Genomic DNA, 143,076 nt, shown 5'->3' on the forward strand with positions numbered 1-143,076 from the left:
GTGTGTAGCAGGAACTACATCACAAATTAAGTCTTTTACAAAGAGTTAACGCAAGATTTGCAATTGTGGTTAGAGTTTGCATCAGTGCTGAGCTGTATCTAATATTTAGACCCTGTTAAATAACAAAAAAAGGCAGCCAGACTGCAGTATTAGAAGAAGCTATCTGTAAGATTCCAGACACTTAATAATGTTATAGAAAATAATTCTAGTTTTATATGCTGAAAATAATGCCCAAATAACTACAAATAACAAATGAATGGACAATTGAACATTTAACATTACTTTTATGTAGGGGGGAGAGGCACTGTGTCTGGAGGGCAATCCCTTTTTTTTGACTGTTATTGTACACATGGGATCGTAAAAGGTTTTTTAACAAGATGACACAAGGATAAATTAATATTTAACATCACTAAAACCTAGTTTTGCAAATGCATGCAAAAAAAAATCGATGCAGTGTATAGGAGAATTGTTCTATCCGTGGTTTGTGGTTTCTGTTTCGTTAACACTGTTCCTCAACATCAGCTCACTTGATTATGTTGTTATTCTTCAAGATGGTGTTTATTGTTGATGAGGGTTTCCAGTGCATCCTCCATCACTCGGCAACCTCCTTGAGTTTGAGTTCGGCACACTCACTGAAAAAATGCATTGACAGTAGTCAACACTCGGCTAAGGGTGAACGGAATATCGTGAGATTTAGTCTTGATCTAAGTTGACTGTGTAAACAAACCAAGCACAGATACAACAGTTTGTTACGTGCCCCAATTGCACGCGAACCAAGCGGGTGAACGTAAGTCAAGGCAAAATCATTGCAAACATTTTGTATGTTAACCGAAAACACGCTAACCAGGGCAGATGTTAACTGAGGTACTGCTGTATTGGTGTTTATTGGTCTTCCACATAGGATTTCTCATAGACAAACAAACATTCACACCTATGGATGATTCTTAGAGTTTCAATTAAACTAATTTGCATATTTTTGGAATGTGGGAGGAAGCCGACTTTGGACAGTTTAAATTAAAATATTGTAAATCCAGGTCCAAAACACATTTTGAAGATATTTATTTCTACTGTATTAAACTAATTTACATACCATAACTAATATCGAGGCTGCACGGTTAGAGTGGTTAGCGCGCAGACCTCACAGCTTGGAGACCAGGGTTCAATTCCACCCTCGGCCATCTCTGTGTGGAGTTTGCATGTTCTCCCCGTGCATGCGTGGGTTTTCTCCGGGTACTCCGGTTTCCTCCCACATTCCAAAAACATGCTAGGTTAATTGGCGACTCCAAATTGTCCATAGGTATGAATGTGAGTGTGAATGGTTGTTTGTCTATATGTGCCCTGTGATTGGCTGGCGACCAGTACAGGGTGTACCCCGCCTCTCGCCCGAAGACAGGTGGGATAGGCTCCAGCAACCCCCGCGACCCTTGTGAGGAAAAGCGGTAGAAAATAAATGAATGAATGGAATCAAATCAGATATGTTCATTAAAAGAAGCAAACTAACCAAAAAGCTTGGAATATGTTAAATTGCATTTTGGTAAGACAGATTTTCTTATACTGTCTGCAGATTATTTTGCTAATTTTAGGAAATATATCTCAGTTATTACTTAGGATGAGCATAAAACTAAATATGTTTGACCTTTGATTTGATTCCGGTAGGTGGCGGGACTGCGTTTATCACGTCTAACAGAGGTCCATCTTGTAGTGAACAACACTACAAAGAAAAAGCCGTCAAAATGTCACATGCTGCGAAACCAAGCGATTTTTTTTTGCACATAACATTGAGTGTGTCCACAGTGGAGCGTGAGGCCTTCCAGTGATTATATAAAGGATGACTCACTAATGACTAGGGAATCACAAGTGATTATCATGATGAGCTTAGCCTTTTGCACCGTAAACAACACAAACATCATGTGTGGCTGGCCGACACTTCAAACTACGTACAATTATAGTAGATGCATCCCACTGGCACGCATCGCTTTATCCTTTTTGCCACCTGACATACAGTACATATTATGCATGAAATATATACATATTTCTTTACCTTTTCTGTGCATACACAAGAAAACAAGTTAATATGAGCTAGCTAACAATGCGCGTCATTGGGACACACCTATTTCAACTATGAAGACCTCTAGAAAAACACAGTTGTTGTATTGATTTGACCTACTAACCACATGTTTGATGTTTCACCTGAGACTTGGGTGGCCATCTGCCTCGACTGGTATCTGTGAGGAATGCTAATAAACATAAAAAAACCACGCAAGCGTTCAACTGTAAGAGACTAAATGCTAGTACCCTAAATGCTACAATGAACGCAATTAACCACCCAAGCTCTACAAAAGCAAAATAACCACCGGGGACTTTGATTGAATTAATTAACAGCTGCGGCTGTAGGCAACCTCTTGATGTATTTTTTTTTATTAACGTTACAATATGGCAGTAACATCTGAAACACATTAATTGTTAATAAATGACGATGTGGTCAAACAGAGCTCCAGTTTCAGAGCTACACTTTCTCATGCACTCTAAATTATTAAGTAAAAAAAAAATTACTTGTGATATATATCTCTCTAATTCTATGAACACATGGCCACTATGGTCTTTGTTTTATTGTATAAATAGTGTGCGTGTGAATGAATATACATTGTGTGTGTGTCACTGTACATCAGTGTGGATTTCAGGGTGGATTTCTGCTTGGTTGGCTCCTCGCTGTGCAAACGTATTTTATGTTAATGACGTGACTAAAATGAGTTTGAGATTGTTTACTGTTTGAATTTATAATAATGTAGATAATACATCGACCTGACACCCACAGTGTATGCACAAAACCTTTGGGTCACCTACAGGAAGTGAAAGAACGGCATCTTCCTAGTTATACTTCAGCTTTCTGTCCAGTGGGGGTCTTTCTTCCATTTTGCTCAGCCTTCCTGGAGAGTCGTGGGCTTCCGCCAGCTTTCCTTCCACCCTGAGGGCTGCAGGAACCAGAAGCTTGAATTTTACGCTGCAGTAAGGGACTCCTGGAGGTTTTGGTCTTTGGCGTCGGCACCATTAGCGAGTCCAGAAGCTTCAGCGACCTCAGACCCAGTAACCCACAGAAGTAGTTACATTGATGCTGCGACACAAAGTGCTCAAACACTTTAGGCTTGCCCTCAATAGTGAGGCCTTGATGTCTGCAATAAACACAAAGTATGAAAGACAAATTAGCAGTGAAAATAATTTCCCAGTCTCATTTAGTAATAACATACTAACCCTGTGGATTTGACTGCCATCTCAATATTGGTGAGCTTTGTGTCAACGCCTGCAAAAAAAAAGCACAATGTAAATATCATATTTTAAACAGAAGTTATTTTTATTGTGAAAAATTTATGTGTGGCCCCTTTAAAGAGCCTGTTTCATGTTCATGTTCCTGACATCCACCTGAATTTACCAGCAAAACATCACTAGATGGCAGTGTTGGTGGACGAGAGGACGCAGGAGGACAGTTGCGTTGCCACACAGCAGACAGTCTAAACGTGCACACGTTTATATATAACCGTATATATTGATTTATTAGTCTCTAATTTATAATTAACAGTGTAGTTACTGTTGATTGTTCACCAGTGCCTGTGCATATTATACATACTGGTTTTCCATGGTGCTCGAGTGGTTAGCGCACAGACCTCACAGCTAGGAGACCAGGGTTCAATTCCACCCTCGGGCATCTCTGTGTGGATGCGTGCATGCGTGGGTTTTCTCCGGGTACTCCAGTTTCCTCCCACATTCCAAAAACATGCTAGGTTAATTGTCTCCAAATTGTCCATAGGTATGAATGTGAGTGTGAATGGTTGTTTGTCTATATGTGCCCTGTGATTGGCTGGCCACCAGTCCAGGGTGTACCCCGCCTCTCGCCCCAAGACAGCTGGGATAGGCTCCAGCACCCCTCGCGCAGGAAAAAGCGGTAGAAAATGAATGAATGGTTTTCCTTTGCTTGTACGGTTCGAATTTTGCGCTTCACTCTATAACGGTTTTCCAAAATTTATATTAATTATTAAGCCATGCTGTTTCGTAGCTGAATAGAGCCAAATATTGGTCAAAAATATGCACATAGAAGCTAAGTTTTTTTTTGCCTAAACTAGGCATTTTAAAACATACAAAAGAAGTTAGAAAGAAGTGGCATTAATACACATACTTATGCTAGCTCCGTCAACAACAACTCTCCTTGGGATGGCTGTGTCTTCCAGCACAAGACTCCAGTCCTCAGGTAAAAAAATGCTGACGACAAACCAGCATCTTGTTGAGTCAAAATTCAGAGCTACATATCCACTCTTCCGTCTGTGAATGATGCTCGGACTAGCGATTAGCGACGCATCATGCTAGTCCGCGAGATAAAAACAGATTTTCATGCTAACGGCTACAATAATTATATCGTCCGGTATGTAAATGGAACACTGTTGCTGGTTTTTTAAGGGTTTTTTTTGGGAGCGCTTTAGTGTCAAAATAGGTATTTCCCATGACGTCCGTTGCTAGCTAGCTTAGTGGCTCCGGAGTCAAGGGTTGCTCACACTTTTGACTGACTTTTGAGAAAATCTTTGACAAAGTCCGCCATTTTATAGATTCAACTATATTTGTGACTATTAAAATTTACCTTCCAGCCGAGTGATAAGTAGAGACAGTTACGCGCCCCAATTGCAACGCAAGTCAAGACAAAAATCATTGCAAACATGTATGTTAACCGAAAAACATGCTAACCAGGGCAGATGTTAACTGAGGTACTGCTGTATTGGTGTCTATTGGTCTTCCACATAGGATTTCTCATAGACAAACAAACATTCAAACCTATGGACAATTCTCAAGAGTTTCAATTAAACTAACCCGCATATTTTTGGAATGTGGGAGGAAGCCGATAGACATGAACTTCGGACAGTATTACTTAGGATATATATACTTATATATACTTAGGATGAGCATAAAACTAAATATCTTTGACCTTTGATTTGATTCCAGTAGATGGCGGGACTGCGTTTATCACGTCTTACAGAGGTCCATCTTGTAGTGAACAACACTTCGTTCCAATCCAAAGAAAAAGCCATCAAAATGTCACATGCTGCAAAAACCAAGTGATTTTTTTTCCGACACGTAACATTAAAATGTACCTTCTAGCCGGGTGATAAGTAGATTCCCGTTGGTCCATTGAAAGATCCAGTGCTGCAGAGCACAACACTTCAACTCCACTTCAGAGGCAGTTCTCCTCTCCATCGCTCCTGTATCATCCAGGAAGGAATATTTCTGATACGCTCCCGTCAAGTCAGCTTCCACCGTGGCGTAGGGGATTGTGTTGGCTGGCCGGTACATCAAGTAGACTGGGATGACCCTAGTTTGTCATAGATGATCATAGATCATGAGTCAATTACATGCCAAATTGTAAGACAGTACGGTACGACTTGTATGTATTTTGTACTGTTTTAGTTGTAGAGGCTCTTAAAATATCAGACTGTGGATTAGGTATTTGTCGCAGTATTGTTGTTGATGCTGCTACCATCATTCCGCCTTCATATTGAAGGTATTTGCTCAATTGCGCTAGCTAAAAATATAAGCTAAAACAAACACATAGTCTCACAAATACGGACAAAAGATACTTATACACGAACCCACATAAAAAAGGACTAACGTGACAAGTGACAGTTAAGGTGGAAACATCGGGTAAGCATATGACAGCTTGCTTTGCAACAAAAGAAAAGCAGAATGTTCCAGACGCCTTGATGCCCCTTGCGAACAAACGAAAGCAGAAACACCATGAAAGAAGCGGTTCAAGCAAAGGCAGTGACGAAAGCTGATTGGACCATGACTCCAGCCTCATCTTTGAGTGTATAAAAGGCCGGGCAGGGAAAGGAAGGGTGCTTTTTTTGCAGCTGCGCTATAATATGACACGCTTACTTGTAGGCATACAGGGACTGCAGATAAGCCCTGGTCCATGACTCCAGCCTCATCTTTGAGTGTATAAAAGGCCGGGCAGGGAAAGGAAGGGTGCTTTTTTTGCAGCTGCGCTATAATATGACACGCTTACTTGTAGGCATACAGGGACTGCAGATAAGCCCTGGTCCATGACTCCAGCCTCATCTTTGAGTGTATAAAAGGCCGGGCAGGGAAAGGAAGGGTGCTTTTTTGCAGCTGCGCTATAATAAGACATGCTTACTTGTAGGTATACAGGGACTGCAGATAAGCCCGGACGTCTGTATTAGGTATTGTTGTCAGGAATAAACAATCTGGTTCTCATTTTATAATTTGGTTCTTTAAGATTCCCTTATCCTCTATTTGAAACCCACTTAGAGTCCTCAGGGGGAGGATTTCTACAATATTCAATGTTAGCCTGATCAGGGACGACCAAACCCAATCATACCGTGTAAAACCGATATGAATTTCTCAATGGAAACGTGGTCTTGATAGCTAAAGTGATATATGTAGAGTCAACGGTCAAACTCACTCAAGAGGGGGCCCAAAGTTTTCAACCACTCTCGCCTCCGCAGAGAAGATTTTGCAGTATTCACGAGCCAGATTCTGAATTTTACACTCCTGCGCACAGAAGAACATATGACAGAACAGAAATAAGAAAAGATCAAATTTTTGACAATTTCGGTTGCGTACTTGCTTGACGAGGTCCATGTTCCTGTCGATAAGGCAGCGCTCCTCCTTTCCACCATAAGCGACATGTCGGCGTGCTTTGATGATGCACGTGTTTCCGGACTCAAACACAGGCTCCAAGCCATAAATGACCTTAGCCCTCCAGACTTTCTGTGTGCAGTTATCGGATACACAGGATTTCTGCACCATTACGCGACCGAAAAACTTGCCACCCCAGACGCCACCATCCGCTACACCCTTATTGAACACCAGGGGCGCCATTTCGATCTCTTCTCCAACTTCATAGGAGGAATCAGGAATTAATCACTTGGGTTTTTTTGCTATAGTAAACAATAACAACTCATCTTACCTCCATTGTCCTCACGGAGAGAAAATCCTGCCGAGACTAAAACACAAGTAGAGGTCACCGTTAGAATAGTTTCAGCTAAATAAACAAAATGGCATATTGTTGCAAAGTGAATGCATACTATCTGGACCAAGGAGGAAGTCAGTTGAGTCGCTTCCATATTCATTTGTGATTGTGCATTTGTAAACACCCGAGTCTTTACTTGATGCTTGAACGACTGCCAGATTGACTTGACTTTCATCCTCTGCACTGAGCAAACAAAAATAGAAAAAGAAGATCCTGAGAACAGATTTATTGCAAGACTGAGTCCTGAATTCTCACACTCCGAACTTACGTCCTCACGATCCGAGCAATCTCAGCTTGATTTCTGTACCAAGTGATTGTGGAGTCGCTGAGAATGTTGAAGAACTGGCACCACAGTTTTAGGTGTCCCGATGCATCCACAAACGCTTCACTTCTGATTTTACGGATAACTTGGGGGGCTGGAAAGGAGATACATGATCATAAGCAAGTGGTCTACAGGAGGTACAGTATTTGGTGGACAATTATGGGCAATGATGTGGCACAGTTGGCCCATCCTGCAGTGGGCACCCACTGTGTGGTGCTCAGCGAGTCTAGATCTTTGTCATTGAAGTTGACTAGAAATTAAGTTTTAGCTGTTTGAAGATTAATTATATCGGTAAGTATAAGTATTTGTGATTTTAGAAATAAGAAGTTAGTATGTTCTTTATAGGCGGCATTATGAATTATCCTTACTGACCTTTTTTGCAGTACATTTAGTGAGTGAAGATTGCTTTTATAGTTATTAGCCCATATTTCCACACAATAAGTAAGATATGGTAGAACCAGAGAGCAAAGAGTGCGGAGTGATTTCTGATTGAGAACAAATTTTACTTTGTTCAATATTGAAATATTTCTGCCCACCTTATGTTGTATATTTGTAATATGAGGTTTGTGATGGGAGAATAAGTTTTACCTTTGCATGGGTCACATCTGGTCTTCTCACTTTTCTCACTTTGGAGTTCCTCATTGGGTGGTCGACTGGAGGTTGGTGTCACCTTCTTCCTACCCAGCAGTGGCGACCTCTTCTCGACGGGAGACGTTGTCTCATCATTGGGTTGTAGAAGAGTTGGCCGCCGGGAACTGCTTGGAGACGACAGGATTGTCACATGGTTTGTTGAAACGTTGGTATCAGGTGGGGAATTGTCCTGTTTCTGTGGTTGATCTGGTAGGACGTCGGTGTCTGCATTGTCTGCAGGTTTGACTTTGGAGTTAAGGATCTTGCGGCGGGCTCCTGATGCTAGCTCTTGTGGCGTGGCAGACGGTACAGGAGAGTCACAGGATCCTTTCATCAAGATCCGACTGGTTTCGGGATTTGAATTGGTTAAGAAATCACTCTCAGGTATGACTTCAACCGGGGACTGGCTTTTTTGGACAGGCAGGTTTTCTTGTGTGACTGTACCAAGGGCACTTTTATCGGAAAACATATTGACCTCTTGTAAACAATTGGTTGGTTCTTCTGTTTTGCTTTTATCTACAAGTGTTTGAGAAGAATCATGAGTTTCGTTGTTGAGTTTAGTTTCATGGATTAACTTTTTCATGAGACCCGAGTCTTGGCCTTGAACTCTATCACTTGAGGTTCCTGTTTTCTCCTTTTTGGGACTCGTGGTAACAGAAGGTAAAAACCCAGAAGAACTCGGATCCTTTTGAAAACTTGATAAAATTGCATCTTGAGTCTTATTCTTGCAACTAGGACTTTGCTTAAGAAGATGTTCTTTTGGAGATGCTCTACTATCAAGACTCTCTTGTAGGCTTCCTGGCGCTGACTTCTGAACTTCAGATTCATATTTGTTGTCAGAATTTCTTACAATCTGCGACTGGTCTTCAACTGTGGAGTGTCCTACCAAGTCTGCAGAGACAACATTTGTGGGACTTGTTAGCTCAGACTCCAGAGTCCTTATTTGGGACCTTAAAAGCTCTGCAACAGATATGACTCTGGGGACAGGTTTGGGGATTTCTTGGGGTTGCTGCTCATGTAAGTTTGGATATTTTGGGGAATGTGGGGCAACAGTATTAGTTTCAGTTGGTTTATTAGTCTTCTTTGTCTTAGACACATCCATGGGATTAGAGACTGCTTCATCTCCAGCGTCTAGTTGACTCTTGCATGAAGAAAAGGTTTCACCCAGCACCGCTGACTTGCTAACCTCATTACCTTCAATCTTTCCGTTACCTTTTATCCCTTCTACGCATCCCTCCACTAAACCGGTTTGGCTTTGCGGGTTTGCAGATGGAACTACGGCTGACTTTTGTTTTGATCCTGTGGAATGATGCCTTGTGTTCCGCGCCACTTCAACAATGGGTGCAGTATAATGAGGTAGGAGGTCATCTACTGTAGCTGGAGCCTTCCGCTGTGGTCGAACGCCCACAGAACGCCGGTCAGGTGGAGGCTCCGGGTTGACAGGTGCATCATTCCGACTCATCCATGTATGGGTTGGTGTAACCTTGAGAGACAATACAGTGCAAGCAGATGTTTTCCAGGCTGTAAATACTAATGATACTTTATCCCAGGCTATGCTGGACGTAGATACAAATAAGTAATTCCAACAACAGCAACAGTGTCACCAGCAACAGATGAAAATACCTGGACAGTCCTTGGGCAACTATAGATAAGATAAAAGACCCATATTTTCTTTAATAGTTTGATACTGTTATGTTAAACCGTGTGGTTCGGTTCACTATGTCAATTCAATGAGCCGAGACCAGACAGTGTCAAATCCACATCAACGTCTGTGCATGAGCTTTTATAATTAGCCGCAGAGGTTCCCTCCATATGTCACATGACATTCCATAATAGATGAGATAAACTGGCTGGGGCCTCGCTGGCTATTGTTACTCAGACTGCAAAACATTGAAATCATTTCAAAACAATGAATATTATTATGAAATGCATTTAAAATATATATATACCGTATGGCTCAAATTGTCGCCGTACATTTGTTTCCACTATATCTAATCCGACAGGCTATAAGACCTATTCACATGTTACAGAGCTATTTTGCGTTTAGATGTAGTTGCAATGGAATGCTAGACATTTTAAAAGGCACTTCAGCAGTGTTTTGTATCACTGATGTCAGTAGCCATGTACATCATTGCATAAGGCCTGGCTAATGGGGACTCGGACTCATAATCCCACAGCAGCAGAAACAATTGGCTGATAATTGCAACAGTAAATATATTCATATTATATATAAAGAAATTGGTCATCAAATAAATAATGATTATAACTTATTTTGTTTAATTATTTTTGTCACAGGCTGCACGGTGGACGAGTGGTTAGCAAGCATGCCTCACAGCTAGGGTACCTGAGTTCAATTCCACCCTCGGCCATCTCTGTGTGGAGTTTGCATGTTCTCCCCATTCCCTATTAATACATTGAATATTTTCATATCATACTTGTTCACTGCCTTCTAAATACGTTTTTTGACATGATTAGAGCCCTCTAGACATGCACTAACACCCCTATAGTCACCTTTACACTTGTATTAACCCCATATAGTCGACATAATAAGAAAGAATTATTCATTTAAGACATAATATAGCATAATATAATATTACATGGGCTGCACAGTGGTTAGTGGTTAGCACACAGGCCTCACAGCGAGGAGACCTGGGTTCAATTCCACCCTCAGCCATCTCTGTGTGGGGTTTGCATGTTCTCCCCATTCCCTATTCATACATAGAATATTTTCATATCATACTTGTTCACGGCCTTCTAAATAAATTTTTTTGACATGATTAGAGCCCTCTAGACATGCACTAACACCCCTATAGTCACCTTTACACTTGTATTAACCCCATATAGTCGACGTAATAAGAGAAAATTATTCATTTAAAACATGATATATAGCATAATATAATATTACATGGGCTGCACAGTGGTTAGTGGTTAGCACGCAGGCCTCACAGCTCGGAGACCTGAGTTCAATTCCACAATTGGCCATCTCTGTGTGGAGTTTGCATGTTCTCCCCGTGCATGCGTGGGTTTTCTCCAGGTACTCCGGTTTTCCTCCCACATTCCAAAAACATGCTAGGTTAATTGGCGACTCCAAATTGTCCATAGGTATGAATGTGAGTGTGAATGGTTGTTTGTCTATATGTGCCCTGTGATTGGCTGGCCACCAGTCCAGGGTGGTCTCAGCCAGGTTGCTATCTTTACAGAAGCCCTGAGAGTCATACCTACCAAAAAGGTTAAAAGCAAGCTTTGATAGCATAGACTTTGAACTCATTGCCAACATGTTGCATGTGTAAACGCAAGCCCATCATGAAGCTCCGGTGACACATTGTTGCTGCTATAAATAGTAACAGGTTGTGGTACAAAGACACCCCCCCCCTCCTCCAATGAGCTCATGGGAAAACAGCTCACCTCATTCGGCACAGACAAATTCCCTGGACACGGCTTTGCTTCCTTTTCTGGTGGCTGATCTGCGGTCTGCAGGCAGGGGGGCCCAGGTAGAACAGTCTGGTTTGGAGGGGCCAGAAGCACTGATCCAAGATCTGTGGAGGAGTTAGCCATGATTGGAACATTCTTTGTTCGAGTCATGTCCTCCATGATTGGCCTTGGAGGTGCACTCTGCAGTCTGGAGGTCATGGTCTTCTTCTCTGGGACTTTTTCTTCATGTTTGTTGTTGTTTGCCTTCTCTTTATTTACGATTTCTTTGGAAAGTTCTAGAGAAGGCCTAATGAGTTCCTCTGAACTTGTATTCCTTGAACATTTTCCATTTTGTGCCATGTCAGACAGGTATGGAGGGATGCAACTCTGGACTTCCATCACTTCCTCAGGCACCTTCTCAGCTCGCTCCTTTTTTGCACTGCTGGAAATTTTTATCTTCTTCTTAACAAATGGAGTTTTACCATCCACGCTTCCATTTTCATGAATGAGCTGACTTGTTTTGGAACAAGTCACAGAGCTTGTCTTCTCCTCCACTAGCTCTTCAGCGTGCTCCTCTAACCTCACCTCTGGCTCCGCCGCCACCGATCGCGTGGCCTCCTCGTTACCCACGTCCTCCGTGGAGCTGGGCACGCTCAGGAAGGCCTCCATGGTGGAGCGCCGCTTCCTCTGCCAGCGCTCCGGACTGACGGTCCGCAGCGGTTCCTGGTTCTCCTTGCCTTCGGCCTCCTTCATTCTGTTCTCTGCTTTCTGCTTGAGCTTGGCAAAGTAACGCTGGTGGATTTTGAACTCGCTCATTCCACCCACCTCCAGAACCCCAGAGCAGGACACGATGCCTTTACTGTTACTGGCCGAAGCCTGGTAGATGGCAGCATCGTCCACAGTGCAGCTGCAAGGAAGTGGAGACCGGATTAAACGTTGCCTCAGTAGGAGTAACAACTCCTGAGTATACATACTTGTAAATATGCAGGGAATGGTTTTGTCCGTTGCGAAATATTTCATATTTAGGGAGTCCACAGAATCTGTCCAACTGCTTATCATCCTTATACCAGGTGACTTGAGGGATAGGATATCCTGATAAACAAAAAAAAGTTGGATAATGAAGTCATATTTGTGCATTAAAACATATTTTTTTCACATTTTCAACAATAAATATACTGTATCTATCCATCCATCCATCCATTTTCTATTCCGCTTATCCTTACTAGGGTTGCGGGAGTATGCTGGAGCCTATCCCAGTTGAGTGAGAGGCAGGGTACACCCTGGACTGGTCACCAGCCAATTGCAGGGCGCATAACAATAAATATACTGCAGTGCTTATTTGTTATAATAATGATAATAATGACAATAATGATAATAATAGTAATTATTATGAATAATAATAATAATTATTATTTTTATTATATATAATACGTATGTATATATAATTATATATTATAGTTATTATAATTAAGAATTATTATTATATATAATAATAATTGTATATTTATATATATATAATTATATATTATATAATAATAATTATATATAATTATATAATATATATAATTATTATTATATATAAGACAGCTGGGATAGGCTCCAGCACCCCCGCGACCCTTGTGAGGAAAAGCAGTAGAAAATGAATGAATGAATGAATGAATAATTATTATTATACACTATATATATTATACAGTGAAGAAAATAAGTATTTGAACACCCTGCTATTTTGCTATTTCTCCCACTTAGAAATCATGGAGGGGTCTGAAATTTTCATCGTAGGTGCATGTCCACTGTGAGAGAGATAAACTAAAAAGAAAAATCCAGAAATCACAATGCATGATTTTTTAACAATTTATTTGTGTGATACAGCTGCAAATAAGTATTTGAACACCTGAGAAAATGAATGTTAATATTTGGTACAGTAGCCTTTGTTTGCTATTACAGAGGTCAAACGTTTCCTGTAGTTTTTCACCAGGTTTGCACACACTGCAGGAGGGATCTTGGCCCACTCCTCCACACAGATCTTCTCTAGATCAGTCAGGTTTCTGGGCTGTCGCTGAGAAACACGGAGTTTGAGCTCCCTCCAAAGATTTTCGATTGGGTTCAGGTCTGGAGACTGGCTGGGCCATGCTAGAACCTTGATATGCTTCTTACGGAGCCACTCCTTGGTTTTCCTGGCTGTGTGCTTCGGGTCGTTGTCGTGTTGGAAGACCCAGCCACGACCCATCTTCAATGCTCTGACAGAGGGAAGGAGGTTGTTCCCCAAAATCTCACAATACACGGCCCCAGTCATCCTCTCTTTAATGCAGTGCACTCGTCCTGTCCCATGTGCAGAAAAACACCCCCAAAGCATGATGCTACCACCCCCATGCTTCACAGTAGGGATGGTGTTCTTCGGATTGTACTCTTCATTCTTCTTCCTCCAAACACGCTTATTGGAATTATGACCAAAAAGTTCTATTTTGGTCTCATCTGACCATAAAACTTTCTCCCATGACTCCTCTGTATCATCCAAATGGTCATATGCAAACTTAAGACGGGCCTTGACATGTGCTGGTTTAAGCAGGGGAACCTTTCGTGCCATGCATGATTTCACATCATGACGTCTTAGTGTATTACCTACAGTAACCTTGGAAACGGTGGTCCCAGCTCTTTTCAGGTCATTGACCAAGTCCTGTCGTGTAGTTCTGGGCTGATTCCTCACCTTTCTTAGAATCATTGAGACCCCACGAGGTGATATCTTGCATGGGGCTCCACTCCGATTGAGATTGACCGTCATGTTTAGCTTCTTCCATTTTCTAATGATAGCTCCAACAGTGGACCTTTTTTCACCAAGCTGCTTGGTAATTGCTCCGTAGCCCTTTCCAGCCTTGTGGAGGTGTACAATTTTGTCTCTGGTGTCTTTGGACAGCTCTTTGGTCTTCGCCATGTTACAAGTTAAAGTCTTACTGATTGTATGGGGTGGACAGGTGTCTTTATGCAGCTAACGACCTCAAACAGGTGCATCTGATTCAGGATGATACATGGAGTGCAGGTGGACTTCTAATGGGCAGACTAACAGGTCTTTCAGGGTCAGAATTCTAGATGATACACAGGTGTTCAAATACTTATTTGCAGCTGTATCACACAAATAAATTGTTAAAAAATCATGCATTGGGATTTCTGGATTTTTCTTTTTAGTTTATCTCTCTCACAGTGGACATGCACCTACGATGAAAATTTCAGACCCCTCCATGATTTCTAAGTGGGAGAAATAGCAAAATAGCAGGGTGTTCAAATACTTATTTTCTTCACTGTATATTATATATTATATAATAATAATTATTATTATTTTATTGTTATATTATAAAATGTATATGTTAAAACATTCTAGTATAATTCTAAACAAAATATTAAGTACATTTTGAATTTTAATAAATACCATAATATACTTAAAATAATATTATCCTTACATACATATACAATAATTATATATTATAAATATAATATAATTATATATTATTTTACAAAATTTCCAATATAAGTCTAAAAAAATTCTATACATATATTTTTGCTATTTTCTGCTACCTTTATGCTGGGTATAATTGTGCCATTTTTGTCAGTGAGCCTCACTATTACAGTATATCAGCGTACTATTAATTAGTACTATTAATTAATGTAACGATATTATAGCCCTTAAAGTGCACCCCATGGTACAAAGGATAGCGATGCTCACCTGTAACCACGCAGTAGAACTTGACGTTACAGTTCTCTGACACAGCCTTGGACCTGAGAGTAGTCTGAAAGCTTGGTTGTTCTTCCTCCGTTAGTTGCGCCATCACGCTGCACAGTGTGCTCCTGTGCACACAGGGGAAAAAGGTCCAAGTCGTGACCCCACTTGACCCCACACCAAGTGAACTATAACTGTGACTAAGTCTGACCGATGATAAATGTTATCCCATCAGTTCACAGTGTTTAGTGTCAATGAGTTGAGTTGTTTTTGCAGCTGACAAACACTCATAAATAAAAAGAAAGACTGAGGTAATAACTTCAGCATCATGAACGCCCAATGCCGCCTCGCCTGCAGCTCATTATGACGGCGCATCCATTATCGTGTATACACGTCGAGCTGCTGATCCACGTCTGGTGTTGCTATCCTCTTCAATGTGAGGGTCAGTGCTCACTTTCACAGTTCGATGCACGCTACTCATGACTGAGCAAACAAAACACGACGCCAATATATTTGAACACAGCCTTTGGCCTGTAGGCACCACTTCCTGCTGCTGTTTGATTAACTCGGGATCGGACAGGAACTACTGCTACCGCACAGTGACGTTCATCAAATAGATTTTGTCGTCGTGATTTTATTCACTTACTGTTTATGCACACTGGTCCATGAATTTAAAATATATTACAACTTTTAGCTGCAGAAGTATGATATGGTGCAGTATTACACATTGCTAATAACAAAAATATATATTATACCTCTCAACACTCAAACGTCACTCTTCAAAATTACATGAATAAATCATAAATAAATTATTTGTAAAAAAAAATGCTTGTTTCGACAAGAGCCACCACAGGAAGTACCATCCAGAACAAGAAACAAAAAAATAACAACAAGGAACTCGCCCAGTGCTAACATGCAATATTATTCATTAATTTATTCATTTTCTACCGCTTATCCTCCTAGCTGTCTTCGGGCAAGAGGCGGGGTACACTCTGGACTGGTCGCCAGCCAATCACAGGGCACATATAGACAAACAACCATTCACACTCACATTCATACCTATGGACAATTTGGAGTCGCCAATTAACCTAGCATGTTTTTGGAATGTGGGAGGAAAACCGGAGTACCCGGAGAAAACCCACACATGCACGGGGAGAACATGCAAACCCCACACACAGATGGCCGAGGGTGGAATTGAACTCAGTTCTTCCAGCTCTTGAGGCCTGCGTGCTAACCACTAACCACTGTGCAGCCCATGTAATATTATATTATGCTATATTATGTCTTAAATGAATAATTTTCACTTATTATGTCGACTATATGGGGTTAATACAAGTGTAAAGGTGACTATAGGGGTGTTAGTGCATGTCTAGAGGGCTCTAATCATGTCAAAAAACATATTTAGATGGCCGTGAACAAGTATGATATGAAAATATTCTATGTATGAATAGGGAATGGGGAGAACATGCAAACTCCACACAGAGATGGCCAATTGTTGAATTGAACTCAGGTCTCCGAGCTGTGAGGCCTGCTTGCTAACCACTAACCACTGTGCAGGCCATGTAATATTATATTATGCTATATTATGTCTTATGTCTCTTATTATGTCGACTATATGGGGTTAATACAAGTGTAAAGGTGACTATAGGGGTGTTAGTGCATGTCTAGAGGGCTCTAATCATGTACAACAAGTATTCTTTGTTCTAGATATTTGTTCTGGAACCAATTAACTATAACAAACAAGGGATTACTGTAATGTTCAACCTCATTAGAAAAACTCTGGTTTAACATTTGACAATAATTTTTTTTAATTGCAAATATTTTTTCCTCTTATTAAAAATAAAAATACACAATTTGGAGATAGACGGTTGTCATTCAACTTGGGTTTTCCATTAGATATCAGTAGCTCATGCATGTGTACCGACAGTATTGTGGTGTCCAGTTTATATGACATAAAAGTACTATTAATAATATAAAAATTCATGGAACTTTATTAAAAATGTCTTTTTCAGGATGCCAGGTATTTGCTGTATTGACCTAAATATATGTAACACACACTACCTGTTCTCAGGCCTCACGTTGGAGATGTAGCTGCAGCCTCCAGGCCGGCTGCTCCCAGTGCTCCCATTTCCATTGCCGACTCTTCCATTGGCCGAAGAGGAGCGTGCCACCGTGCGCCGTGAACCCATGTTAGCAAAACTTTCCGTGGTTGATGGCAGCTAAAAAGGAGTCCGGACACCAATTGTAGACAACATGAAATTATATGAGATGTGGCAGTGATATGTGCTAGTTAGCCTTGATGCACTCACCAGAGACAAGGTTGTGTCCCTGCCTTCACAGATGGCCCGCAGCTCTGACTTGAGGCGCTGTGATTTCCGATCAAACATGAGCATGCGTAGGCTGCCGCTGCACTATTTATAGTTGGAGCTCAAATAGGCACCAGGGTGCATCACACTTTTTCCAAACTGTCTTCACTCCGTTGTGGACAATAGGATGCACATGGGAGCCATACCTTGCATCAACTTAAAGAGAAAGATGGGTCATTGAAGAGCAAAACAATGACTTAAGTCCTTATTTATATGTATAATATGTTATTATATGTATTATAATATATACATATTCAAAGAGCATGTTGTGCATGATGTCCATTGGTTTTGGAGGCCCACTCTATATAAAGGCCCCAAAAAAGGCCAGCATTGTTAGTCCAGTGAACGGCATCACACCATGTCTATCATGTGACCAATGTCTCAGCGCACTGGGTACTACAGTGATATATCCAGGCGTATGGGCTATTCCCAAACCACATTTAGAAACCTGCATGAACAGCACAACATAACAAAAAGTTCAATTTCAACCCTTTGTATTGAGTTGTGGTCTCCCATAGAGCAGCTACACACAATAACCCGCACAGTAAACTTTTTACATTTTGTAGAATCTGCACCTATTCCAGTTGTATTTCCTTTATATTCCATCCATGACCCGTTTCTGGATATGCCCTCTCTCTTGTGATTGGTCACACGCCCAAAGTGCTTCCTAACTATGAACCACATAAGGAAGTCCGTCTCTCTGTGATGTCACAAAGGAACAGTTTTACAATATATGTGGCGTTCATTCATTTTCTACCACTTATCCTCACCAGGGTTGCGGGGGTGCTGGAGCCTATCCCAGCTGTCTTCGGGCGAGATGCAGGTTGTTTGTCTAAAATTTTACTTTATTTTAGTTTTATTGTACAATGATTGAATTCACTTTTGCTCGTGTATAATTGAAAAGGGCTGCACAGCGGAAGGGTGGTTAGCGCGCAGGCCTCACAGTGAGGAGACCAGAGTTCAATTCCACCCTCGGCCATCTCTGTGTGGAGTTTGCATGTTCCAAATTGTCCATAGGTATGAATGTGAGTGTGAATGGTTGTTTGTCTATATGTGCCCTGTGATTGGCTGGCCACCAGTCCAGGGTGTAATGACAGCTGGGATAGGCTCCAGCACCCCCGCGACTCTTGTGAGGATAAGCGGTAGAAAATGAATGAATGAATAAATATATTCTTTTTTAAATCTCCACATAGAATGCAGTGCAGAATCCCAATTAAGTGGCCATTACGATGGTCATGTTCAACCATGTAGACGTGCAGGCCCACCAAGAAGCCTTCATTGTCTACTGACAGTCACTTGGGATCCCCAAGGAAATGCAGCAGAAATAGGACAACCTTATAAGGGCCCAACTCACTAATGACTGTCCTGTGTATATGCTTCTCATTTGACACACACACACACTATGATAGCTGTGTGTGTTTACTAAAGGTAAACGCTGTGCGATATCATCACAATTTGATGATATTCATTTTCTGAACTTGAATGATAAGCATAACTGAAACGTAACGATTCAGACACCAGTGATATCCTAATGGGAAGTTCAGTCACCACAGCAGCGTAGTGTCAACAAGTCCACATCCTGACAACATTATGATACACACAACTGGCTTGTTACTTTTTGGAGGAGTGCAGTTACCTCATCGTTGTTGGGATATTTTTGAGTGTGTGTGCAGATGGATGAAAGCGACACTGGTGGAAATATTACTGAGGTAGTCTGATAGTGTCAAGTCAACTATAATGAATCCGGATAAATTACAGTTTTATTGCTTCTTACAGAAAAAGCAGGTTAATAGTAAGTAATAATAACATTCATTCATTCAATTTCCATCGTTTATCCTCACGAGGGTCGGGGGGGTGCTGTCTTCGGGTGAGAGGCGGGGTACACCCTGCACTGGTGGCCAGCCAATCACAGGGCACATACATATAGACAAACAACCATTCACACTCACATTCATACCTATGGACAATTTGGAGTCGCTAATTAACCTAGCATGTTTTTGGAATGTGGGAGGAAACCGGAGTACCCGGAGAAAACCCACGCATGCACAGGGAGAACATGCAAACACCACACAGAAATGGCCAAGGGTGGAATTGAATTCTGGTCTCCTAGCTGTGAGGCCTGCGCGCTAACCACCTGGTCGCCGTGCAGCCCTTTTCAATCATACACGAGCAAAAGAGAATTCAACCACTGTACAATAAAACAAAAATAAAGTAAAATTTTAGCCTATCCCAGCTGTCTTCGGACGAGAGGCGGGGTACACCCTGGACTGGTCGCCAGCCAATCACAGGGCACATATAGACAAACAACCATTCACACTCACATTCATACCTATGGACAATTTGGAGTCGCCAATTAACCTAGCATGTTTTTGGAATGTGGGAGAAAACCACAGGAAGAACATGCAAACTCCTTACAGAGAATCACACCCAAGTCTCCGAGCTGTGTGGCGTGTGTGCTAACCACTCATGTGTGCCCACCATGCAGCCCTGATGCTTGTAATGTTTATAATGTATTGAGAAGATCCTAAAACGGCCATAACTATGAAAATATTCCATTTATAAAGAAGGAATCCCACTTCACTGAAATTCACTTATCACAGTTGAATCCAGAGCCAGTTAACCACAGTAAATGAGGGATTACTACAAATCCTATTGTGGCTTCGTGGGGCAGATTAATAGAAGGCTGATAGACAAGACCATGTTTAAGAAGACTGTTGATTTGATAATGTATAAAAGGTCAAATCACAGACTTTTCAGTACATACGATGACGCTTAATATTTGCAATATAATAAAGGTCAAAGTTCACAGCAAAATGGCACATCAAATATACATAAACTCTTAATTTTATCCCAGTTTGGTTGGCATACAGGAGAGATAGTTGCTCAGTTGGTTCGCTTTTTGGGACGATTGACTTCAAGGGTCAAAGCTGAGGGTTCAACAAGGTCAAAAATCACCTTACAACAAAGCATATCGAGTCGTACCTCATATTAAAGCCCTTGATGAGCGCTTTCCAGATATGGTATCAGTTTTTCAGCAAACCCTTATATAATGGTTCAATGATCAGAAAACAGTTTTTTCTTTTTTTCTTTTTCTTTTTTTTCTTAAATATGAACCCAGTCACAAAATTATCATGTAAATATGTCTAAACCAGAGATAATTTTTTAAAATATACACAGTAGCGGAAGTCTAATGATGATCAGCTTCTCTAATGTCGGCTACATGAACCACCAGCTGCTGAGGACATGCTGTCCTGATCCTACTGGGATGTTTCGGCACCATGCTCCCGAATGTTTTTAATTGTCAGGTGTCCACACAGATAAAGAGGCTGACCATAGACGGCGATTACACACAAATAAAAAAGTCAAGTGTTTTATAGCACAAGTGAGGCCATTCAATATTTCATTAAATTCCAATTTTCCTTTCCCAGGATTTGGAGTTTAAGGAAAAACCCTTCTTAAAATATACATTTGCACAGTTACACAGCACACTGTTTGGGTGTTTGACACATCTCTGTGGAAACCAAGCTAAGCTTTGTGCGCCCATTTGGCCCACGGTCAAGGCTGTGACATCATCTTCTGGATATTCACACCGATGTCATCTCCGAGGAAGCAGCGACAGGAGAACACTTGACTTACCAGGACAGCTGACACTTACACAAACTGCTTTTTATCTTGTGAGATATATATATTAGATTACACATATGATTCTCTAACTGCGTAAAGCACAGAGGTGTCGACAGAGGGCCGACCAGTCTCTCCAGCAGGTGATTTAATCGACAAGCTCCTTCCCTTAAACCAAAGGAGGGTTAATCATTAAAATCACCTGCTTTAGTGAAAACCTGTAGTGTCTGGGCCCTCCATGGCATGAGTTTGAAAGTCATTAAATAAAAGATTTGAGTCAGGTGAGTGGAGTTATAGTGCCCCTTAGTGGTATTAATGAAATCTGTGTAGGTTTTAATTTTAGTGACCGTCATCGAAGAGATCACTTCCTTAGTCATACCTCTCTAAGTGCTTTAATAGTGTTGATATAACATTACAGTATAGAGAGAATACCAGCATGCAACACATCCCTGGAGTACAGCAATAAAAATGACGTAGAAAGAGTTGAGAAATATATACATTTTCAAGCAAAAAACAGTTACAATAACACCCAATGAAAAATAAAGGGTGCCCAAGCAGAACCAGACTGGGTGTATTCATAATAAACAGTCATAGCGTCAAATTTAATTAATACAGTATGAACATATGTCATTTTTTACCTTTCTTCTTTAGCATATCGACAACAGAGGGCGCCTTCCGCTTCACACCTGCAAGACAGACATCGGGGAAATAATTATAGAAATAATTGTGATATACATATTAATTAGGGACCATAGGGGTTATAAGGGACAATTTTCGGGAAAATGTTTTTTTCAAGAATATATGCTTCTTTGAAAAAAACGACACAAAGCAGCTCCCTGCTTAGCATGAAAAGGCAGAATTACATTGAAAACATTTTCCCCCAAATTGTCCCTTATTACCCTGAAAATTGTCCCTTATAACCCCGTTTTACGGTACACCTGTACAATCTAGGACAAAACTTTCCATTAAGTGTATAGGCAATGTTGGAGAGAAACATCCAGACCAGGGGGGTGGGCAAACTGTGGCCCGCCAAGTATTGTAATCTGGTCCTATTCCTTAATATTTTGCTGTATTTGCTAGATAGAAATATGTTGATTAGGTCGCCAGAGACGTAAACATGCTCTTGATAGCCAATGTTTTATTGACTACCCAGCATGCCTTGCGGGCATTCGGAAATAAGAGTTTGAAGTTACGTATTATTTTTGACGTTTTTTTGTTGATTTAGTATGTGATGTGTGAACTTGCTGTGGGTGTGTTGTGGTTTTTTTTTTTTTTACTTTCGGTTGCACCGCGAGCAAGTACGTATGTCAATCTGCTTGATGCCACCTATACGTAGACGGCCCCTAACCCAAGCCCCTAACCCCCCCTAACTAAGTCAACAAGTTTGCCCTCCCCTAATGGAGATACTACTACTACTCAGTGTCAATTAAAACCGAGCATTATCCTAATATCTTCCATTGGGTCTCTCTTGGATTTAAACATGTAGGTGTGTAGTGTCCAATGAGTTATATGTAGTGTCCAATACCTTGCTTCTTACTGGGTGATTCTTCAGAGTTGCCGGACCTCTTGGCGTAAGCTAACTTCATCCTCTGGATGTTCTTCTTGCTGATCACTTCATGCTCCACAATAGGAAGTGGATAGTCTTTACCCACGATGCACCCCGCCGCTTGCTGCACGCTGCGTGGTGCCTTCCAAGGCTCGTAGATGTACTGAGCGGGAAACTTCTTCAAAATGGGAAGGTACTTCCTGGAAAGATTGTTCCGAATGTTAAAAAAAATGCCAATGCCAACACCGAGTAAGATCTCTTTGCAGTCATACTTGATGTAGTCGCCGTTTTTGTCAGTCTTCTTGCCAAAGGCCACAGGAGAGTAGACTCTGAAGAACTGGTGGAAGAAGGTGCTCGCCGACAGCCACTGCCAGTTCCCGGCATTGAGAGCCCAGTCGCCGTCTAACAGGAGCTCCTCAAACACCTTCAAGGGTTGGAAACAGAATCTCTCTTTTAAATGGTGACCATCAGGCTGCACGGTGGTCGAGTGGTTAGCACACAGGCCTCACAGCTTGGAAACCCGAGTTCAATTCCACGCTTGGCCATCTCTGTGTGGAGTTTGCATGTTCTCCCTGTGCATGTGTGGGTTTTCTCCGGGTACTCCGATTTCCTCCCAGATTCCAAAAACATGCTAGGTTAATTGGCGACTCCAAATTGTCCATAGGTATGAATGTGAGTGTGAATGGTTGTTTGTCTATATGTGCCCTGTGATTGGCTGGCCACCAGTCCAGGGTGTACCCCGCCTCTCGCCCGAAAATTTTACTTTATTTTAGTTTTATTGTACAGTGGTTGAATTCTCTTTTGCTTGTGTATGATTGAAAAGGGCTGCACGGCGGACAGGTGGTTAGTGCGCAGGCCTCACAGCTAGGAGACCAGAGTTCAATTCCACCCTTGGCCATTTCTGTGTGGAGTTTGCATGTTCTCTCCTTGCATGCGTGGGTTTTCTCCGGGTACCGGGTACCCCGCCTCTTGCTCGAAGACAGCTGGGATAGGCTCCAGCACCCCTGCAACCCTCGTGAGGATAAGCAGTAGAAAATGAATGAATGGTGACCACCATCCACAATCCTTATGTGAGACGTGAACACATGTCTTTCTCTTTTCTGTGCTTTTCTAAAGATATACAAACGGCTAAAAAGAGACAACACACAATGCATGTAATGGGATCAAACTATTCCTCCTATAAAGCCGTTCTTCCATGTACAGGTACATCTACATCTACTTCATAAAGGTTTGTAAGTTTATTTACCTTCTGTCCTTCCTCCCAGCTGATCCACAGGTCTCCTCTGGTGAGGAAGCAGGCCACAGCGTGTCTCGCCAGGTGATGGATCCATCCTTCTCGTCTCAGCTGAGTCATAATGGCATCAATGAAGGGGAAACCGGTTCGAGCCTTACCGAAACACAGTATCGGTTCACTCTTATGTTTTAGAAACAAGGCGATGATGATTACGGTACCTCTCTCCAAGCCGCTAGGTAGTCACGGTTTGTATCCCAGTCCACCTGAGTGCACACGGGGTTGCCCTCCATCTTGTTAAAATTGGGGACGCCCACGCTGGCGGTGTAGAAGAACTCTCTCCACAGTAATTGACCATGCAGGGACACTGGTGGGTCTGAATGCTTTTTCTAACAACGAAGAAGACCAATGACTACTTGTCAGGGAGCTCCGCGACCCTTAGAAAGTCCAGCATTCACGACTACCATCACAATACTCACCCCTTGGTAGACCTCGGTCAGCTTCCACCAGAAGGTGCGTGCAGACAGGCACCCGAAAGTGACATAGGGGCTGAGGACTGTGGTGCTCGGACTCAGAGAGTTGGGAGAGGTCTGAGGTTTTTCAAAGGTGCATACCCACCCCTTTAAGAGATAAAGATACATATTTATTATATGCCAACAGTAATGGGTGGAAGGGTGTAACAAAGTAGCTCTCAAGCGACAATAAAGTCATTTACAGTTTTCTTCATGTGTTCCTCCAGTCTCCTCAAAGCTTCTTGCTCTCCTCCAGGGAACGGCTCCTCTCCAAGCTCTAACGTATCATGGCCGAGCTCGTCCAGTGCAGGTATACTGTAATAATTCACGTCGTCGTTCGAATGAGGGGTCTTCAGGCCTTTAATGGAAGACAATCATACACTTTAACTACATGTACCTTAATTAACAATAGCCACAGCAGTTGCTAAGAAAGTTTAAGGCACGTGCCTTTCACATCCTCCACAGTGGGAGCAGCCATTGGTTTCTTTGGGGGGCCGAGGGTCTTCACAATAGCTTGCATGCGGTTGTATGTCAGGGGAGCCTTCCCGTTATTCTCCTCAATTATCCTGGGAAAACACAAAAGTAGAAAACAATTTGTAAATATATATCTGTAGGAAGAAATTGCAATTATATTTTCATATCTAGAACAAAGAATACTTGTTCACGGCCTTCTAAATATGTTTTTGACATGATTAGAGCCCTCTAGACATGCACTAACACCCCTATAGTCATGTTTACACTTGTATTAACCCCATATTGTCGACATAGTAAGAGAAAATGATTCATTTAAGACATAATATAGCAAAATATAATATTACATGGGTTGCACGGTGGTTAGCGAGTGGTGAGCTAGGAGACCCGAGTTCGATTCCACCTTCGAGCATCTCTGTGTGGAGTTTGCATGTTCTCTGTGGTTGTTTGTCTATATGTGCCCTGTGATTGGCTGGCCACCAGTCCAGGGTGTACCCTGCCTCTCGCCCCAACACAGCTGGGATAGGCTCCAGCACCCCCCGTGACCCTCGTGAGCATAAGTGGTAGAAAATGAATGAATGAATCGCTGTTATTACCAACTCCTATAAAGTTGGGTTAGGCAGCTACTGTATCGGTACAACACCGGAAGTTCTTGGGAGTGTGACCAACCACAGTAAAGTGGGCGTGCCTGGAGGGTGTAATAAGTTAAAACAGGCTGTTTACACAGGAATAGGTGGAATAGGTGCAGATTCTGGAACATCTAGAAAGCTTTCTGTGCTGGTTATTGTATGTAGCTGCTCTATAGCTACACAATAATAACACAATTCAAAGGGCCACAAAATGAGCATAATAGGTCCCCTTTGTGCTTGTGTGTGCTGCTATAAATGCGTTTCCCTCGGGGAGATGAGTGGCGGGCGGACGGCAAGTGACGTCGGGTGTTCAGAGTCGAGGTTTAGCTCGGCGTGGGTTACTGCAGAAACAGTAGCATGTGTTTTTATTTGGGATTATTGTGTCTGTTGTGAGATATTTCAACACGGCAATGTTTTCAATGTGTCTTCTGAATGCTTTATATTTATATTTTATTTCATGTATCCATATTTATACTTGAAAATTCAACCTGCAAAGTCACAAGGGACAACTGTAAGTGACGTTAAAAGTGTAGTGGGAAGGGAAGTCACCATCGATACTTTATCCTATTGTGGAGTTTGTAGTTAAATGATGGTCAAATACTCTTAAAACAATACCTGTCAATGTCATAAAGGGTGTGGGACACCTTATAGACGACTTCCACTTTATGCTCTTTAGCCAAAGCGGACACTTTCTTGTCACGGGATGCGCTGTAAGGCTCCGTGTCAAATTCATACGTCAGCTTAGTTATCTTCCACTTGGTGAACAGTTGAGGGAAAACATCTTCTGGTTTGCCTCTCACGACAAATAGCCTACAAAGGAGCAGAAAAACACACAAGTGAGGCTACTGTAGCAGCATAGTACTATCGTCACTATACTGTACTGCTGTTGTATGAGCGCAATACCTGGAGTTGAGTTTTTGGAGGCTGCAGTCCAGGTCTCTGAGCGCTCCCACTAGGAACCTCCAGCGGTTGAGACCCACTCGAGTCTTGTCAAAGAGATGGGGATCCAGGATGAAGACTGGGTAGAGTTCCTTGCAGTCCTTCAGTGCAGCCATCAATGCTGGGTTGTCATGAAGCCGAAGTCCCTTGCGGAACCAGTGGATGCATCTATGAGCCATGGCTGTGTGCACAAAAAATGCAAGATATGAAAAAAAAAAAAAAAAAATCACACAATGTGGCAAAATGTACAACTGTATTACCTAATTCTAAATTCAACAATATGTTAATTATTGCGTATGTAGTTTTTTTTGTTTTGTTTTGTTTTGTTTTTATTATATTTATTTGAGCAAATACAGGAAACACCACAGTGCATCTCCAACACCAATCAAAATACAATTCTCCATTATTTACATCTGTATTCAGCTATCTGATCACAAGCCCAAAAGGAGTAGGCAGAAGCAAAAGCTTATAAATGCCTACCCCTTTTTGCAAGATATAATCATGTTCATGCCACTGTCTTGTTTTCCCCTGTTATTATTATCATTGTAATATTATTATTGTTATTATCATTATTGTTGTAATCCTTATCATTATTACCATCATTATAATCATCATTAATCTTACCATTTTCATCATTATAGGTTAACAATTTTTGGAGTTTTTTTTTTATTATTTAATTTTACAGACTTCATTGCTTCTTGTACAGTGCTGTATCATTCCATCTGTTATTTTCTGAAATTTGTGGTCTGTATACTTTTTATAGTGATGTAGCTGTCTTATCCTTTGGTTTCCTTATTGAAGGCGTAAATTAAAGATGGATTTGTTTAATTATTCAATTTCATGAACTAAATTGTTGCCTAAATGTACTGTATCATTCACCATTTATCGAGAAAAATAAAACTTCTGTTTAGTGTGTAGTAGACACCTCCGAATGTAACGCACACCACAATTTTGTCAGCTTATACAAAAATTACCCACTCAAAAGGTAATAATAAACACGGTACAAATAAATAACAAAAACAAACCTTATTTGTGTCTTCAGTTCTTTCGCCGCCTTTAGTCAATTCTGTGTTGGGTAACATCTACAGTACGTTGAATAGCTTACAAAACAGGAAGCGTTGCAGCGAATCCAGCCAATCAGAGGTTGAGAGGACAGGGGCGGGGCATCTGCAGGGGGAGAACGACACAAACAGTGAACCCGTTTAACCACTGGATGTCGCTACAGTGCAGACAAATAGAGAAATGGATTGTAATATATTAAAATAATGGTATACATAAAAATTATACAGTCTAAATGAATAACAACTAAATAAAATAGCAGTAATAGTAATAAATAATAGTAATAAAAAGTGTGTTGTTTTCAAAGTATTTACATTTTTTCAAATTTCAAAGTTTTCATCACACAAATATATAGTAAATTACTTACCCATACCTTACTTACCCAAGTTACCTGTAAAGAAAATGCCCTAGCCACTACTGCCATGTTGCACCAAATATCATTGCAAACGTGTTCACATATCTCAAAGTTTAAAAAAAAATGGTCATAATTTAGTTGATTTTGAAGATGCATGCTAATAAATATATTGCACAAGCACGTAAGTACAGGACATGTGATTTATATTGCCTTTGAACAATATAATAATATGATAATAAAGACTGAAAAGTAACACAATTAACAAGAATCAGGATCAGGACTTTTGAGGGTCACTGAACACACCATCAGTGACGTGATCACGTGCATGGGTGTTTTTTTTTTAAGCCCAAACAAGTGGCTTTGCTGTGTGTGTGTGTATCGTCGCGACTGGTACCATCCTATCCTATCCATCAGAACCGCGGTCAATTTAAGATTCAGAAGGCATCATCCCAGCCAGCCCTGATTGGCTGAAGAAAAAGAGCCATTCAATCGCGGTGTTAGCGAAGGTGCGGTGACACTTGAACGTGGACCACAGAGGACGGAGCCAGTACCTCATCATGACAAGTCTTGCTACGGGGGCTGCGGTGGAGACCCGGGCTGTGAGCAGGTGTCGGAGCAGGGTGCAGGGACGTCGTTAACTTGCATGCATGCACCCCACGCCGTCGTCCCCGGTCCGGTTCGCAGACTACTGCCGCCGGCGGGAAGATGCTGAGCCGACTGATGAGCAGCAGCATCCGGAGTCTGGACCGAGAATGCAACTGCACCGTGAGGCTGCTGGACGACTCCGAGTACACCTGCACCATCCAGGTCAGTTGAGTTTTTTGTGTTTTGTTTTTTTTTTTGTTTTTTTAAAGGTATGGGAGGTGATCAGCTAGCAAGACGTCCCCCAACATATATCCCCTTTTGATTTTGGGGGGCTGCAGACAGAGCTTGATGCTCAATGACATCACCAATCTGGGTATCCTGTCAGGAGAATCTGCAGCAATGTTAGAGAAACACATGAGCATCGCTGATTATTCACTCATTTAAATGCATGAGGAAAACAATCTGCTTCATCTTAATTGGAACATCTCCAAGGAGGTGGATTGTTCATTTATTTGAGGTTTTTTTGTAATATAAACACCTGATTCGAATCTCGTTACCACTGCTCTTATAGTGGAAGCGACCATATTTAGCCATTTAGGCCAAATGTAAGGCAGCAGAAACATGTGACTTCTCCTAGCCAATCCGTGAATGTATTAATAATAATAATAATGCAAAAAAAGTTGCAAATAAACACTCAAGGTTGAACACAATTAGTATTTCAGAACATGTTTCCCTATTAGAATGAATGGGAATAGAAATAATCCATTCCGAGGTCAATGGATCAATGGAGAAGAAAAGACTTGAGGAGAAACATCTTCTAAGACAACCTGAACAATCCAGTTGCGATGCATTGAATGCTTTTGAGCATTATACATGGACGTTAATGTCATAAGTTTAATTCCTTAACCACTTTGGCAGTATGACAACACTACATTAGTGGAATTGTCAACATTTACGGTGCAAGACCATAATGTACATAACACAGCACAACATTTCCATACAATATTCATTCATTCATTTTCTATACCGCTTTTTCCTCACGAGGGTCGCGGGGGTGCTGGAGCCTATCCCAGCTGTCTTCGGGCAACCATTCACATTCATACCTATGAACAATTTGGAGTCGCCAATTAACCTAGCATGTTTTTGGAATGTGGGAGGAAACCGGAGTACCCGGAGAAAACCCACGCATGCACGGGGAGAACATGCAAACTCCACACAGAGATGGCAGAGGGTGGAATTGAACTCGGGTCTCCTAGATGTGAGCCCTGCACGATAACCACTGTGCAACGTGCAGCCTAGTAATGAGTTCATTCATTCATTCATTCATTTTCTACTGCTTAAGATATCCTCATGAGGGTCGCGGGGGGTGCTGGAGCCTATCCCAGCTGTCTTCGGGCGAGAGGCGGGGTACACCCTGGACTGGTGGTCAGCCAATCACAGGGCACATATAGACAAACAACCATTCACACTCACATTCATACCTATGGACAATTTGATGGCCAAGATGGCAGAGGGTGGAATTGAACCCTGGTCATGCTACAATAAGGAAGGGTATAAAAAGTGAGAAAATCATGCTGCAGACCGATATAAGAGTGGCTTCATGTTGGCAGGGTTTTCTTTTCTAATTGGTCCTTTGCTTACTGGTACTATATACGTATATGCCTCATTGGTTATTGTTGTGTTGTGAGCTAATTTGCTGATGAAATATAAGTATAAATATCACCCCGAGACTTCTGCATTCTGGTAACAGCAGTTAATGGTGCAGATTGAATCATTCAGGTCTTTGCAAAACGTGTTTAAAGCATCCCCCCCCTCCTAAGTCCTTGCACTTGACGTATCAGCAGAATCAATGCCATATTGACCTGAGCGAAGACGAGACGTGCGTTTGTAAGTGAGGTTAAGTCATTAGTGTTATCTAGCTGCAGTGTGTCTTTTTAGCTTGGCCTCCCCGTGTAGGCGTTTGGAGGTCTCTCATTCTCGCTTTTTTTGGGGGGGGGGGGGGGGGGGGGCTTTTTACACCCCTGAGGGATTTCTTCCGCTCTTAAGCTGAATTAGAGATGATGACAGCACACAGAGACCATCACTGCTTGCTCATTTCTAACAGTCTGACTGCAAAAGCAAAGCAAAGCATTTCAGTGGCTGACAACTTCAAGTGCTTTTACTCTGGGGACTCTTGAAAGGGTGATTTCATGTCACCGTGTGTTCTTTTCACACTCATTTTCAGACTGAATAATAGAAATATCATCAACAAGTGCACTGGATGGGGTTGCATGGTGAGCCAGTGGTTAGCACGCAGGATACACAGCTAGGAGACCCGAGTTTGATTCCACTGTTGACCATGAAAATAGAAGACATGAAATAGAAGATAAAATAAAATAAGAGCGTCCCTCGTTTATCGCGGTTAATTGGTTCTCGTAATAACTCTCTTTTGGGTTATAATAACTGAACTATTAGTACACAAGCTGAAGTCTGTCCATCAAGATATGCTTATTTAACACTTTTACCATGCAGCACAACACAGCAGGGAACAAATTCATTTCTATGAAGTGATTCCATTGCGGTGGATCATCTCTCTGTGGGAATATTCCATTATCCCCTCTGTGGGAAATAATGGGAAAAAAAAAGCCATAATGTTACACAATGGGCTTTCCAATTGGTCTAAATGGAAAAATAAATAGTAACAGCGGCAGGGTTGTTTATAACCATGGCGGTATTTCTTCACCTTGAACAAACAATGTGAACATGTTTTTACCTTAATCATAAATGTGACTTCTCCTGCATAACTTAGAGAATGTAGCGCGGATTTAAATGCCCTAATTGTCACCTATTTAGCTCAATTTAATCCACACATTGTCATCACGGGGGAATAACAAGAGGTATGACCTTCATGGATGGAGCCACATTAAGTGGTGAACCGTACACACCAATGATAATGTGTTCAGTACCAATTGCAGCACATGTCAGCTCCAATCTGCAATGTTATGAATAGCGTAGACAAGAAAAACATGATTCCAGGGTCTATACTACCTATTGCCCAAATTCAGCAGATGTAGGCTCCAGCATAACCCTGTAGGACCCATAGGACGGGATAAGTATGTGTCACGAGTTGAGAAATTGAGTAACATTGACAAATTCCATGTTACTGCTCTTCTAATACAGTGGAACCTTGGTTTAGAGTCTGCCCCGGTTAGTGACTTTTTTGGTTCATGCAGAAAATGTCGCAATTTTCCCTTAGTTTGCATGAATTCTCCGGTGAGCAAACAATATGTTGTGTTCTTAATATACTGTTTGAGTCCATCTGTATTCTTGATTTTTTTTTTTTGACCGGAAAACATCCTTCCTTGTAACCATTCCATCTGCAAGCGAACAAAATGCTAACCGAAACCGGACGCTACATATCCGTTCTATGATTTCACCAGCAGATGACTCTCAAAATAGTCTTTTAAAGTTTTAAAATGATAGTTTTGCTTGTATAAAAAAATGTAAATGCATATACAGTAAAGTCTCGTTATATCGATATCGGTTATATCGAAGTACTGCTTATTACGATCCTATTTTCATTTCCCGGCAAATTTCTAGTCTTTTATGATACAATTAGTTCCGTTAGTACGATACCCGGTTATTATGATAATCCGGTTACTACGATGCCCTTTTCATCTCCCGCCAGCCAATTTGGTCTGCTTATATTGATACAAAAGCAGCTTAAATCAATCTTTGCTTAAGGATTTCAATACCAAAAAAGAACACGGCAAACGGCTGCTTCCAGTCAACTTTATTTTTCACACTTCCACCACCAGAGCACAGCCCACACCGATTCACGCACTTCCTGGTTCACAGGTCATGCTCAACCCGCCCCACATAGCTGGCCAAACACATGCCTGCAACAGAAGAACCACCGCCGTGTTCTTTTTTGGTATTGAAATCCTGAAGCAAAGATTGATTTAAGTGCATTATTGCCCACTTTTAATGCAGTTCGGCGCAGGATCGGCTATATCGACAGTCCGGTTATATGGATATTTTTTCCGACTCCTGACAATATCGATATAACGAGACTTTACTGTAAATAAAGAATGAAAGAGCAAAATGAACATTGAAGGTTACTTTTACCTTGGTTGAAGACTACTGTTCAAAAAAGACGTGCTGTGTCATGTTGTGTAATGAGTTATTTCTGAAATCCAATGGTGTTTCTCAGCATTCTTTGGCTGCATTCTGAGTTATTGAGGTGAGAAACACTATTGAATTCAAGAAGCAACTCATGGCAAAACAAGAAGGTGGTGGTGGTTGTGGGGACAAAAGAATCAAGTCTTCAATAAAGGTAAAAGTAACCTTAAATGTGTTTTTCCCCTTTCATTGATCATTTATATGTATTTATATACATTTTGAATTGTGTAAAACCTTAAATACATTTTTGGCTTTTGATTCGGTTTTTGTCTGATATTAAGGATGCTAAATTAAGGATGCTAATCAAGGTTACGTTGTACCATTGAAGCAGTAACATCGCCAGGTCATTTCATCATTTGGATGATGTAAAATGAGTTGATTTATACATATTCATTTAGCAATTAAATCCCTCATCTAGTATATTAAATATGATATATATATACATATATCGGTAGGAAGACAGCAGCAGCTGGTGGGGCACTGCCAGAGCTGCCCCGAATATACTGTCGTATATACTGCTGTCAGCTCGCTTCCACTAGGGAACAGTGGGAGTGTCTATACTGTCCAGTCACACACTCTAAATTGATATTCATGCCATGCGCCACTAGAGATTCATCAGAGGAGGAGAGGAAGATTCATGATGAAATAACACTAATGCAGAGAGAATTACGAGTGGCTCACTCAGCTGGCAAAGGATCAGATCTGCATCAAATCATCCTGCAGGAGGCAGGAAGGAGATTTTTTTTTTTTATGTGAATGCTTTTGCACAACACAAACTGGGAGCAAGTTATAGGAAAAAAAGGCAAAACGTACTGTACATGTTTCCAGACTTGTATTATAGTTTATCTTCAAATTGGATCTGGTGTCTCTCCAGGCTTCCCTGTTGTGAACCTGGCTAAGATTAACCTAGATTTTTTTTTTTTGTTTTGCTTGTGCAGCCTTCACCTCAGCACTAAATTAATGATAATGCCTAAATTTAGCATAAAATGCTGCTTGTAGAACCATCCACAGTCAGACGAGGACTGGTGTCCAAACCAAAACCTCAGGGGGATGTTGGAACATTTGAAAACACGCTGATGTAGTGTTTGCTTTTTTAAAATAAATTATAACAGTAATCCCTCGTTTATCACTGTTAATTGTTTCCAGACCCGACTGTGATAAGTGAATTTCTTATAAATCAAATGAATACATATTTTTTGGATTATCATTTCAGCTCCTTATTTTTACATTTAGCTGTATATTTCCAATTTTTGCTGTTTTTATCGGGGGGGTGGGGGGGCGAAAAGGTGGAATCAAATTCCGGTCTCCTAGCTGTGAGCCATGTCCGGTCACCACTCCACCACCGTGCAGACATATGCAATGTAAATATCTTGAATACATTAGCTAACCAAAATAGATTTTTAAATTGATTTTTAGTTCGTCTTATCAAAAAAAAAATTCGGGGGGGGGGGACTGATGATGATCTCCCTGCCTTCATATTTGGAAGGCATAATGAGAAGATGATTTAATGTGGAAGTCAATCCCAGCACCGAATGTACAGTATGGGAGCAGTTACTGTTACAGGCTAGCTCAGGAGCTCATAGACAAACAACCATTCACACTCACATTTATACCTATGGACAATTTGGAGTCACCAATTAACCTAGCATGTTTTTGGAATGTGGGAGTTAAAACGGAGAAAACCCACGCATGCACGGGGAGAACATGCAAACTCCACACAGAGTTGCCCAAAGGTGGAATCGAACTAGGGTCTACTCGCTGTGAGTCATGTGCGGTCACCACTTCTCCACCGTGCAGCCTTGTACAAACATATACGATGTAAATAGCTTGAATACATAGCTAAACAGCACAGTTTTTAATTGATTTTTAGTTTGTCTTATCAAAACATTTTTTCAGTGGGTGGGGGAGGGGGTAACTGATGATGATCTCCCTGCCTTCATATTTGGAAGGCATAATGAGAAGATGATTTAATGTGGAAGTCAATCCCAGCACCGAATGTACAGTATGGGAGCAGTTACAGGCTAGCTCAGGAGCTCCAAAAACAGATTGGAAAATGGATGCTTCTTCTTCTTCAGTCGTCTGCTGATGTTTTGCTATTCCAACCTATGACCCCCCGCCCTGCAGCAGCAAAGTGCCACAGATGACTGTGATGTCTCAGCATCACACAGGCAGAGAAATCCATCACTTGCTTCTAAACCAACAAGGGAATTCTCTGTTCTTCAAAGGGAACGCAAGCACTTGTAGAAGACATCAGAGGAGCATTGGAGATGCTCGCTCGTGGTTCTGTTCACTTATGACGTGAACTTGAGGATGGCCGTGTTGCCTTTTGCTCAGCTCAGACACAGCGTTCATGTCTTATTCATGATCTCTGCAGGCACGCCGGGCGGCTGATATTTAATCACCACACTAATGGTGTTTTCACAGAGGTGTGCCTAGTGATTGGTGTGTAGTGTATGGCTGACCTGTTGTGTATGTGCATTACTTTTGTCCCAGATGGTTCTAGTGCACAGTGGTGTAGCGTTTTATAGCCCCAAAAAGTCATACAAAGTTGCTGACTTCTTGTAATAATAATAATAATGGATTGGGTTTTATAGCGCTGTCCAAGGTACTCGATGAATTGAACCCATTCATTCACTCCACAATCACACACTGGTGGCGGTATTCTACATGTGTAGACACAGCTGATAGAAACATCACCAAATATTCAGTCCCTGGAGGTAAGATGGGTCATGTGCCTTGCCCAGAGACACAACAAAAGTGACTAATTGGAGGAAGCAAGGATCGAACCTCCAACCTTAAGGTTTCTGGATAACCTGCTCAACAACCCAAGCCATTGCCACCCTATTAGGTGTGTTTTTCTGGTAATCATTGCTTTGAATATAGAATTTCCATTATGTTAAAATAAAAATAAAAATAAAAATAAAAATAAAAATAAAAATAAAAATAAAAATAAAAATAAAAATAAAAATAAAAATAAAAATAAAAATAAAAATAAAAATAAAAATAAAAAATATGGTATATTGGCAACCCAATTTGGTGGGTTGAAATAACCCAGCAGTGTAGTAAATATGAACCCAGCGTTGGGTCATATGAACAACCCAATTGTTGGGTTAAGATAACCAACCCAACTTGTTGGGTTAAAATAACCCAACGCGAGGTTGGTCCAATATTTAACCAGCGCTGGGTTGGGAAACAACCCATATTGGGTTGTTTTTAACCCAACATGTTTAAGAGTGCATGTTTAAGAACACTTGTCAAATATCCTCTATATGTTTTTTAAGGATCTACAGCAAAAACACTAGTCCAAGAGCATTGTACCTTTTTATGGACCAGCTTTAAAAAGACTAGTCAAAGGTCCTCTATTCGACAGTGGGAAATGGGGAGGAAAAAAACAACAACATTACGCTACCCAAGTGTGTAGCAGAATGGCAAAAATGTGCTAATGTCACCAGAGACCTTTACAGTGCAGTGCTGTACATATATGCTGTGTGTCACTTCAATGCACACACACACACACACACACATATATATATAAAGAGAAACACAAAATTGCAATTCAGCACTTCTTGCTTCACTAAACGACTGTGAGGCCAATTCATGCATAATTTCCTCTACTGCACAAAAGTGCTCCATATAAGAGAAGATAGTGTTGATATCATTTCTATGCTCATAACCACACGTATCTGCTTTGCTATCACTGGTACACATCCGTGGTGGTGTACACACTGGTGTATGTAGTTCATTATTTCACATGCATGTGTGTAAATGCTTCTTTCAATTGACTTTTTGGAGTTTGTAACTGAGGAAAGAAAAAGTAAGATTGTGCAGATTGGTTATAGTTTTCCAAGATACAGTATTGGGTCAAAATAGGAAAAAAGGCAAGAATGGTAGTTTGTCAGAATGTCTGCACAATCCGATACATTCATGTTAATATGTCTAGAGTTTCCATATCAAATGTTATATTTTTATTTGCAGAAATCTCTCTCTTGGAAGTGGACAAAATGAATGCATGCTGAGAAATTTCATGAATGGTAATGAAGGGACTTAATGGACTTTTGCATCAGAGTTTCTTAGAAACTACAAATCAGATAATTATAAGCAGCTGGTGGCAAACTTTCTGAAGTCCAACAGAGCACTTGGCTGCAATACGTCCGAAGATACATTTTTTGAATTCCCCATCTACATTTCTTTCTATTGAACTGCTAGAAGTAAGTGATAAGCACGGGGAACCAAGTCTATTGTATAAACATTAATTCATTCATTTTCTACCGCTTATCCTCACAAGGGTCGCGGGAGTGCTGGAGCCTATCCCAGCTGTCTTTGGGTGAGAGGCGGAGTACACCCTGGACTGGTCGCCAGCCAATCACAGGGCTGCCAAGGTGCTGCAATGCTGCCTGAGGAGCACAAGAGCCCAGAAGGGAGGCTGATGTCATTGCAGCTCCCTCAGGCAGATGCAATGCATTATGGGAAAGCTTTAAAAGATTTGTATTTTTTTCCATTGTAAAGGCAGGGTACACCCTGGACTGGTCGCCAGCCAATCACAGGGCACATATAGACAAACAACCATTCACACTCACATTCATACCTATGGACAATTTGGAGTGGCCAATTATCCTAGCATGTTTTTGGAATGTGGGAGGAAATCGGAGTACCCGGAGAAAACCCATGCATGCACGGGGAGAACATTAAAAAACTCCACACAGAGATGCTCAAAGGTGGAATCGAACTCAGGTCTCCTAGCTGTGAGCCCTGCGCGCTAACCACTCTACCACCGTGCAGCCTTATATAAACATATGCGATGTAAATATCTTGAATACATTAGCTAACCAGCACAGTTTTAAATTGATTTTTAGTTCATCTTATCAAAATACTTTTGCCAAAGACAAAAACAACAACTAATGTTAAGTGTAGCCACATTGCACTGAGCAGCCAGGACCGACGTGTGTGCCAATAAGTTCTTTGGCTATCATAGTACACTTATCCTCCGTACCATCGTGGGTGGCCGTTTGTGGTAGGGCCTCACAAAAGCCAAAGAAAGAGCAAAGAGTTCCTCTTCTGGATGAGTTTTTGTGACTTTACTATAAAAAAGCCACGGAATGGTTAAACTGAAGGGGAAATGAATCTTTTCGACACCATGTTCGATGTTCTTCCAGCTGTCAGGGATTCTAGCTGTTCATTGAAATAGCGGCTATTCACTAGAAGATGCTTGAGTTAGCGAAGGTCAGTTTTCGATCGACTGAGTTTAAAGCCAATCAGCAATCACTTTACACCTACCACATACCAAGGCAGATTGACAACCGAGGTCAAAACCATTCAGTTTGCTTCCCCGACGTCCAGTCTGCACCCCCACATTCTCCCCTCAGCAACCCCTGTCTTCTTTTAGCTGGGTGCACTGCGGTCTATTTTTAAACCATGCTATAGCGGCGCCAGCGTATGTGCGTGGAATATTAAGCGCTCCTTCGCTATTAGCCGCTCAGCGCTCGTCGTCAGCTTTCTAATAGTGGGCCAATTGTGGACGTCATCTTTTTCCGGAGTCGAGACAGTTTGTCTTTGACACATAAACATCTTCACATTTACAGGACACACACTTTATTGTATGAGAGGATGGTTGGAAATTTAAAAAGAGGACGAGGAGGTGAGGATGCCCTGTGGGAGCTTTTTGTTCCTCTCGCCTCTTTTTTTTTCTACGTGCCTCCAAGCGGTGGACTGCATGCTAATGGGTGATACGCATAAAAGCCACAGACATCAAAAAGACGCTGGTGCTTCTCTTGCCTTCTTTAACAAACACGCTGCATCATGGGCTTTGAAGCAATATGATTTAAATATCATTACCATACCATTCCATTGACTGCTTTCGATTACACATGTCGAAGGTGTGCTTGTCTGTACATAAACTGGAGCTGGGTCAGCAAAATGGCCGAGTGTGGAATTGAACTCTGGTCTCCTAGCTGTGAGGCCTGCGCGCTAACCACCCGTCCGCCGTGCAGCCCTTTTCAATCATACACGAGCAAAAGAGAATTCAACCACTGTACAATAAAACAAAAATAAAGTAAAACTTTTGCCTATTCCAGCTGTCTTCGGGGGAGAGGCGGGGTACACCCTGGACTGGTCACCAGCCAATCACAGGGCACATATAGACAAACAACCATTCACACTCACATTCATACCTATGGACAATTTGGAGTCGCCAATTAACCTAGCATGTTTTTGGAATGTGGGAGGAAACCGGAGTACCCGGAGAAAACCCACGCATGCACAAGGAGAACATGCAAACTCCACACACGAAATGGCAGAGGGTGGAATTGAACTCGGGTCTCCTAGCTGTGAGGCCTGCGTGCTAAAGAAGAGCAACAAAACTAAAATAAACCAAAACTACTTTGATGACTTGTGACGGGCATGTGGAGGTTTTAGTCATAACATTTTTAAAAATGCAGTAATATCTACTACTATATACTGTACCAGTGGTATATATGCTTATATATGATTGTGTATTGTGGAAATAATATTAAACAGCAACAGCGGGAAAAACAGACGAAAAGGCCCAATGGAGAGAGAAACAGCTGAAATGTAAATACTACTAATAATAGCACAATGCTTACCGCATATAAAATGTTTTTAGCAATTTACTAAATGAAATATGTACATAACCCTCGGTGGAATATTTGACACACCAACGCCCCCCTACACACCCCAGCGGTAAACTATATAATTTCCTTTGACCTGCGATTGGATGGCGACCTTTCCAGCATACCCCAGTGACCCCAATGAGGGTAAGCAGCATAGAAAATGGATGTATAGATGTATATTACTTAGATTTTTGTCCCGATTACTACTAAAATACTGTGAATTAATGCTGAGTTTTCCGCTTACTGACACCAGACCATAATCACTTCCATAAAAACACATTCACTCAGGAATCACTAAGTATTATTGAAGCGCAATGGTCGGCGCACATATACATAAAATAAATACATAATAAAGGGCATCGGTTTTCCCTCCTACATTAATTTAGTAACATTAAAAATACATTAGAGCCGCATAGCAAGTCTCAGAGCAGCGATAAGCTGGTTTATGTGTCTCTGTGTCCCAGCCCGCCAACCAGTACAGTGACTTTCCACTGCCCTTGGATTTTTGGGAGCCTTGGGTCTCCATGGTAACAAGATTATTGCATCACTACTCCCGAGCTGCTGTCGTCAAGCTGGTGTTTGGCCGAGCTCTGCGGCAACACACACACACACACACACAGGCTGACACAACTCTTCTGTGCATGCTAATAACCTCACTCTGAACTCTTTTCCTACTTATTCGACGGAGCTATCTTCCCTTGTCGCTTTCTTGTGGCACACTTAAGTGTTTGCCTCTGGGAAGGTTGCACCTTACGTGTGGGACGATTTTAATTGGGGTTAACGCTCCTTTTGAGTGGGGGGTTGGGTCCTTGTGGGGGTAGGGGGAGAGATATCCATGATGGATGCTCACCTAAAAACAACTCACCTAGCTCATGTTCATGTTGTAGTACAAAAATGTGCAAATGTTACTAAAAATGGAACCTCCCCTAGCTACGTACATCATTCACAATAGACCAAAGAGCGGGTGGGGGTCGTCTCCCATAAGGCCTTGTGCACTTTCTGCTTCACTAGAGGTCATTGCGACCTTGCAGCCAGTGAGCTTTTATGCATGTGGATGAGAGGAAAGAGGTGATGCAAGAGAGGAGGGAGGAAAGCGGGGATAGGATTGATGGAAAAGCGGCTGTGGTGCAATGCACTTCCAGTTACATTAAGGAACATCACATTTAGGCTTGGAAAATTCAACATGAAAAGGAGGAGTAAGAAGCAGATCTTAGCGAAGTCTACTCTGGTTGCCAGCCAATCACAGGGCACATATAGACAAACAACCATTCACACTCACATTCAGACCTATGGACAATTTGGAGTCGCCAATTAACCTAGCATGTTTTTGGAATGTGGGAGGAAACCGGAATACCCGGAGAAAACCCACGCATGAACGGGGAGAACAGAGATGGCTGAGGGTGGAATTGAACCCTGGTCTCCTAGCTGTGAGGTCTGGGCGCTAACCACTAGATCGCCGTGCCACCACATCACATTTAGGCTTGCAAAATTCAACATGAAAAGGAGGAGTAAGAAGCAGATCTTAGCTAAGTCTACTCTGGTCGCCAGCCAATCACAGGGCACATATAGACAAACAACCATTCACACTCACATTCATACCTATGGACAATTTGGAGTCGCCAATTAACCTAGCATGTTTTTGGAATGTGGGAGAAAACCCACGCATGCACGGGGAGAACATGCAAACTCCACACAGAGATGGCCGAGAGTGGAATTGAACCCTGGTCTCCTAGCTGTGAGGTCTGGGCGCTAACCACTAGAACACCGTGCCACCACATCACATTTAGGCTTGCAAAATTCAACATGAAAAGGAGGAGTAAGAAGCAGATCTTAGTGAAGTCTACTCTGGTGGCCAGCCAATCACAGGGCACATATAGACAAACAACCATTCACACTCACATTCATACCTATGGACAATTTGGAGTGGCCAATTAACCTAGCATGTTTTTGGAATGTGAGAGGAACCCGGACTCTAGTAAAAACTCCACACAGAGATGGCCCAGGGTGGAATTGAACGCAGGTCTCCTAGCTGTGAGGCCTGCACACTAACCACTTGTCCATCATGCAGCCCTGATTTAATTGTCAACAATTAGCTGAACTGATGATAATGACTTGGTTTTCCAAAACAACAGCTTCTAGCTGATGCCATTACAAAAGCTACTTCCCAGTGCACCATTGGGGCGCTCTCCTAAGTCACGTACAGTATATAAATGAGTCAGCTCATTAATTAGTCAGTGACTTCAGTACTGATGCTGCAGAAATGCCTGAGCACGAGTCTTTAGTCACTTTTCTGCTCTCCTATGGAAAACTACCGCCTATTCATTATAATAATGTGCTGCGTTTTCTAGGTCAAACTTTAAAACGAGCGAGCCCATCAGACAAAAACTTTAACTACGCTTCAAGTCGCAAATATAATGGCCTGAAACTACAAATCAAAAGCAGGATTGGGCATAATGATGAATTGATTGATTGATGATTAAGAATGTGGCCCACTGTGTAGAATATATTGTTGATGAATGGCTTTGTCTTGAAGCAACTGAGGCAGAATTGACTGCAATACTTGGCTGCAACCAGCGGGGGTGCCGATGAGTCAGTAACAACTACTACAACATAACGTCAGCTTGTATTGTTTCTTGAATTCGCTCATTCTAGTGCATTGTTGAAGTTCCTTACTCAATCCGTTCCCTAGTTTGATTCCACACACTGAAATAGGTTATTCATTAGTTCATTCATTTCCTCACGAGGGTCGCAAAGGGGTGCTGGAGCCTATCCCAGCTGTCTTTGGGCGAGAGGCGGGGTACACCCTGGACTGGTCGCCAGCCAATCACAGGGCACATATAGACAAACAACCATTCACACTCACATTTTGGAGTCGCCAATTAACCTAGCATGTTTTCGGAATGTGGGAGGAAACATCCACACAGAGATGGCCGAGGGTGGAATTGAACACTGGTCTCCTAGCTGTGAGGTCTGCGTGCTAACCACTCGACCGCCATGCCGCCTTGAAATAGGTTATATTTCATGAATTAATTCACTTATATTTTTAATATACTATATATATATATATATTTCACCAGAGACGATTTTAATGACCTATTGTGTGCTTCCTCTGGAACAAAAGGCAGTAGTATCATCCGCAAATAATACCAACTTTTCTTTTGTAACTTTACTGATGTCATTTATAAGTTGAACAGTTTTGGTCTCAGTATTGACCCCTGGGGTACTCCACACGTAATATTTAAACCTGCAGATGTGTGTTCTCCCAGTTAAAATATTGCTTCGTAATTATAGGATGTTGTGATTGATTGCATCTGACTTTTGTCAGATCCATAAATACTGCAGCTGGATTCTTTCTACGGTCTTTAGCATTAGTGATTTCCTCCGTAATTTCAATTAGTGCCATGGAGGTTGAAATATTAGGTCTGTATTCATACTGACTTTCTGCTAGTAATTCATTCATATAAATATGTTTGTCCAACAGGTTATTGAATAGGTTCTCCATAATTTTCGTGAATTAAATTGATGTTTGTCTCCATTTCTAAAAATTGGAACTGCTTTAGCTGTTTTCATTTTGTTAAGGACTTTTCCAATATGAAATGAAAAATTACTGATGTATGTCAGCGATTCTACAGTCTCATTGATTATCTGATTGATTGATTATCTGCCTAGCTTCTCGTCTTTGTACTCGTCTTTTTACGACAGTGACATTTTGTCTTTAAAACAAATAATCAATGTGGTTAGTTTGGAACTCGTTTTTGTCCCATGGGGAAGTGGGTACTTTTTCAAGTGTCTATTGTCATTATACTATTTTCTATTTTCATAGACCACATGGATTTTTGCCATTTGCTGCTGGTGCCGGAACATAACCCCTGTAAGGGGTCTTGCTTATATGCCAGTTTAAAATTTGCCGTATATGATATGTTTTCACTTTAAAAGTGTTGTATAAAATGCTTTTCACCAGTGAGGACTGTGGATGAGGAGAGTGTTGTGTGCCTGTGTGTGACAGCAATAAAAAAAGTGGTCCCGCTTGTCCTCTCAGGGGCTCTGTGAATCTCTGCAGCTAATTGTCTCAGCTGCTGTGTTTGAATGTTGCCACAATATTATTAATGTCACTGGCTGCTGTTTGCCTTCCGGCGTTTTTAGTGGAGCTTTCACTTATGAAGATTAAAATTGCATTTTCACTTTTTATAATTACATTGGAAGGGCAGGGGCTGCACAGTGGCTCTAACATCCTAAAAATATGCATGTTAGGTTAAGACTATCTATAGGTGTGAATGTGTGAATGATTGATGATTGTCTACACCAGGGGTCTCAAACACGCGGCCCGCGGGCCAAATGTGGCTAGTTTGAGGCCCCCGCCTTGATATGAAAGTTTAATGTTAGTGCGGCCCGCGCAAGTTTGATATGGATGCTGTATGGTATCATGTACCCAGAAAAAAATATTACGTTTGATTAATGTTCATGTTAAAGGTTAAATAACTGTTAATAGTTAACCTCCCTATCCGTGTGGAAGTGGTAATTTTTTGGCTATTTAAGTTTAAAGGAAATAACTTGGAGGCTACCGTTTAGGTCGCTAGCTCTCTAATTTGCGAGTTAGCATGTGTCTCAAGACCCTGCAGTTGCGCAATATGTTGTAAATAAAAAGAGTATAAATGTGACTATAGTCGTGTTTTGTCATGTCTACAGGGCTCTAATAATGCTTTGTTCATTTTAATCTGAAAAAAATAATTTGTCTACCCACCAACTATATGTGGTTTCTTAAGTTTTTATTATTTGCCGTTTTATTTTTATTATTATATTTATTTATTTATTACTGATTGATTGATTTTCTTGATTTGTTTATTTATTTTTCATCTTATTTTGTGTAGAAAAATAAAAAGTAAGATATTTGAGAACAGTGGAATGTTTTATCAGAGCTTTTCTTGTAAAAAATTGGAACCAAGGCGAAGTTTTTTACATTTTTTTGTTTTTAATAAATGCGGTTTTTTTTGTTGTTTTTTTTTTGGAAAACCTGATGCGGCCCAGTCTCACCTAGACCCGAGCTCCAGTGGCCCCCAAGTAAATTGAATTTGAGACCCCTGGTCTACACTGTATGTTCCTTATGATTGTGCCTGTGATTGAGTCTACTGGGATAGGCTCCAGCTCATCTGCCACCCTGTGAGAACAGGCAGTTTTGAAAATAGCCAACTAACTACTGAAGTATAAGAGTATAACATTGTGGTGTTACACTTGTATCATGACCTGATGCAGATACTGGATGGGATCGGCCTTACTCCTACACGAGGATAAAAAGGAAACAGTATCTCTGTCTTCCATTCACAAAACCTCCAAGGTCCTCCAAGGAAATGAGGAAGGATAATGAAGTAGCATTTGTACAAAGGTAACGCTACATTGTGTGTGATTTCATCTGAGCGAGTCTGCACGCCAATTGATGGCAGATGATGAAATAAGATTGCGTCTTAGGATGGCTGATTGTCCTCCTGAAACGCTTTTTAGACATGCAAGCGCAGCAGACGCAGGGCGCCTGCCGCCATCATGAGCCGTGATCAGTAACACATTTGACCCGCTGAGTGCTCGGTCAGGGCGACTGTATTGGTTGTCGGACTCTTCTCACCGCGCAGAGCCGTGTTTGCGGTGTCAGAGATCAAGGCCGGGCGGTACAAAAACCTGCAGGAAGGTGCTCTAGTGGGTGGCGGGTGTCAAGGTGCTGCTTTGAGACAAGGTTGTGTCTTGTATGGCGTGTCAGATGTTATTTTTACCGGAAGGGGAGAATATATTTGTGAAGGTTCTGAACTCCTGATTACATCCCACTCTTTTGTTGAGTAGATGAACAGGTGAGGACTCATGTTTTGTAATAACTTTGTTAAGATTAAGTCAACAGCGCCTCTACTGGTTGCAGCCAGGTAGTCTGCCTCAACTGCTTCAAGAGAAAAATCATTCATTCATTTTCTACTGCTTATTCTCACAAGGGTGCTGGAGCCTATCCCAGCTGTCTCCGGTCTCACAGGGCACATATAGACAAACAACCATTCACACTCACATTCATACCTAGACTCATATTGGAGTCGCTAATTAACCTAGCATGTTTTTGGAATGTGGGAGGAAACCGGAGTACCCGGAAAAAACTCACGCATGCACGGGGAGAACATGCAAACTCCACACAGAGATGGACAAGGTTGGAATTGAACTGGGGCCTCCTAGCTGTGGGGCCTGCGTGCTAACCACTCGTCCATATTGATAATATGGATAATGAGACTGTATTTTTGTTAAAAACAGTCTAAAAAAGAAGAGACGTCTTATATTTGGGGTCGTCAGAATTATATTTCCAGTCACTGGCATCCAAGGACTTAAGTTAATAAATAAACAGTATTAGGAGGTTGCCCACAGCCACAGCTATTAATGCTAGCGTTTTCAGAATAGAGGCTTAATACTATGTCACTAATAATTCACTGTCCATAGTGCTGTAATGGTACATGCTGCCTTTCTGGCAATGGGCATGGGTTCAATTCATTTCTAGGCTTAAGTCACTAAGTGCAATCAGTGTAAAAAAAAACAAGCAACAGCATTAGGAGGTTGCCCACAGCCACAGCTATTAATGGTAGCATTTTCAGAATAGAGGCTTAATACTAATGTCACTAATAATTCACTGTCCATGGTGCTGTAATGGTACATGCTGTCTTTCTGGCAGAGGGTACGGGTTCAATTCCTTGCTACGCTTAAGTCACTAAGTGCAATCAGTGTAAAAAAACAACAACCAACTAACCTGAAAGTGGGGGGAAAAAAGACTAATATTGATTTTTGGTCTTTAAAAACAATTTTCCACAAACATGTCTTGAAAAAGAGGGATTGTCTCACCCTATATTAATTGTCTTACTGTATATTCAAGTTAGTATGCGCCCATCCTCTATAAAAAAAAAGTCCTCTGAGTCACTGATATCATTATATGGAAGTGAGGAAGAAAATTACTTTTCCAATTATAGAACGAAAGGTCGCATGATGGGTGGTTTGTTCCAGATTTTTGGCACCATTTAGTCAACCCATTGGGAAAGTCTTTTTCAACAAAGGCTCATTTGGAGAAGCAAGCCTAATTATTCATCATTCACTACAGGTGGCCAATCAAAAAAATAATCATCATGGGGTGTGGTTGAGATGTTCATTCATTCACTCATTTTCTACCGCTTTTCCTCACGAGGGTCGCGGGGGTGCTGGAGCCTATCCCAGCTGTCTTCGGTCAACAGGCGGGGTACACCCTGGTTGCCAGCCAATCACAGGGCACATATAGACAAACAACCATTCACACTCACATTCATACCTATGGACAATTTGGAGTCGCCAATTAACCTAGCATGTTTTTGGAATGTGGGAGGAAACCGGAGTACCCGGAGAAAACCCACGAATGCACGGGGAGAACATGCAAACTCCACACAGAGAGGCCCGAGGGTGGATTGAATCCTGGTCTCCTAGCTGTGAGGTCTGCGCGCTAACCACTCGACCACCGTGCCGCCTTGGTTGAGATGTTATAATATCAAAACTGCAAGTGTTGATACATTTTAATGGATGTCGCCAAAGCAGCAGTTATGTCAGAGTTGGGCAATCATGACTGGAATAGACTGGAATTTTGTCAATTTGTCAACCTTACATCCTTTATTTGTTTTTATGACCTCAAATGAAGATACCCGTCAGACCGGCGGTGTATGTTTCCTAAGCCAATATAACAATGACAATGCATCTGTCATGGTAGCCTGAGTCAGTGCGACTTCATTCCAACACAGAAAAAAAAATGGTCTGGCAAGCAGGAAGTACAAGTAAAGTGCTACCATTTTTATTCTCAGACAAGTAAAAAGTAATTTGGGGACATGACGGCACGAGGGAACAACGCTGACAGACAGAACAGAAATAACTGAAGCGAAAGTAAACAGAACAAGAGGAGTGGGGAGAGTGAAGACATACTGAAGGATGCCGAGGAACAGCAGAGCTAGAAAGTCAATTCCATTGTATTTATCAATAGGGACACAATAAAAAAAAACAACAACTCCCATCTCGTGAAGAAACCAAGACTCAGCGTGGATTGGTTGGGGTGAGAGAGTGTAGAGGGATGAGTGACAACGGCTTTAACTCAAACACCGATATTTGTAATAGTTGTATTATGGTGTGCAATAGTCATGGGAATATGGATATGGGAAAATGGATAGAGGTATGTCTATTATATTGGATAATACAAGTGTTATGGCGACTATAGGGGTGTTATTTCATGTCTAGAGGGCTCTAATAATGTTAAACACTGTATTAAGAAGTTTGTAAAGCAGATTGTCTGTTTTCTATTTCTATTTTTATTCATAGATAAATAATCCGACTTTGTGGAAATTTGCATATCATGGTTGGGTCTAGGCTGCACGGCGGTTGAGTGGTTAGCATGCAGGCTTCACAGTCAGGAGACCTGAGTTCAATTTGCATGTTCTCCCCGTGCATGCGTGGGTTTTCTCCGGGTACTCCGGTTTCCTCCCACATTCCAAAAACATGCTAGGTTAATTGGCGACTCCAAATTGTCCATAGGTATGAATGTGAGTGTGAATGGTTGTTTGTCTATATGTGCCCTGTGATTGGCTGGCCACCAGTCCAGGGTGTACCCCGCCTCTTGCCCGAAGACAGCTGGGATAGGCTCCAGCAGGACAAGCGGTAGAAAATGAATGAATGAATGGTTGGGTCTGGAATCAATTAACAGTAAGCATAAATATGAATAATATTTACAACTTACATAGGCAAGTCTGCCTTTCTTATGCAGTATATACATATACAGTATGAATCTACTTATTTTATGCATGCTGCTCAACACAGCAAACCATTCAAATACTGTAATACCAACACTTTTCATACAGTTTCAAAAGACTTCAAAGCATTTCCACGGCATTCATTTCCACACATTCATGAGTTGAGTCAAAATTGAGTGATTATATTGCCGGGAGAGGTTGCTCTGAGTGCCTCGTGTACAATTCCACACCAGCAAGCAGCCAAATGAAAGAAAAAAAAAATGCCTGCACAGATAAATATGTAATGCAGTTTTAGGGAGTAATTACCCAGAGTTTCTCCATAAGCGGTACCGTGACTCATCACTGTAAAATTACATCCCAAATTGAGGTGCCCTTGAGCAGTCAATAATAATGACCAGTGGACCAGCCAGGACAGATCGCAAGTTCTGCAGTTTTCCATATAGATTCATTGACATCGCACCGTGTCTTTACTTTTTCCTGCTATCAAATTGTATTTAACTCCGGTTTCCTCCCACATTCCAAAAACATGCTAGGTTAATTGGCGACTCCAAATTGTCCATAGGTATGAATGTGAGTGTGAATGGTTGTTTGTCTATATGTGCCCTGTGATTGGCTGGCGACCAGTCCAGGGTGTACCCCGCCTCTTGCCCAAAGACAGCTGGGATAGGCTCCAGCACCCCCGCAACCCTCGTGAGGAAAGAAGCGGTAGAAAATGAATGAATGAATGAAATTGTATTTATCACAGTGGATTAACGGAGGCTGCACGGTGGCCTATATGGGCTCAAATCTCCGTTGGGCAATTTTGTGTGGAGTTTGGGTACACAGGTCTGCTCCTACAATGCGATAAATTGGAAACCAGTCCAGGTTTTGCCCTTCCTTTAACCCAAAGTCAGCTGGACTAGGCTCCAGTATACTGGTAATTTAAACTCCACACTATAGGGGGAGCCCTGGTGTCACAATGATTCTTTAGCTCTACTTTTTATTGAGGAGGGCTTTCCAGCAAAAAAAAAGCATCATTTTCTTTGTTTCAGCCATTTCCATCCTTGTAGCTTCAAAAAAAATGACAGCATCATTTATTGATGTTGTGTTTCCCAAGCTGTTATTGAACCCTCCTCAATAATTAATCTGGCACAAGACCATGCAGAGAAAGTGCATATGTGCTCTAACAAAAACCCATCATCATCTAGTTTATTTCTTTGTTTACGACTTTTATTTATGTCAGTATATATTGAAAAAAAAATTACCACAAACCACTAATGGGCCTGTGTTTTTCATTCCTCTGTGCTGATTTATTTATATATTTCTATTTATGTTTTTGTTGTTGGTAATTAGTGTCCATTGGAGTTGTTACGACACCACCATTAGATCTCTTCATCAGCTATTTATTATAACAATTATACTTTTTATAGTGTAGTAAGAATTGGAGCTGGAATACAACATCTCTGTTTTTCATATTACAAAATGACTACACTTGCCTTTGAGGAAAAGTTCATGCATAATTCATCTACATGTGTTGCTTTGGATGGGTAAACATTGGTTTGGTTGAGGGTTTCTTTTAGGTCTTGACGACAAAACATTGACTGCAAATTGTTCATAGGTATGAATGTGATTGATTTCACACAGCTGATAGAAAATAATGCTACTTTGTCAACAAAAGTGTTTGTTATGACAAATCATGGCCGCTATGCTGAGAGTCAGGATCCACACTGCTTCAGTCTGTCCGGATGTTAAGTCTGAGACTCACCACTTCAAGGGGTTTGGTGCACACCAGGGACCAAATGGACCTCACGAACAAGAGCAGAGTCCGTGACAAGTATGAGCCCAGCTTAAACTGCCTTTTGTATTGTTCCCTGCACAGAAAAAACGAACCAAAATGGTGCTTCAGTAAAATGTTGCATAACATTTTCATGGATTTCAAAGCCTGGCACAGTGAGTCTTACCTCAGAGAATATAATACCATTGGATCCTCCTCCCCTACTCCCCGAAAAAAATGATTTTCTGGAGCATATTATGTGGAGTTTTCTGCTCAGCCCGGATTCTTTTTACTTTCACACTGTTGGAAGGCAAAATTAATTCATTTTGTCTTTGTTATACAACTGAAGTTACCTTTATATGGTTCTTTAATTACTAATTAATTATTATTATTTTTATTTATTAATTAATGGCATTATTTTCCCTTAAAAAATTTTGCTGTTTTTGTTTTTTTTTTTGTTTATATGTCCCGTTAAATTATATTTTCAGATTATTTTCAATTTAAAAAAACATTGCAAATGACCCCCCACAGGGCATGTCCTTCATATGGTTCTTTAATTACTAATGAATTATTATTATTATTATTTATTAATTAATTACATTATTTTCTCTTAAAATATTTTGCTGTTTTTGTTTTTTTTTGCTTATATGTCCCGTTAATTTATATTTTCAGATTATTTTCAATTTTAAAAAAACATTGCAAATGACCCCCCACAGGGCATGTCCTTCATATGGTTCTTTAATTACTAATGAATTATTATTATTATTTATTTATTTATTAATTACATTATTTTCCCTTAAAATATTTAGCTGTTTTTGTTTTTTTTGCTTATATGTCCCGTTAAATAATATTTTCAGATTATTTTCAATTTTAAAAAAACATTGCAAATGACCCCCCCACAGGCCATGTCCTTCATATGGTTCTTTAAGTACTAATTTTACTTATTATTATTATTACTTATTAATTAATGACATTATTTTCCCTTAAAATATTTAGCTGTTTTTGTTTTTTTTGCTTATATGTCCCGTTAAATTAGATTTTCAGATTATTTTCAATAAAAAAAAACATTGCAAATGACCCCCCCACAGGGCATGTCCTTCATATGGTTCTTTAATTACTAATTAATTATTATCATTATTATTATTATTTATTAATTAATGACATTATTTTCCCTTAAAATATTTAGCTGTTTTTGTTTTTTTTTTGCTTATATGTCCCGTTAAATTATATTTTCAGATTATTTTCAATTTAAAAAAACATTGCAAATGACCCCCCCACAGGGCATGTCCGACCGGTAGAGTACCTTTTCTCCGTTCTGGTTTCAGAACCAAAAACGTGGCAGCAGTCGCCCATGCATGGCCACAAAGATGCAGCCTGCACACACAACAGCAGTGATGATAAACTGGGAACTCATTTGTGGGTGTCAGTGTAAACAGCAGATGGAGTGGAGATTAATGCAGCACAAATGTTGTGGATGACGAAGTTTCTTGTCGAGCGACAAAGATCAAGATTCAAGGGTGTGTGTGTGTGTGTGTGTGCGTGTGAGTGTGCTTCTATTTCTGTTGCCGGGCGAGTCAGCAGCTATGTCGTGGTGAATAAAGGTGGTGTGACAATGACAATGGGATACGCTGACAAGGGTCGCTGTCATCCTCCGTCGTGGAAAGCAGAAAAGCCCTGCTCCACACACAACCAGACCTTGAGGACACAAATTGGAGCGCACTGCAAAGTAATGCTTGTTGTGATACGGGTGGGAATACAGTGGAAGTTGCTTAATAGCTTGACAGCTAGCGCCATATTGCCCTTCTTTAGGCAGCAAGCTAAATGCGATGCTCTTGAATTAACAGAAAATTCTCCTATAGTTGCCGGTTGTGTGGTGGACAAAACCCAGTTATTAACAGCTGTGGCTGTAGGCAACCTCCTGATGTAGTACCCAACTGGTATGTAAAAACACGATTCAACACACTCTTATTATTAGTCAAAGCATATGCGTATTTAAGCAAATGTTACATATTCATTAGCTAAATTGAGCATTTTTCAAGCATAAAAATGTTGAAATGAACTAAAATACATAGTATAAGACATTCAAGACGCATTCAAAGACATTGAGGAAATGTGGCATTCTAGGTCTCGGGAATTACCTCACAAGAGATGCAATAATCTCGACTAAAAACACGGACTGAAACTCAACTCTGAACCTCCAACATCACTTCCTGTCTCATGCTTCTCATGCTTCATGGCTTATTTACTCTTATTAAGTCTACTTTATTGGGTAATACCAGTGTAAAGATGATTATAATGGTGTTATTTCACGTCTATATGGCTTTGGTCATATTAAAAACGACTCTAACTACAAAAATATTCCATTTATAAATTAACAGTGAACAACGAGGGATTGCTATATTTGAGTTGGAAATGAAAAATCTTTACTTGATATTTTAATGTGACTATTTGTACATTGATATTAAATATTTGTCATATATAAAGAAATACATGTCATCCGTGTAACTAATGAGCCCTGAAAAAGCTCAATCAATCTTTGCAAGGTGCCAGATTGTCCCTTTTTCCTTTTTCCTCATTTACCTGCACCTTGTCTCTGTTTCTTCTTCTTTCCTGCAGCCGAGCCGTCACAGATGGCTGCTTGCCTCAGTATGAATATTTGATCGCCCTCATATTTCTCCCCGGAGGGTGGTGAAATATTTAAATGCTGTCTGGTGGCCGTTTTTTCTGTTAAAAAAAAGCAGATATCCTAATGAAAAATAACAAAACACTGTATATAATACATGTACTTTGGCATAATTTACTTATTGATTCTTTATTGTGTACTCTTATTAGCTGCCTATGACCTGCTGTGTGTTTGTTCAGCGCTGACATGTCGATGACCTTATCTTACCTGTAAGTGCTAATAATAACCTTTCCTCTCTTGCAGCGGGACGCTAAGGGACAGTACCTGTTTGATCTCATCTGTCATCACCTCAACCTGCTGGAAAAAGACTACTTTGGCATCAGATATGTGGATCCAGACAAGCAGCGGGTGAATAATCATCATTATTTACAGTACCAGTCATCATTTTGGACGTACTGTCCCATTCGATAGCATGAGACAGTCCTGAGGAGACACCTTTGACCCTAACAGTATATTACGCATCTTGTCTCAGATATCCTTTAAAAAAATGAATTGTTGCTTCTACGGCAACTCAGAAAAAAAAGGCCTGACCTTTGAACAAGTTGTAGAGCAGGGCTATCCAATGTTTTTTATTGGCCTGCAGCACATTTTAAAGCTATAATTTAACGAGGAAACAAAAACAACAAAACAGAAAAAAATATTAACATTTTACAAAAAATGTACTCTAAGTTGAAATGTAAACAGAAAAAGTCATAACTTCGCGAGAATAACATAATATTATGAGGAAAAATCATTTCAATGAAATAATCACTTTAGTAGCTTAAGTAAGTTTAAATACGTAAGTCGTAATTATGGTAGAAACAAACAACACATTTTAAAACTTTGACTTAACAAGGAAACAAAAACAACAAAACGGAAAAAAATTATAATTTTACAAAATTTGTAATCTAAGTTTCAATCTAAACAGAAAAGTCATAATTTCACGAGAATAGCATAACATTATGAGGAAAAATCATTTCAATGAAATCATCACTTTATTAGCATCAAGTTGTAATATGTTTTTAGTAAGTCGTAATTATGGTAGAAACAAACAACATAAAGTTGTCATTTAGATGCAGAAAATATACATAAAAAATGTAAATGCCCCGCCTCTCGCCCGAAGTCAGCTGTGATAGGCTCCAGCATATGTCTGACCTACATTAGCAAAATCACTCTGATGTTGATTCAAATTAATAGGGTTCACCAAGGCCTGACCTTTGAACAAGTTGTAGAGCAGGGCTATCCAATGTTTTTTATTGGCCTGCAACACATTTTAAAACTATGATTTAACGAGGAAACAAAAACAACAAAATGGAAAAAAATTTAAAATGTTACAAAAATTTTAATCTAAGTTGCAATCTAAACAGAAAAAGTCATAATTTTACGAGAATAACATGATATTATGAGGAAAAATCATTTCAATGAAATCATCACTTTGGTAGCATCAAGTTGAAATATGTTTTTAGTAAGTCATAATTATGGTAGAAACAAACAACATAAAGTTGTCATTTAGATGCAGAAAATATACATAAAAAATGTAAATGCCCCGACTCTCGCCCGAAGTCAGCTGTGATAGGCTCCAGCATATGTCTGACCTACATTAGCAATATCACTCTGATATTGATTGAAATCAATAGGGTTCACCAATCAAATATAGGACATTAAAATCAGTAGTGTAACTGCACAGAATAGAAAATTAATTTAAAATTTGATTTGCTGAAATTGCTTGACATTTAGCGGAGAACCTGTACTTATTAGATATGTATATCGGTGGGGTATTCATTCAAATCAATAGACTCGATGGTTTTCCCACTCTTACGTCATGCTTTGACTGACTTCATCCCCTCCTGGCACAGTGGCTGCTGTCAAAGGAGAAGGTGGGGGCAGGAGGTGGTTTGTGTATGCGGGTGATTCCAATGTGCTATTCTTGCTATTGATTCTCAGTCAGCATGTTTACTTGCTGAGCAATCAGAAAGAAAGGAGAGCATCCAAACGTTCCCTGCTTGACTTTGCTCTTTCTTCCTTGCAGCACTGGTTGGAGTTTACAAAGTCAATTGCCAAACAAATGAAATGTGAGTATTTCATTGATGAAATGTCCCTCCTTGTCATTCATTTATACCAATTATGAAGACATATTGGAAAAAAATCATAAAGTCATAATTTGGGAGGAAAAACGTTTCTTTAGGTGTGGCGTAAAACTTTATACAAGTATGTGCTGTACATCATAAAACTACTACTTTTCCCCTTCATAATATGTAACCTTCTTTGTATAATTGGGACTTTATGCTATACTTATTCAAATGTTTACTTTATTAATATTATTCATTCCCTTTATTTTGTGTTTATTCATTGCAAATTATTCTTTTTTATGTAGTAAATATTTTTTTCTAGTAGAATCATATTATTTCTAGTATTATCATGTAATTATAGCATTTTTCCTCTTGTTACTACAGTAATCCCTCATTTATCGCATTTAATTGATTCCCGACCCAATCACACTAAGCAAACCTCTGAGAAGTATTCCTTATTTATAAATTCAATATTATAAATTCAATATTTTCATAATCAGTGCGTAGAAAACCTGCTTACAACCTTCTAAATACAGTAAATATGTTTTTTAATATTATTAGAGCACTCTAGACATGAAACAACACCCCTATAGCCACCTTTTACACTTATATTACCCAATATAGTAGACATAATAATAATAAATAAGCAATTTAAGACATAAATCCTCATACTCGTGTGTGTTGCTGTCAATGTGTTGATTTGCTAGTTTAGCTGAGTCGGGGGGCGAACAGGATGTGATGTCGAGTTTCAGAGTTTTATCTTGGCATGGGTTACATCCGTAACTATAGCCTGTGTTAGCCTGATTATTGTGCCTGATGTGAGATAATTCAAATGCCCATGTGTGTTGCTGTAAATGTGTTTCCAAGGGAAGCAGAGTGAGCGGCGGACAGGAAGTGACGCCAGGGGTTGAGTTTTAGCTTGGCACTGGTTATGGCCGCAACTGTGGGCTGTGTTGATTAGGAATTATTGTGCCTGATGTGAGATCATTCAAACCTCAAGCCCATGTGTGTTGCTGTAAATGTGTTTCCGAGGGAAGCAGAGTGAGCGGCGGACAGGAAGTGACGTCAGGGGTTGAGTTTTAGCTTGGCACGGGTTATGGCCGCAACTGTAGGCTATGTTGCTTATGGATTATTGTGCCTGATGTGAGATAATTCAAACCTCATGCCCATGTGTGTTGCTGTAAAAATGTGTTTCCGAGGGAAGCAGAGTGAGCGGCGGACAGGAAGTGACATCATGGGGTTGAGTTTTAGCTTGGCACAGGGATTGTGGGAGGGATTATTGTGCCTGTTGTGAGATCATTCAAATCCTCAGCTATATAGTGCGTTACACTTACCATACTGTTGCTTAAAATGAACTTTGCTCCTTACAGCTATTACAATATTGGTTCTGTTGCTGCTGTGTTGAGCAACATACGTGACATACGTGTCAATATTGTAATGTTATGTTGTTTCGTAGACCGAAACAGCAGTCATAACATTTCTTGTCTTTCTGTCTTTCTTTTTCCTCCACAGCTCAGCCTCCTTTCACCATGTGTTTGCGTGTCAAGTTCTACCCTCCTGACCCCGCCGCCCTTCGAGAAGAGATCACCAGGTACGAGGGAGGAGGATGACGCTTTTTTTTTTTCTCCTTTGCATGCCAACTCTTGTTTTTCTCCCATGAGTGAACATTTGAAGCAGAGCGATGTGACGCGTTCACGCATCGCCGGTTTGGTCCTTGCTGCGGCTCAAATACATTTCAAATGTCTTTTCAGAGAGGCGGCATGCTTGGGTGACGTTTTATCATTTAGCTGCCAAATTGTAACACATCATTATGCAGGTTGTTGTTTTTTTTTTTTTTTTTTTGCTTACACAAATCATTTGTGAGATTTATTATCTATGAATGTGGCTCATGCTGGGCTTCTTCATTGTCGGTATTGGATTTAGCTAACTGTCCCCTGAATGAGGATAAAAGGTCATTATTAATTATATTATTTTCAGGATCTTCTCAAATCTTTGTACAGATTTGCTAAACAACGCTTATCAAAAATACAGTAAAATATTTGCTTTTTTTTTAAAGAATTACAATTTTATTCTTTGAATATTCTGAATTTCCTCTTTACAGACATGTTACAAGTGATAAATAAATCAATTCGGAGTTGGTCTAGACGCCTTAGCTCTACAAATGTTTCATATTACCAAAACATTGCTTCAAACTTTGTAGGAATAGTTTGAAAAAGACCTTTTTCTGTTCCACGGTACACACAGCATGGATGACATTGATGTGGAAAACACTTCTCTTATGTCCAACATTGTGACCCGTGGAAGCTGCTATAGCTGAAAAGGTGTCCCTAAATTTTTGCACAGCCGTTACTCATTACTCATTCTTCCCTATGTTGCAGTGTGAAACTCCTCACTGGTGGACTGGTGTGTGAGACCTCCCTGACAGCTTAACAAATTGTTGTGCCTCTGCACAAGCCACAGAGCCTCTGAGCTCACACATCACCCCCGCCCCCCCCCTCCAGCCGCCCCCTCACCCAACCCTGTCTGCTCACAAATAAATCTCACGCCATAGACACAGTGCCCAGGCTCTCTGGATGTGCCAGCAAGCGAGAGAGAGCAGGGAGCTCGCCCGATTCAACTGACTTCACTGACATCAATAAAAAGCCTGAAAAAATAATTAAAGCAAAGTAGCATGGGAGAGGATAAGAAGGCTTCATTTATGCACTTTTTATTACTCCACCTGCTTGGGGAGACGGGTTGTTGCATGTGGAGATTGCATCGCTACCGCGGGATGTCCATGTTAAGAATATGTTACACTCATATTCTATATTATTATGAGCAGATTCTTGTCTTGGAACATATTTGTAATGTGTTTGAACTGCTGAAAGGTCTTATCTGTATTATCAGGTATTTATAAATAATCACACACGTAAGGGGCGGCACGGTGGACGAGTGGTTAGCGTGCAGACCTCACAGCTAGGAGACCAGGGTTCAATTCCACTCTCGGCCATCTCTGTGTCGAGTTTGCATGTTCTCCCCGTGCATGCGTGGATTTTTTCTCGGTACTCCGGTTTCCTCCCACATTCCAAAAACATGCTAGGTTAATTGGCGACTCCAAATTGTCCATAGGTATGAATGTGAGTGTGAATGGTTGTTTGTCTATATGTGCCCTGTGATTGGCTGGCGACCAGTCCAGGGTGTACCCCGCCTCTCACCCCAAAGACAGCTGGGATGGGCTCCAGCACCCCTGCAACCCTCGTGAGGAAAAAGCGGTAGAAAATGAATAAATGAATGAATCACACACTTAAGGTGAATTTTAAGGTGGAAAAATCAGCCTAATTTAGGAAGCAAATCCACTGTAATCCACATAAACCATCATTCATGTGTCTTACATGATGTTTTTTTCCCCAATTATGTGACCTCAAAGGAGTTTGACGATCTCACACACTCCCATTACAATCACACATTAACAGTAGGACGTACCTGTATATGTACAATGTGATAACTCATAACTAACATTATTTCTATTCTTTATGGCAGATATCTGGTCTTCCTGCAAGTGAAGAGGGATCTCTACCACGGTCGTCTCTTGTGCAAGACCTCAGACGCTGCTCTGTTGGCTGCATATATATTACAAGGTATTACCGTATTTTCTGGACTATAAGTCGCTCCAGAGTATAAGTCGCACAAGGACAAAAATGCATAATTAGGTAGAAAAAAACATAAATAAGTCGCACTGGAGTATAAGTCACATTTTTTGCAGGTAATTTATTTTATGACCAAAACAGACATTACGTCCTCTTGGAAGGCAAGTTTAACATTAATAAAATAATAGAGAACAGCCTGAGTAGATAAGATAAGATATGCTAACACAAAAAATAAACATGAACAGAAAAGGTGTCCAGTGTTTATGTAACATAAACAGTTTTTTCATTTATAAGTCGCTCTGGAGTATAAGTCGCAGGAACAGCCAACCTATGAAAAAAAATGCAACTTATAGTCCGGAAAATCCAGTACTTTCTCTATCAATCTGGTGTGTACCGGACTGTGCAGGTAAACCAAAAGATTCCATCCTCTGACGTAGACGTTTCTATTCCATTTGTCAGCTGAAATTGGTGACTACGACCCCGGAAAGCACCCTGAGGGCTACAGCTCCAAGTTCCAGTTCTTCCCCAAACACTCTGAGAAGTTGGAGCGACGCATAGCAGAAATCCACAAAACGGAGCTGATGTAAGGCCAAGAAATGGCGACTCGGTCGCCAATGTTTTGGCAAGCCGCATGTGAGCTATACCGGGGGGAAGGTTAAACCAGCAGCCGCGCTCTGTATTGTAAGCACACGGTGAAACATTTGACCTTTAACCTCGTCATCGCGCCGCGCCTTCGCTTGTCAACATTTATGGATGATGAATTCACACAGACACAAACAGTATATTCACTAAGATGGCTGCAGTATGAGGCCTACAAAGGGGAACAAAAATATATTATCCAATCACAAGTTCATTCATTTTCGACCACTTATCCTCACGGGGGTCGTGGGGGTGCTGGAGTCTATCCCAGCTGTCTTCGGTGGAGAGGCGGGGTACACCCTGGACTGGTCACCAGCCAATCACAGGGCACTAATCACAAGTTCGTTCATTCATTCATTCATTTTCTACCGCTTTTTCCTCACGAGGGTCGCGGGGGGTGCTGGAGCCTATCCCAGCTGTCTATGGGCGAGAGGCGGGGTACACCCTGGACTGGTCGCCAGCCAATCACAGGGCACTAATCACAAGTTCATTCATTCATTCATGACCGCTTTTTGCTCACGAGGGTCGCGGGGGGTGCTGGAGTCTATCCCAGCTGTCTTCGGTGGAGAGGCGGGGTACACCCTGGACTGGTCACCAGCCAATCACAGGGCACATACAGACAAACAACCATTCACACTCACATTCATACCTATGGACAATTTGGAGTCGCCAATTAACCTAGCAAGTTTTTGGAATGTGGGAGGAAACCGGAGTACCCGGAGAAAACCCACGCATGCACGGGGAGAACATGCAAACTCCACACAGAGATGCCCGAGGGTGGAATTGAACCCGAGTCTCCTTGCTGTTAATCACAAGTTCAACTATCAAAATACAATAATGACAATACTTTGATCAAAAGATGACTAAAATAACATAACTGGCACTCACAACTTTCTTTGGCCCCATGGCAGGTTATTTAGCTGCTCCATTTAGGGTGTTTTGTTTGGGCACTCGATACACTACAGGGCAAGCGACAGTGTATGAAAACTGAAGTCAAATTTGGCAAAAAAAAAATGCAAGTCATGCGAAAACTCCCGTCTACGAAAAGAGAATATGACACAATCTATTTGTTTTCTTTTTTGCAGAGGTCAAAGTCCCGAAACATCAGAACTCAACTTCCTCCAGAAGGCTCAGATGTTGGAGACGTATGGAGTAGACCCACATCCATGCAAGGTGGAGGATTAGATTAATATGTATATTTGAAAAGAAAATACATAAATAAATACTGTATTGACCCAACTATGAGACAAGATTTTTTCTGTAGAAAATAAAGGAGCTCAAAAGTACCGTATTTTCCAGACTATAAGTCGCACTTTTTTTCATAGGTTGGCTGTTCCTGCGACTTATACTCCAGAGCGACTTATAAATGAAAAAACTGTTTATGTTACATAAACACTGGACACCTTTTCTGTTTATGTTTATTTTTTGTGTAGCTGTACCATTATGTTAGCATATCTTACACTTTTTCAGCCTGTTCTCTATTTTTTTATTGTTAGAACTTGCCTTCCAAGAGGACGTAATGTCTGTTTTGGTCATAAAATAAATTAGCCGCAAAAAATGTGACTTATACTCCAGTGCGACTTATGTATTTTTTTTCTACCTAATTATGCATTTTTGGCCTTGTGGGACTTATAGTCCAGAAAATATGGTATTTGGATGATATCTGATATTTCTCCACTCCTACTTTACCACTTTTGGGTACTATTTGATTCTTTAATTCCTTTTTCTTCTATGTCAGGACGTGTCTGGTAATCCGGCTTTTCTGGCATTCACGCCATTTGGATTTACAGTGTTGCAAGGAAACAGGAGGATTCATTTTCTCAAATGGTGAGTTTTAACTAGAATAATACGTAATCGTTGTATTAACAGCTTTTGGATCTTTTCATGGGTTTCCTTTTCAAATATTTAGGGATGAGGTGACCAAGTTGAAGTTTGAAGCAAAGACATTCCACATATATGCAAGTCAGACAGAGGTACTTTAACACGCAAATGTTAACATTTCACATAATGTGTACTTATATGACTTTTTCATCTGATATCATTAGGATTCAGTTTAACGATGACCAGATTGGTGCTAGACGGAGGTTTTGGTTGGGGGGGCTGAGATGGGGCATTCAATTCACATACTGTACAAATGATAACTGACTCACCATGAATGCGAGCCCAGATCCGTGACTGACAGACGCAGCGTGTTTTTATTGTGCATTTCACGCCCCGTGATGAAATCAGATAGGCAGCCGGTTCAGTTCCACACGCTGATACACTTGTCCTGCATTCATCCAAGTAGGCCCTTGACAAACAACAAAGTAAAAAAAATATATAAGTATAACATATATAAACCTTGGCTTTGTATGATTTTTTTTTTCATTATAGACAGATGCAGTTTTTATATGTCGTGCGATGAATTCATTCATTGATTATAGTGACAGGCCTAAACCCAACACATGTACAGATTGTCCAGTTTCTTTGCAGAAACGACAATAAACAGCAGACTTCAGGTTGATAATAGAAATAGAAATAAAGAAAAAAATAAGAAAAATAGGAAAAAAAAAAGGATAATAGAAATAATCGCACCATCGCACCCCGGTCAATTTACTGTGTGTGTTTTAGGAACAGAAGATCATATTGACCTACTTTGCACCAACCCCTGAAGCCTGTAAGCACCTCTGGAAGTGCGGTGTGGAGAATCAAGCCTTCTATAAGTGAGTCGCGAGACGTAAACCGAGCCGTGTGTACAGTAAATGTCTTTAAATAAGAATTTTTTTCTTTTTTTTTTTTTAGGTTGGAGAAGTCCAGTCAAGTGCGTACAGTGTCCAGTAGCAATCTCTTCTTCAAGGGTAGTCGCTTCCGATACAGGTAACCGTACACACAGATATAGAATACACACACACGGAATAAGGTCATTGGGGATGAGCTGGTCTATGCGTTTGTTTTTTTTTTCTCAGTGGAAAGGTTGCAAAAGAAGTCATGGAGCAAAGTGCCAAAATAAAAAGGGACCCGCCTGAGATCCACAGGTCAGAATTCCTATCACTCACAAATGGTTGGGGATTCTTATGTACAGTATCTGCCAGTGAAACCTGGATATACAGTAATCCCTTTGTGGTAATCCCATGGTTAATTGGTTCTAGACCCAACCATGATAAGTCAATTTTGACCTAGGACATATTTATAGTATAATAATAATAATATTTTTGGAGTTACAGCATTGAAAACAATTAAGCTTTAAAATCATCTGAATAGGGCGGCACGGCGGTTGAGTGGTTAGCGCACAGACCTCACAGCTAGGAGACCAGGGTTCAATTCCACCCTCTCTGTGTGGTACTCCGGTTTCCTCCCACATTCCAAAAACATGCTAGGTTAATTGGCCACTCCAAATTGTCCATAGGTATGAATGTGAGTGTGAATGGTTGTTTGTCTATATGTGCCCTGTGATTGGCTGGCGACCAGTCCAGGGTGTACCCCGCCTCTCGCCCAAAGACAGTTGGGATAGGCTCCAGCACCCCCCGCAACCCTCGTGAGGAAAAACGGTAGAAAATGAATGAATCAATGAATCATCTGAATACATTATTTAACCCAACAAACATTAAAAATAGCACCCCTATATTAACATTTACACTTGTATTACTCAAAATAGTAGACATAATAAGAGATAACAATCCAACATGTTGCTATAAATATATTCCGGTCCTATAAGAGCAGAATGGCGGCTAGACAGGAAGTGACATCAGGGGTTCAGAGTTAAGTTTTACCTTGCCATGGGTTATGGAGGCAACAGGGTTTTGATGTAAGATCATTCAAACTTGCAATAAATGCCTGTTGTTCCGGTGATAAGTCTGGTGCTTGTGTGTCATCAATGTAACAGTGACATGACTGACACCTCGTGGCCAGTACAGAATACTACATATCACAGCATCTATGAATGCTTCTTCTGAATGCCTTACACTGTATAAGTATGAAGTTAATTGAGGATAACATATTGTGACATTTCCATTCAATTCACCATTTGGAAGATGTAATAAAATGATTGATATATATTTGCTATATGAATGCTACAATGTACTATGAGCACAATTAGTGTTGTGTGGATTTATATGATATTTAAATAAGTATGGGTTTATCCAGGGCGGGCATGGTGCCAAGCAGGAGCTGTCCGTCCATCACACACGGCCCCCGTTTGACGAGTGTTCCCAGGACGAGACGGCGAGCGGTGCACATCTCCATCATGGAGGGTACAGCATACACTCATCCTACAGCACACGCACCAACTGGCCTGGATATAAGACAGTATTTTTGGATATTTTACATTTGGGATCTAGAGAGTTATACACTAAAATGTAAATAAAGAATTTACATTTTGCACTGTTGAATCTTGAGGAGGTTCTAAGTAGAACTTCAACATGCAAAAAGAATAAATGGGAGTGAGACCTGTCCTGTTGTAAAAGCCAGTCATTACCATACATCTCCACATGGGCCCCCGCCATTTGATGCCCCTGCGCAAGCTGAACCTCCTTATGATCCAATAGCGCAAATTGGAAATATTCGACAACTATTCAGCTGGTCGTAATATTCGTATCAGGAGTGTACAAGAGGTGGGACTGAACTTTTACCCAGGCGAGTCAAAGGTTTTCTTCCAGTCGCTCACACACACCTGTGACAGGGATTATTTTTTGTCTTTAAAAAAACAGGTCTTCAAAATGGGGTTTGTCTTGTATCTCGGTCATTACGGTACTTTGAAACTTACCACTTCCACACGGATAGGGAGGATAACTATTAACAGTTATTTAACCTTTAACATGAACATTAATCAAACGTAATAATTTTTTCTGGGTGCATGATACCATACAGCATCCATATCAAACTTGCGCGGGCCGCACTAACATTAACATTTGGCCCGCATGCCGCGTGTTTGAGACCCCTGGTCTAGACCCTGACCTTGAACCCTTCATATGATCCCTTGTGTTTTGTCCTGTCGTTCTTTCTCTGTTGGCATTTCCATTGGTAATAATAACTGTCCTAAAATAGCTCCTGCTGTGAGGGGCTAAGCTGGAGGGGGTTAGTCCCAGCCAACAGCAGCAAAGTGGGAAATTGGAGAAGGGGGGCAACATTCCCGGGCCTTGTCTTTTCCGTCTGTCTTCCAGTCCGACTGGGACTGTCAACCTGGTAGCAACAAGTAGGACTAGAGAGCAGCCCATTACCGACAATCTTAAACTGAATCAGCAGGAACAGTCAAGGTCATATCCCTCACCTTGAACCATGGTCAAGTGTCTGATCCGCATCGAGACCAAAGTGAACGTTCACTTGCGCATGATCAACCACTGCTATCGGGATGTGAAGGTGCGCGTCTTGTCTCTGGGACCCCGGCTGCTGGGGAAGGCTCTGGGAGCACTTCCGCTCTTTCCCGCCCTTTCAGATGGTTCTGATAGCGGACCGAGTCGTAAGTCTAAGACTCCTTCCAGGCTAGGTGTTCCTCCTCATGGCTGTGCAGGTAACACTTGCTTGTTTTGGGATATCCCTGAATGCTTATATTGAAGTCTGGACCCTAAAATAACCTGCTGTGCTGTCTCACTTTAGGTATTAAGATGATGATTTAAAAAAACGTAAGCTTTAAAAGCAGCTTCGAATGTCTTCTTTGTATGCAGACATCTGCTAGTTAAGAGTAGTTGGTATAAGAAATATACTGCAGCACCGGCAAGTATGCTTTCTTTCCAATTACTTTTCCTCACTCCCACTAGTCATTATTCACATTTACGCAGCAGAGTCCAACAATCTGTTATGAGCCAAAATGAGACTCAATAAAGCCACAGTAAGGAACAATCAGACAAGTTCGGTACTTCAGTTGAGTGACTTTTCTTTGAAGCACTGTGTTTTTTGTTAGAAGTTAGAATTTGACATGAATTTAGTAAACAAGGCTCATAATGTAAATGCTGACCTAAGCTTATAAACTGGTTGTCTGACATGTACACAACTCTCAATGTTGTGCCAACACAACATTGGAGGTGGTCCTGGCTGGTCCATCAACATTATATACCGGTCATATAAGTTGATTTGGGGTCACCACGGTCATCAGTTTTATAGTTTTCTCATGATATTTGAACAAGAATTCACTGTTATTTTAAGCAGCAACAAATTGCTAAGGTGTCATACCACCCAGCGAACAGACTGTTTGCCCTCCTACCCTCAGGGAGGCGCTGTAGGAGCTTACGGACAAGAACCACCAGGTTCAGGAACAGCTTTTTCCCAACAGCTGTCTCCTTGTTGAACTCTGCCCCTCATTGCCCACCCCTTCCATTACTTACATCCCCTCGCTGATCTATGCCCCCCCCATCACTTCATTGCACTATTGTACATATTACTGTAATATCTTGTTGCATTCATAGATCATACTGTTTATAATTTATATAATCTGCAATAGCCATACTCTAGTCACTTCATTGCAATACTGTACATATTACTGTTATTATATATTGTCACATCCATACTGCGCATACTGTTTATAATCTGTATAATCTACAATAGCCATATTATAGTCATTTATATCCCTGTATATATCCTCACTGTATTGTAGTCATAGCCTATTATAGTTTGTTACATAGATCTGTCCATGTTTTTCTACATTTACTTACTACTAAGGTACTTATAAAATTGCACTTCTGGTTGGATGCAGTAGTCTTAACGTTGCATTATTGTAAGTGTTGCAGGTCCAAAGAAAAAGCAAAATGCAAGCGTAGTTGGCCCTAATATTCAGTTTGCTTTCTTTGGTGTATTTGAGTTTTGAGGTATAACGTGATCGATACTTTGTCGTATGTCACCAGGTCTGGAGTCCCTCCGAGATAGCGCCCACTCCACGCCGGTGCGCTCCGTTTCCCATGGGGAGTCCTTCATGACCTCTAGAGGCCAGGCAGTGGATGGCGGCGAGGCCAGCGCCTCCGCGGTTATCTCCGACGAGGCTTACAGCCCCTCGGACAGCGTCCTGCCTACACCCGTGGCTGAACATGGGATGGATATGCACCTCAACGGCACCCCTCGCAGCATCGACGATGAGGAGGGTGGGGCATCGCTGGAAGGCCAGGTGGCGGAGTCCAGGGTTGGTAGGAGAGCCCTACGCTTGGCTAGAAGCAGGCCATCGCCCCCTAGTGACGTAGAGGAGCTGCACAAGTTCGTCCTGAGTGTTCTCCGTTTGTTTCTGGTCACCATCGGACTGCTTTTCGCACTTCTGCTGCTCCTCATCATGCTGACAGAGTCTGACCTGGACATCGCCTTCCTGAGAGACATCCGCAAGACGCCAGAATTCCAGCAGTTCCACATTGAGTACTTCTGCCCGCTGCGGCGCTGGTTCGCCTGTAAGCTCAGGTGGATGGGAGGGCTCCTCATCAGCAAGTGAGGCCCAGGAAGACGACAATGCTGCTGCTAAAGCATCCACTGCAGGCCCGTACAACAGAAACAAAGATGGCGGCCCTTTTCCCAGTTACACACAGCTCTTCCGTGTCACAAGCCATTTAAATATCTTATTTTTGTACAACATCCCAGTAGGAAAATTGATTTTTTTCAAAAACGAATGATAAATTAAATTGAATTTTAAAAATAAAAGATTTTACTAAATATTAACAATTGTAGAAGTGATAATAATAGTACTAATAATAAAATCTCTTGAATTTAAATAAAAAAAATAATCATTATTATTGAATAATTATTATTAACAAGGTGCATCAGCATTTCGCTGATTACTATGATAGACAATAATAATAACACTAATATTATTTATTTGTTATATTAGTTATGGTCAGCTCTAAGCACTTAAGAACACAGGAAAATAATAAAATATTCATAATATATACTTAAAATGAGTTACCATAATTGGTATATTATTATTATTAAATCTTGAATATACTGTGTTTGCGGTCATGTAGTAACTGTGTAATAATATCTGGACCATGTCATGTAGCTAAAAATAAGAATATTAGAAACAGCTTATACAGTGTACTTCTACAAACTACAACCACAATAATATTACACATTAATACCTCTCTAACAATGTCCAATTGATTAAAGACTGTACTTAATGTCGTGGCCCGTATGTTGCAACGTTATTACTGAAGGTTATGAGATGTAGACAAGGAAGGCAATCTAATCTCATGTTGTCATTTGTATTAATAATGAGAATGATGATATTTCATCATGTGGGCAAGAGAGAAAGTACAACATTGGGGGTAAAGATGAGTGTGGATCAGATAAGATTGTTATTCAATTATGAGTCTTTTTACAGTTTTTGGTGTTAATGATGATGGGGGTGTGGTGCCATAATGAAGGAAATATAAAATGAATATTTAAAATGTTACATAGTTATCATAGCCTGAACATTTTGGAATTAATCATAAAGTTAATTGAATAAAAATACAATGCATTGTAAGTCATTACAATTTGAGGATTACATACCTACATAAATGGCTCAGAAAATTATTAGACAATTTAATACATTTATTATTATTATTTCAAATGTATTAATCTAATAAATTTAATTTAATAAATGTAGTGTATTCAATTTATTATAAGATTATAATCTGCATAATAAATTTAAATAAATTTTATTATATGAAAATAAATATTCAAAAATATTTTCAAATGTTAAATTGAATGATTTTATTTTTTTTTTACATTTTGGCACTAAATAATAAGAGCTAATAAGAGCTGATCGGCCACATTGAGATTCAAACAAATACATTTGTTCGTGTCATACTGTACCATTTTTTTTCCCGAGTGTACACTATTGTCTTTTATCATCCAAAGACTGTAGAGGTATGAAAGTGGTAGTTTCAAAAAATAAAATAAAATGAACTAGCAGCCAAATAATGCTCACATCTACAATCATCTTGTGTGCAAGTAATAGACCGATGTGACCCAAAGCTAGTAGTTGCTCGTCAAGTGTATGGTTTTGCTCAATACTGTTAATCACAGACTCTAACTAATCCTGTCACTGATGGCTAACGTGACATTGTTGCATCATTTTGTAAAGTGCAAAAATGAGTAGAAGAGCAGCTCCTTTTTTTTTTTTTTTAAAGAAGGTGTTAAGTGAACGTGTTATTTTTGTGTTTCATGTTGCAATCATGCCGATGCTATTTTCATCAATGCACCAACCAAAGAAACCCAATTTGTGTTTGTGCTGCTTTCGCCTTAGCCTGCAGTGTCTTTACTAGCAAAAAGCTTATATCTAATTAAGAGAGGTTAGGAGAGGTTTGCAGCAATATAGTAGATAAGGTGGGGTGGGGGGTTGAGGGGGAAGGTGGGGTATGTAATAAGACACCACTTTAATTGTCAACCAATCGATCAGGAGTTGGACTAGACCAGGGGTCGGCAACCTTTACTATGAAAAGAGCCATTTTACCCAATGCCCACTGAAGAAAAATAGCCTGGAGCCGCAAAACATATAGTATGTTTAAAACAACATTGGAGGGAATTTGGGGGTATCAAAGTAGTTCAGATAAGAAAAGACGAGTTGGAGTACTCTTGCTAGTTTTGGAGATAAACTTACATAAATGTATGTGTAAACTACTGTAAACGTAAAAACAAGTTCCCATGCCGCTGTTTTTAAATTATCTCGAATTTATTTTTTAGATTTGTAGGTAAGTATTACTTGTTTTTCTTCATGTACTGAACTGGATAGCAGTCAGAACTCACTCAGGATGCATTCATGGTCTCAGACAAAGTTGGATTTTTAAAAACTCATTACAAAAGACGTGCATTTTCCCCACTCGGGTGTTAAAAATATTCAAGCATCGCAAAGGGAGCCACAATAAAGAGGCTGAAGAGCCACATGCGGCTCTGGAGCCGCAGGTTGCTGACCCCTGGACTAGACTCCTTAGTTCCACTCTGAATCTTCCACCAATCTACTGTTATTATTCATCTTATAGAGACATTTTGGATAATTGTATGCTTGAGGTAAGGTAGAGGAAGATGAGTTTGGTGTGGAAGAATGCCATCGAAGCTCTTCAGGATTATCCAAAACGCAGATAGCGAGTCTGGGCTCGGGTTTAACTTTTGATTTTCAATGAAATGTGATCTTTTGCAGCCTCATTAGCATTCTTGTTGCAATTTTTTTTTTGGGGGGGGGGGGTGAGCTAGGAATGGCATAATGCACTGGGGGGGGGGGTGAGCTAGGAATGGCATAATGCACTGCAGTAAGTCAGCCATAGTTGTGATCTTTTGCAGAATCTGCCAACAGTAGGAGTGTCAAGAGACAAGAAAATACACGATTGAGTATGCGAAACGAGACCGGATTTGAACTATACCTTTAAGGAAAGTACAATGACTACTATAATTTCTACTACGTTACGCTTCTGTGTATGCAAAGGGTCCCCACCTTCACCCACCCAGACAGACAGACTGACAAAAGGGCTCACTCCCTTCATGCCATTGTTCTATGAAACATAATGCATGGAGTGAACCCTCTTCCTGCCTGTTTGAAGCGGGAGACAAGGAAAATTTATTATCATTTCAGGCATAATGCCCAGCATGTCTTGTAATTTTTTTTTTATCTTGTGACACCCCAGCTAACATTAACACATTAAAGCGCTAACATAAACACTAATGAAGATGATTTTTAATCAGTGGGATATTGCGGCAGGCTGAGTGATTGTAGCACTGATTAAGACAAATGAATAATATAAAGTAGACTTTATGATTCTTGGGGGAAAAAAGCAATAAATAGTGCAGCTCATGTTCAATAATGGTAAAGGTTTGCCCTTATGCTCTGTGGATGCATGTGTGGAGTGTGTCGCACTGTCAAAAACGTTACAAAATTGTTTCTGCTTACCTTGCCAATCGACTTGCCTGGGTCACGTTTTGGACAGACTGACAATGGACCTTTCATGAAAGAAAAAGTACACTAGTAGCAAATACCAACCTTGAATGCAGATTTCATCATCCCGAGAGGGGAGACCAGATAAGATCTCACACTGTGTTGCCTCCTACCGGTAATCATCCAATCATGGCTCTCTGCACATGGACAGATCTCTGTTAGCATGTCTTCTGCGTTTATTATTGCCTCGCAGCAAGCTCAGAAAGAACATTCAACTGATGCCTGACTGGTGTACTCAGTTTATGAATAAATATACTGTATATTCTTCACTTGTGGCAACAACTATTGTGGTCTCTTTATTAAATGTACATAATGTACATAAACTATAAGGTGAGCTTCTATAGCCAACAGAGAAGTGAAGAAAGTCATTTCCAGGGAAGCACAATGGGTTTTTAGTACTGCTTTCATAAGTAATGTAGAGATTGGTAGTGCCACCTTGAAATTATGATAATGGTAATATTTCATTTGAACATGCATCAGATTACAATTGAGTGCATCACATAATCAGTTCACAGTTCCACATGTCCAAAAGGAGTAGGAAGAAGCAAAGCTTATTAAATCCTACCCCTCCATCTGGTACTTTTACAATCAGTAAATGTTACATTTGTTCACTTCCTGCTTTCCATAATACAGATTAAAGTCTTTTTTGCTTGTTTTTTTTTTAATAATGTACCTCGTACAGAAGTACGAGGTGATATGACCATCCAATGACATAATGGGTACCATAGTAAGTGTCAATATAGTGATATATATAGCACATCATGACTGGTTCAAGATTCTTCATCCTTGTATTTAGCAAACATCAACTGCTTGTATTGTTTCTTGAATTGGCTCATCGTTGTGCATTGTTTGAGTTCCTTACTCAATCCATTCCATAGTTTGATTCCACATATTGAAATGCTATGGCTTTTTAACGTAGTCCTAGCATATAAGTGTTTCAAATGTAGTTCTTCCCTGAGATCATATTTCTCCTCTCTTGTAGAGAAGTATTGGATGACATTTTTAGGTAATTGGTTATTTTTAGCCTTATGCATTATTTTAGCTGTTTGAAGATTAACTATATCAGCAAGTTGAAGTATTTGTGATTTTAGAAATAAGGAGTTAGTATGTTCTCTGTAGGCGGCATTATGAATTATCCTTACTGACCTTTTTTGCAGTACATTTAGCGAGTTAAGATTACTTTTATAGTTATTACCCCATATTTCCACACAATAAGATATGGTAGAACCAGAGAGCAATAAAGAAATTAAATGACAATAAGAGAGTTTATGGCATAAAATGCTTTCGATTAGTTTCAAAACATAAAATTTCTTTACACAGACTTCAAAAACAAAGCACATTTTTAGTTCAACTTAAAGGTTTTAAATCATATGACAGGTTTTATTGTTATCCCCAAACATAAGAGTACTTTAAAAACCATCCAAGTGGACAAGACCCAACATATGTACTGCAACTTGTAGTATTCCATGTCAATCGGAGAAGATATGCAGGCGTCCTGATGCGTTGCCACCCAAGAAGGCGTTCCTGCAGGGGTGGAAAGCCGTGACGGACAGCACTGTGCTGAGGTGCTCGTCGTCTTTAAAAACGTGTAAGGGCCGGCCGCTCTCGTGAAACACATTCACGATGCGTGGCCGAGACAAACTGCCCACAATAAAGCAATTCTCCTGTTTGGGGTCCCACATGGCCGACAGTTTGGACAGCCAGCGGCCGGTCTGCATGTTATGTCTGCAAAATGGACAGGAAAAAAGAAAAAGCTGCCAAAGTCAGATCGCACAAAAAACAGTTCAATTATGCTTCTCTTCAGGGTAGCAAAAATACTTATTGTCGACAACTGCAATGTATACATATGGCCATATTTTTAATTCATATCATTAATATTTGTATTCATGCATACAACACCCAAACACATGCAAGCACTATTAGTAATGACCCTTTTTCACCTCTTCGGCAAAAGCAGATGCTAACCACGTACTACCACGTACATCTGTAGTGCTTTCAAATATTCTGAGTCAATAACATATGGGTGAAATAAAATTAGTGGAGTCGATTTATCATGGAAACATTGAGGAAATACTGGCAAAAAAAATAAGATAAATACTAACATTAGCTTACCCTCTTCTCCGCCTTGCTGCAGCGCTCCATATTTTTGCTGTCCCTCAGTCTCCTCTCGGGTAAAATAAATATGAGACCCTTCATTGTGTTCTGCTTCATTGTAGTTGTTGCCGTGTCTCATTCCGACTGATGCGGTTAACGCGGTTTCCCACCATATTACTTGAAGAGTAAAACCCTTCAAAAAGGAGGCAAGTAAAAGCCCAGCTGGTACTGTGCAGCGGAAAAGAGCATAGCTGCTCCATCTAGTGGAGAAGTTGGTGAAGTGCAGCCCAGGAGTCATTTTAGGGTGCAAGCTTTTTTTGAGGGGCCCTCAGCAAATTGTAAAAATAAAAATGAACTTTTTACTAAATTAGATATTACAGTAATTTCGTTCAAAGCCAAGTTAATGTTTTGTTAGCTGAACATATTTTGTTACTGCATTGGTTATTGTTTTTGATGTACATATATTTACACTTATTTTGAACAGTACCTGCCACTTTTATATTTATATTGTTATTCACAGTTTTATTTTTATCCTTTTCCTTATTCTTATTTTTATTTTCTACAAAATGCACCATGTAGTTGCACTCAAATTTCATTGTATGAAATACAATGACAAAAAAGGTGATTCTAATTGGCTGCCATTAGATTGCTTTTAGCATCTTTAAAGGTTTTCTAGATTTTCTGGACACCCCAGCATTAGGGTATACCGGTTGTAATTGCAGTGTTTTTTGTGTTTAGCTGGACACGCTGTACTCTTTGTAAGCTGTCTGAAGTGACTGAATGTACCTGATGGACGTCAGCAGGGGGGCTTCCGACGTCAGAGCAGTTGTGTCATATATCCTGTCCACAACGGAGAGATCATTGAAATGTCGGCAAGAACAACAACATCATGAGATATTATGTCAACTCGCACCTTATGTGGTTGTCCAAGCAAGAAGTGATCACTCTGTTGCCCGTGCAGGGTGAGAAATAACAGCTGGATATGCTTAAAGAGTGACCTCTCAGCTGGCAGACAGGCTGGCTTTGGTGCCGCTTCAAACTTCGGCTGTCGTAAATGTTCACCCCCCTGGAGACGAATTGATTGGTTCAATACAAGTCAAATAAGTGATGGGTCATTGTGAAGAACTGAAATCATGCACACTCGCTCATTGCCGCGGCAAAGTACTGCTGTTGTAAAGGATGAACGCTGACACAACGCAGAACTTTGGGGTCCAGCGAGTGGAGGGACTCATGCGAGGTTCTGTAAATGTACAGGAGTAGTTAATTCCAGCTGATTTATAAAATGACCAGCATAGTACAGTTAGTACCAGACAGTTCCTATGCAAGTATAGCATACCCTGGGGTCCGTCTGTCCACGATGGCGACGTCTCCGTGCCAGCTCCCGACGACGAGTGTCGAACAGTCATGTGATAGGAAGTCAAAGGTTTTCAGGCCATCCTTAATGTCGTACACCTACGACACACATAATCAACTCATCCGTTTTCTGTATTGATTATACTTCCAAATGTCACAAGGGACTAGCTGAGTTAGGGCAAGAGGCGGGGTATATCAATCACTGGGCAGGCACAGTGATTGACAGCCATTCATACCTACTAGTTACCTTCTTGTTACATTTATTGCGTTTTTTCAAAAATGAATGATGACTTTTGTGGTTGAATATGACCTATTAAACAATACATACGCATGAGCAAACTGTATGTATTCTTGTCCCAAATTAAGCATTTAAAATTATAAAAATGGCAAAATTAATGAAAATACAAAAATAAGGCACTCCGAAGATGCTGTTGTGTAATATCTGTGACTGTGTGATACTTAAAGAGGCGGGGCCTCACTGCAGTAGTATGAGTGTAAAAGTGACTAAAGGAGCTTTGTTTCATAAAGGTCTGTAATAATGCTAAAAATCATAAGGTCTTAACATGTTTTCTGTGCTCCAGCTACAAAAATAATCTTTATTCACTTATCGCGGTCAGGTCTGGAACCAATTCACCGCAATAAACAAGGTTTTTACCATCGTGTTACATTGAAACATTTTTGTTAGACTTTCGAATTGTTTCCCAAATTGTTTCAAGAACTTTCAATCTACATGCTTTTGGATTAAGTCTCACTTCATCGAAGACGGTCTTCTCCATGTCCATGCAGCGCATTGATCCATCGTAGCTGAGACTCAGCAGCTGAGTGGGATGCACCCTGGAGAAAGCCAAGCAGCTCACTGGGCGAGTGTGGGGCTCAAAGAGAAGAACGCCATCATCGCCCCAGTCTCCACCCTGAGGGAAGAAAAAAAAAACAAGGGTTGTGATATCTTTGAAGTCAATATTATAAACTTTAATTAATAGTAGAACAAAAACACACCAAACTCCAGAGACCAACTTTCCCCCACTTGTCACCAGCGGCCATTAAGAGGTTAGTAGAAGAAGGGTGGAAGGCTGCTGAGAAGATGCGGTCCTTAACCACTTTGGCCACTTTTACTTTGCTTATGTTCATCTTCTTCAGTAAGGAAGTGTACCTTTAAAAATGAGTCCAACTGTCAAAATTTGCTTTGTTAATTATTATTATTAGGTTGTCAATAGTCAAAAGTTTAACTCATACTCGGACACATTAAGTTCTTCCCTTCGTTCTTGCGGCAAAACCTGATAAGAAAAAATGTGTACTTGACATATTATATTACAGATTAAATAGTTATAATTTGTCAATGTGGCACATTGTTGTGAGCTTCCTACATCAGAGCAGAGCTTGAGAAGTTGAGGTGGCAGTTTGCTTCCTTCAGCCATGTTGACAGGCTCCATGGACAAAGGCCCTGCAGGCTTCTTGAGCTGGAAAGCCTTTAAAAGTGCACAAAACATATATATATATGCAAAAGAACACAGGAAAAGGATCAAATATGGAGCGATACAGTAACACTGCAGAAGATGAGCAATGGGAGTACCTCTTTTACCACACTCGTTCCTCTGGGTTCTGGGGGAAGTGTCAGGAGCTCCGCTTGCTTCTTTTGGAGACGCAGGGACTTGCGAGGAGGGAGGACTTCTTTAATCTCTGCAGGTGACCGGCTGCCAAAATAAAAAAGAAAATTCCATTCAGGCAAAAGTTGTCGCTTTCAATTCATTCTTTCAGATGTAAGAGTCACCTTCTGAGACCTCTCTGCGATGGCTGCTGCTTCACTGACGACTGTTTCAACTCCATAGATGCCTTCAGAGAACAAGAATAACTGCTTCAAAGTAATCCGGTCCTGTACTTTTATTATACATCTGTGGTAGTTAAGATGACCAGATATGTGGCTTTGCAAAACTAGAGACGACAGGATAGCCAGACAGCTTCCTCTGTCACAAAATGGAAATATCCAAACATTAGTGCACCAATCGTGTTTGGAGAATCTGGTAGTGTTATAAAGACACTTGTTTACAGATAGTGTCCAAAAGGAGGCATTGGTCCATTACAGCATTTTTAACAAGTATTCAAATTGTGCTTATCTACCTGAAATAGATTGATAGCAGAAAGGAAGGCTTGATTCTGTCTGATGTTCTCAAGACGCTCCAATTCATAAGCTGAAAGTCCTTCGCCCTGTGTGTCAAAAATACAACTTAAACACCTAATATTGTGTGTATATTGAATTCACTTGTATTAAATTTGGAGGAAACCTTAATACTTACATTTGTAGCTTTCATGCCGCTGTCTTCCGCAACTGAAGAATCCTCTTCTTTATGTTGAATGTCTTTTATGTTGCGCTTTTTAGGGGCATTTTAACAAAAAAGAATGAGTTTTCAGTACACCTCCATTATTACAGTACACACTTCACATTGCAGCAAACATTTGTAATACAGTGGGACAATACTACAGAATGTAAACTTTGATATACTTTAGCGGTCAGTGTACAGATTGAGGAGCACTTATAGTCAAGCATTGTTGTGGTAGAGTCATGGCTTGAGGGCTGCATGAGTGTTGCCAGCATTGTGGAGCTGTGGTTCACTGAGGGATGCACAACTTCCAACATGTGCAGCTCTGGTGAATTCCATGCCCAAGATGATAAATAACAATGGTGCTCATACTAAATATTGTCACTATATGTTCATTGTAGATCTATACTGCTGCACAAGATGTACAAGACTACTTTAAGTTGGGTTTTTAGGATGAGATAAAGCAGCTCGTCACCTTCCTCCCGCGTGGTGTTACAGCAGCAGGGGAATATCGAAGGCGTCTGGGTGCCAACGTTTCTCGAGAAGATTTGCGGACTCCCTCTATCTGAACAGGGGTCATCTCCTGCTGGGTGAACATCAACTTCTGTCACAATTTCACTCAGACGCCATTTTCTCGTTACTTTTCACATTCAACAGTGTACCTTACTGGATATAGTTCATAACATAGTTAAGGAAACGACAAACAACCGTTACCTTGTCTGCAGGTTGCTGCTTCGGACGCCTCGTCTCCATGTTCGTCTAAAAAAGTGTTTTATACAAGCAATTCACAACACAAAACTATCACGCTACAAGTTCCTCAGGTGGAAGTCCTGACAAGTAATTGAAGTGCCGCCTCAAGTTGGCGCCTTTGCTGTTTTGTAACTAGCGCCTCGTGCAGTGTTGTGAAACGGAACCCCGGCAGCTCATTGGTTAAATGTGTGAAATCGTCACATAATAGGGCGGGACTTTAGTTGACTGCAGCCAATGGACGTCCTAGAATAGAAGCACAGGTTTGTCAGAATTTCAGGACGAATCCATCGACAAAACAAGGGACTGCAAAAACACCGTATTATTTAAATAAATAAATAAATATATAAATAAATAAATAAATAAATAAATAAATATATATATATATATAAATATATAACTAAATAAATAAATAAATATATAAATAAATAAATAAATATATAAATAAATAGATAAATATATAAATAAATACATACATAAATAAATAACAGTATTATTTTAATTGTAAATAAATAAATAAAATAAATAGTATATTTTTTTATAAAATTGCACTTTTAAAAATATATTCTAAACATGTTTGTAAATGTATCTATATAGAGCGAGAGAGAGAGAGAGAGCAAAACCATTAGTAGTAACTTGACTCAAAAACTATTTATTTTTGAAATAGTACACAGAATTAAGGGTTTGTCATTGTAAACTCACACTTTTACCATCAACACATCTCACATACACAGATTTTATAGTCTTAAAATGTAAACTTGCATGCAATGGATAAGCAATACAGTAAAACTTCAGTTTTATATGAGCTTTTTACACACATAATCCATTGCAGCATTTTTGTCCAAGACCTTGTGTCTGGTTGGTTGTCTTCGTAGCACACACTCTTGCTTTCTTATGCATATGGAGATCCCTCAGGTCTCATCCCCCCATGGTAGCCTGGCTAACTTTCATACATGCAGTTGTTTTGGGGATGTTTGCAGCATGTTTGTTTGATATCGCAGTATTTACGTATGTGGTTTCAGCATTGTCCTGTTGCATGTGTTCAAACCACCAGAACCGGGTAGGAAGCGCAGGCAAACAGTCCGCACATGTTTTTTCCTCGCTCAATCATAAAATATCTAAGCAAATAAAAAAGACGAGGCAACCATTTGTGACCCCTGAGTACAGAATGAAGTTATAGAGCTTAAATAAACTCCATCACTGAGTATATATTTACCCATCCATTCCCTAGGCGGTGCCCCATGAGTTCTTCACAATCCAATATAGCGTTGCGTTGTTGTCGTCAGCACCCTAACCCACGGCCAGGACGGCATGATTGACCGTGTTGGCTGTGTTCATACACAGAGTACTTAAAATATACTTAAAATATAAATACTTTTACATTAAGAATGTAATTTAGGGTCATTGTGGATGACATTTTTACTTGCATATGACTTCATGCACGGAAATTACTCTATTAATGAATACAACTAAACTAAGCCATTTTTACAGTTCTACAACATTAGCTTTGGCTATAATACTGTAACATTTTATGTTAATATGACCAGATTTTATGCTTGAAACAAAAGAAGATAGATGTGGGAAGTGGCCGCCTACCCTCCCTCCAGCAGCACTATAATATCAGCAGCACCATAACAAATGAGGCATGAGAACATTACTTAAATCGAGTAAAAGGCTGCTTTGGGGGAGGCTCATGTGATAAGACACTGTGACATTATTTATCGTCATTATACCTCAATTGTATTAACACTGAATTGTATTAACACAGCTTATTGTCTCATCTGGTGTAAACGCCATCCTTGTAGTGCATGAAGTCGGCCGTCACCTCAAAGCCAAAGGTCATAGGGTTGAGCCACATCTACCATGGAGGTGACTATAGGGGTGTTATTTCATGTCTAGAGGGCTCTAGTAATGTTAAAACAGGTTTTCTATGTTCTAACTACGAAAAGCTCCATTAGTAAATAAGGAATCCTACTTCATGGAAAATCGGTAGAACTATTTAATCGTGTTAATCAAGGGTTTACTATACAGTCACATGTTAAAACATAAATAAATACTCGTAGTCTCGTGCACAGTCAATCAGCTGCTGCTCAGACTGAAACAAGAACAGTGCACAACAACATGTTTTTAGTATCTGTGAAATAACTGGCCGACCGCAATAAAAAAGGATATTTTATTTCTTAACTGCTTGATGACTCTGCTTCACTGATTAAAATTAGCATCGTAATTACTCCTTTGTTGTGTGCAAACCTCCTGACAGCCTTTTATACACCTTTATTTTTTGCATTTATAAAGCTCTAAATCCACGATATAAGACCATTTGTCTTTTGGAGACTTTTTTAGGGTGCATTTGAAGTCTCAATGGGGTACGTATTTTGTTTTCGCTTACCAAAAAAATATGAGCTTTCCCGTGGCAATGGCGTACGCTGATTCTAAACAACCTGTAGTGGAAAAGGTCCAACAGCTTCCACAGTGGCCCTCAAGAAGTTTATGTACATTCATTCATTCATTTTCTACTGCTTTTCCTCACGAGGGTTGCGGGGGTGCTGGAGCCTATCCCAGCTGTCTTCTGGCGAGAGGCGGGGTACACCCTGGACTGGTCGCCAGCCAATCACAGGGCACATATAGACAAACAACCATTCACACTCACATTCATACCTATGGACAATTTGGAGTCGCCAATTAACCTAGCATGTTTTTGGAATGTGGGAGGAAACCGGAGTACCCGGAGAAAACCCACGCATGCACGGGGAGAACATGCAAACTCCACACAGAGATGGCCGAGGGTGGAATTGAACCCTGGTCTCCTAGCTGTGAGGTCTACGCGCTAACCACTCGACCGCCGTGCCACATAAACTGCAGTTTATGTACAGTTTATGTTTAATGCAGAGCACTGATACAGATATTTTCTACAGCTGAATAGGTGCAGATTCTGGAAGAACTAGAAAGCTTTGTGTACTGGTGACTGCTCTATAGGAGTCCACAACTCAATACAAAGCTCCATCTTGTAGTACCTGGTTCTTTACAGGAGTCACATAGTCGCCTTTGGCCCTCCGGTCCACAACTTTGGGGTACGGGCCCCTCCAGCTGTCATGGTTCCACTCCGTGGCTGAGCAGTTCTGCAATAGGTTCCATAAATAATGTTCTGGTAACACTGAGTCCACATCAAATCATTGGTATCATACCCGAGGCTCATGGCGGAAGGAAGAATTACCTGAATTCTTCAAATGTCATGTCTGAAAACGGATTCAGGCCCACTAAAAAAAAAAAAAAGAACAGCAGTGTGAGAATGTGTGGCCTTCATAACTTTATCCAGTGACTCATTTCAGCAAGCTGCTGGTTTTTCTTGAGTGTACTTGTGAAGGAGTGACTCCCAGCATTATGACCTTCCACTATCATCTTATTCTCTATGAAGATGCGGAGGCGATGGAAGTACTCCTCGTCGTCATAGAGTTTGTTGTGCTGCAAGAATATATAGGAAAGCGCTACATAGAACACTTAAAGACATATCATCTTATGAATAGAACTGTGCATAGGTCTTAAGTCACCACTGTTGTGTTTATGACAGAATAGAACTGTAAATAACGGGGCATAATAAATGTAGCACTGCATAAAACACATTTTGGTGAGAATCTGGGTACAGGTGAATCTAAAAAAATGACTCATTAATGTTTGAGTCAGTGTTGGATGTAGTGTAGTTGATAACTCATCTGACGGAAGAAAGAAGCAATATGTTAATAATCATAATAATATTGAACAGTTTCACAGCATCTCAACACAAATGCGCTTTATTTTACTAATTTGCCACAATATATTACAGAAAGTACGATCATGTGATTTCTGGTAGCGAATCAGCAAGAAAGGTAATGATAATAAGGAAAAGTAATGTTAGAATTCATTGAAAATTATTATTTTTATTTGCATATAATAATTTAATAGCTAATGTTCAAATGTCATTCATAGGTAAAAATGACATTTTATAGTTATTTAATTATTTTACATAATAAATATAAATAAATAAATAAATAAATAAATAAATAAATAAATAAATAAATAAATAAATAAATAAATAAATAAATAATAAAAAATAATAAAAAATAATAAAATAATTTCATTCAATTCATATATTTTTAATTTTAACTTTAATTTTTTATTTTAATTGAATTTGATATATTTTCATTACTTTTGTAGTTAAGTATCCTTTAAAAAATGTATTTAATTCAATTAAATTTAATTTCATCAAATTCATAATTGAGCTACACATTTGTTTTACATTTAAAATGTTACATTTAGATGGAATTATTTGTACAGAATTTATATTACTGATGAAAACATGTCTGTCATTATACATAGTTAAATTATGAATTTTATTCCATCATTTAATTCATATGATAAATTAATATTATGATTGATAAGTAATTTATCATCTTTACACATTCAAAAAGATAATGCAAAAAAATGATCCGATGGTCACACTACTGATCAACACCAATTAACTAGAATAACTCTAATATAATATTTGTATGATGTGAAAAATATGATTAATTTTAATTTTCCCGATGAATCCATGAATGAAAATGCATTCACAGTTGTTTATTGTTTGTGCTCAGTGCAGCGATATAAGTGAAATATGTAATATTCTATGACTAAATATGACTTGATTTAAGGGATGGATGATATTCAGCATATGCTCTTGTCGAATCGCTCCTAAGTTTCTTAATAATATGCTATGAAAAGCATGTGTAAATATGTTGGAACTTCATTCATTCATTTTCTACCACTTTTCCTCACGAGGGAGAGGCGGCGTACACCCTGGACTGGTTGCCAGCCAATCACAGGGCACATATAGACAAACAACCATTCACACTCACATTCATACCTATGGACAATTTGGAGTCGCCAATTAACCTAGCATGTTTTTGGAATGTGGGAGGAAACCGGAGTACCCGGAGAAAACTCACGCATGCACGGGGAAAACATGCAAACTCCACACAGAGATGGCCGAGGGGGGAATTGAACCCTTGTCTCCTAGCGCGCAGACCTGTGAGGTCTGCGCGCTAACCGCCCATGTTGGAACTTATGTTAAAAATTAGTTTTAGAAAAGTACATCATGACTTATTGATAAAATGTGAGTTACTTGGTGAGTACTACAGTAAAAATATGAGTACCCTTTAATGGAGTAACTTGAGCTAGTTGTAAGAGATCAGGCTGCGTCAATGTGACCATCTCACAGGAAAAGCAGTAAAGTGTCCATATGTTAAACGTCGTATTTGCACCCCTACTGTATTTATTGATGTTTTACCTTCTATTAACTTTACTTCCTGTGTATTAACAAAAGTAAGAAACATTACCAGCATGAGCGCCATGCTCTCCTTCACAACCTCCAATAAGCTCCGCAAGCGTCACATGATTCCATTCCACCCCCGTAGCAACAAGCCTCTCTCCCTCCCTTATGCTGACCTTTGACCTCCCTGCAGCCTCACTGTGAGAAACACAAAACACGTCTCCCCCTGAGAAAGAAGAGATTTATTAACAAGAGGTAATCAGGAAAGAATACATTTTTTTTGTTTCCTGCAAAAAACTGCAAATACGACTCAAGCTGTGGACACACAATGGTCATAGCGCTGCATATTGCTTACTTGCTCAACATCTCATGTGCCTTTTTTTTATTTTTTTACACCAACTGTGCTAGATAAGATAGATTTGGAACAAAGTGGTACATGCCTGCCACTTAAGCTTTAGGTGCTCTTCTATACAAAGCCTGTAAAAATACATATATAGAAATATCCCAAGAATAAGCACAATAGTACTACTGTATATAGGTCCTGCTAAAACTCAATGTGTTACACACAAGTACGTATCATACGCAGAAGGAGTTCTACAGCATTTCCAGGGTTATGCTGTACAAGGAAAAAAAAACATACATCTGTTTCATTGGCAAAATTGTACAACAAAATAGTATACACACTTTTTGTATCGTAGATAACAATCTGTTTCCATGATTAAGGCAAAACTATGATACACTGGCCAAAAAGGGTCATCATCCATAAGGAGTGGAGAAGCTGGGAATTATTTACTTGCTACATACATTGCATTACGTACAAAGTTCATTCTAAAATCCAAAACTTTGAACCAAAGTGTCTCATCATGCGGCTACAGGAAACATCCCAACATCCTCCATTTGATTTTTAATGTATTATTTGGGGTAAGGCATTTGAATACTTCTTCATTTCACGATAAACTTCAGCTTTACAGATGCCATGTCTGTTTTAAAGGTGTGCCCACACTGTTTGTGTATTGTTATGTAATAATAATGTAGCGACACATGCTGGTACCAGGTAACGCCATTTTTTTTTTAACCTGAGGTGATAAAATGAGACATCTGTTTGAGGTGTGGCATCTATTTACCATATTTACACCAATAGCGGACCCGGGGGTGTTTACTTACTAACTGTATATGAGGGTAGAGTGGGTTATTTGGGCAAGGATTGCAAATTCATTCATTCATTCATTTTCTACCGCTTTTCCTCACGAGGGTCGCAGGGGTTGCTGGAGCCTATCCCAGCTGTCTTTGGGCGAGAGGCGGGGTACACCCTGGACTGGTCGCCAGCCAATCACAGGGCACATATAGACAAACAACCATTCACACTCACATTCATACCTATGGACAATTTGGAGTCGCCAATTAAATAATTTTGTTTGGGTACATGATACCATACAGCATCCATATCAAACTTGCGCAGGCCGCACTAACATTAAACTTTCATATCAAGGCGGGGGCCTCAAACTAGTGTCCTGCGGGCCACTTTTGGCCCGCGGGCCGCGTGTTTGAGACCACTGCTTTATATACTTGGTATACCATGTGTATTCTGCTACAACACAGCCAAGCATCGAATTCACTGTAAACACTATATATAGTGTTATATACACAATGCTTTGTGTCTTAATAAAGAAAATACACCCTGGACTGGTCGCCAGCCAATCATAGGGCACATATAGACAAACAACCATTCACACTCAAATTCATACCTATGGACAATTTGGAGTGGCCAATTAACCTAGCATGTTTTTGGAATGTGGGAGGAAACCGGAGTACCCGGAGAAAACCCACACATGCGCAGGGAGAACATGCAAACTCCACACAGAGATGGCCGAGGGTGGGATTGAACCCTGGTCTCCTAGCTGGATTGCAAATGACATTGCGTATATATATTACAGTTCATTCCATGCTGCGTTCCATGACGCAATACGCACTGAAAAGCATAATGAAATAAAATAAACATATAATTAAATCATTTTAAATGTCATAATGTTGTGAAATAACAATGTGGTACAATGGTGTTCTGTTCTTTGAGAATATATGGTAACTGCCTTTTACAACATTTAGTCTCTTTATAAGTAATCAGGCTGAATCGAAATCATCTCTAAATAAATGATCATGCAATTATCAAACAAAGCGTACTTTAGGACACTAAAGGCCGCTATACTTTTAAGGCAAAGCGTTCACAAGGGGACTTAAAGGCGAATGACTGCATGTTTGTTTACACAGTCCAAATCTTTGATTCGGCTTCTGAGCCAGGAAAAAGTGGAAGTCTGTGTTGAACTGTGCTCTCTTAAATGAGAGTTTATTTCATATAATACACATTCTCTTGGAGATACGTGAAACATCACAATATACTTTCTCATCTGTTTCTTCTGTGCTTGAAAATAATAATGAGTGTATTTTAATACCATAAATAACATATGTATACTCTGCAAAACATATGAATAGAACCTTTCTGGGCTTCAGTCAATGAAAGGAGAACATACTGTACTAGAATGGCACAGCCTATGTTGTCTAATACAAATAATAGTGTATGTACACTAAAATAGAACATAACGATGCTGTACACTTCATACGAACGTTGAGCGAGTGTGACGGAGCCTCTTCATGATGACGTTTTGGGTTCGATTCTCAGAGATGCTTCATACAGACTCTCCTCGTCCAGCACCGAGCTGTTGTCCAGTAAGTACTTTGCCACCTGAAAAAACGTGGAGTGGAGTTAATTGATTGCAATGACTGATCTATTGATTTATATCACTCTGCTGTGGATTAGTCGGGTCTGGAGGGCCCGGATACTGTTTTCTTAAAAAATGTGAGATAGTATTTTTATTCTATAATTTTTTTTGATGAGTTAAAAAATAGTATTTAAGAAGAAAAAATAGCTGCAAAATAATAATGAAATAAATACTACATTTTTAAAAAGTTAAGTAAGAAAATAAATTGTAATATAATATAATATATATAAATATAATATATATATAAAATAAATATACTAGTATATATATAAAAAATAATAATATATATAATAATAATTATAGTTATAATTATAATTAATTATTATATAAAATTATATAATTATAATTATTAAATATTATATAATTATATACATTGTATAATATTATGTAATTATAATTATAATTATAATTATAATTATAATAATAATAAATATAAATATAAATATAAATATAAATATAAATATAAATATAAATATAAATATAAATATAAATATAAATATAAATATAAATATAAATATAAATATAAATATAAATATAAATATAAATATAAATAGGTAAAAATATTGATATTTATATAGTATAATTACATATAATAATATATTAAAAATTTGATAAACAAATATAAAATATTAATTAATTTATTTATTTATTCATAAAAAATATATACAAATAAAAGTATACATAATTACTGAAAAAATGGAGGCTTTTTTTAATCCGTCTGTCTTCATTCAGATTTTACGCAGTTTGCCGTTTACCGCAACGAAAACAATACCTTTGGTTGAGAGTCGATCTTGTAAGCTGTTTGCTGGAATTGCCGAATTTCTCTGATGATGTGAGATATCTGTGGACAAACATGAATAGTTTCCGATATTTTAACACATTATAATGGGACTGTCTGTCAATACAACGTATTGCTCCAACTCGTGGCATTTTAACACAGCATAACGCACCTGATCTGTCGGAGAATAAGAAGATGTAGCAAGAGGGATCCATGTTAGCACAACACTACGATTAACAAGTTGTCTAGATTGTTTTTCAAAAAAGGCGACTAGCGACAAATGAAGCTTTTGGAGTCATCTTTTAGCATCTTTTTACCATTCTCATCTTGGAAAAGTTAACCAGGTTGTCCTCTGTGTAGTTGGGTGTTCCTTCCTCAATGAAGGCCAGGTCAGTCAGGTACATTCCCAGGTAAGGAACACAGGGAGGATCACAGCTGAGGACACAGGAATATAACGAGTCAAACGAAACACTCGTAAAGAAGAAACGTTAGACTTACTTCTTCAGAGCTTCTCTCAGGTTCTTGAAGCGACCCTCTGATGACACTAACTTCTGTAACTTGTCAATCACCGTCTTAGTCTACAAAAACAACAACACCCATCAGATGGTTGTTTTGCACATTGTATCCCATTGGTTGGTGGGACTCAGGTACCTGCTTGGAGACTTTGAGCCAGGTCCTCTTGAGGCGGAAGATAGAACTGCGGTTCAGCGAAGATGTGATCTCCAGCACGGCGTTGTAATTGTGGAGGCAGCGGCAGATATCGGCCGCCGCCACCCACTTCTCAATGACCGCCACGCGCATGTTGACATCATCCCACTGCAAGATCTCCGTGGCGATCCTGTTGCTGATCTGATTCAAATGAAGAACATGCGCATCTTTTCATCGAGGAATGTTCTCATCGTTGCTTTAAATATACGGCGAGCGTACATCGTTGAAATGCTTGGTTGTCTTCATGATGTATGGAGTTCTCTCGTTCTTATCATTCTTCATCCAGCCTTGGCCAAAGAACTCCCTGGGAAAAGATCAACATTTTATTATCATGCCTTGTCTTTACAATGACAACTTGATTTACTTACTCGTAAGGTATGACCTTAAAGACCAGGTGATCTAGCAGAGTGAGCTGCTCAGCTATCTCCAAGGCAGAGTGGTTCTCAAAGGGCTCATTCCTGCATTCTTCCATCGCCTTATAAACACACATTCAAATATTACAGCACAAGCTCAAACCATACAGTAATGGAATAGTTATCTCCTCTCACCATGTGAGCGATTTCCTCCAAGGTGAGCTGGTTGTCTCCAGGGTCCTCCTGTGTGAGAGTCCTGCAAGCAAAGAAAGAAGGACTATAGCTGATCCGGAATAGCACAAATGGTGATTTTGACTGGTGTACTAACCAAACTGATACAGCAGATGGCGCTTTAGTTTAAAAAAACAGTTTGTCATCTGTGATGAAATCATTCATTCATTCATTTTCTACCTTATGAGGGGCGCTGGGAGTGCTGGAGCCTATCCCAGATGTGTTCGGGCGAGAGGCGGGGTACACCCTGGACTGGTGGCCAGCCAATCACAGGGCACATATAAGACAAACAACCATTCACACTCACATTCATACCTATGGACAATTTGGAGTCGCCAATTAACCTAGCATGTTTTTGGAATGTGGGAGGAAACCGGAGTACCCGGAGAAAACCCATGCATGCACGGGGAGAACATGCAAACTCCACACAGAGATGGTGTGGAGGGTGAAATTGAACTCCGGTCTCCTAGCTGTGAGGCCTGCGCGCTAACCACTTGACCACCGTGCAGCCCTTTTCAATTATACACGAGAAAAAGAGAATTCAACCACTGTACAATAAAACTAAAATAAAGTAAAAATTTTAACCTATCCCAGCTGTCTTCAGGCAAGAGGCGGGGTACAGCCTGGACTGGTCGCCAGCCAATCACAGGGCTCATATAGACAAACAACCATTCACACTCACATTCATACCTATGGACAATTTGGAGTCACCAATTAACCTAGCATGTTTTTGGAACGTGGGAGGAAACCGGAGTACCCGGAGAAAACCCACGCATGCACAGGGTCAACATGCAAACTCCACACAGAGATGGCCGAGGGTGGAATTGAACTCCTGGAATTGTCTCCTAGCTGTGAGGACTGTGTGCTAACAACTCATTCCCCGTGCAGCCCTGTGATGAAATCAATTATCACAAAGTGATAATCGTCAAAGTCTTTATTGCCGCTTAGATCAGCACCTTTATCATTATGGTACCGACTGTCCGTATCCAATGAATGAAGTTCTTGGTTTACTTCAAACACATATTGAGGTGATGGAACCAAATGAATCTAAACGTAAGAGAATACAGTAATCCCTCGTTTAAAATTTCCCTTCATTGCGTAACGTTCTTCTATTTCAATTGGAAAGATGCAGGCCGTCTTGTGACTGTTTTTTGGCTTAAAATTGCACCAAACATGCTCTCTTCTATTGTGGAGTTACATTATCACCAAAAAAAATGTATAAAAGATGTATAAAAAACATATAGATATGTCTTTGGTAGCGAATTAGTTAATAGATGACTATCTAAGAAGTAGGATTAGAGCATACAAAATCTGTTTATGACCTTCTAAGTACGGTTTTTTTATTATTTTCATTGGCATTATTGTGAGATTATTTAGTGATTAGTATGCAGATAAATCTGGAGATTGAGGTCTCACTGAACATCACAGTAATAGTAACCTCCATATTAACGTCTTTCAATGCAAATTTTGAATGTCTTATATTTGTATTTGAGTTAATTTAGTCATTTTTATGCTTGAAAATGCTTAATTTAGGCAGAAATAAAACAAATAAAAACAAATTTAGGTTATCACGAGGTACAACTGTACAGGTTTTTTGACACTGTGTGTAGTACTTTGCAAATTTTTACACTGAATAACAAAAAACTGTTGGAAAAACATTGAATAAAAACACAATAATGCTACATTATTTCATATAAAATAATCATTATTGTAACCATTTTTATGGTGCATTGTATTTTTTCAAGTAGTTCCTTCCCATGACTTTGAAAACCCATGACCCAGAAAACGTGGTAATGTTTTTTTTTTAACAAATCTTGTGTCATACGACTCAAGTAATGACAGCAGTAAACCCACCTAATAATGTTAGCAGCAGCCTTTCTCTCCTGTGTTAGTAGCTCTGGGTCATGCATCACCTCCTCAAGGAAGCCAATCACCCTCATCTTCAGCTCTGAGTTCAACTCAAAGTCCTGCAGATCGGTAACAGTGACACTGCTGAATTTGTATTATGTTTAAAAAAAAATAACTAAAAAGGTAAAAAAATGTGTACCTGGGAGTGTTTGGAAACCCAGTGACGCAACACATTCAGCACTCGGTTTGTGGCGGCTCTTCTGATGACAAACTCTTTGTCGCCGTTCCTCTGATCAGTAGGAAAGCCTGCCGGGCATATTGGATCTCATGAGATTATGCATCGATCTCAACAGCATTTGGGACATTTTCATTGTAGTTAATCACAAATAAACTGACCTGTGCTGGCCAGGGACATACGGCGGTATTTCTCCTTGGTTGGCGTGCCCTCGTTTGCACCGGCTGTGGCGATGGCAAAGGCCGAGGCCGCCGAGAGGGCACTGCGGCTATTGTCCATCTCCCGGCAAGATGACACCACCATGCTGTTGTTGAACGAGAAGAGCGAGAACTCTGCCAAAGCGAAAACAGACGAATTTAGCATTAAACTCATCTTCTTTTCTGTAACTGATTGTGTGAAAAGGGATAGTAAAGAGTCTCAACTTGCTGTTAAATTTCATAAAATTATTTTTTTACACCCTATTACCTATTACTGTTATTCCCACACTTTCCACATGTAAATAGAAAATAGTAGAAATTAACATAATAAAAATTGTGGTCCATTATTTACAATGGCTGAGCACTTTGCTGTTTCCAACTATTAACATTGGTTCTGATACTGCTGTTTAGTGTAATTTTAATACATTATCATATGGTCAAAGAACGCTATGCTTTCTTTTCCACTTTCTCATGTACTCCAAATCATTATTAAAGTGCACAATGCAATGCACAATGCACAACGATGAGCGAATTCAAGAAACAATACAAGCAGTTGATGTTTGCTAAATACAAGGATGAAGAGGCTTGAACCAGTCATGATGTGCTATACATATACATATACATATACATATACATATACATATACATATACATATACATATACATATACATATACATATAGACACTTACTATGGTACCCATTATGTCATTGTATGGTCATATCAACTTGTACTTCGGTACGAGGTACATTATTAAAAAAAAAAAAACTTGAACTGTATTATGGAAAGCAGGAAGTGAACAAATGTAACAGTTACTGATTGTAAAAGTACCAGATAGAGGGGTAGGATTTAATAAGCTTTGCTTCTTCCTACTCCTTTTGGACATGTGGAACTGTGAACTGATTATGGGATGCATTCAATTGTAATCTGATTCATGTTCAAATGAAATAAAACCATTACCATTACCATTACCAAAGTTGTTATTGTATATAATAGGGTTTTTTAATGTCATTTCCAAATGATAGTGTTGGCCATTGGAGGGCAGCCTTGAGCCAAAACAGACGCCCATATAGCATCGGTGAGTCCTGCAGCTTGTGTCAGTGATGGTGTTTGCCTCTTTGCCTCCCCCTCACACTTCCTCCCTGCCTTCCACCATTGAACCGGGGGCGGTATAGAAGAACACGCACATGGTTGCTAAGGTACAAGGTTTCCTTCCACCTACACTCGCACGGCACTGGCTTCCCTTGTATCCAACACCGTGGGAGGAGAACACACTGGGGATTAATTGTGCCTGACTACCGACAGGGTGGATGCTCCCTTCTCTGCGTGGTAGCAGCAGGTCCGAAAGGCCGTGGGTGTGTGGTTTTTCTTTCCCATGCCCTTATTTGGTTTTTGTCAGATGTGACGTTTGCTGCATACATGGATGTACTGTAGCAGCATTGAGTTGACCATCTCAGCTACAACACACAAGTCAAACTTGGGCTTCAAATCTGTGGAGACTTCATCTCGTTGAGCATTCATAGCATCGAGAGTTAGAGCACAGAACAAATGAATTTGTTGACACCAGCAATGCTAACCACTTGAATAAACTGAACCTATAAACACCTACCGCTGTTTTTTGACTTGACGTTCTTGGGTGTCGATGGCGACTTGGGAGGAGACATCTCCACTTCCGCCTCGTCACTATGACTTGGATCTTCATCGCATTCCTCTCTAACTGACAGATCTGGAAAAATAAAGGAGGATACAGATGGAAACAACCGTTATCTTCGGTTAACAACTTCAATGTTGGCCAAATTTTGAGTTTAGGTGAATTTTCATTGATTGAATTGTTATATTTTAGCTGAAAAGGATGAAAGAAAGTATAGGAATTGCCGTTAAATTATGCTTTTTCCACTTTTCTGGCCTATAAATGTAGTTAGAATGTTGTATTCTCATGTTAAACGATGCCAAAGTTTCACATAATGAGGTTTATGCATTTGGAAGTGAGCCCTGAAATAAGTTTGGGATGGCTCAAAACGCTCGGATTCAAAAGGCGTGGTAAAACTGCTCCTTTGTGATGTCACAGAGGGGTGGACATCCTTATATGGTTCAAAATAAATAGAAGTAAATAATTGTAAAATTACAAAAATAATTACTTAAAATTTGTATTTAAATAATTATTTAATTAATTACTAAATCAGAGGCGGCACGGTGGTCGAGTGGTTAGGGTTCAATTCCACCCTCGGCCATCTCTGTGTGGAGTTTGCATGTTCTCCCCGTGCATGCGTGGGTTTTCTCCGGGTACTCCGGTTTCCTCCCACATTCCAAAAACATGCTAGGTTAATTGGCAACTCCAAATTGTCCATAGGTATGACTGTGAGTGTGAATGGTTGTTTGTCTCCAGCACCCCCCCGCGACCCTCGTGAGGAAAAAGCGGTAGAAAATGAACAAATGAATGAATTAAAAAAAAAATAAATTCCCATAATAATAAATACATTCATAATAAATACAATTATATAACATTCACTATAACTATTCTATAACTGGCCATGCTTTGGATGATTTCCACCAAACTTTTATAATTGATACGCAGCAGTGACTCAAATTGCATAAATAATATTTGTATACATATTTTATTTTATTGTGTCTGACTTCCTGTTGACAGTCAAACATACAAGTGGATGTGGACATACTATGCTATTGTTTTCATTGGGCTATGGGGCAGTTATGCCAGGGCTCTATAAACTCTGCCTAGCAACAGGTGACCAAGCAAACATGTGATATCACCCATTAAGGTGATTAGTAGTACACGTGAGCGTAATTCTGACCTTGCTTATTTCCGACAGACTCATCAGCCTTGCTCTCTGCTTTGCCTTCCCCATCATCCGACATCTTGCTGGCCATGGTGCTGGACACATACAGCTTGTTGATGTCCAGGGTGGTCTTACTGAAGGGGGACATGGCGGTGTGCATGCTTGCATAGCCATTGGGGGAACAGCTGAGCGCGGCCAGGTCCAGAGCCTTGCCCCCTGTGATGATGGGAATGTTGAGCGAGAGCTTGCGGCGGCGATTGGGCGACGACGTCTTGGTGATGGAGAGCGGGGGAGGGGAGGAGAACTTGCGACTGGCACGTGGAGACGTGGGCGGCTCGCCGTAGAGGAGTTTATTGTTCTGGCTGCTAGCGAAGAACAGCTCCAAGGAACTGCAACAAAGGGGGACATCACTTTAATATCCTCATTTTAAACATAACATGAATGTGGTTCACCCTCGGCCATCTCTGTGTGGAGTTTGCATGTTCTCCCCGTGGGTTTTCTCCGGGTACTCCGGTTTCCTCCCACATTCCAAAAACATGCTAGGTTAATTGCCGACTCCAAATTGTCCATAGGTATGAATGTGAGTGTGAATGGTTGTTTGTCTATATATGCCCTGTGATTGGCTGGCGACCAGTACAGGTGTTGTCCCCCCCTCTCGCCCGAAGTCAGCTGGGATAGGCTGCAACATACCCCCTGACCCCAGTGAGGATAAGCGGCATAGAAAATGGATGGAAATATGCTAGGTTAATTGGGGACTCCAAATTGTCCATAGGTATGAATGTGAGTGTGAATGGTTGTTTGTCTATATGTGCCCTGTGATTGGCTGGCGACCAGTCCAGGGTGTATTTTCTTTATTAAGACACAAAGCATTGTGTATATAACACTATATATAGTGTTTACAGTGAATTCGATGCTTGGCTGTGTTGTAGCAGAATACACATGGTATACCGAGTACATAAAGCAGGGGTCTCAAACATGCGGCCCGCGTGCCAAATGTGGCCCGCAGGACACTAGTTTGAGGCCCCCGCCTTGATATGAAAGTTTTATTGTCCGTAGGTATGAATGTGAGTGTGAATGGTTGTTTGTCTATATGTGCCCTGTGATTGGCTGGCGACCAGTCCAGGGTGTATTTTCTTTATTAAGACACAAAGCATTGTGTATATAACACTATATATAGTGTTTACAGTGAATTCGATGCTTGGCTGTGTTGTAGCAGAATACACATGTTATACCGAGTATATAAAGCAGGGGTCCCGTGGGCAAAATGTGGCCCGCAGGACACTAGTTTGAGGCCCCCGCCTTGATATGAAAGTTTAATGTTAGTGTGGCCCGCGCAAGTTTGATATGGATGCTGTATGGTATCATGTACCCAGAAAAAATTAATTGACGACTCCAAATTGTCCATAGGTATGAATGTGAGTGTGAATGGTTGTTTGTCTATATGTGTCCTGTGATTGGCTGGCGACCAGTCCAGGGTGTACCCCCGCCTCTCGCCCGAAGACAGCCGGGATAGGCTCCAGCACCCCCCGCGACCCTCGTGAGGAAAAGCGGTAGAAAATGAATTAATGAATTAATGAATCTGGGGCAAATAAAAATCAGTTTTCATTAGTGTATGAAAGATTGAAACAAATCCGTTCTGTTGGAGTTTCCTTAGAACTTATGACTTCTTTGACTTTGACTTCTTATAATAACCCTTCAAAAAAGTTGGGAGAAATGCACTTTTGACAAATTTCCTTTGACTTACACCTTTGTCGATGAAGTTATTACCTTTTATTCTCAGCAGTGATTAACTTACTTTTACACTTGTAGGACACATTTGATCCTGATCCTCCATTTTTAATGAAGTGTTTTAAAAATGAGTGTATTTACTCATAGTCCTTTCTTTTATCTCTTCAAAAAGTTTTCTTAAAACCTGCGTTTATGTGTAAAAAAAGAAACACTCATTGGCTAAAAAAAGCATTTATGGCAAAGTATGATAATAACGTTTGTGTGTGTGTGCGTGGAGGGAACGCATGGAACAGCAACAGAGCAGCCTGGGAGCTCTAGCCTCTTTTTTATTGAAGCGACATTGTTTAAGACAGCATCCTCCTTGCACTGAGAGCCACCCCCTCTGAAGGCCTATAAATAGCCTGTCAAGTGACAGCGTTGGAAGGCACGGGTGCTGCCAACAGCAACCAGCCCGGGGGAGGCCCACTGAGACACGGTTAGAGAGAGAAGGTAGGAGAGAGAGAAAGAGAGAGAGAGGTGCAGTGAAGGAAAGAAGAAGAGGACAGAGATAGGCTGGAGTCAGTGACATAGTGGATATGGATTCCTCCACAGTGAAGGCTGCTGGAATTGCGTGTGTGTGTGTGTGTGACTCCACTGTGCTGTTACTGCTCATGTCATTTGTTAAAAAAGAATGAGACGAGTGGATGGATGGGAGATATAATAAGGATCAAGAAAGCAGGAGAAAAGGGTGTCAAAAAAAGGGGGGGGGGGGCGATGGAGTACAAAACACCACCATCAACATTTAATACCGTGGAGCTGCTGCAGATGAGAGGAGGGAGGGAAAGGAAGGGAAGGGGGTACGAGGGAGGGAGAGGATGAGGAAAGGGTGGGGTCCTGCAGCAAAGTAAAGGGTTGTCATGGCGACAGCGCAGCGGAGAGAGGGATGGCCAGACTTGTGGAAAGAGAAATAAAAGAGTGTAAAAGGAAAGGTGGGTGGCTTCAGTGGAGCGTGATGTCCTCACCTGGACACCGAGTCCAATGTGATAGGGCAGATTCAATATGTGGGGTGGTGGGGATATTTTCCATGTACTGTCAGAAGAAAATATGTAAAGTTCTCAAACTTTACACCTTTTTCACAAGCTGAAAAACTAAAAACATTTTTTTTTTAGATGTTTTTATGGAATTTACCAGGGAATAACGCATGAACCTTAATGATTAGAGACACAAGATGGGGTCTACAAGGATCAGATGAGATTCTAACATTACTTTTAAGAAAAGTACAATGAATAAATCTGAAAAATATATAACAATATGTTGCCATCCACTCATTTCCTTTCATTTCATGCCATAGTTAGTGATTGCTCTGAAGAAACAGGAAGACATGCTAAAGGAGATTAGCAAATGGTCTAGATTATTCATTCATTTTCTACCGCTTATCCTCACGAGGGTCGCGGGGGGTGCTGGAGCCTATCCCAGCTGTCTTGGGGCAAGAGGCGGGGTACACCCTGGACTGGTCGCACAGCCAATCACAGGGCACATATAGACAAACAACCATTCACACTCACATTCATACCTATGGACAATTTGGAGTCGCCAATTAACCTAGCATGTTTTTGGAATGTGGGAGGAAACCGGAGTACCCTGCGGAAAACCCACGCATGCACAAGGAGAACATGCAAATGCCACACAACGTGACTGAGGGTGGAATTGAACCCGGGTCTCCTAGCTGTGAGGTCTGCACACTAACCACTTGAACACCGTGCAGCCTCCTCCCCAATTTACTTATTCTAAAGTTAAAGTGTTTTAAATGGAGTGGGGAACAAGGACGTCAAAGCCAAAACTGTACCACTTCCACATGGAATGAGAGGAGAACTTTTTTTCCATCTGATCTCAGACATGGCATGTCGGCTGATGTGGATGATTACTGATGCGCGGAGAAAACCCACGCATGCACGGGGAGAACATACAAACTCCACACAGAGATGACCGAGAGTGGAATCAAACTCGGTTCTCCTAGCTGTGAGGCCTGCGTGGTAACCACTCGTGCAGCCTCTATTTCATTTATTAGGGGATTAACTTTGTTATGTCAAGCATGGTGATGGTAGCATCAGATGGTAGCATCATATTCCGGGCTGCACAAGTGCTGCCGGTACGGGGGAGTTGTGGTTCATTGCTGCAAACAAGTACTGTTACATTCACCAGTGATACCATCATAGAGGAGTGAAACAGGATTCCCTTCCCAACCTGGGCAGCTCTGGTGAATTCCATGCCCAAGAGGATTAAGGCAGTGCTAGATACCAACAGTGCTCACACCAAATATTGACATTTTGGCCACAATTTAGACACGTTCACTGTCAACTGACAAGTTACGTATATCCAAGTTTAATTTTTGAGACAATGCTTACCGTGCGGGGATGGCGCTGATTGGTTTCTTGTAAATGGTGATGAGTTTGTCTAGCACGACCGCCGCGCTGGTGAAAACCCGATAAGAGTGTAGGAAAGTGTTCAGGAAGTCGATGGAGAGGAAGCGCAAGTCGGTCAGCCTCTCCAGCAGACGCTCCACGCTGGCGTAGCGGATCTGAAGCACCTTGCAGGAGTTCATCATCTTGCTGAAGCGGATGTCGACGTCATCGCAGTATAAGCTGGTGTCGGATCTGCAGCGGATTCATTCATTCATCCAGAGGAGAGAACATTACGAGGTCAGGGGGTCACATAGATTACATTTTTATACTGAAAATGTATGCACTCTTGCATGGTGTATCATAATCTTACTTGATCATCTGCGGCACAGTGACTTTACTGTTTTCCTCAAAGGCATTCATCATCAGACCATTGCAGCGGATGTTGTCAATGCACTAGAAGATAGACAAAAGCGAGCAGAATATAGAGGTTAGTGAGTTCGCAGTCATCACCTAAAGCCCCCCTGTCACTCTTACACAGTATACAAGTGTCCTGCGACCAACAGATAAACATCGACTCCCCCCGTCGTCTCGTAAAATCAGCACTTTACAGTCCCGCAGTGACATTTATTGGTCTTTACCTGGCTGATGTCGCTCGTCCATGCGGACTTCTCTTGTCGCGATGAAGCCACCAGGATGACGGTGTAAGGCTGGCCATCTTTTGGCTCCACGATCACTTTAAAGTCGAGGTGCTCTGTATCCTGGCCGCTACGCTCCCCTTTGGCTATATTATACACAAGATTGTAATAACAGAAATGAAGAAATTTTTCAATCTTTACAACCAGCAGATCTTATGGATCATCAATACAGTGAACATTTATATTATTATAATCCATACATCCATTTTCTATACTGCTCATCTTCAGGTGAGCTGGAGCCTATCCCAGCTGGTGGGGTATAGACTTGTCAGCAATCAATCATCACATTCATACATGTTTTTGGGATTGTGAGAGGAAGCAGGAAACCCCACCTAGGCCCAAGGACAGGGGTCTCAAACATGCGGCCCGCGGGCCAAATGTGGCCCGCAGGACACTAGTTTGAGGCGCCCGCCTTGATATGAAAGTTTAATGTTTGATATGGATGCTGTTCATGTTAAAGATTAAATAACTGTTCATAGTTATCCTCCCTATCCGTGTGGAAGTGGTAAGTTTTTGGCTATTTAAGTTTAAAGGAAATAACTTGAAGGCTACCGTTTAGGTCGCTAGCTCTCTAGTTTGCGAGTTAGCATGTGTCTCAAGACCCTGCAGTTGCGCAATATGTTGTAAATAAAAAGAGTATAAATGTGACTATAGTCGTGTTTTGTCATGTCTACAGGGCTCTAATAATGCTTTGTTCATTTTAATCTGAAAAAAATAATTTGTCTACCCACCAACTATATGTGGTTTCTTAAGTTTTTATTATTTGCCATTTTATTATTATTATTATTATATTTATGTATTTATTACTTATTGATTGATTTTCTTTATTCTTGATTTGTTTATTTATTTTTCATCTTATTTTGTACAGAAAAATAAAAATTAAGATATTTGAGAACAGTGGAATGTTTTATCAGAGCTTTTATTGTAGAAAATCGGAACAAAAGCACTGAAAAAGTTTGTATATTTTTCTGTTTTTAATAATGCGTTTTTTTTTTTTTTTGGAAAACCTGATGCGGCCCAGCCTTGCCCAGACCCTAGCTCCAGTGGCCCCCAGGTAAATTGAGTTTGAGACCCCTGCCCAAGGAGAATATGCCAACACTTACGCTCATCATCGCCACCCTCAGTTTCCTCCATCAGTGTGCAGTCAATGAGAGACACGACACCGTTCTGTAACACAATGTTGTCATTATTGGGGTTGTGTGAGAAATACAGCTGCCTCCTGGATCAATAAGAATCAATCAAAAGATTAATCCATTGTATAGACATGCACTGGGACTCGGAAACCAGCAACGGGTTGACAGTGGGTCTCTGATGCCCGAATCTGGGAGGCCGGCAAAAAGAATTGTCACACACTCTGTGGTCGTTGTGCATGAAACTTTCTTGCCTGGCATTTGGGAATCGTTCTTTACGGTTTTGTAAAGCAATAAATATTGTGAATAAAGTCATTCCATGCTCGTTGTGTACCTTGGTAATGTGCAGTTTCCCTCCTGAGCCTCGAGTGCAGATGATGAGATGTTTGGAAAAAAGGAAGCATTGTCGCTCGCCTTCCTTCTTCAGAGACAAAGAACCCAGACGGCCTCTGGTGATCTTTCCTTTCTCGCTCATCGGCACTTGGATCAGAGAACCTGTGGAAGGTCAGTATTATCAGAAACAGCATAGTTTTTGACATGAGTATAGACAAAGAAAAATGTATTTTTTTTCACATTTTCACATTATTTTTAGTTATTTGCTACTAACTCCTCAAATATTTTTAGCAGTTTTGGATGTACGCTATACGTACATTGCATTGTTTTTACATGTTTAAGATTAGATCTAGTAAGATAAGATAAGATAAGATATGCTTTTATTTGTCCCTCAGTGGGGAAATGTGCATTGCATAGCAGCAAGAGTACAGAATCAGTTAAGCAGTACAAAATACACAATATAAAAAATAAACAATATAAACAACCAAGTATTAACAAATCAACAATTTTACCCAGAGTTCTATACAAATACAGTTTGCAAAATAATATGAAATATGAAATGAAATATATGACCAGTCAATAAACTATGAGATCTTGCCAGTGAGTTAATATTAGGCATTATAAAAATACTGCACTTAGAACTTAATATATTGCACTTTGAGCCTTAATATTGCACGTGGAGCCTGATCAGATATTGCACAGTGAATGGAGTCTGGAATAACTATACTGACTATAAAAACAAAGTATTGCACAGATGTTTATGATTAATAAACAACAGGTGAATAATCTAACATAAAGAAGTACCCGTACTGAAACAACAGAGTATTGCCTTCTGTTTGCAATACATAGAACTAACTAAGCCAGAACTGTAGCAGACTATACAACAATGGATTTCTTAGTGTTTGAAATCAAAGATGCACACCTTGTCTTACAAATGTTTGGCTGGTATCCAGCAGCACTTCGCAGCCCTCGACAATCATTCGCTCGATAGCTAGATTTTTTCTGATGTTCTCTGTCTCGCTCACCTCATCGTGCATTATTCTGAAACAAAGAAACAGGAATTAACCTGATCATAAAGGAACAAATTAGCAATTCATAAAGTCACAAGCTGATCCAAAATGTATTAAAGCAACTTTTGTCGAAGCAGTGCCCGGTCCACAATGTTTACAGTCCTCAACTGAGGATATAGTGGGGCAGTGGAAGGAAAATCCCACTGACATACCTTCCATAGTGGAAGGACACAAACGCGGACAGGTCCATCACTACGGCTGAGGTATCTGAGGTGGTCAAAAACTCCTCAATGGTAACGCTCCAGAGGTGGTCGAGTTTCACCTTGAATTTCTCAAAGTTCTTTGGAACTGTCTTGGTTGACAAGTCTCTTCAACATTGCGTGGAAGTCACGTTCTCAGTACCTCTGGATTGGAAAACCAAGGTAGTGGTCCAGAGGGTGTGTTCCAACTACTCAGTCTTCATGAGAAAGTCGATTCCAGAGTGCTGGAGAGAAGGGTACGGCCATTACTCAAACCTGGGCTACAGAAGTGGGTTTTCTTCCTTGTGTGGGAACACTGGTCCACTTCTACACCCCAGTTTACCCAACCGATGTACATGTGTTTGGTGGACTTGTGATGTCCTGTGGGGGATGTGCAGGAATGGCGATGACTTTTCGGTCCCTGTAAAACTGGAGCAGGAGCCTGGTTTGTATTAGTCCGGCCTGTTTCCGGTGTTTACTGGGGCAGTTAACAACCGAGTGTGCAGCTTCTGGCTGAAACTCAGCACCTCCAAATCTGAGGCCATGGTTCCCAGTTGGAAAAAGATGGATTGTATGCTCACACCCTCACCTTAGGTCAATTGCTTTGGGTCGTGACCGAAAGAACAAATTCAAAATGAATTTCCTCCATAAAATAAGGACATTTAATCCAATGCAAATCTTGACTTGTAACTCTTGGCAGCACATTTGTGTGATTGAATGATTGACAGACGTAGATGTACCTTGAAAGTTCCTCGAGTTTTGACTTGGCGTAATCCAAGCTATTTCTCTCCACATGCTCATGAGGAGTGTGAGCCAGTAATTCATGAAGGGTCAGGATATAACGAGGAATCTGACAGAGATATAGAAGAGAAATACTGAAATTAAAAAAAACAAGTCACAAGATGTTCGACACTTTGATAGCCAGTACATAAATGCATAAATTGAAGAAAATATGGAGTCGGTCCCTTTTTTGCAGCAATGGGAGCTTCCATTTTTTCTGTTAAGACTATCTTACAGCCATTTTGGAGTCTGCACAAATTCAGATTAACAGAGAGCTAAACCAACCCCTGATTATTACTTAAATTATTTAGGTGTGTCCCATTTTCCCCCATAGTCTATCTACTGTATGTCCTCACATCTGTTTGATTGCTAAAAAACACTCTTCATTAAAAACTTAGCAACTTGCCATCTCACAAAAAAATACTGTCAATTCATTACCGAGCTCCTAGAAGCACAGGCTAGCAAACACAAACGGCCTAATAGATGCAATAAATTAAAGGCAATAGCTGCTGTATTACTGATGCGGTGATTATAAAAGTGAAATAGTGCAGCTGCTGTAGGGCCCATAATTAACAATTAAAACCGGTACACTTAAACTCCATCTTTCAGTTCACACTAAACCTGAAGGGGGACGGCCAGATTTATACTTGCCCTTAAATAAAAAAAAAAAACCCTATAAAATCCCTGCACTGCTCAAGCAATAACAACTGATGTTGTAAGTGTTATTTGTGGGGAATAGAAAAGTCCATGCTGCAGTGGACCACTTAAAGAGGGGAGGCGGTCCTGGTGTGAGCACCTGAAACATGGGATAAGTGAGGAAGGTTTCCAGCGTCCTTTCTTCACAATCAGGCTTGGCCTCGTACTGCTTCAGGAGCTTGTCAAAGTCTCGGTTCTGTTTGCAATGGGCCAAAATTTGCAGACTGTACTGGTGGTTCCGCACAAACTCTTGGTAGATGTTCAACATGGGCAGCAAGATGTCGAACAGGTCAGCTGGAAAGAGAGACGGAAATCTATTGTTATGTAAAAAAAAAGTGATGTAACAAGACATAGTCAATGGAGTATGGTCTATCACAGGGGTCTCAAACACGCGGCCCGTGGGCCAAATGTGGCCCGCAGGACACTAGTTTGAGGCCCCCGCCTTGATATGAAAGTTTAATGTTAGTTCGGCCCGCTCAAGTTTGATATGGATGCTGTATGGTATCATGCACCCAGAAAAAATTATTACGTTTGATTAATGTTCATGTTAAAGGTTAAATAACTGTTAATAGTTATCCTCCCTATCCGTGTGGAAGTGGTAAGTTTTTGGCTATTTAAGTAAAGGAAATAACTTGAAGGCTACCGTTTAGGTCGCTTGCTCTCTAGTTTGCGAGTTAGCATGTGTCTCAAGACCCTGCAGTTGCGCAATATGTTGTAAATAAAAAGAGTATAAATGTGACTATAGTCGTGTTTTGTCATGTCTACAGGGCTCTAATAATGATTTGTTAATTTTAATCTGAAAAAAATAATTTGTCTACCCACCAACAATATGTGGTTTCTTAAGTTTTTATTATTTGCCGTTTTATTATTATTATTATATTTATTTATTACTGATTGATTGATTTTCTTTATTCTTGATTTGTTTATTTATTTTTCATCTTATTTTGTGCAGAAAAATAAAAATCAAGATATTTGAGAACAGTGGAATGTTTTATCAGAGCTTTTATTGTGGAAAATCGGAACCAAAGCATTGAAAAAGTTTGTATATTTTTCTGTTTTTAATAAATGCGTTTTTTGTTTTTTTTTGGAAAACCTGATGCGGCCCAGCCTTGCCCAGACCCTAGCTCCAGTGGCCCCCAGGTGAATTGAGTTTGAGACCCCTGGTCTATCAAGTCTTCTTCTTTCTCTTTCGGCTTTTTCATACCAATATATTCACTAGCTCTCCTCTGGACATGTCCCAACCATCTTAGTCTGGCCTCTCTGACATTACCTCCAAGGTCTCTAACATGTAATGTCCCTCTGATGTACTTGTTCCTGATCCTATCCATCCTGGTCACTCCCAATGAGAACCTCAGGTTTTTGGAATGTGGGAGGAAACCGGAGTACCCGGAGAAAACCCACGCATGCACGGGGAGAACATGCAAACTCCACACAGAGATGGCCGAAGATGGAATTGAACCCTGGTCTTTTAGCTGTGAGGTCTGCGCAATAACCACTTGTCCACCGTGCAGCCCCCCTTCCTTTCATTTTAGCTGAAACTCTTCCATCACACATCACACCTGACACTTTTCTCCACCTGTTCCATCCTGCCTGCACACGCCTTTCACCTACTTTTCACAATCTCCATTGTTCTGGACTGTTGAAAATTCTCCACCTTCTGTATCTCTTCTCCCCGTAACCTCACTCTTCCACTTGGATCCCTCTCATTCACACACATATACTCCATCTTGCTGCGGCTATCAAGTACCAGGAAGCAATCAAAGTGTTACAGACAGAAGAGGCTTCAAGCTGACTTCCTTTTGACTGTTACAAACACGCCCATCCTCACCGATGGCTCCGAGTTGGCAAAGACCAGCGTGATTCTTTTGAGCACAGTTTTGAGAGCTTGATTAAAGTCTCAGTCAAAATCTCGAGTCGGAATTTGGCTGCGACAAGGGGCAGATTGCTTCCTGTCTGTCTGCAGGCAACAGTGAAGCATGGTGAAAATTCCTTGCAAGATTTGGACTTTTATCTGGTAGTCAAATTTAATGGACAAAGAGTCTGTGTTCAGATGCATTCATACATTTTTTGATTCTTGATATTATTATAAACAGCATAGGGTCTGGGGTGATCATCCTTACCCAGTACCAGGGTTGGCCAGCAGGCTATCCTGGCCTTGAGACCCTGATAGAAGATCTGGTGGAAATCTATTGTTATGTAAAAAAAAAAGTGATGTAACAACACATAGTCAATGGAGTATGGTCTATCACAGGGATCTCAAACACGCGGCTCGTGGGCCAAATGTGGCCCGCAGGACACTAGTTTGAGGCCCCCGCCTTGATATGAAAGTTTAATGTTAGTGCGGCCCGCGCAAGTTTGATATGGATGCTGTATGGTATCATGTACCCAGAAAAAATTATTACGTTTGATTAATGTTCATGTTAAAGGTTAAATAACTGTTAATCGTTATCCTCCCTATCCGTGTGGAAGTGGTAAGTTTTTGGCTATTTAAGTTTAAAGGAAATAACTTAAAGGCTACCGTTTAGGTCGCTAGCTCTTTAGTTTGCGAGTTAGCATGTGTCTCAAGACCCTGCAGTTGCGCAATATGTTGTAAATAAAAATAATATAAATGTGACTATATTATATCATGTTTTATCATGTCTACATGCTTTGTTAATTTTAATCTGAATTTTTTTTTATCTGTTAGTCAAATTTAATGAACAAGGAGTCTGTGTTCAGATGGCTTCATACATTTTTTGATTCTTAATATTATTATAAACAGGATAGGGTCTGGGGTGATCATCCTTACCCAGCACCAGGGTTGGCCAGCTGGCTATCCTGGCCTTGAGACCCTGATAGAAGATCTGGTGGAGGAACATGATGGTCTCACTGACGAAAAACAAATCAGCACAGTCTTAAGCGTCTCATCTCATCACCAGCTACCTAAATCAATACCTGTTGAGGAAGATGCTGCTGACATCGTCGTGTGTAATAGGCGGCTTCTTGGAGCTGGCAGCCATGCGTAGAGGCCGCAGGAAGTTGTTGACCAGGATGTGCAGTTGCTGTACGTACTCCGCTTCGGCCTCCAGCATGCTAAACACCACCTGGTTCCTCTTCCTCATGCTTTCCGCATGTGGTGAACGGATGTAGTCCTGGATGATGGTTTTCCATTTCCTGCGGCAAATCCAGCCTCGTAGAAAACTCTGGACCTGTGATGGGAAGAAGTAGGATATAGGATAGAGGCGGGGTACACCCTGGACCGGTCGCCAGCCAATCACAGGGCACATATAGACAAACAACCATTCACACTCACATTCATACCTATGGACAATTTGGAGTCGCCAATTAACCTAGCATGTTTTTGGAATGTGGGAGGAAACCGGAGTACCCGGAGAAAACCCACACATGCACGGGGAGAACATGCAAACTCCACACAGAGATGGCCGAGGGAGGAATTGAACCCTGGTCTCCTAGCTGTGAGGTCTGCGCGCCAACCACTCAACCGCCGTGCCGCCCCAATTCTGACTCTATTATGTTTAATTAAATGTTTACCATGGACTAAGTGTTTGATACATGGTTGATAAAAATGAAATGTTCACAAAGCAGGCTGCCAACTTTTGAGCGAGATGTGCTTTTAGTCGAAGAAGCCCTCAAGGAGAGAGCAGCTGCTTGACTGGATGCCGGATGAAGAGCTCTCAACATGTTCAGTCGCGTTTGTTGCTTTGGTTATTTTTAACTTGCTTTGCTCAATACAAATGGACACCAAAAGTTCCCCTACCTTTTTTATCTTCTTGATTTCCGTGTCGTCGTCACTGGGTGGTACCTCTGGATTGGACTGGATCTTCTCGTTGTCCTTCAGCAGCCCTGCGATCTAATATTCAACATAAAGTTGGTAAAATCCCAATATAAATTGTGATAATAAATAGTAGCTGATTCATTTCGGACTGAGGCATCCATTACTGTATTAAAGAGAAATGCTCTACAAAACCTCACATGATTGACTGGTGTTTTTTATGAGTACACATGGAACTATTGTACTGTTTGAATGTATTCATAACAAAAGATGCTGCAGTTATAAAACATTTCTTTTAGGACCATTAATTTTGTCCCATGAACTTTCCAGTATTTATTCTCTATCCATTAACCTTGAGCTTTAATTTGCCTCCAATGTAGACAATGGTGTGCATGGTTCTTTCTAGCAAAATAGCACAAGGCAGGTTACCTCTGATTTTAGCCGCTCTATCTCGATTTCCCCATCCTCAATCTGTTGTCGAAGTTGCTTGGCAACCGTTTTCTCCGTCTCCACTATTTGTAGTAGATGCAGATACTTTTGCATGAGAGTCTCATGCTCTGTAGCCAAGTTCCTGTAACTACGGTGACACACACACACACACACACACAGGCATCATAATAGCCTTCTTATTGTTTATTTATTGTTTTCATTGGCATTTTAAGTGGATGAATCAAACAATCAACAGATCTCGGATCAGCGTACAGCAGGGGTCTCAAACACGCGGCCCGCGGGCCAAATGTGGCCCGCAGGACACTAGTTTGAGGCCCCCGCCTTGATATGAAAGTTTAATTTTAGTGCGGCCCGCGCAAATTTAATATGGATGCTGTATGGTATCATGTACCCAGAAAAAATTATTACGTTTGATTAATGTTCATGTTAAAGGTTAAATAACTGTTAATAGTTATCCTCCCCATCCGTGTGGAAGTGGTAAGTTTTTGGCTATTTAAGTTTAAAGGAAATAACTTGAAGGCTACCGTTTAGGTCGCTAGCTCTCTAGTTTGCGAGTTAGCATGTGTCTCAAGACCCTGCAGTTGCGCAATATGTTGTAAATAAAAAGAGTATAAATGTGACTATAGTCGTGTTTTGTCATGTCTACAGGGCTCTAATAATGCTCATGTTCATGTTCATTTTAATCTGAAAAAAATTATTTGTCTATCCACCAACTATATGTGGTTTCTTAAGTTTTTATTATTTGATGTTTTTTTATTATTATTATTATATTTATTTATTACTGATTGATTGATTTTCTTTATTCTTGATTTGTTTATTTATTTTTCATCTTATTTTGTGTAGAAAAATAAAAAGTAAGATATTTGAGACGAGTGGAATGTTTTATCAGAGCTTTTCTTGTAGAAAATTGGAACCAAAGCGAAGTTTTTTTTAATTTTTTTGTTTTTAATAAATGTTTTTTTTGGAAAACCTGATGCGACCGAGTCTCACCCACACCCGAGCTCTAGTGGCCCCCAAGTAAATTGAGTTTGAGACCCCTGGCGTACAGGTTTAAACTCCTTCAAGCTCATGCCATTTCCTCTCCGTCTTTTTGGAAGTGTTCTGGGAGCAATGTGAAATGACGCAAATGTCCTCCTTGCCTTGCTGCTGCGTTGTGCTCACTGGCTACTGACTTCCTGTACAGTAAGTCACTGCTTTTGAGTGAGCACTAATCAAAGTACTCTTCAATGAGTCCAATCAATTGACCTTTCACCACACAAATGCACAGTGCTGACATTTAGACTGATTGCAAAGCTTGGTTTTCAGTGTCCTCGTTTGCTTTATTTTTTGCTTATTATGGCGAACATACTTGATTTCAACTAATAAACTGTACCTTAAGTATACTTAGTGTGAGTACACTTGGCTTTGTGTGGTTACGTACGCACCGCCATTAATGATTAATATAATATAACTCGTAGTCACGTGGCTACACTGAGTGGAAGGACGACATTGCTTCTCTTCGGTTTAGTTAACTATTAATCTCCATTATGACACCCAAGGCAGTGAAGCAGACTCTGTCAATCAATTAGTACCTGGCCTGCGTAATGGCGGCGACCCACTCGTCGCAGTCCTTGACATCTTCTGTACGCAGCTCCAAAGCTTTCTGGTTGTCGTGATTGAACGTGACAGTGAAGTAATACTGGAAAACAAAGAGTAACAAAGAGATCATGTTTCCTGTTGCATGAACAGCAAATGTCGCTGTGCAGTCTTCTCATCAGAATCGCACAAAAGGTTAAGCAGTGTAATCATTCTCTATTTTTCCCAGCTCGGTGAGAATCTGTGCATCAGTTTCTTCCACATTGTCATGAAAGATATCCTAAGATTTGTCACGTTGCAAAATTAATGAGCGGATGGCCGCAGTGAAGAATCTTGATAGCTTTAGTATGTCACACGTATGACATACAGTACAAGGGCGGTCAATTACAACCACATCTGACGGGATTGGATCAAGTTTTTTCATTCAGACCCTGCATACTTATGAGATACAAATACGAAACCCATTGTAAATGATAGTGATTTAAGAACAAAATAACACTTGAATGGCGGAACTGTGGGAGAATATTTACACATGTCATAAAACATACAAACCAAGCAAACAAATGGTGGGCATAGCATAATAATAATGCACTAAAGCTATTACATATAGCCATAGACTTAGTAGTTAGGGATCACAGTTTAACCAATAAAACAGCATTCTTTCCAAATAACCCCCAAGTACTGTATATCAGCTACTAATTACTTGCTGTCTTTTCACATAAAATCCCACAAAATGTTCCATGGTGAGTTCACAGTTGTAAACATTTGTGTACGACAAAGTCAGTTCTATTCATTTCTCAAAGGTTTCTCAGCTCGCAAACCCCTCAGCAACAGTAGACAGAGCCTCGGTACGTCGGAGGTGCTGATGTAAATGAGCCCCTAAAAATCCACTGTATTGGTTTTTCATCCACCCCAAATGCCAAGAGTGAATCATCCGTATAGCAGAGCAACGTTCCATATTTCCTGATGAGAAGAATTTATCAATAACACACCTTCTGTCTTACAATTTTTCAGTGTTTATGCGGCAAGACATTATCTTTGTAGTCTTAATACTTGGGCTGTCAATCGATTAAAATATTTGATCATGATTAATCGTATTTTGTCCACAGTTAACTCACAATTAATCACATTTAATCACAGATGGAAACAAGTTTTTATCTATAATAAGTAGGGGAAATATCTTTGATAAACGATTCGATGTGCAACTACAACGATAATTACATAACATTTTATGTAAAGGTATATCAATTTGGGAACTTTGGGCCATTAATTAAAATGCAGTCAGCAAGCATATTTTATTATTAGCATATTAGCTCTTAAACTCGCCAACAAACATTCAGCAAATACAAAATGTGAGCGAGTGAGACCTCTCACACTAACATGTTTTTGTTTATTTGTGTCAGCTCAAAATAAAATTTATTTATTTATGATACTGGTTTTAAATTCTAAATGGTTGTGAGCAAAAATCCTATTTAGAAAGGATTATTAGTAAAGAATTGCCTCAATGCAACTTTCCTTCATGAAATGTACAAATGAAAATACCTAAAACATAGGGCAAAAGTCATGAAACATTTAATCCAAATGGCTAACCTAATGTCATTTAATTTTTCTTTTAAAACACGTTGAAATACATATAAATTAATCATTATATTACAGTAAATATTATTTTATTACAATACTCGAACTATTTCCACAGTTTTTGAACGTTTAATGCGATTTGTCCTACTTTTTCGACAGTCATTGAACGCACCGACGAACCGTTCTCCGATGCAAAGAGGACTGTATGGATGTATTTATAAGTATTTTACCACTTTTTCTTTCACCTCATACTTGCTCCCGAATGCTGATACTATGTGGGAATGCATAAAGGTAAGATTTGATGACTTTGAGTTCTAATGTGGCTCATTGTGGTACTTCGATGCTAAATCGCTAACGCTAGCAAAACACTGGACTTCACAGCCACAGTCATAACATTGACAGCCCGTCAATAGCAGCTGTAACTCCAATTTAGCTGGCAGTTCAATGCAAAAATCAGCACAGAGATGTAAAAATGTGAAAACCACTGGTTAGTTGGGTCGCTCGTATGCCAAGGTGGCACTGTATATGACAATAAAACAATACCTGCACTGCTCCAGTCTCTGGCAGGTCACACAGCGACAGTACATACAAATAACTTAAATAAGAGCCATCTGCCAGGGCTTTTAAGCTAACTTTACTGATCTAAATACTCTTTTCTTTCTCCATTTCCTATCATTATTTCTTCCAGCTTGTGGCAACAGAGTTACCATGCTTCAATCAAACTACGGTGGGGGCCTAGGGACAAACAGGAGGAGTGCACGTTAATAGCACATCAAAAAAACAAACAAAAAAATTTGATTAAAATATTCAATCATGGTTAATTGCATGTTGTCCATAGTTAACTCATAATTAATCACAGATAGAAAAAACCATAATAAGGAGGGAAGTACATCTCTTTGTGTGAAACAAATGTTCAATTTGACCTGCGTGGTTTGAGTGGTTAGCGTGCAGGCCACACAGCTTGGAGGCCCGAGTTCGATTCCACCCTCGGCCATCTCTGTGTGGAGTTTGCATGTTCCCCCCGTGCTACCGGCTATCTCCCACATTCTAAAAACATGCTAGGTTAATTGGCAACTCCAAATTGTCCATAGGTATGAATATGAGTGTGAATGGTTGTTTGTCTATATGTGCCCTGTGATTGGCTGGTGCCCGATGACAGCTGGGATAGCGGTAGAAGATGAATGAAATGTTTGATTAGACACAAAATTTATTTTGATGCCTGTTTTAGAGTAATCTGTAGATAACTATAGCTAGCTAGCTAGCTGCCACCGGAGAGACAGTAGAGCCAGGCAAAATGTGTAAACAAAGATGGTACAATTGTCAAACTTCAGTGCAAATCAAGCGTGAGCGATCACACAGGCTGGCATCAGTAGGCTTAGACTGTGAAAAGCTGTCATTGACTACATATTTCACAAACGATTTTTCATTCTCACCGTAATAAGGGACGTCACTGGTCGGAACACATACTGATACGCTGGTCACACATGCGCTAGTTGATGAAAAATGCACTCATAATGTCTGATATTTTTGTCGCAGTCTAGAGCCCTGACATTATGTAAACTTGTACAGAAAAGGTTCATTTTTTTTGTTTTAGTGTGACCCACTTTTTGCTCATATTTCTCCCATTTGTCTCTTCAGTAAGTGCACAATAACAACTCATATTCTCACATTTTGTTGGCCCCTTCAAATGCACTTTTTCAGATGCAAATAGGGGTTGCCATAGTAACAGTGGGCTTAAACGTCGCTCGCCTTCTAAATGGGGAATAAGAAAGTGGAACACTACAAAGACTACAATGAGAAGGGAGAGCGAGTTGAGGAGGGACGAGTGTGGGGGGGTGCTTTTTTTTTGTTTATTGATTTTTTTTCGAGGAGCGAGGCTATAAAAAGCAAGTGTTTGCCTGCAAAGGTGGCAGTTGGCTTGGCATCGATTCGCTGCATTGTCCCTTCTTCTGTTACACTCTGATAAAATCTACTCGCATGGCCCTTCCTCCTGCAGCTTTGACACACACGCAACATCTGCGTATGTAACAGGTTTCATGCCCAAAATGCTCTGTAGTGTCGATCTCACAAGACCTCCGCATCCCCTGCTCATCGACTTGAGTGTCGTTCTTTATCGGAATCTGCATGCCCTCAGACACCTGCACCATTGATTCCTCTCCTTGTCCTCATTTCACCTCCTCTCCCGCTCAGTTGAGGATGCATCAGCGTGAACTTCACTGTACAGTTGTACAGTTCACATGTGGCCGTCAATGCACAGACGCGGTGTCACACACTGAAAAAAAGATACACGGTGCGGTACACAGTGGAGGCTGCATCAGAGGCAACAGATGGCACTGTTTTTCTTTCTTTTCCAATATGTAACGTGACCAATGAAAATCTTGTAAATTCACTTTATGATGATTTGGACAATTCACTTGTGGTGGGGTCGCTGGGAATGGCACTTTTGGCGTCCCATATGGGTTGTGGTAAAAAGGCTTTAATTTCGTAGACTAGTCAGAGGTGCCAGTCCGGCGCAGCGCCGCGCACCCGCGCCTCCATGTCAGTCAATTTACCATTGCGCAGGGTGCTCTTTGACTGCGCCAAGAATAGACCAGATCGGAGCTGGCGAGCTTTCAGCGCACAACAGAGCAATGAACAACTCCCTGTCTGTCTCTTTTCTTCTGCATTGTACTCACATGATGAGGCATTCAAGCACACTGAGTTACTCCCAGTGTTAGGCTTTCATTCACCAATTCAACAATTTGTACCACACTTTGGGAGCCCAGGACACACTTGTGCCCCTGCAGAGATGTTTTGCTTTATAACGACCATGTTTTTCAACCAGTCTTGCTCAGATTTTAAAGATTTGTGATTGTGTTTCGCTCAAGCACCTTGGAGTCGCAGTGGGTGTTTTTAATTTTATTATTTTCTGTGAGAAATTTCAAGTCAATGTGATTGATGTGTTGTATTTGTCAGAAAAATAATAGCACAGGCAACACTGTTGGGGTTCATCTTTTGACAAATTTTCACCCTTTTGTCGTAGAAGATGGCAAATATTTCTAATAACAGGTGTTTGTGAGAGTAGTGTACATTTCTTATTGAAGTACACTGACTGTAGTCAACTACCGGTTACTACCCTATAAAAACACCAATGCAGCAACAAACACGCATACAAAAACATACATATATCCTCAAGCCAATAATGCTAAACAGAGCAAATGTATTCCTGCCACAAGAAACACATGGGGACACAGAAGACAGTGTGATGATAATTGATGCCTTTCAAATGCATTTAATCACTGCTGAAATAAATGGAGTGGAGCAGCCTGCATGAGCAGCTGTCACCTTACATGTCATCAGCTCATATTTCTCCTCCACCCCCGCCAAAAAGTACAAGCGTCTTGTCCTGGCACACTTTGGGAGGAACATGCCTGCAAAGCTTTTAAAGTGTTTAACAAAAGTTGTCACGCAGACCTCACAGCTAGGAGACCAGGGTTCACTTCCACCCTCGGCCATCTCTGTGTGGAGTTTGCATGTTCTCCTCGTGCATGCGTGGGTTTTCTCCGGTTTCCCCCCAAATTCCAAAAACATGCTAGGTTAATTGGCGACTCCAAATTGTCCATAGGTATGAATGTGAGTGTGAATGGTTGTTTGTCTATATGTGCCCTGTGATTGGCTGGCGGCCAGTCCAGGGTGTACCCCACCTCTCGCCCAAAGACAGCTGGGATAGCGGTAGAAAATGAATGAATGAATGAATGAATGGCCATAGCAATAGGAACGCCTGCACTAACTAATGACATGCTCTATCAAAAAACATAATTATGCAGTTTTGTGTATGAATACGGCCTAATATTTGTAATAATAATAATTATTATTAAATGTATACTATCATTTTTAAATATAATTATTAAATGCATACTTGCATAATGCACATGTTATGTATTATTCCCTAAATTAAGCATTTCCAAGCATAAAAAATGGCTAAATGAGCTAGATTCCACATTTGCGGTCAGGTTCCAGACCAGAATTTCTATGAAGTAGGATTCCATATTAATAAATATAATATTTGTGTATATATAGACAGTAATTAGAGTTGTAAATATTGGATGTAATCGACGGCCGCTACAAGCATAGCGAGCTACCAAGCTAACTCATCAGCCTCCCCAATTTCATTCATTAATTTTCTACCGCTTATCCGGGGGTCGCAGGGGTGCTGGAGCCTATCCCAGATGTCTTTGGGCGAGAGTCGGGGTACACCCTGGACTGGTCGCCAGGGTACATATAGACAAACAACCATTCACACTCACATTCATTGGAGTCGCCAATTAACCTAGCATGTTTTTGGAATGTGTGGAGTTTGCATGCACAGGGAGAACATGCTAACTCCACACAGAGTGACTGAGGGTGGAATTGAACCCGGGTCTCCTAGCTGTGAGGTCTGCACACTAACCACTCGAACCCCATGCAGCCCAATTTACATATTCTAAAGTTAAAGTGTTTTAAAAAGAGTGGGGAACAAGGATGTCAAAGCCATAAATGTACCACTTCCCCATGGAATGAGAGGAGAACTTTTTTTTCATCTGATCTCAGACATGGCATGTCGTCTGATGTGGATGATTACTGATGCCCGCTGTCCACAACATAACATATATTTTTCATAATCAATCACGAAACAGTGATCATAATAAAAGCTCACTTTTTCCAGTTTTTCCGGGTCTTTACCACAACACACACTACAGCAGACTTGGCATCTGTAAAGCTGCAGTGTGCAGCACAGAGCATCCCAACGTCAATGATTCTGTTTAGAGTCCAGCTCAAAATGAACCAAATTACTTTTGGCTTCATTTCTTAAGAGCTGCAGAAGACTGCATCTGGCAGGGTAGCTTTTACCCAGGCTGACTGCAGCCATCAGCTTGTTTTAAGACCCTCATCAGCAGCAGCATCAACAGCAGCAGCAGCCTTCTTTACTCCTCCATCCTCCCAAATGTTCCACTTTTCCTCCGACCAAATCATGGCATCCAACTAGTAGTTTTTCTTCATGAAACACACGTTTAAAACTCGTAGGAGCGTCTTATCATGTGTGGTGTTAATAATGAGAGCCGTGTCAATTGAATCATGTTACCACAAAGCGTGCAGATGCAGTTGCCAAGGTAGGATGCTATTAATATCAAGACAAGGAGTTAAAATCAATACGTCAAAACTGCAGAGCAGGGTGAAGTCGCTTCCAGCAGGCGGCAGTCTAAACCAAAAGTTTTGGATGCAGTTTTAAGTTTGCCACCCCACCTCCCTTCCAAAAAAAAAAGCATTGCCTCAGCATGAGATGCAGAAAAAGTAGATGGCAGCAAGTTTAGGTTCTCCCCCAGTGATGCTTAGTGGTCATTCTGAGAGCACTGTGCATGGAAATAGTTTACATGCACATACAAAGTCCTGATATGTCATTAAACATGATCTTACCTGCTTCTCCAGGCATTCCTTGGCAGAGAGAGGCGGTTTGGGCGAGGGTGCCCTGTCGCAAACGCACCCCTCCAGCAGGTAGAGTCCGGAGGGTCGGGAGCTGGAATCGTTCTCGAAATAGAAGAGCATGTTCTGCAGCAAGCAGAACCACTTGGAGTGCCATTTGGTGTTTTCCGAGCTCTTCTTGCTCAGGCATCCTCGCCTGGTGGCGTCCTTCTTGGCCAGCAGCGCCAGATAGGTGACATGGCCATCATTGAGCCGCATGCCCTTCTGCATGTTGCAGCCGCGGGAGGACGCGCACTGCCGCTTCTTACATCTTCTTCCCTTCCCGCTCTTCCACCGAGACAGTCACACTTAACGGGCAACAATCCCCGCACTCCCTTCACTACTAATCTTTCAGGAAGAACCCCCCCTTCCTCCTCTCCTTCCCAGTCCCGACAAAGACGGGCTCCAAAAAAGAACCACACGCACGTTCAAAGCTGGAATGCAACCAAGAGCTTCCACGCTAGGAGAGACCTCCAAACGCTCCTTGTGATGGTGGAAGTGCGCGCGTGCACTGGAGGAGACGCGTGCACTCGCTTGGATAGACACACTGCTCGCACAAAGAAGCGCAGTCATGTGACACCCCCTCCTCCCACCCGCACCCAATGAGCGGCAGGTTTCAGCACATTGGACAGTTCCAACTCACAGCATCAGTACACACACACACACATTTTACATTGAAATCTTGAGCCCTTCATTAGTTAGTTACCCGATGACATCTGCTTCCATATAGATAATTATGCTTTTTTTAAGCTTTTTATTTAACAGCATAATTAATCACAAAAGTCCAATTTCTCTTAAATATTGTTCACAAATCTATCTAAATCTTTGTCAGTGAACACTTTCCATTCATCTCACACATGGCATATCGAGACAGCATGATCGTGTATTTCTAACATTGCATTCTAACGAGAGAAAACAAGTTAGTATGAGCTAGCTAACAATGTAAGTCATTGGAATTGACTTATTTTGACTAGAAAGCCCTCTAAAAAAATTCAAACAATGTTTTAACATTTTATATACATGCTGTAATCAAGAATTTTGACATATTTTGATGATTTAAAGCAGTACTTCTTTCCTAGGCGTATTGATTTAGCCCAGGAGCTTGCGCTACTTAGCATAGAAACAGCCACAACACTTTAATGTCCGCTCTCATCGGTATGGCTGTGTCTTCCAGCCACCCTCAAGTAAAAAATGCTAACAGCAAACAAGCTTTGTGTTGAAATTGAGAGCTAGGTCTCCACTCGTTTGGTCTGTGATGCCGAAACTAGCCGCTAGAGAGGCGTTGTTTTACTCTGCCAGATAAATATATTTTTTTTGTGTTAGCTGTTACACAAGCCAGTTATGTAAATGGTACACTGTTGCCGTTTTTTTCTTCCTGGCTTTCACAACAAAATAGGTAGGTTGTTAGCTAGCTCATATTAACTCTTTTTCACATGTAGCAGTTAGGAATAATTTAACTGACACTGTTTATAGTATTTTCAGAAATATTGGCGACAGGCGGCCAAAAAGCTTCAACATAGACTCCTGAGTCTGTTGTTGTTTTAGTGCCTCACCATAGTACATCTGTTCCATTAACCCTGAGTGTATAACATGCAGTTTTGTTGAGAAATGCGGTCTTTTAATGATCCCCCAGATGGAAAATAGTTTTTAGTGGCACGATAAACAACTTTTAACAATAACACAAACCACCTAGAGCAGCACACTTTATTACACCATCCACAAATAACAAATGCAAATAGATATCAGTGCAAGTGGAAGAATGATAAGCATCTAACATCTATTGCAATATCTGCCAAACATCACCTTTTGTCATGTTTAAAAGCACAAAAGGTATCATGAAAGCAACACTTCCTGTGGCTTTGTCCATATTTGCACTTCCTGTGTAATTGCTAGACTGAAACAGAATTCATCTGTCATGCTGTCAAGGAGAACGGTATCAACGTGATGTGAGTGTGACGTCAATAATCCTGCAATAACCATATTAAACAGGTCTGGGTCACTGCGTGCCGCATTGTGCACGGTGTGGGCAGCTTTGATTTTATTTATTTTTAATAATAATGATTACATTTGCACCAGTTTCTACTCGATTGAAGCCACAATTCTGGAAGCGATATCATTTGATATATGCTGTAGTCTTAAATGAGAACCTTGTAGTCTACAAAGAGTGAACAAAAGTCCCTCTCGTCTGTCCACTGCTGGATGCATTTGCACATCTAAGAGCGCTGGAGAGAGACCCTCATTAGGGTTGGCCCATAATTAATCCGGGATTAGCATATTGGGGCGAGGACATACACAATGGTTTGTTTCATCACACAGGGATCACAGTGCTAGCGAGGTCGCGGGGCCATCAGAGAGTGAGCTTTGGTGACCAGTATTGTCTGGCTATTTGAAAAAAAAAAACAGCTACCTTGAAAAAGACGGAACAATTTCTATTAATTAATGTATTATTTACCTCCACTTGCCTTGTTACAGTAGTTGGCAAGCAAATGATAAATCTATACAACAGATTTCCATAAAACTTCCCCGAGGGGTGACACAATCCAGTACAAAAATGTAAAATTACCACTTTTTTCTTTTAATTTTACTTTATTTTCCTGATATTTTGATAGTATTCTTTGGAATTATTGTTTACTACAACCATTTTTAGTTGTATTTTTAGACCGTGCTGAAAGACACACAAGCACTGACCATTCCCTCGACATAGAAACTAAATAACAAACCAGAAAATACCCCTCCATATAACAAACATCTTAAAAAATGGTACTGTCCAATCATTTTAAGTAATCTCCCAGGAAGTAGCCCACTAGCATACGAAAGAATGTGATCACAGTGTTAGCGTTAGTGTTTTCAGTAGTTGGCAAGAAAATGATAAATCTATACAACAGATTTCCATAAAACTTCCCCGAGGGGTGACACAACCCAGTACAAAAATGTAAAATTACCACTTTTTTCTGTTAATTTAACTTTATTCCCCTGATATTTTGATAGTATTCTTTAGAATTACTGCTTACTTCAACCATTTTTGCTGTTTAGTTGTATTTTTAGACACACAAGCACTGACCATTCCCTCGACATAGAAACTAAATAACAAACCAGAAAATATATAACAAACAGCTTAAAAAAATGGTACTGTCCAATCATTTGAAGTAATCTCCCAGGAAGTAGCCCACTAGCATACGAAAAGAACAACAAGCTATTATTCTTGAGATCAACCGTTCAACCTTGGCGTACGTCTGCGCTCGACTGAATGCGATTCTATTTTTACTGTGACAAGTAAAAAGTGTCAGATATGTGGAGGGAAAGCAAATCAACCGTGAGGAAGGATCTGTAATTTAACCTTGGCCCGTTAGCGGCACCGAGGCAGCAACCGGGACGCCCTGCAGCCTGAAGCCCCCGAGCTTCTTCTATCCCCATAATCATGCCCTCAGACAGTGGTGGTAATGAGGTGGTGACTGGCACTGATAGTAAAAGATTATTTTTTTTATGGCTTCCTATTATAGGCGGCGTGAAATGAGGGTGAGGAGGAAGATTGGAGAGGCATTCTGGCGGTGACATTTGACAAAGGTCACGGATGAGATTCAAACCTGCGCAACGCCGGCCCCCCGACCCACAGGTGGAGGTGATGGGTTTTTTTTCTGAAGCATCCTTTAATCATGGTTAAAGTGGATGGACAGGAAGCCAGGTAAGTCATAATAGAATTTGATGGTTTCTTTCACCAATAGGGGTCAGAAAAAACTCATGTCAGGCTCCAGTTGTCATTCCGCCCCACCTCGGCAGACATCTTGAATCACATATCGTCAAAAACAAAACTCTTCACGAAGACAGCGACACACAAAATGATACCCGGTAGCACACTGATTGTAATACATTGCAATGTGTGATATCGACTGGCCTTTGACCTCAATTACCTTAGTTAAGTTGTGTCAGAGGGGGCGGCGCGGTGGTCTAGTGGTTAGCGTGCAGACCTCACAGCTAGGAGACCAGGGTTCAATTCCACCCTAGGCCATCTCTCTGTGTGGAGTTTGCATGTTCTCCCCGTGCATGCGTGGGTTTTCCTCCCACATTCCAAAAACATGCTAGGTTAATTGGTGACTCCAAATTGTCCATAGGTATGAATGTGAGTGTGAATGGTTGTTTGTCTATATGTGCCCTGTGATTGGCTGGGGACCAGTCCAGGGTGTACCCCGCCTCTCGCCCGAAGACAGCTGGGATAGGCTCCACCCCCCCTACGAAAAGCGGTAGAAAATGAATGAATGAATGTTTATTTATAGAGCACAATTCATACACAAGGTTATTCAAAGTGCTTTACTGAAAAGAAGGGTAAAAATCACTCGATAAACTCATCCCATTAAAATCATTACATAAAATTCCATAAATCATTCCAAAATTAAAAAAAATGAAATATGCACAGTTGAATAGAAGTGTTTTCAGCTTGAATTTTTGCACATCTTCTGGAAGGCTGTTCCAGATTTTAAACATGTCATGCTAACTAGCTAGCCTCCATTTTTTATTCTAAACATAAGAAAGGGTTTCAAACGGAGTGCGGAAAAAAAAACTTACCACTTCCACACAGAATGAGAGGGGAACTTTTTTTTTCACCAATGTCAGGTTAATGCCATGTCTAATCAATGTAATAAAACCAACAGTACAGGAAGTAAATCACGATATTTTGAATGCAGCTACTGCTACCTTGTAAAGTTAATAAAACTAAAGTAAAAATTCAGTACGTTGCTTAGTGCACAGCTGTCCATGCCAATGTTTTTTTTTTTTTTTTTTGCCTGGTGTTGATTAGAGTCTCTGGAGGTTATTTGCTTTTGTATAGCACCCACCCAGCGACTATAAAAGACTCAGTGGTTAATGGGATGGAGGCATTGATTGGAGCATTTATTGTATGTGTACTGTGACTTTAAGAGAACAACAATACCACTTATACCTTTATTGGGTTTACAAGACTAGTATTTCATGCTGCTTTTTAAAGACTCCCAATCTGAATCTGTTGAACATATAAAAAATATGACATTGTCCTACTTTATTTGGACTCTTTCATATTCATATCCCTGGCAAAATATTAGCGTTTTCACAGTTCATTCTCCTCGGTGGCAGATTGCTCGGAGTGGGCTGCTCTCAGGCTCTGTGATTTGGCCGTAAGTCTGCTGAGAGGCTGTTACCGCATGCCGGGTCACCACCTGGCTGCTACAACAGATCCCTCCAAAAAGACAACACATGCAGTACAACTCATACTGTATATCTACAGTATGACACTTAGTAAACACACCACAAGTAGATGAAGAAACTTGCCCTCCGAGCCTCAGACCTGACTTTCTTTTGCACTTGCCAAGTACTGAATAGTCTTCTCTGTAATACTAATATATGCTGACCCAAAAAAAACACAAAATATGATCTGCTAAAGATGCATCCACGCCGACTATATTATCATAATGAACACATGCCTTTGTGAGTCAGCACAAGCAGAGCTAGCTGTGTTTGTGCGAGTGAGTCCATGAACGTATCCCCCGTGTGTACCGCTTGTGTGTCTGTTGCAGCAGATGTTGCCGTAAGCCTCAGGTGACACGCTGTCACTCTGACCTTGAGTAACATTTAAAGATGCCAGCGGAGGACAGGCCACCGCCCTGTACCTGACGAGGCTGCTCTTCATTAATATGCCTCACCTCCAGATTGGATGCATGACATTTACATGGCATTAACATATATCATTTAGCCAGCAGATTGCCAAGCTTGCAGGAATCACACCTTTGCGGGAATCACACATTCTGGGCCATTTTTAGACATACTGTAACATTCTGCACCGTACCATTAGCGTGTTTTTTGAAAAATGTTGCCTTGTTTTGTGTATATTTTTTGGTTAGCATATCATGTTGTGCTGTTGATACACTACATGAGTGCAACCGTGTTCTTAAAGGGTCTTTTCTGACCTGCAATGTTGTATTTTCATGTAAGGAGGAGGGCTGAGGGTGGAGTCAATCCACTGGGGAGACAGGAAATACATGGAAACACCTCAGGATGGGGTACAGAGTCTGGAAGATCTAGTTATTGTGTGTAGCTGCTCTATAGGAGTCCAGAACTCAATACAAAGGCCCGAAAATGAGTATACTAGGTCACCTCCAATGCATTTTTATTGCAAAACATCCTTGTCAGTAGCTCGCTAATAAACAGAAACAGTCAGTCAGCTCCATCGCACGATATGGTGTCATCTGCACCACACCACCATGACAGCGTCACACCCAAGCAGACTCAAATCCTGTTGTCCCTGCAACAAGCTGGCACAAGAGCTACTTAGTTCCATCTCTGAGGATCTGTCGACAGAAGAATGGCTGGAGAATCCCGGGAACCAGGAGGGTCCACACGTATCCATAGCTACATCCAGGACCAGGGAGTCGGTATCAGAAGTGATGACCTGCCAAGTCAGTAGTGGACCTTTGTGAACCGCCTGAAAAACAGAGCTGGATGCTTCAAATCAGTGGGGCATGGCAGACCCTAACACCGGTCACTAACCTCAGAGGTCGGGGTCCTCGAAGCAAGACCCGAGACGAGGATGTGCCTGAATGCAACTGAAGTAGATGATGACACACGAAAGAGAGAGAGAGAGGGGTGTCATCAGTGGTTGACTAACTAACACAGTTACACTTGATGCTGTGAAAGTGATACTTATAGGTTATCACATGGTTTGTCTGGTATCAGGCCCGGTATCATGCCCCCAAGTGTCAGTATCAGCACCGAGACCGAAAGTCAAACCATGTGATGATCTTATTATCACATACTATTTAATCATGAGCTTATTATCACGTACTATTTAATCAAAAGACCATTTTGTTTCCAGAAAATTTTCTGTTTATTACATGTATTATATCTAAACAGTGTAAACACAATAATTGCAAAAATATTTAAACAATAATATTTTATCACATACTACATTATTAATTGGCCCTGTACCCTAGAAACCACCCATGAATGATACGGGAAAAGGCCGAAATGATACTGTGTCAAAGCCCAGGGCAGTGATACTGATAAAATATAGAGTTTAACCATGTCCAGTATCAGCCCCCGAAGCTGTCCACTCAGAGCGCGCTGCTCTGGTATCGTGCCCGTGAAACAACCAATCAGAGAACAAAAAAAAACCCAAACTTGATTAATGGAGCTTTAATTGTCAGACATTGATAAGATATTATTGTTGAAATATTTTTGCAATTATTGTGTTTACACTGTTTAGATATAATACATGTAATAAACTGAAAATTTTCTGGAAACAAAATAGTCTTTTGATTAAATATTACGTGATAATAAGCTCATGATTAAATAGTATGTGATAATAAGATCATCACATGGTTTGACCTTCGGTCTCGGGGCTGACACTGACACTTGGGGGCATGATACCTGGGCTGATACCAGACAAACCATGTGATAACTTATAATTATCAACTTATCTTATCAATGTCTGACAATTAAAGTTCCATTAATCAAGTTTGGGTATTTTGGTGACTGGAGAAGCATTAGGCCAGGGGTCGGGAACCTTTTTGGCTAAGAGAGCCATGAAGGCCAGATATTTTAAAATGAGGAAAGTTTACATTTGCATGTTTTTTTGACATCTCAATGACCGAGGTAGACTACAGCATTACCCAGTAATAATCAAGTTTTGGTGTTTGACCTGGAAAATATCATCAGGAAAGATAGATATGGTTGGCCGTATTGCAGCAGAATATAGATGGACGAATTAAAATGCATAAGAAAGTTGTTGATTTTGAATATTATTTTTAACAGTCATTTCTGTGATGGTTTACTTTAAAATGTTAGCAAAAATACATTTTTATTGTGGTAAGAAATGCTTGAGAGCCAGATACAGTCATCAAAAGAGCCCTACCTGGCTCCCGAGCCATAGGTTCCCTACCTCTGCATTAGGCACTAAGCACTCGTGAGCTGTTCTCTGATTGGTTGTTTCACGGGCACGATACCAGAGCAGCTCGCTCTTGAGTGGACAGCTACGGGGGCTGATACTGGACATGGTTAAACTCTATATTTTATCAGTATCACTGCCCTGGGCTTTGACACAGTATCATTTCGGCCTTTTCCCGTATCATTCATGGGCGGTTTCTAGGGTACAGGGCCAATTAATACTGTAGTATGTGATAAACAAATGATAGCATCTTCAGGTGTAAGCACGTTCACAGCAGCTCCACAAACACAAACTCCTGTGGAAAGCATCAAGAGCCGTTCAAGCGTCTATTTATTCTGTCCTTTTTATGGAAGATTCGATCTTCCATAAAAGAACTGAGCCTCCGACTGAGGCTCTCCAGATTTAGAGCATCTATTTGTGTCTGTCTCTCAATATCGTTGCCTCCGCTGTGCCTGGAGGAGGACAACTGAGAGAACCTAAAGTGGACCAGGCTCATGGAGGGAATAATGTGAGGTTGACCCATGTCATGTTTCAGCTAGAAAACAACAGCATTCATGTTAAATTTACCTCTTACCCCTTCTGTGCTATTTCTGGCCCATTTCGGTATTAAAAAATGTGCTTATGACACTACTAATTGCAACTAAATTTGGATCATTTGAAGTTAATGGGGCGGCACGGGGGGTCGAGTGGTTAGCGCGCAGAACTCACAGCTAGGAGACCAGGGTTCAATTCCACCCTTCACCCTCGGCCATCTCTGTGTAGAGTTTGCATGTTCTCCCCGGTTTTATCCGGGTACTCCGGTTTCCTCCCACATTCCAAAAACATGCTAGGTTAATTGGCGACTCCAAATTGTCCATAGGTATGAATGTGAGTGTGAATGGTTGTTTGTCTATATGTGCCCTGTGATTGGCTGGCGACTAGTCCAGGGTGTACCCCGCCTCTCGCCCGAAGACAGCTGGGATAGGCTCCCCCCCGCGACCCTCGTGAGGAAAAGCGGCAGAAAATGAATGAATGAATGAATGAAGTTGATGGTTTGTATCAGTATCCTCCCGAAGGGTTCCTCAGCAAGGGGGGGGGGGGGTCAAGATGGATCATTTTGTTCAATATGGGCTAATTGTTGACACACATACCCTTAAATTGGCTACATGGGTGTGTTTGTTATCATAACGCATAGTAGTAAGGATGGATGTCTACACTGAGGATAAAAAGAAACCAAAAAAAAGTGACTGTTATCAATTTGGTGTTGCATTAATGTTCCACTGCACAATGCAAACATCAGCAGAAATGCCATGCTGACATGCTAAAGTGGAGGAGGAACGATGGGGACCACAATAGAGCAACAAATGTTAAACAAAATACATGATCTGTGTGTGTACCATCATGTTGTCTGTCCCTATGTGGACAACAGCGCCCTCTAGTGTACCATGCTCACAGTCACTATTCAGTGCAAGTTTGAATCAGGTTCTAATCTTGCATAATCCAATGAGACCCAAAGCAAGAGTTACTATAAATTATTATTTGAACTCTACTCTATGTTTATTGTTGATATTAATGACATTTATTAACATTAAGTGAAGATATTGTTTACAGACACAAATAGAACCCACAAAAGGAGAGTGGAACACAAGTAGCAAAGTTTTTTTAATAGAAAATAATGCTGTTAACACAAAAAACAGGTGTAGCTAATGGGAATAAATACAACTGCATTCCATATCAATTCCACTTCTTGTGTGCATGACTGTTTCCAAACATTAATGCTAATATTTGTCATTTAGGGAAACATGTTCAGAACTTATTTGTCTGAAATCTTTCCAAGTGTGTTTAAACCTTCTGCAAAGCTGCAGGGACCGTGAGGGGACATTCCACTGGAGTCCATCCAGGGGAGGATGCCTTCATCTTGCCTGTGGCGATGTTGATTCCAGTCAGGGTTTACAGCCCATATGTCAGGATGTCGTAGGGGATATGATCTTCCAGAGATGCCATGACTTCATTTCACTACATTAATATCATATATTTAATAATCATGCAGCTGTCAAGCTGTCATTCATTCATTCAATTTCTACCGCTTATCCTCATGAGGGTCGCGGGGGTTGCTGGAGCCTATCCCAGCTGTTTTCAGGCGAGAGGCGGGGTAAACCCTGAACTGGTGACCAGCCAATCACAGGGCACATATAGACAAACAACCATTCACACTCACATTCATACCTATGGACAATTTGGAGTCGCTAATTAACCTAGCATGTTTTTGGAATGTGGGAGGAAACCGGAGTACCCGGAGAAAACCCACGCATGCACAGGGAGAACATGCAACCTCCTCACATGAGATGGCCAAGGGTGGAATTGAACTCTGCTGTCATAGCTGTGAGGCCTGAGTGCTAACCACTCGACCGCCGTGCAGCCCGTCAAGCATTATAATAATGATTAAAAGAATAATTCATTCATTCATTCATTTTCTACCGCTTTTTCCTCACGAGGGTCGTGGGGGAGCTGGAGCCTATCCCAGCTGTCTTCGGGCGAGAGGCGGGGTACACCCTGGACTGGTCGCCAGCCAATCACAGTAAAAGAATAATTAACTGCTAAAATTTTGAAAGTTTTGAATGTTGAAAATATGAATATTACAATTAGTTGCTAAGTCCCGCCCATGCTTCTGCAAAGACTTTCGCTTTATAGCGACCATGCTTTACAACCAATGTTGCCCAAATTTTGCATACATGTGCTTGTCGGTCTATACCACATTTTGTGCTGATTCGTCAAAATTCTAAGCTGTGTGAGAAATTTCAAGTCAATCTGGGATCAAATTTGGAGTTTTAATAGCAGCACTGCAGTACATTAGAATTGTAACCCCACACAACCTGAGTTCGAACCCGAATGATGGGAGCCATCGATTCGATTTTCCACGGGAATGTTTCTGCTCTAATCCACAGGGAGGGACATAAGATGTTTTAGCAGATCTCCTCTGGTCCACATCAGTGGTCCCGGCATCCGACGTTCCTACAAACTCCGGAACCCAGATAAAGAGAGGCTGGCGCCTGTTTGCATAGCAGTGGACTTTCACACTGACGAGAACAAGTCAACTAAATAATCGACAACAATGCCAGCAGAAGCGCTTACAGCCCTTCCTGTCCCGCTGGTATGCTAAGACATCACTAAATATTAAGAGCGTGGTGGCAAGCCATGCGGAATCATGGATGCTCGTTTTAGCCCTTCAACAGGGTGGGAACCATTTTTTTAAGAGAATGTTGAGAATGGAGCCAGGTCAAAGAATTTGGTGAACCTTAAACATTTAAAACATGAAATAGTTTTTAATGAGTGGAACCTTGACTAGTGTATTTTTTCGGTGTTGATTTGCAATATGTCACACTTAAATTTTTCCGATCATCAAACAAATATGTAAATTAGCCCATGACAACCTAATAACTAAGTTGTTGGGTCATCCTTAGTGGCAACATCTGCAATCAAGTGTTTGTGATGACTTGCAATGAGTCTTTTAGAGCGCTGTGTGTGTGGCAAACATGCACCAAAATTTTTTATTCAAATTTATTTTATTTTGTATTCAAACCTTTTTGGGTGTCTGGAATGGATTATTTGAATGTATATTATTTCTAATGTAAAGTACATTGTGGTTGGATTCAGACTTTCTAGCACGCATCAGTGATATTTACTGAAGTTTGGATGTATACTGATAGGATGTTTATACTGTATTACAAAATCTGCCCTTTAATATATAAATATATATTATATATATAATATATTATTATATATTATATATATAAATATTTATAAATATTTTTATAAATATTATTTAATAATATTTTAATATATTTTTTATTATATATTATTATTATATGATTATAATTATATTATTTTATTAATTATAATTATATTATTATATAATTTTATTATAAATATCATAAAAATATTTAATTTTAAATATTTATAATATATAAATATTTTTTATTTACTATTGTGGTGATAGTTTGCAGTAGTGTACAACTGTTTTATGTTTATAATAATTTAACCCTCTTGTGTAGCTATTAGACAAACAAAATATCAGCATCTTGCCAGCATACAGTGATGTTGTACACCACTACAAACAATTGTAAAATTTATAAATAAATACATCAAAACTACGCTTTAGCATTATTTATGTAGCATTATTATTATGTAGCATTATTTTATTAAGGCTCATTCAACGTCAATGGACTCGGTGTACCAAATGTTGTATATTAACTGTGATTTAATTATTATAGAACCTTTTAAACACATAGAATTTGCGCAATGTTTTAGGTTGTAACAAAAGTAAGATATTAGCCAAGATTATGAGTTGTATAAAATATTTTTTTGAAGTAACACTGGCAAGGAAAATCCAATTTATTTAAATTTTTAATGTACAAGCTTTTCTTGATTTATTAGTTTGCCAAACAAGGTAATAGAACAGGTTTAAAAAAAATTGAATATTGTACAATGTGGTTTTTCCGAGTCGTGACTGCGGGAATTGAGGAACTGGTGTAAAACATGCGGCACGAGGGAGTGCGGCGTAGCGTGAGCTGAGTGGATGTGACGGCCCTCTGACTCAGCAGTTCCTTTTGCTGTTGTGTTCGCTCGCTCCACAGTGTCTTTATCCCCGGTGACAGGACACAGCCTCGGGGTGCGTACACACCTCGTAGTCAGCCCGAAATCCTCCCAGACTGGGATCTGGATTTGTCTCATTGATCCTGATGGATCATCCCTTAGCTCCCCTCCTCCATTACTTTTCCATCACACCCAAACTGACTGGTGAGAGAAGTGATGGTACGTTCAATTCAACCCGATAAATAAATCAATAGGATTAGAATGAAACTGTGTTCGTGTCCAAAGCATCCACCCCGCCAGACGGTCCCCAGGTCAAAGTCAAATAAACACACCAAATGTGATGGTATGAGGGTGTGTTTGTGCCCACGGCCTCACCAGTAACTCACACCACTCACCACGCTCAGAGACACACAAACAGGTTTTCGGAGAGCACCGCATGCTTCCATCTTCCTCGTCTCTTGCAGCTTAGTCATTGGTGCTGCCATGATGGGACTCCACGCATGCACAGACTAGTCCCCAAAGCCGAGACAGCCACGGCGCTGCCTTGCTAGGTCCATGAATGCGGCAAACCTGCATTCCCACACCTGCCTTAGGCGCTCATTCCTATGCTGGAAGGGTGGGTGAGGGGGGGGCACAGAGAGAGGAAGTACTGCGGGATGAACAGAAAATACTGGACAAAGTAGGGAAGGAGTGCATACCAGAAGGGCAGACAGGACAATCATTGGCTTCACAGCACACATTCTCCTACAAAGTGTATGATATCAAAAAGGTTGGGGGGGGGGGGGGCTGTATGCTGTATGCTACATAACAAATTTAGAAGATATACTGTACTATGAGATGCGTACATGTTGTCTCACTCTCACCTTTAATCAAGTATGCTTAAGACATTGGTGTCACACTTGTAGCGTTATACTGTACGTGTACTGTTGGGGTCTCAAACTCAATTTACTTGGGGGCCACTGGAGCCACTCGGTCTGGCCGAGACTGGGCCGCATCAGGTTTTCAAAAAAAAAACAAAAAAAACTGCATTTATTAAAAACAGAAAAATGAATAAACTTTGCTTTGATTTCAATTTTCTACAAGAAAAGCTCTGATAAAACATTCCACTGTTCTCAAATGTCTTAATTTTTATTTTTCTGCACAAAATAAGATGAAAAATAAATAAACAAATCAAGAATAAAGAAAATCAATCAGTAATAAATAAATATAATAATAATAAAACAGCAAATAATAAAAACTTAAGAAACCACATATAGTTGGTGGGTAGACAAATTATTTTTTTCAGATTAAAATGAACAAAGCATTATTAGAGCCCTGTAGACATGACAAAACACGACTATAGTCACATTTATACTCTTTTTATTTACAACATATTGCGCAACTGCAGGGTCTTGAGACACATGCTAACTCGCAAACTAGAGAGCTAGCGACCTAAACGGTAGCCTTCAAGTTATTTCCTTTAAACTTAAATAGCCAAAAACTTACCACTTCCACACGGATAGGGAGGATAACAGTTATTTAACCTTTAACATGAACATTAATCAAACGTAATAATTTTTTCTGGATACATGATACCATACAGCATCCATATCAAACTTGCATTAAACTTTCATATCAAGGCGGGGGCCTCAAACTCGTGTCCTGCGGGCCACATATGGCCCACGGGCCGCGTGTTTGAGACCCCTGCTTTATATACTCGGTATACCATGTGTATTCTGCTACAACACAGCCAAGCAGAGCCAGGAGCCAGACTCTAGCTCCAGTGGCCCCTAAGTAAATAGAGTTTGAGACCCCTGATATAAAGCCTTGATATAGATACTATAGATATAGAACAGCAGTATGCATGCTTATAGTCCAATAGGTTTCTGCAGTTCCTCGCATGTGTTTACACTTCAAACTGCCTTTGAGGCATAAAGCAAGCATTTCCCTTGACATCTTTTCCTGTGACAACGGTGACGCCAAACTCCTCCTTTCTTAAGCCTTCACTCACGGATATCAAGGAAGAGAAGTAATGCAGACAGCATGGCTATAAAATTGCATATTCGTGCGACTATGCCGCCTCTCCCTGTGCCGGGGCCCCCTCGGCAGGAAAAGGGAAAGACAGAGCCAGTGGTCAAGGCGAAGAGAGTAGAGGTCTCACTCTGTAGGAGCAGTGGAATACCGGAGAAACTGGCAGGTATGCACATACTGGAATTTGCTTCTTAGCATGCACACCTGTGGGGGGGGGGACACACCAGCCAAGCCTGTCCTCTCTCATCCTGCTTTCTCATCAGCGTCTGACTGACAAGTACAGGAGCTTTTTTTTTTTTTTTTTTTTGGACCACAGGGGGCAGGTTTGGTGACTTGGAAGGTCTGCTGGACCAATAGCAGATTAGGACTTCCCTCCAGAGGAGACAGGCGGGGCCACGCTGGAATAAAACTCATCAGTGGGGTGTGTCTCCAAAAAGTTTGCCAGCAGTCAAACTGTGAAGTGCAGCGAGCAGCTGACTTTTTAACTGCCGCAGAAAACGAGGAACGTCTTCCCTCCGGGACTTGGATGGAAGCCTGGACACGCATCAGCTGGAAGGGGCATTGAGAAGGTGGATGGCTCCTGGCAGTTTCTGGTTGAGGACCTTTTTTTTTTACACCAAATTATTTAGCTTTTTGTTTCAGTTCTGTTGTTGTTTTATAGTCGTTCACATCTCCTTATCACTTTTCCAGCCCAGCTATTGATTCTGTATCCGTTGGACGGAGAACTGATAAGGGCATGTGCATGACAATACCACCAGAGACAACATCAGGTCCTAATTGGTCACCAGAATGAAGCCTGTTTTTTCTCACAAATTGCTTCTTTTTTTTTTATTTTTTAAATGTGTAGCATTTTATTTAAAACGGCAATCTTGGAATATCGGAATTGCTTGCATTTCTGGTTTAAAATATGTTACAGGGGGACCATAAACTGCAAGAAATCCCTTCAGGCATCTCAGGGCACACCTGGTGCTTTGCTCATATTTTTTTTTCTCAAACATGCATGCAAAAAAAGCATTTCAGGTGCGCCCTGTGCTTGAAAAAAAGGTCATAAACATGCTTATTATTATTGTGCTTTTAAGATTTTAGCCTAGCGTTATCACCCCTTGAACGCTAACATGACACATGACCTCCATGACCCGTCAAGAGCTGCGATAACTGTCCACTGACACGGCGTAGATATCGGTGATGCAACAGGTAAAAAAGTGTACAAGAATTCGGTGAGTCACATTAATATGAAACATGCGACAAAAACATGGGCGTTTCTTTTCGTCTTTTTAACACGGTCTTTGCATTGCTGCACGATTTAATTACAGCTCAGCGTGCGTAGTCTCATTCTTCAGCTGGCATGCAAGAATGAGCATGTTAAAAATATGCAAATTTACGCACAGTGACATGACTTACTGACATGTTTTTTTTTCTTTAAAAAAAATCCACTTGTTCTTTCACTTTTTTTTGCATATTTTATTTTGTGGTTCATAGAGATTGGATTTCTCATTGGTGGCTTCGTATAACAGTGGTAACAAATGGTGATACGCTACAAAAATAGTACTTAAAAAGGTAATCCTTTTCTTAGCAGGGGGCAAAAGGGTCTTAGATTCAGCCATCTTTGTTCTATTAAATGAATTGTGGTTCTTTGTATGTACATCTCAGTGTAATGGCAACACATTTCTGTATGTAGGTTTGATTCCTTGGGGAGGTAACCCCCCCATTTCAGATTTTAGGGTATGGAGGTGAAAAAGCTTGGGAACTCTTACCGCCTCTCACAATAAATAACATCACACCTACAATCAATGTTTTGGTTGAAACAATGCAAATCATACTTCCATCTTGCTTGTGCAAACAGTGGAACACTCGCTAAAGTGATCAGACATTTGTCAGTTTATTACATGGCATATTTATTACAATGACTTCTAAACATGTCTTTAATATTGCACTTTCACGGCTGTCCATTTGTGGCTTCAAAAATAAATTGCACTTCACAACTTTAGGGCGATGACTGCTGCAAAAACAAGCCAAATTTTAATTACGGTACGTAACTGTATGTGTTTTATGATGTATTTATTTAAAGCTGTGTCAGATACTACACCAAAAGTCACTTCAAAATAAAATCACTTCATAGTAAATATCTTCCAAATAAATATAAGGTCCTCCCTCCGTGTTTTTTTTTTTTTTTTGTCTTGATGACTACATAAACATTCTGTAACACTACTTATTGTATGGCATACATTTCAGTTACTCAAGAGTACTAAAGGTGATGAGACAACTTGACCTCCTAATAGCAACACAATATCACAGCAGTGAACAGGAAATCAGTGCAATTTAACCCTTTACGTCACAGATGACTATGAATGGCGTTTCAGGGGAAAAATACAAATATTATGAAAATGAAGACTTGTAACGTTATTGGAATTTTCATTAATTCATTCATTTTCTACCGATTATCCTCACAAGGGTCGCAGGGGGTGCTGGAGCCTATCCCAGCTGTCTTCGGGCGAGAGGCGGGGTACACCCTGGACTGGTCGCCAGCCAATCACAGGGCACATATAGACAAACAACCATTCACACTCACATTTCATACCTATGGACAATTTGGATAGTCGAGTAAAACCTATGAAAATGTTAAAACTTAAATAAATGTATATATAAAATAATGTTTAAACTTAAAAACTTAAAAAAAAAAAAAAAAAAACTTACCACTTCCACACGGATAGGGAGGATAACTATTAACAGTTATTTAACCTTTAACATGAACATTAATCAAACGTAATAATTTTTTCTGGGTACATGATACCATACAGCATCCATATCAAACTTGGACCGCGGGCCGCGTGTTTGAGACCCCTGCTTTATATACTCGGTATACCATGTGTATTCTGCTACAACACAGCCAACCATCTAATTCACTGTAAACACTATATATACTGCTATATACACAATGCTTTGTGTCTTGTGCATAATAAAGAAAATACACCCTGGACTGGTCGCCAGCCAATCACAGGGCACATATAGACAAACAACCATTCACACTCACATTTGTACCTATGGACAATTTGGATAGTCGAGTAAAATCTATGAAAATGTTATTGAAAGACTTAATTTGCATAAAATGACATCTTAAGATTTTTCTAGTAATAAAAATGAACTCTTCTAAAGTATTAATATTGTAATAATTTTGGTGTATTATCAAATATTTTCCCACAAAAATGCCCTTTGACCCTGATACTTCTGTATATTACGGACAGTGCAAATGGAGAGTGCATATTTTAAGGTCAAATTTGTAAAAAAGGCCACATAATTCAGCACCTCGCCTGGTTGCTATTGCTGTATGAATGGAGGTGCAACAAGCTGCTGGTTTCAGACCAGGCCAACCATGGAGGCGCTGAGGACCCACAGTCGTTTGGCGACAGTATCATCCAGTACGGCTGGGGAAGGAGTCTTTACGGCACAGTCGCTGTTGAATATGAAAAGACAGGAAGTAGATTTGTTTTCTTGATTATATTTAAGTAGAATTTAGTGTAAACTACTGATCAAGATCACTTGCCTGTAGTACAGTCCGCTGGCGTTGGTCAGACTCTCGTCCACAGCGCAGTAGATGCTGGTTTGAGCTCCTTCCCAGGGACTTTTAATCATCATCAAAAAGGGCATGGCTAGAATCCTCTTCCACAGGGCCATAGTAGGGAACATGTGGCGGGCCAGCTCAGTGCGAACGACGCCAGGGTGGAGGCTGTATGTCGTCACTCCTGTGCCTGATGGGAGCAATCCATCCGAGTTCGGACCAAAATATCACAGAGAGGAATCATCAAGTGTTTATTACGTTACAGCACCGTGCAGCCTGGAAGCCAGCTCTTTGCAGAAAAGCACATTAGCCAGCTTGCTTTGGCGGTAGCTCACATCCGGTTGGTAGTCTTGATCCAGGTTGATGTCATCGAAGTGGATGTGACCTCGGGGGGAAAAAAAAAAAATGAATCAGGATACAATTCACAATACCCCCCGTGACCGCAGTGATTGCACAATTCCGCTTGGTGAGTAAAGGTTGATTCCGACCTTAACGCTAGATATAATATAAGCCAGACTCAGTACAACGCCCTATTTACCTTTCTCATGCGCCAGGCTGGAGACAATGACGATTCGACTTGGAGCCGACCTTTTCAGCAAATCGGCGAGAAGGTTAGTGAGGAGGAAATGTCCCAGGTGGTTGACCCCGAATTGCATTTCATAGCCGTCTTCGGTCTTCCACTTGGGACACATCATGATACCTGGAAAACAGTGGCGGTTCTGGCTTTAATAACAATAACAACCTCTGTGCCCTTAATCTCCACAAGGATGTTCTTGGTTGTTGAAAAATGGACCTGCGTTGTTGATGAGGATGTCCAAGCGTTCCTCGGTCATGTGGACGTCTTTGGCCAGGTCTCTGACCGACTTCAAAGAGGCGAGGTCCAATCTCTTCACCACCACGTTTCCGTTCCCGCTCTTTTGACGTATGAAATCCGCTGCCAGGTGGGCTTTGGTCAGGTCTCTGCAGGCAAGGATCACTCGGGCCCCTTTGGGGAAAAAAAGAAAAATTCATTCATTCATTCATTTTCTACCGCTTTTTCCTCACAAGGGTCGCGGGTGGTGCTGGAGCCTATCTCAGCTGTCTTCAGGCGAGAGGCGGGGTACACCCTGGACTGGTCGCCAGCCAATCACAGGGCACATATAGACAAACAACCATTCACACTCACATTCATACCTATGGACAATTTGGAGTCGCCAATTAACCTAGCATGTTTTTGGAATGTGGGAGGAAACCGGAGTACCTGGAGAAAACCCACGCATGCACAGGGAGAACATGCAAACTCCACACAGAGATGGCCGAGGAGATGGAATTGAACCCTGGTCTCCTAGCTGTGAGGTCTGCGCGCTAACCACTGGACCGCCGTGACGCCCAAGAAAAATTCAATTTGGGCAAAAATATAAAATCAAGTTAGAGCGGTCTGCGCAGCGGACAAGTGGTTAGCACGAAGGACTCACAGCTAGGAAACCCGAGTTCAATCCCACCCTCTGCATGTCCTCCCCGTGCATGCGTGGGTTTTCTCCGGGTACTCCGGCTTCCTCCCACATTCCAAAAACATGCTAGGTTAATTGGCGACTCCAAATTGTCCATAGGTATGAATGTGAGTGTGAATGGTTGTTTGTCTATATGTGCCCTGTGATTGGCTGGCGACCAGTCCAGGGTGTACCCCGCCTCTTGCCCAAAGACAGCTGGTATAGGCTCCAGCACCCCCCCACGCCCCCCCCGCGCGACCCTCGTGAGGATAAGCGGTAGAAAATGAATGAATGAAATTAAAGCGATCAAGATGCCTGACCTCGTCGTGCCAAATCCAGGGCCGTCTCTTTCCCAATGCCGGTGTTGGCTCCTGTGATAAGAACTGTTTTCCCATCCAGCCTGGCCATGCTCCGACACACACCCCCTGCCAGCCACCTGCGCAAGGCCAGCAGGCTTGTCCCTGGAAGTGGAAATCAGGTTGCCAGTGTTATACATTGGAATATATGCATTGTCAGTGCATTGCTTTTCCCTTGTCTTTTTCCTGTTATTTTTCCATAGACTCTTTCTATAGATGCTCTATAGAGGCAGGCAATCACACTAAGAGTGGAACCTCTGAAGTCCTTGAGGTGGTATAATTCAGAATGATCAAACCAAAGTCTTGGAAAAGGTTGTAAAAGTCTCACTTTTAAATTCTGCTAGACATGAGCACTGCCTTTGACACAGATGACCATGTGATCTCAGTTCAGAGGTTAGAAAACTGGGTGGGAATCTCTGGTACTGCTCTTGAATGGTTCAAGTCCTATCTAGAGGACAGGAAGTTGGAACAAATGGCTATGACCCGTGGGGTTCCCCAGGGGTCAATCTTGGGGCCGCTATTGTTTAATCTGTTTCTCCCGCTAACCTTGAACAAAACTGAAATTATTGTCTTTGGGCCCACAAACCTCACCATCACGTTATAACTGTAACAGACATCTCACTGGGCTAAGCTGCAGTGCATCCAGAATGCTGCTGCTCGAGTCCTGACTAGAACTAGAAAATATGACCATATTAGTCCAGTACTCAGGTACTCTGCACTCGGTTCCTGTCGCTCAGACAATAGACTGCGTGTGTCTTTTCATGGTCTCGTACCAAAGTATCTCTGACATGTTAGAGCCACATAAACCATCTCGGGCTCTGAGAAGCTCCGGTAGTGGTCTCCTGCGGATGCCCAGATTCAGGACTAAACATGGTGAGGCTGCATTTCAGTTTCGTGCTGCCAAAATCTGGAACAGTCTTCCAGAAGATGTGCGACAGTCCTCAACTTAAGAATATAATATTTACTTTTTTTCCACATGTGTGACTGTTAATAATCCCTAGTCAGCACATAAAGGAGCTTTTATGAAGTTAGCGGTAGCAGGATTGTGTTCAAATTCAATGAGGTCTCACAGGATTTATGTTGGAAATAATGGACGCTATAAAAACAAAGGCGATTCTTCATCAAGGGAAATAAAGCGATGATGCGACATTGATGTCATGACCTCATTGGAAGATCACATTAAGAAAAGTCTGCTTTATTTTGAAGTTTTATTTACATTGATGGTTGAACCTACTTGTGCAGTGTGGTGCTTTGGTAATACAGAATTTGCTGGAATCACAAAAACAACATGGGCATAGTAGCGATTCATATAGAATATGAGGATTGATATGATGTGCTGTCATCTTGCAGAAAATATGTATTTGTGTATACTGTTATAAGAAAGCATTTTATTCTTTGTGATGTGTGTTGTCTTCATTACCCTCACACGTGTTCCCCATGGAAACGTATAAATAACAGACAAACATGAATAAAAGAACATTAATTATCAATTTTACCTGCAACAAATGCAACGGTGAGACCGACGGCGTGTGCCTCCACAAATTCCTTTATGGTTGTGACGTACTGTGGCATTTCCATTTTTAAAATAATAGTTATCCGGTGACAGAATTAAAGTAAATTAATTAAAGAATTAAAGACAGGAACAGTATTCAACTGCCTGGAGGTTATGACACGGGTTATAACTGGCAAGACGCTTGAGACACAGAACGGAAAAAAGGCGTGGCTTAGAAACTTTTTTTCAGATTAAAGGTCTATTCCGGAAGTGATCATTTTAGTTTCGATAGCGTAGCGAAACGCTTTTATTGACGTAGAGCTGTGGTAATAATTTATTTTTACAGCGAGTTGGTTGTATGGATTATAATTTCAGTCTCAACTTTGTCCGCTTTTAAAATTTTCAGTCTCAACTTTGTCCACTTTTAAAATACTTAAGATTAAAAAAACTGTACGATACGTATTTTTTTTTTAATTTACGACCTATGTTTAATTTAGCGATAAGTTTTAATGTTGAAATCAGATGTTTGCTAAATAATAAATATATGTACCTTGGTGAAGTCAATTGAGAGCTTTTATTTTGATACATTTCCTACTTCCTATTTGTCGTATTACGTCAACATTTTAACTCGACGTAAAATAAATATTTCTTATTCGTCTTTACATATTATTATGCCATTATATTTCCCTACTATACCTGTTCAAAATTAATTAAAATGAAAAATAATGTATATGTATATTTACACAGGAAACCCGGAAGTGTTAGCCACTGTGCCACGTCAGAGCTAACGTTCAATGTAGTCATTGAGAAGAGTCGACCAGCTTTGTAGTCTTCTCATTTATTGTTAACAATGCGGCTGTTGTCGGTCTTATTGCATCTTCTTTTTCAGATTTTTGTGGCGTTTGCCACGGAGCTCACGTTTGAGCTTCCTGACAACGAAAAACAATGTTTCTACGAAGACTTGGAGAAGGACGTCAAGTTTGACATCGACTATCAGGTAAGTCTTGAACGCAGCACTTGTTTGGATCCATGCTTTCTTCACAGCTGCATAGCTAGCCAGTCTTCCGGTCTGAATCTTGACATGCATCTTTGTGTTTTGTTTTGTTTTTAAATTAAGGTGATTTCAGGAGGAAACTACGACGTGGACTGTTTTGTGACAGATCCTCTTGATAACATATTGTACACGGAGAACAGGAAGCAGTATGACAGCTTCTCTCACACCACTGCCATGAAGGGGGTATACAAGGTCTGCTTCAGCAATGAGTTCTCCACCTTCTCACATAAATCCATTTACTTGGACTTCCGTCATGGCGATGAGGACCCTCTGCTACCCAGTATGACGAGAGCCACGGCGCTGACACAGGTAACGAAAGTCCTGTTAGGAGAAATATGTTAAATAATCTGCTGGAGAAACAACTGAGACCTGTTGGATATTTCAATATATTTAACACAGTTCAAAAAAGGATTAAAAAAAAAAAGGATTTGACGTGGTGCCCTTGGACATGCCTGTCTTTTGGGTCATACATTTTTTAGGCAAAACAAATTTGCCGGATATTCATTGTAAATAATAATAATAATTTAAAATACTTTTTAAAGCTTAACTTTACGGCACAGAGAAATCTAAATGAATTAAAACATTTTTTTTTCTTCTTGGAAACAGGCACACTACCCTGACCTTGGTGTGTGTTCATGTGTGTACATGCTGGAGGATGTTGCGTAACCCTAGTTGACAGCATTGGGTAGCTGTCAGTCATTAAAGCATCTCAGGGCCGAAATATAGTAATAATAAATATGGTTACGGTTAATTACGGTTTGAACATCGCTCTATGGCGTTTTTTAAAACTTAATTACTAGGTTTTGTTGTTGACTATGGACTATTAAAACAACATTATTATAGTTAAAACAACACTGAAAGACAAGATATGTAGTATTGTGGTCTGTCATCATTAATGTTTCATTGATGGGACATGGCATTACAATAGATTACCATAGTCATGTCCGACCTAGTAGGTAGGGGGGAATAAAAGCCCTCCATTCCGTGTGGAAGTGGTAACATTTTGATGACGTACTTTGTCCTTCTTCCCCACTTTGTTTGAAATCCTTTGTTAAATTTAAGGATTAAAAAAATGGAGGCTAACTAGTTAGCTTGGCAGAATGCTATGTTTATTCATTTTCATTTTCTACCGCTTGTCTGCACAAGGGTCGCTGGGGGTGCTGGAGCCTATCCCAGCTGTCTTCGGGCAAGAGGCGGGGTACACCCTGGACTGGTCGCCAGCCAATCACAGGGCACATATAGGCAAACAACCATTCACAGTCACATTCATACCTATGGACAATTTGGAGTCGCCAATTAACCTAGCATGTTTTTGGAATGTGGGAGGAAACGGGGGAGAACATGCAAACTCCACACAGAGATGGCCGAGGGTGGAATCGAACGTTAAGCAATGTGTTGTAAACAAAGAATGAAAGTGTAATGGTGACTATAGGGGTGCTAATACAAATGTACAAAGTTCCAAATATGCAAATATTTCAGTTACTAATATTGATTTGTACTTCACTTATCACAGTTGGGTGTGGAACCAATTAACTACAATAAACGAGGGATGATTGTATATATAGTTCAGGTTGAAGTAGTTTTAATATAATGAATAAATTGGAAAAAAAACAATATATTCTTGTCTTAAAATACTTTTTGAGAAGCGGACATTTTTTGTCTTTAGGTAGGTCTCAGTTATATTGTGTCATGCTTTCTGTCAGCTGGAATCCACATGCGTCTCAATCCACGAGATCCTGAAGGTGGTGGCTGAATCCCAGACGTGGTATCGCCTCAGGGAAGCACACGACCGCACAAGGGCGGACCAGCTCTTGGAACGCGTCACTTTCTGGTCGATCGGCGAGACTATTCTGCTGTTTATCATCGGCATCGGCCAAGTCATGTTGCTCAGGAGCTTCTTCAGTGATAAGAAAGGCTCTGTGGCCGCAATGACTTAACCGCATATTTCATAAAAAACAAGAACTCTTCTTTTTGTTTAGTCAATGTCTGCGTTGTTACTGAAGAGATACCACATGTACTACAGAGCCAGATGAGTTATTTTCTGATACCTAGTAATACCATGCCACTGAGAATGTCATTGTGCCAATTGCCTTAAAATGCTGTCAGCATCATGATGGCCCAAAATGAGAAACATGCTGATAATTGATTTCATGTCTCTTTGTTTTTTGTGTGTTCGTCCTAATTTATGTGCAAAAGCTGTTACAAGTTTAATAAAGTGCATTTTGTCTGCAATTTTCTATGAAGGTTTAGGTACTTTTATTTATTTTTGGCATGTGAAGATTACATTGTGTTTGCTGTTTGCTTCGATTAATAAAAACAAACGGCATCAACCAGTTTGGCTGGTTCTAATGTAAACTAATGTTGTACAAGGAAGTATGTTAAATATGATTTTTTTTTACATTTACGACCAACTGGCAACTATTTTTTTATTAACCTAGAATGATATATGTGATATATTAGTGCAAGGTTTAATTTTTATTTAAAAAAATGATTATTGAGTATGTTTACATCCACAATCGTGAAGTTAACTACATTAAAACACTGGAATGCATCATTGGCGGGCATTTAAGCAACATCTTCTCTGATTGGTCCGGTACCGCACGTGTTGGTCACGTAGATGGCACCACGTGTTTTAAAGTTTGCTCTGCCAGTGTAACATAGTGGACTTAACGTGTAACCAGTTAGTAGGTGTGCTGCCATTTTCGTGGAGTTAAGTATGGCGTAATACATTACTTTTATATTAATTATGGAGAAAGGCATCAAGGACCAACCAGTGGTGGAAAGAAATGGAGACGAGATGATGCACATCATATGGAGTTCATCATTGAGAAGGTAATAGAAGTAATAGTATTCATTTGTGTGCTTTGATGACCACTAGTTAGCAGTGTTGACTTATGTTATGACGATTTTCACTTTATGACAAGTTTTCCTTTAAGAATAAATATTTGTTGTGGTTGACCGAAAACGAACAGGCCTTGGGATTGCTGCGATAGTACACCAACATATTTTAATAAAAAGAAAAATATTTAAAGAAAGTTCGATGCGAATCTCGGTAGCCAGCTAATCGTCATTCAAATTGCAGGTGCGTGGCCATTGTTCTGTCACCCCCTTGTGGCTGTTACACAGAATGCAGCTTTTAGCCAATAACTCACCGCCGGAAGCACTTACCCTTTGATATCAGCAGGTGTCGACATTATCCCGAAATAAGTTGTAGTACCCTCAAAGTTGATCGTAATGTGCTGCATTACAAGTATGAAGTCTGCCTTTGAAAAGATAATAATGTTTAGCATTGATTGGTAATTATCTAATGTTGATTCCAGTGTTAGCATGACAGCTGAGCAGAATTTACCCACCAGTTAATTCATTATGGCTTTCCACACTATATCATGTTATATAAGCTACTAATTAAGCAGCAGCAGCTGTGCAACATAATGCTAGCATCATGCAACTAACCAAGTGTACGCCACAGTTTCTCTTCACATCATTGACGCATCTGTGTGTAATGTACTTATGTCAGTATTGTCAGTATTAGAAAACATAATTGAAAAAAAGTGAAGAGTGAATGTCAAAATTCCCACACAAAGGTGTGTCTCTTTTAAAAACGACCTTACATGTTTTTAAAAACACATTTGAGCCAACAAATGAAGTGATTTCAGTGTGTGTAGTGTTGTCAGTAAAAAAAAAAATAATGCCATGGCAAAATGAAAATGACATTACAGACAAGCCACTTGGATTTTTCATTTAAACTAGAATTTTTTGTCTTTTATTATTAAATAATCCATGGTCAATTTCCATGACGTTTTAGTCTGATAATGGCTCAACTAGTCAACCATTCTTTTGCTTTTACTTAGTGTGTATATCAAAAAAGCTGACTGACCTGCATGGCAGGACAGGGGGAGTCCACTTCCCCAAAACAGAATCATGAGGAGCAGGCAGGACCATCCTCTTCACTTCATTTTCAATTCACTATTCTTTTTTTTTTTTAAACATATACAGAATGTACATTAGGAATATATTTTCCAGTTGAACTGAAAGTGAAGTGAAAAAAAACAAGACTGCTGAAACTCCAAACAAGCACTAAAGAAGAAAAAATGCTCCTCAAAAAGTCAAATGACCTTACAGAAAAGGAAATCTAACTTTTTACAGTCTGGTTTTCCTCCAGCTTCCTTAAAAAGGAAAAAAAAGAAACCTTCCTCAACGAAAGCTCACTTCACGTTCTCAATAACTCTCAAAAGTAAAAAAAAAAAAAAGTATAGCAAAGACACAGGTTAGAATATTAATGTGAGGCTAAACTGACATGTTTTGTAGGGATCTCATTGTCAATAAAGTTATGTTCAGTAAGTGCACTGATAGCTAAAGAATACTGTATGTAAGGAGTGACTATGTACCAACCATGGTTTGTGTGTACGTATATACTGTCATGACTACACAGCCTAGCTGACCTTGTCAGTCCAAAAATATACGCTTGTGATTGACAGGAAATCACAACATGGCCTTTTCCCGCTGTTTTGTTATGGATCCACGCGTACAAACACACAGCTTCGACAGTCCGCACCGAGTGCTTCTCCTTCCCGTCAAGAGTCAAGTCACTCTTTCTAGTCCGCTTGTTCAATTCCCAGCAGGGTGGACAGATGGCTGACTCAGGGCGTGGCGTAGGCGCTGGCGTCCTTGCCAAAGTTGTAATACTCCTCCATGTCCTCCATGTTGGCCGTGGTCAGCTTGGTGAGGTTCTGGGAGCCGCTATTGTCCATGTTGTCGGGCGACGTGAAGCCAAAGTTCTGGCTTTCATACTCCCCCTGGTTCTCCATTTCTGGAAGCACCTCTGCATAATGATGACAGGGGGGAAAAATGCTGCGATTAAAAGTCCTGTCCATATTATTAGATACACCTGCAGAGTCAATATAGTTTGGACACAAATATTAAGGTTATAGTTTGTCATGTTTTTGGATCGACAGTTTCATGTGATTTGTGAGTGGATTTAAAATGTGTAAATGTTTGCATAGTTATTATAAATACATCAACAATTTATTCAAATGGGGCTGCACGGTGGAGAGTGGTTAGCGCACAGGCCTCACAGCTAGGAGACCCGAGTTCAATTCCACCCTCTGTCATTTCTGTGTGGAGTTAGCATGTTTTCCCTGTGCATGCGTGGGTTTTCTCCGGGTACTCCGGTTTCCTCTCACATTCCAAAAACATGCTAGGTTAATTGGCGACTCCAAATTGTCCATAGGTATGAATGTGAATGGTTGTTTGTCTATATGTGCCCTGTGATTGGCTGGCCACCAGTCCAGGGTGTATGTACCCCGCCTCTCCCCCAAAGACTGGGATAGGCAAAAATTGTACTTTATTTTAGTTTGTTGTAGAGCGGTTGAATTCCTTCTCCTCGTGTATGATTTGAAAAGGGCTGTACGGCGGACAGGTGGTTAGCGCACAGGCCTCACAGGTAGGAGACCAAAGTTCAATTCCACCCTCTCTGTGTGGAGTTTGCATGTTCTCCCCGTGCATGCGTGGGTTTTCTCCGGGTACTCCAGTTTCCTCCCACATTCCAAAAACATGCTAGGTTAATTGGCGACCCTTGTGAGGCTAAGCGGTAGAAAATGAATGAATGAATGAATAAATGCTATGGTTAATATGTTAAAAGTGAGACATCTCCAAAAAGAACCGATTCAATGACCGCAAGAGTGAGTGCTCTTCTCGCTATTCATGATCTATAATAGAAACATATGTACAGGCTTACTATTAGAATATCCATATCTGAATTTAGATGATAAAACACGAGTTATGCATAGGCAGAATTTTTAGCGGCCTGACCTTGTCCTTCAGGGGACACGTCCATCCCGTGTTTGACCTTCATGTGCCTGCTGAGGTTGCCCTTCAGGTTGAACTTGCTGGTACAGTAGGGGCACTTGAAGGGCTTGCTGCCAGCGTGCAGATGCATGTGGCCCAGCAGGTTGTACATTCTGTTGAAAGATTTGCCACACACCTGGAAACATTCAACAACAGAGGACATCACTACCTACGACTGCACGTCTGTCTGGCAGAAGTGCGTCTCCGATGCGTGGCGATTCACACTAGCCTTGCATTTGAAGGGCTTGACGGGCAGGTGGACGATCATGTGGGTCTTGAGCGTCTGTTTCTGGATGAAGCTCTTGAAGCACACATGACACTGGAAGGGCCGCACGCTGTTGTGGATGAGCATGTGCCTCTTGAGGTTGGCGGACAGCGTGAACTCGCGCGAGCACACTTCACACTTGTGGCCTTTCATGCCCTGCAGGGTGCAAGAACCCACAAAAGAAACCATTATATATCCATCCATCTTCTTTCACTTATAGAGAGAAGAGAGAGAAGCTCAGACTTCCCTCTCTCTCCAGGTCTTCCTGGCGGATCCTGAGGTGTTCCCAGGCCAGTTGAGAGATATAGTCTCTCTGTGGTCTGGGTCTACCTTGAGGCCAGCCCATCCTACCAGTCGGACCAAACGTTTTGAGAAAAAAAAGCCTTCATAGTCACACAAACTCCTAACAGTCATCTTGCATGACGTTGCCAAATCATGTGAGATTTCAGTTTAGAAAGCGACCAACATTTTGGGGGAAAGTACACCTCGACACCTCGATGTCGTCAATTCCCTTAGATTCCAGCAAACCCTCCAAAAATGTAATTTGGAAAGCAACCCCAATTGACTTCTAAAGTGGAACCAAAGCATTATTATGCATAACGTCTGCATGAGTCAGCTAATGTTGTCTTTATCTTGTTGATCATCATGTATACCAAGTATTATCACATACTACAGTATTAGGGCAGTGATACTGATAAAATATAGAGTTTAACCATGTCCGGTATCAGCCCCCGTAGCTGTCCACTCAGAGCGCGCTGCTCTGGTATCGTGCCCGTGAAACAACCAATCAGAGAACAGCGCACAAAACCATGTGATAACCTATAAGACTAGCCCAAAAGGTTGAAAGTTCCACTCCAGTCCATGTAGGTGTCGGTAAAGCTAGCTAGTTACCTTGTGTGTTAGCGAGTGCTGGCGTAGGTGGTGCAGTTGCACAAACTCCAATCCGCACTGAGAACACGTGTACGGTCTGGGGCTCTGATGCTTCAGCAGGTGGTTCTGGAGCTGACTGCGGTAGGCGAAGGACTTGTTGCACTCGGTGCACTGGAAGGTGTGAGGCCCCTGGTGGCTGGCCTGGTGGCGCTTGAGGTGGGCGTAGGTGGGGAACTCCAGGCCGCACTGCGAGCACACGTGGCAGCGGCCGCGCTCGTGCTTGACCTCGTGCGCCCTCAGTTCGCTCGGGTAGGCGAAGCCGCGGCGGCAGAAGCGGCAGCTGTAGGGCTTGACGTCCGTGTGCTGGAGCATGTGGCGCTTCAGGTGGCTGGTCTGCGTGAAGCCCTTCTTGCACACGGTGCACTTATGAGGCCTGGTGCCCTGGTGGGTCAGCAGGTGGGTTTGGAGATGACTGGGCTGCTTGAAGAGCTTGCCGCAGTGGGGGCACGCGTGTGGTTTGATTCCGTTGTGGCCCAAGATATGCGTGA

At 40.7% G+C, this 143,076-nt stretch overlaps 9 protein-coding genes and 1 long non-coding RNA gene across 13 annotated transcripts in view; 3 read left to right on the top strand and 7 right to left on the bottom strand.

Moving 5' to 3' along the window:
• Nucleotides 1-305: 305 nt before the first annotated feature.
• LOC131139555 (alpha-protein kinase 3-like) lies at nucleotides 306-21,380 on the bottom strand. Its single transcript, XM_058089260.2, has 15 exons — nucleotides 21,105-21,380; nucleotides 17,412-17,624; nucleotides 17,164-17,321; nucleotides 15,109-15,230; nucleotides 12,368-12,485; nucleotides 11,388-12,300; nucleotides 7,941-9,465; nucleotides 7,299-7,446; nucleotides 7,086-7,213; nucleotides 6,968-7,003; nucleotides 6,622-6,896; nucleotides 6,461-6,549; nucleotides 5,133-5,350; nucleotides 3,250-3,298; nucleotides 306-3,170 (listed from the first exon to the last, which is right to left on the bottom strand). The coding sequence occupies exons 2-15, from the start codon at nucleotides 17,493-17,495 to the stop codon at nucleotides 2,873-2,875; spliced, it is 4,161 nt and encodes a 1,386-aa protein (XP_057945243.2). The 5' UTR covers nucleotides 17,496-17,624; nucleotides 21,105-21,380; the 3' UTR covers nucleotides 306-2,872.
• A 172-nt stretch (nucleotides 21,381-21,552) lies between these two features.
• On the bottom strand, nucleotides 21,553-27,520 carry cry5 (cryptochrome circadian regulator 5). Of its 2 annotated transcripts, XM_058089263.2 has the most exons (11): nucleotides 27,443-27,520; nucleotides 26,382-26,598; nucleotides 26,094-26,288; nucleotides 24,826-24,944; nucleotides 24,582-24,736; nucleotides 24,346-24,486; nucleotides 24,088-24,255; nucleotides 23,882-24,022; nucleotides 22,908-23,059; nucleotides 22,615-22,835; nucleotides 21,560-21,775 (listed from the first exon to the last, which is right to left on the bottom strand). In XM_058089263.2, the coding sequence occupies exons 2-11, from the start codon at nucleotides 26,594-26,596 to the stop codon at nucleotides 21,717-21,719; spliced, it is 1,566 nt and encodes a 521-aa protein (XP_057945246.2). In that variant the 5' UTR covers nucleotides 26,597-26,598; nucleotides 27,443-27,520; the 3' UTR covers nucleotides 21,560-21,716. The 2 variants fall into 2 exon arrangements, with proteins under 2 accessions (XP_078651932.1, XP_057945246.2); XM_078795806.1 differs by lacking the exons at nucleotides 26,094-26,288; nucleotides 26,382-26,598; nucleotides 27,443-27,520 and adding an exon at nucleotides 25,446-25,666 and having other exon boundaries at nucleotides 21,553-21,775.
• Nucleotides 27,521-28,225: 705 nt separating this feature from the next.
• Nucleotides 28,226-66,515, top strand: LOC131139559 (FERM domain-containing protein 5-like). The gene is made up of 14 exons (XM_058089265.2): nucleotides 28,226-28,638; nucleotides 52,651-52,755; nucleotides 54,416-54,458; nucleotides 55,968-56,046; nucleotides 57,975-58,072; nucleotides 58,541-58,664; nucleotides 59,806-59,893; nucleotides 60,459-60,547; nucleotides 60,630-60,693; nucleotides 61,331-61,422; nucleotides 61,502-61,576; nucleotides 61,666-61,734; nucleotides 62,843-62,949; nucleotides 65,533-66,515. Exons 1-14 carry the CDS (start codon nucleotides 28,537-28,539, stop codon nucleotides 66,099-66,101), a joined length of 1,704 nt encoding a protein of 567 aa, XP_057945248.2. The 5' UTR covers nucleotides 28,226-28,536; the 3' UTR covers nucleotides 66,102-66,515.
• A 4,408-nt stretch (nucleotides 66,516-70,923) lies between these two features.
• Nucleotides 70,924-76,249, bottom strand: wdr76 (WD repeat domain 76). Its single transcript, XM_078795749.1, has 14 exons — nucleotides 76,049-76,249; nucleotides 75,810-75,917; nucleotides 75,311-75,385; nucleotides 75,135-75,221; nucleotides 74,788-74,849; nucleotides 74,590-74,710; nucleotides 74,253-74,485; nucleotides 74,016-74,169; nucleotides 73,772-73,930; nucleotides 73,003-73,118; nucleotides 72,808-72,906; nucleotides 72,580-72,732; nucleotides 72,453-72,506; nucleotides 70,924-71,297 (listed from the first exon to the last, which is right to left on the bottom strand). Exons 1-14 carry the CDS (start codon nucleotides 76,085-76,087, stop codon nucleotides 71,042-71,044), a joined length of 1,716 nt encoding a protein of 571 aa, XP_078651875.1. The 5' UTR covers nucleotides 76,088-76,249; the 3' UTR covers nucleotides 70,924-71,041.
• Nucleotides 76,250-77,123: 874 nt separating this feature from the next.
• On the bottom strand, nucleotides 77,124-81,447 carry ctsh (cathepsin H). Its single transcript, XM_078795835.1, is given in 9 exon segments — nucleotides 77,124-77,199; nucleotides 77,298-77,440; nucleotides 77,874-77,939; nucleotides 78,332-78,353; nucleotides 78,471-78,559; nucleotides 79,096-79,226; nucleotides 79,267-79,338; nucleotides 79,438-79,543; nucleotides 81,433-81,447. Coding segments are annotated over 9 exon segments (720 nt in total).
• Nucleotides 81,448-81,592: 145 nt separating this feature from the next.
• On the bottom strand, nucleotides 81,593-113,593 carry LOC131139537 (ras-specific guanine nucleotide-releasing factor 1-like). 2 transcript variants are annotated; one of them, XM_058089234.2, is made up of 27 exons: nucleotides 113,084-113,593; nucleotides 106,069-106,175; nucleotides 104,477-104,624; nucleotides 104,033-104,125; nucleotides 103,210-103,463; nucleotides 103,064-103,143; nucleotides 100,376-100,569; nucleotides 99,540-99,649; nucleotides 98,473-98,591; nucleotides 97,552-97,712; nucleotides 97,191-97,254; nucleotides 96,031-96,173; nucleotides 95,763-95,845; nucleotides 95,396-95,644; nucleotides 91,299-91,672; nucleotides 90,098-90,214; nucleotides 88,454-88,624; nucleotides 88,257-88,363; nucleotides 88,064-88,176; nucleotides 86,174-86,234; nucleotides 85,994-86,100; nucleotides 85,845-85,929; nucleotides 85,569-85,766; nucleotides 85,416-85,495; nucleotides 85,235-85,352; nucleotides 84,912-84,980; nucleotides 81,593-84,102 (listed from the first exon to the last, which is right to left on the bottom strand). In XM_058089234.2, the coding sequence occupies exons 1-27, from the start codon at nucleotides 113,357-113,359 to the stop codon at nucleotides 84,010-84,012; spliced, it is 3,774 nt and encodes a 1,257-aa protein (XP_057945217.2). In that variant the 5' UTR covers nucleotides 113,360-113,593; the 3' UTR covers nucleotides 81,593-84,009. The 2 variants fall into 2 exon arrangements, with proteins under 2 accessions (XP_057945217.2, XP_078651929.1); XM_078795803.1 differs by lacking the exons at nucleotides 103,064-103,143; nucleotides 103,210-103,463; nucleotides 104,033-104,125; ... (1 more) ...; nucleotides 106,069-106,175; nucleotides 113,084-113,593 and adding an exon at nucleotides 102,396-102,452.
• Nucleotides 107,829-124,425, top strand: LOC131139538 (uncharacterized). Its single transcript, XR_009132256.2, has 3 exons — nucleotides 107,829-107,941; nucleotides 116,629-116,810; nucleotides 123,962-124,425. It is a non-coding gene; the product is annotated as an uncharacterized LOC131139538 (long non-coding RNA).
• A 4,629-nt stretch (nucleotides 124,426-129,054) lies between these two features.
• LOC131139825 (retinol dehydrogenase 13) lies at nucleotides 129,055-134,684 on the bottom strand. The gene is made up of 7 exons (XM_058089731.2): nucleotides 134,497-134,684; nucleotides 132,965-133,105; nucleotides 131,969-132,160; nucleotides 131,714-131,875; nucleotides 131,444-131,560; nucleotides 131,161-131,365; nucleotides 129,055-131,070 (listed from the first exon to the last, which is right to left on the bottom strand). The coding sequence occupies exons 1-7, from the start codon at nucleotides 134,576-134,578 to the stop codon at nucleotides 130,974-130,976; spliced, it is 996 nt and encodes a 331-aa protein (XP_057945714.2). The 5' UTR covers nucleotides 134,579-134,684; the 3' UTR covers nucleotides 129,055-130,973.
• A 569-nt stretch (nucleotides 134,685-135,253) lies between these two features.
• Nucleotides 135,254-137,778, top strand: tmed3 (transmembrane p24 trafficking protein 3). The gene is made up of 3 exons (XM_058089732.2): nucleotides 135,254-135,489; nucleotides 135,610-135,855; nucleotides 137,250-137,778. Exons 1-3 carry the CDS (start codon nucleotides 135,343-135,345, stop codon nucleotides 137,481-137,483), a joined length of 627 nt encoding a protein of 208 aa, XP_057945715.2. The 5' UTR covers nucleotides 135,254-135,342; the 3' UTR covers nucleotides 137,484-137,778.
• Nucleotides 137,779-139,215: 1,437 nt separating this feature from the next.
• Nucleotides 139,216-143,076, bottom strand: part of znf710b (zinc finger protein 710b) — a 14,318-nt gene continuing 10,457 nt past the window's right edge. Inside the window, exons 2-5 of one of the 2 annotated variants that reach the window (XM_058089730.2) lie at nucleotides 142,550-143,076; nucleotides 141,623-141,814; nucleotides 141,358-141,529; nucleotides 139,216-140,368 (exon numbers count right to left, since the gene is read on the bottom strand). The exon at nucleotides 142,550-143,076 is cut by the window's right edge and continues 1,054 nt beyond it. In XM_058089730.2, the coding sequence (XP_057945713.2) occupies nucleotides 140,187-140,368; nucleotides 141,358-141,529; nucleotides 141,623-141,814; nucleotides 142,550-143,076 (1,073 nt within the window). In that variant the 3' untranslated portion in view covers nucleotides 139,216-140,186. The remainder of the gene's footprint in view (nucleotides 140,369-141,357; nucleotides 141,530-141,622; nucleotides 141,815-142,549) is intronic. The other variant, XM_078795805.1, reaches the window with a different exon arrangement.

The sequence above is a fragment of the Doryrhamphus excisus genome, linkage group LG13 (genome assembly GCF_037039965.1).
Source record: "Doryrhamphus excisus strain RoL-2023G ecotype Guam linkage group LG13, RoL_Dexc_Guam_v1.1, whole genome shotgun sequence".
Lineage (NCBI taxonomy): Eukaryota > Metazoa > Chordata > Actinopteri > Syngnathiformes > Syngnathidae > Doryrhamphus > Doryrhamphus excisus.

What these genes read in the sequence shown, in the direction of transcription:
- LOC131139555 (XM_058089260.2), bottom strand. Translation starts at nt 17,495, where the DNA reads ATGCTCATGTTTGATCGGAAATCACAGCGCCTCAAGTCAGAGCTGCGG. An exon ending in GTTCTACTGCGTGGTTACAG is followed by an intron (nt 12,486 to 15,108) that starts GTGAGCATCGCT and finishes TTTGTTTATCAG; the next exon opens with GATATCCTATCCCTCAAGTC. An exon ending in ATTGCTCGGATCGTGAGGAC is followed by an intron (nt 7,214 to 7,298) that starts GTAAGTTCGGAG and finishes TTGTTTGCTCAG; the next exon opens with TGCAGAGGATGAAAGTCAAG.
- cry5 (XM_058089263.2), bottom strand. Translation starts at nt 26,596, where the DNA reads ATGGCTCATAGATGCATCCACTGGTTCCGCAAGGGACTTCGGCTTCAT. An exon ending in CTCCAAAAACTCAACTCCAG is followed by an intron (nt 26,289 to 26,381) that starts GTATTGCGCTCA and finishes GCTCCTTTGTAG; the next exon opens with GCTATTTGTCGTGAGAGGCA. An exon ending in CACTGTGGAGGATGTGAAAG is followed by an intron (nt 24,737 to 24,825) that starts GCACGTGCCTTA and finishes CTTCCATTAAAG; the next exon opens with GCCTGAAGACCCCTCATTCG.
- LOC131139559 (XM_058089265.2), top strand. Translation starts at nt 28,537, where the DNA reads ATGCTGAGCCGACTGATGAGCAGCAGCATCCGGAGTCTGGACCGAGAA. An exon ending in TGGATCCAGACAAGCAGCGG is followed by an intron (nt 52,756 to 54,415) that starts GTGAATAATCAT and finishes TCTTCCTTGCAG; the next exon opens with CACTGGTTGGAGTTTACAAA. An exon ending in TATATGCAAGTCAGACAGAG is followed by an intron (nt 60,694 to 61,330) that starts GTACTTTAACAC and finishes TGTGTGTTTTAG; the next exon opens with GAACAGAAGATCATATTGAC.
- wdr76 (XM_078795749.1), bottom strand. Translation starts at nt 76,087, where the DNA reads ATGGAGACGAGGCGTCCGAAGCAGCAACCTGCAGACAAG. An exon ending in AGAAGACCGTCTTCGATGAA is followed by an intron (nt 73,119 to 73,771) that starts GTGAGACTTAAT and finishes TGTGTGTCGTAG; the next exon opens with GTGTACGACATTAAGGATGG. An exon ending in TGCTTGGACAACCACATAAG is followed by an intron (nt 72,507 to 72,579) that starts GTGCGAGTTGAC and finishes CGTTGTGGACAG; the next exon opens with GATATATGACACAACTGCTC.
- LOC131139537 (XM_058089234.2), bottom strand. Translation starts at nt 113,359, where the DNA reads ATGCAGAAGGGCATGCGGCTCAATGATGGCCATGTCACCTATCTGGCG. An exon ending in AGCAGCATCTTCCTCAACAG is followed by an intron (nt 103,144 to 103,209) that starts GTATTGATTTAG and finishes GTTTTTCGTCAG; the next exon opens with TGAGACCATCATGTTCCTCC. An exon ending in CGTCAAGTCAAAAAACAGCG is followed by an intron (nt 88,625 to 90,097) that starts GTAGGTGTTTAT and finishes TCGCTTTGGCAG; the next exon opens with AGTTCTCGCTCTTCTCGTTC.
- LOC131139825 (XM_058089731.2), bottom strand. Translation starts at nt 134,578, where the DNA reads ATGGAAATGCCACAGTACGTCACAACCATAAAGGAATTTGTGGAGGCA. An exon ending in GCTGGCTTCCAGGCTGCACG is followed by an intron (nt 131,366 to 131,443) that starts GTGCTGTAACGT and finishes TGCTCCCATCAG; the next exon opens with GCACAGGAGTGACGACATAC. An exon ending in GCCAGCGGACTGTACTACAG is followed by an intron (nt 131,071 to 131,160) that starts GCAAGTGATCTT and finishes CATATTCAACAG; the next exon opens with CGACTGTGCCGTAAAGACTC.
- tmed3 (XM_058089732.2), top strand. Translation starts at nt 135,343, where the DNA reads ATGCGGCTGTTGTCGGTCTTATTGCATCTTCTTTTTCAGATTTTTGTG. An exon ending in AGTTTGACATCGACTATCAG is followed by an intron (nt 135,490 to 135,609) that starts GTAAGTCTTGAA and finishes TTTTAAATTAAG; the next exon opens with GTGATTTCAGGAGGAAACTA. An exon ending in GAGCCACGGCGCTGACACAG is followed by an intron (nt 135,856 to 137,249) that starts GTAACGAAAGTC and finishes GCTTTCTGTCAG; the next exon opens with CTGGAATCCACATGCGTCTC.